Genomic DNA, 144,179 nt, shown 5'->3' with positions numbered 1-144,179 from the left:
ATAACTTGTGATTATGGTTCATGTCACTTCTTAATTTAAATTGCTTTACTGTGATAAAAGAACTAACAAAAATCAGAGATTTTCAAAATTTACATATGAAAAAAAATCATTTTTGCTTGTGATGGGTCATGTCTCGACCACTATGATGCCAGTTAGAGCTCTCCCCCTGTCTTAACCAGTTTAGGACTCTGCTGTTATTGTGCCCTCACTGCCGCAAAGTCTCAGAAAAGCCAAATAAAAAGCATTTCAAAACTTGTTCGTTGTGGCCTTTTCTTGATATCCTGATCTCATAACTTTCTAGTTTGAGGCTTATATACTTTGTGTCCCTGTTTTTATACACCTTGTGTCTTTTTATTTTCTGCTTATCTTCCCCCCTGCTATAAAAAACCTTACAGGCCTAAATAAAAAATGATATAAAAATACAATTTATTTCCTCTTCTCACTTACCTATTTAAACCCTCTTTAAATAGCTGAAACTGTTCAACTGTTTGTCGTAAATTGTACAAATGTTCCATTTGGTTTGGTTTGGTTTCACTCATGAGTAATAACAATACAGGTTTTGAATTTCTGGATGCGTTATGTTGCAGGTGTAATTATTAAATGTTATCAATGACGACTCTGGTAATATCTTTTCTATGAAGAGCCAGTATGAGGGGGTATATAATTACTGACCAACAGTTCCCCTCTTGCTCAGTGTTGCAGCAGCGTGTGTAATTTGCCTGACGTAACCATTCGTATTGCAGGTACGGCATGACGTCGAAGCACCGCCCATCGCAGGACGTCCCAATCCGACGTTGAAGCGAGCTAGTCCTCAGAATGTAAACATGTTGAGAGATAGGTGAAAGAAACGCCAAAATGGTCTTCGAAAGCTTGGTGGTAGATGTCCTGAACCGGTTTTTGGGGGACTACGTTGTCAATCTTGACAGCTCACAGCTAAAGCTTGGCATATGGGGAGGTAACTGAACTTGTCTGTGTCATCTTGTTGGACTAGCTCGCCCTCCAAGCTAGCTCGCTAATGCTAATGGACGCTAGCCACAAGGCGTGTGAGAGCGGCTCTCACAGTTGTCAGTGTCACTTTATCTGACCCAGAATCTAGTTTAGCTGTCCGGTGTGAGCAAGACGGCGCAGCCAAATGCTAGTCTATAGACTGATCTATCAGAATTGTTAATTTCTTATTGCTACAATGATCTTATGTTGCCTTTTTGGTTCTGCAAGGCTGCTTGCTCTGTGTATTTATGCGAGTTTCAGAGAAGCGAGCAGTTAGTCACACCCTTTCACACAGCCAGGTTATGGCTCGCCACTGTGTTTCATACTGAGTCCTTTTTACAAGTTCTACGAGCAAGTCAGACACTGATAGACCTGTGCGCTACTGGCTGAAATGAGAGGATTAGAAGAGAGATTTCAGAGCCACTGTCAAACATATGCCAACTTGTAAAACAACTAACTCAATCACGGAGTGAACTCATTCGTTTAACTAAACGTATATGATCACAGCTTAATATCTCTTGCTTTTCTTAACATATATGTTAAAATATTTTTTTTAGATGTTGAGCTTGTTCAGTCTTGAAATGGAGATATATATACACACATGCTGCTCAGTTAAGTCTCTGGGGCTTGTAATAATGATTTGTGTTATGAATGACTTTAATAATATATATGTTCCTTTGCCCTGAGTGTGAATAAGTCAACAGACAAAGGCCAAAGACCTTCTCTTCAGATTGTACTGTGTTTCTGTCAGACTCATAACACAATAGTAATTGATTTGTCTTATCTTAGTGTCCATAGTAACAATCAGTAAACAAAGTTATTTTATCATCACAGGTGATGCTGTTCTTACAAATCTCGAGATAAAGGAAAATGCATTGGTAAGTTGCACATAAATGTGTAAGCAAGCAGGACTGTCATTTGTCATGTCTGGCATTCATGATGGTGGTTTTGTGGTACTGTCATTTACTGTTCTTTTGTTGCAGAGTCAGCTTGATATTCCTTTTAAAGTGAGAGCCGGTCATATAGGTAAGATTGTAGTTGCTGTCCCGATCTGTCACCTTTCTTTTGGAATACAATAAAAACATTTTCTCACCTTGTGATTCTGTTATTAGGACGGCTGGAGCTTAAAATTCCATGGAAGAACCTCTACAACCAGTCAGTGGAAGCCACACTGGATGGTGTCTATCTACTGATAGTGCCCACAGCAAGTAAGATAAGCATCTATATCCTGCTAAAATAAACAACAGATTATGAGATTTAAGCATTCACAGTAGATATCATCGTGTGTGCGGTATTGTTGATTCTCACCTTTTAAGCAGACACATACAGTGCTTGAATGTTAATGTGATTAAGCTCTTTTACATAGTCATGGTCAAGATTTTATAAATTCAAAAAGACATTAACATTTTAACAATTGCATTTTAACAACTTGTATTATAGTGAACAAAAAAACCTAAAGCATGTAAAGTAGCAGTAATATCAAGTTCAGTCAATTGAATAACCCTAGTGAGTAGCAGACACAACACAGTGTAGCACAGTAGTCAAACAATGGATGTCTCTCATTTATTCATGATCCCAAAGTACTTGTCAGGGCAAACAGGAAACTCAAGCTTAACCTTCTATGCGTTTTATTGTTTTCACAAATGTGCAGACAAATAATCATTTCTATTGATCCCATTTTTTCCAGGTATAAAGTACGACGCAGAAAAGGAGGAGAAACAGCTGCAAGAGGCTCGCCAGAGAGAGCTACAGCGGATAGAAGAGACAAAACTGAAGGCTGCTGAACAAGGTCAGTGGGTGTGTGTGTGTGTGTGTATAAACATATAAGTCTAGAAAATATTCAGTATGTGTAACTGCATAAAGTCAGGCATTTTTTCCTCCCAGCAAGATTTTAACAGGTTTCATAGACACTCTTAGCCAAGTTGTAAGAGAGACTGGCTGAGAGAGATGTAGCAATCAGTGTTACTGTTGGGTTAAGTAGTCAGAAGAGTACGGGAATAAAGTAAAAAGCAGAGAAAGTGTGGTTGTCTGAAGTAGATGCAGCAAAGTAACAGGAGCAGAGATTTTAAGGCATGTGGTCGTGACTTGTCTGGTTGTGAGTTCCTGTGTTGTTTGTGGAGCAGCCAGGCTACTGCTTTCACACTTTATTTGTGTGGTTTAACACTGCTGAGCCAAAATGTTAGTTTGAGCCTTTTGCCAGCACATCTATCATAGTCCTGTAAAGAATTGATACAGTACTGTGGCTTTACATTTAATCAAGCAGCATTTTTATTTGTTAGTAGATCAGTAAATATTCTAGTATCAGTAAAGGTTTCTAATATGAGTTAACTGCATAGGCCAGCTGTTTGAATGAATTAGAGCATATACTATAAGTCATATACTATAGCTCTCACAGTCATTATATTTGTCTGTGTTTGACAGAGAACCCCAAGTTAGAGAAGCAGGACACCTTCGTGGAAAAACTTGCCACTCAGGTCATCAAAAACCTGCAGGTCAAAATATCTAACATCCATGTACGGTATGAAGATGATGTGAGTATTTAAGCTGACTTACCTCAGTCATTTATGTATGTACAGCAATGCTCAGATTCAAATTGTGTTAAATGAATGGAGTCAAGAGGTGGTTGCATTTTATATCCCCCCAAACAATAAGAGCATGGATTATCCAGAGTAAATGCAGTCTTAACCAGTCCATAGGCTTTACACTTATTTTTCCTCATATTTGTTTTGCGCAGGTCACCAATCCAAACTGTCCTTTGTCATTTGGAGTGTCACTTAAAAACCTCAGCCTTCAGGTAATGTGTTTTAATGTCCCTGATATACACTGCTCAAAAAGATTAAAGGAACACTTTGAAAACACATCAGATCTGAATGGGGGAAAAAAATCATGCCAGATCTCTATACTGATGTGGACTGGGTAATGTGTTAGGAATGAAAGGATACCACATCGTTAATGGAAATGAAAGTTGTCAACCTACAGAGGGCTGAATTCAAAGACACCCCGAAAATGTGCTGGGCAGTGAGCACAGGGCCCACTAGAGGATGCCGGGCCCTCAGGCCACCCTCATGAAGTCTGTTTCTGATTGTTTGGTCAGAGACATTCACACCAGTGGTCTGCTGGAGGTCATTTTGTGCTCATCCCGTTCCTCCTTGCACAAAGGAGCAGATACCGGTCCTGCTAATGGGTTAAGAACCTTCTACGCCCCTGTCTAGCTCTCCTAGAGTAACTACCTGTCTCTTGGAATCTCCTCCATGCTCTTGAGACTGTGCTGGGAGTAGTGCTGCACGATTAATCTAATCGCAATCGCGATGTCACGCTGTGCGGTTACGTAACCGCATAAAAGACTGCGATTTGCGATTTAATGTCATGTTTAATGTAAACCAATGTGGATTAATTGACGCCACATCCACACGCTGTGGGCAGCCGCAGGTATGGTCACGTGACTACCCGGCTTTCAGCAAACAGTAGTGACCGACATGGACGCTGAGGGGGAACACGAGGGACAAGCAGAGTTGGTGGCGAAAAAAAAAATGCTACTTCTGTTGTATGGCGATACTTTGGATTCAGGTATGACGACCCCGAACAGCAAGACGTGCTGTGTAAAACCCGCAAAGCTAAAGTCGCTACGTCCCGAGGTAATACGACCAATCGCTATCAACATTTGAGACAACACAGAGAAAAATTCGACAAGTGCATGCAAATAAAAGCCCAACCAAGTAACGTGAAAGATAAAACTGAAAACCGCCTGAAAGAACCATAATGTACTATCACGGATACATTTTGAAAATATCTCTATTTTCAAACTTTTATTTTTTGATATTAAGTTATTTGGAACAAACTGTGTAATCTTCAGGTTTAGTATTTTTTTGTGTGTGTCGTGTGTATGTTTTGAGTTGAGAAATACACAAACTATCATTATTCTGTGTTGTCCTTGATATTCAAGCAAGTGGACTCATGACACTATTCATTTATAATAGCATAATCGCAATCGCAAATCGCAATATATTGGCACATATTGATCTGCCATCCTGGAGGACTTGGACTGCCTCTGTAGGGTCCAGGTATCACCTCATGCTACCAGCAGTGACACTGACCCTGGCCAAAATGCAAAACTATTGAAAAACAGTCAGAAAAAATGTCAGTGGCCTCCACCTGTAAACCTGTTCCTGTTTTGGGGGTTGTCTCATTGTTGCCCCTCTAATGCACCTGTTGTTAATTTCATTAACACCAAAGCAGCTGAAACTGATTATTAACTCCCTCTGCTACTTAACTGACCAGATCAATATCCCAGAAGTTTAGTTGACTTGATGCTATACTCTGATTAAAAAGTGTTCCTTGTATAGCTCTGTGTGTGTGTGTGTGTGTGTGTGTGTGTGTGTGTGTGTGTGTGTGTGTGTGTGTGTGTGTGTGTGTGTGTATGAAATAAGGTTATCTCATTGAGGCCCCCTTACCTTACTGATTATTTGACCTTACAGACAGCAGATAAGAACTGGAAGCCCAGTCTTTTGGATGAGAATTCCAGGCTTTTCTTCAAGGTAAGAAATTCAACCGCTTTATCTGTCAGCTACACTTGGACTTTATAGCCTATATGTTTACATTTTACAGGAAATATCAAATATAAGCTGTTTGACACTGCATGTTTTTTTTTTTAATGATTGCACGATTACTTCATCCTTTCTAGTAAACTAAAAGTTAATGTACTCATTGAAAACTTTTTTCCCAGTAATTTGAGCCAGTTAGTTTTGTTCTGTGAAATGTGTTTGTCAGCAGATGTTCTAGGAACCCATTTCATTTCCTCCTAACCTACTGTGTGTTTGGGCCCTGGTCCAAACTTTAGAAATCATTGTACACTGTCAGCTCTGGTTTGTCAACATGGTAAGCAGCTGCACTACTCTAATTGCTTTGTGTTTTCCCTCTTCTCAGTTGGTTCGACTAGACAACTTGTTTGCCTACTGGAATGTCAACTCAACACTCTTCTCCAATCACAGTGCAGATGAGGCCTTGGTGAGTCACCCTATGATTACTGTGTTGTACCTTGTCTCAACTAACCTGTATTTAGGTATTTCTAATTCTCTTTGCTTCTGCAAATGCGTCTCACATTAATGCATATTCCTTTAAGCGTTAATTTTATCCCCCAAAGGCTCTTTCTAGAGTAGCCCTAAGGGCTAGAATGTTTATAAATGCAGTGTTGTAATGTTTTACTACCACATGTTATTAAATCAGTGAGGAAAAGAGACAGGATGTGTTAAGAGATCGAGAACAAACAGGTAGAATGTTAATGATGCTTCTCTTACTGTGTCTTTTTATAGCAATGTCTCCAGAGAAGCATGGAAATCCACAGCTCTCTTCCTGTCAGCCATGACTTCAGTGAGTGTCACACTGCCATCCCTTATTCGCATTTTTATACAGTTATTGAACATGCTCAAAACGAAAAATGTCTATACGACCTAATGAAACCCCCTAAAGCCACATGTCACTTGAACTGAATGAATCAGTATTTTGAATATAGAATATGAATTGGTACTCCGTATGTAATGTTTTGCTCTGACACTGCGTTGCCTGAAAAAAATGTGTGAATCACACAGCTTGAATCACCACCACCAACGCATTTTACCAGATTTCCAGCACATCTCAACAGATTTTGTTTCAATTGTGGGCACAAGCTCACAGGTTTTTTTTCAAGGGCTGACCTTGCTAAAGAAAAACATATTCAATTTTAAAATACTTTTTCAGTTTTTTAATTTTAAATACAGGTCAGTTTTTCTTCTCATACAAGCACAAAACCATGTTCAACCCAAAGGTTCGTGGAAACATCCTTATGTCAGGAGTTATAGTTTTTAAACAGTCAATTTCCTGTTGCTGGTCCACAGTTTTTCGTCCCATCTCAGCGGATGCAAAACTACAGATGAATCCCAGGTCAGACGTGGACTTCTCGTCTCCTAAAGTGGACCTAACGGTCAATCTCAGTGAGGTGGCCATTGAACTCAACAGACCCCAGGTAGGGGGTGTGCGTGTGCGTGCGTGCGTGTGTGTGTGTGTGTGTGTGTGTGTGCGTGTGTGCGTGCGTGCGTGCATGCGTGCGTGCGTGCGTGCGTGCGTGCGTGCGTGCGTGCGTGCGTGCGTGCGTGTGTATAAATTTGTAAGAGCCTGGTAAAAAGTAAGTTTTTTCAGAAAAGACAAAGAGAAACAGAAAGAAGTGAAAGACAAGCAAGCTGAGGTGAAATCATATTTTAAAAGAGCAAAGAGTTAAAGAAGGAGTTGCTCCATGATGATAACTGCACTTCTCTCAGTGCTCTGTGCCACTAAGTAATTGCTGACTTCCTCTCTTTCCAGTACATTAGCATCTTGGAGTTGCTGGGCTCAGTGGATATGATGTCCCGGAACCTGCCATACAGGAAGTACAGACCCGTGGTCCCTGTTCACAGGAATGCCCACATATGGTCAGGAAACACCTCCACAATTTGACTTCCATTGCAATATGACATTTTACCACCATTGTATGTACTGGGACTTTGGTTCTACAGGTTTGTATGTTGCTGCCTTTTAGGTGGAAGTACGTGATGACAGGCATCCTGGAGGTAGATGTGAAGCCACGTCTCCATATGTGGTCATGGAAGCATATTCGCCGGCACCGGCGGATGGTTAAACAATACAGAGAGCTCTACAAAACAAAGATCACCAGCAAGAAACCCAGCGAGGAGCTGCTTAAGCAACTAGAGGTGGGACAGGGCTAAATAAACTTACCTGAAGAGGGGAAGGGGAAGGAGGATCAGGCAGGAGGTAGACAGGGATGGACACAGGAGATAAAATGTGTAAAGAAACATGGTAGTGGGTTGTAACCTTGTAAATGCAAAGCAATACCACAGAGAAACCTGGCAAGCCAAAGGCAATACATCTTCTCCCACTGTCAAATGAAACATGAATCCCCCCTCCCAGCTGAACTAAGTAAAGAAGAAACATGAGCTGATTCAGGGATGAAGTTAAAAGCATAGTTGCTTGAAAATACCTGCTTGACTACAGTGACCATAAATCATTTCCTGTATGAGTTGTAAAGACATTACCTTAGAATCTTTTCAGTAATGTACGCACCCTTTCCTCTAACCATAATTACTTACCCACATCCAGCATTGAGCCAGATTGATTGAGGTGCACTGGAGATGGATGTTGTAGTTCTGAGATACACACCATTAAATCTAAAGCTGCCTTTAGTATTTTAGATCTCTGTATGCGTCGTCTTTTCTTGATGTGACTGATAATGGATTTTCAGTAATTAATCTATTCCTGCAAGGAGTAGCAAGAAGCTTCTAAAATCCCCAGTCAATTTATGTTGTCTCTATTCTCAGACCCCTGAGAAGACCTTGGATATATTTAACATCACACTGGCCAGGCAGCAGGCTGAAGTGGAGGTAAGCTTGATGTCTCACCTACAGCAGGCATCTGCACTTTCTGCAATCCTTGTATCAAACTGTAACAGTTGTTATAAATGTTATGCTCTATGCTCACTTGTTAATGTTCTTCTAATATTTATATCCCCAAAATGAAACTTTCCAAGAATATAGAAAAAAAAAAAAACACATCTTCTGGATGTGTTACTAGTGTATGTTCCCACCAAACAAACCACATATGACCAAAGTGACACAAGACTAAACACAAAACGGACAGTGATAACAGATACATGAAGTGGTTGAAGTTTAGACTAAAGTGTGATATTTGCACTTTTCTTGAGTCCCTTTGCTTGACAGCTGGTTAGAGGTTCTTACATAATCTTGGCTTCACTGTGCAGCACTTTGCCATAGTTTACATGTTCAGTATAGCATTTTTCATATAATGCTAATATAAATTGGAAGCCAGAAGTTTTTTGCTTTGGATTAATTTCAGATAACATATATGATGTAGGGAATATCTGTGTAAGACTTTATCCTCATATGGAAATATAATTGTAGAAATAAAATATTTTATTTTATTTACAGACACTGCATTTGTCATTTCTTTCCTGTGAAGAAAAGAAAATTGTGCCGCTACTAAGTTTTTGTTTTTTGTTTTTTTTTTAAATTCTTCTCCAGGCGAGCAAGGCAGGCCTTCGTATTTACCGTCCAGGGATAAAGATGGAGGAAGAGGAGTCTCAGGGTTGGTTCAGCTGGATGTGGAACTGGGGAGGAGAGGCTGATACACAAACAAAAGATGTCAAGACTGGAGGTAGGATGTACAAAATAAATAATGCGATAAAGAAAACAGCAATGCACATAAAACAGTATGGACAGGACCAGGAAGAAAGCACTCAAAGTACTCCAGCATATTTTTGTACTAACAGTCTAGGGATTTAGCTGATGCTTTTCTCACTCCTCATATTTTTTGATTCATCCGTATTTTTTTTTAAAATTTCTGTTCCATTTATTTGTACTTGCTCTGTCTCTCAGGTTTTGATGAGCTGTTAACCCCTGCTGAGAAAGCCAAACTCTACACTGCCATTGGTTACAGTGCGACTGCTGCTAATCCCAACCTGCCAAAGAATGTGAGTCACTTCCCTCTTCGACACCCACCCATCAGCTGATCATACAGCTTCAGTTTGGATGTCCATCCCACCAAAATGCAAATACTGAATCAGATATTTTTATTTTGATTAATTACTGCATTGTCGTTTTTTTTCATAGTTTGAGGACATGAAGGTCAACTTCCACATGGTGAGGCTGTCTGTGTCCATCAAAGACGACAAGGACAAAAATGAGATCATCAGGCTGACTGTGGGAGAGCTCAAGTCCACACTCACACAGAGACCTGGAGCACAAGCCATCAAGTTTGTTATTTTTTGATTTCTGGAGGTCCTCCCATGGCTTTAATAGTACAGCATTAATACTGTTTGTTCTAAAGAGCTTGATCTCCAGTGCAGATATAAGTTTCTGATTTGAATTTGTTTCATTAAAAAATATATATATTCAGAAGGAATAATTCTGTTTGTGTTGATTAAAAATTAAACAAAACTTATGAATAACATATTTTAAGACAGCACTGCTATTAGCAAATTATCACTAGAACCAGTAGTAGCAGTTTGTGGTTTTGCTTTCGCTCACAAAACAACACTCCTCATTAACAGCAAATCCCTTTTGGGGAATTCATATCTTAGCCTGCAGGGTCCACCACAAAGTAGAGACCTTGTAGCTGGTGTTTTATTTGACAGCATAGTGCCAGCCTTTTGATCCGAGTATTTATATCCTTCTTAGAATCATGGCATGGCAGGCACTGACATTTTGTTTCCTTCCCTCTTTTTGTCAGACTTACAGCCCAGCTTAGTTTGTTCGAGGTCACTGGCCTGGCCAGTAACCGGCCAGCACCAACCCTCCTTTCATCAAGGAAGGCAGCCACAGGAGCAGGGACCCCGCTGCTTTGCATCTTGTTTGAGACCAATCCCCTGGATGCGAAGGCTGACCAGCGGCTTCATGTGGAATCACAACCCCTGGAAATCATCTATGATGCAGTGAGTGGAGTCTAACAGTGTGTATGACAATGAAAGAAACATAAAAGGGATACATATCAAATGCTTTCTTTGTTTGTGTTTCTGTGCAGATAACGGTGAACAGCATGTCAGCGTTCTTCATGCCTCCTGATGACCTGCAGCTGGATGAGCTCACCAACGCGACCCTGATGAAACTGGAGCATTTCAGAGACCGCACAGCCACTGGTCAGTTGCACATGCACATGCAAACATGCACAAACGTACTGTAGATCAGGGGCTGATTTCCAGCCTGATCTCAACTCTCTGATGAGCAGATGTTTGCATTCCACAGTCTTTGTTTTCACAGGGTCATTTTGATTTTTCCATGTGCTCACACACAGCCTGCACGTCTCAGCCACAGAGTTTGTTGGATTGTGTTGTTCCTGTTTATTTTCTTGTGACTGATTGTTTCCTGAGATTGTTTGCTGAAGTTTCAAGCTTTTATTTTTTCTTAAAATAGCATGATTCATTTTAGCTCATTTGAGTATCATTGAGTCATAAGGCTCCATGGTACTTATATATTAGATGGTAAGCAAACAGTTGGTTTTTGTAGTCAACATGTTGGATGCAGTAGAAGTGTGCAGGTGTAAAGACCTAAGCGACTTTGAGGGCCAAATCTTAATGGCCAAACAACTCAGGGGTTGCAGCATCTCAGTGAGCAGCATGAGATGCTCCTGGTCAGCAGTACTGAGCACCTACTGACAGTGGTCTGAGGTGGGACAAACCACAAACTGGCATCGGGGTCCTCAGACTTACAGGATTCAAAGGAGCTGCTGCTGATGTCTTGGTGCCAAATACCACAGGGAACCTTCAGAGGTCTTGTTCATGCCTTGGCACGTTGCCACTGTTTTGGCAGCACACAAAGTAGAATTAAACATTCAGTATAGTACTCGTAAAATTTTCAAGCATGTTACAAATGTGATGCTAAGTGTATTGCTTCATGTTGAGCTTTATCAAGATTTGTTTTATCATCATCAGTAAAAAAAAAATTCTTATGTCTTATGTTAAGTGCTGTAGTTGATAACAAAGCTGATCTGTTGTTTGTTTCTGTTCTTGTATCTTGTGGCTACAGTTAATGATAAACTTTATGACTTTGGTTATATATATTTTTTTTAGGTCTAATGTATGTGATCGAAACACAGAAAGTTCTCGACCTGAAGGTGAACTTGATGGCCTCCTACGTCATCATTCCAAAGACCGGCTTTTACAATGGCACCCAGAACATCCTACTGTTGGATCTTGGGCATTTCAAGGTCTGAAAGTGCAAAGCCCGATGCTAGGTTGAAAATCCAAGCCAAGAAGAAGATGCAACTGAAAAGAAAAACTCAAGAAAAATGATTTTTCCAAAATTCTTAATTTTGTTGTCTTTTCAGATGTCCAGTCAAAGCAGAGCACATCTGCCTCAGCTGTCTGTGTGCACCAGCAACATTGAAGATATCATGTCCAGAGCATATGACAGCTTCGACATACAACTTAGTAGCCTGCAGTTCATTTATAGCAAACCAGGTAAACACACAAGAGCATGCCTCTGTCATGGTTAAAGGTTCTTGACAGGTGCTCTGTACAAACTGAGAGGCACCATATGACTTCAGAGTAAATTCATTCTACTGTTTGAAAGTCTGGAGGCTCTATGGTGAAAATTGTATTGAGGAAATACCTTTTAGGCATTTAGGCAGAAGTTAACATTTTTTTTTTGTCCTGTTAGCTGTAATGTGTTTTAGTCAAGAAAATAATCCATAGACATCACAAGTTATCGTCTCAAAGCCTTGAAGATTCTTGGTGTTAAGGGGATAATTAACATATACATTACTACAACAAGAATATTTTTGTGTTTGTTTTGTTTGTGAAAAAAGTAGAAATGTAAAACGTTGTGTTTGATAGATTGTGACTGGAAAATGGCCCGTAAGCAGAAACAGTCACCGCTCCACATCCTAGAGCCAGTGGATCTAAATATGGATTTCAGCAGGGCGATGGTTGTCAAAGACTCCCGCATGGCAAAGTAAGAGTGTAGTTTTTTTTTTGGTTTGTATTTTGTTGTTTTTTTTATTTTTTCCACCCACCCTCATTTTTCAGCTGGTTCAATGGATAAACTGATTCAGATAGAGAAACCATACAACTATCAAAAATACAGCAAGTAAGCAGAGTAAACTACTAATTAGACAAAGTGACCTCCCAACATGTTATTAATTTGATCCTTAAGTTGTAAGGACCAAGATTGTCAGACGAAGATTAAAGGTCATAGGTTTGTGTGTGCGCATCTTTGTGTTTCTAAGTTTGTGTACATGTTGCAGGTACAAGATGTCTGGCGAGCTTCCTCTGCTGTCTCTTCGTATTTCTGATGATAAACTTCGAAGTGTTCTGGAGCTGGTTGAAAGTATTCCACTGCCTGAGAGCAGACCTGCTGCGCGCAGCTCGGGTTCATCCTCCACTCCGAAGGCAAGAAGAGCATGACATTCCCCAGATGGCCCTGTCCACATTTTATGTTGATCAGATAAGTTAGCCGAAAAACTGTTCAGGGCAAAATACAGGAAGAAAAGGAAATTGTTTCTGCAGTTTGTTCTACAGTTTACTGCAGCCCTCACACTGCTAAAGAACTACATTGTTGTTGTTGTTGTTCTGTTGTAGAAATCAGAGAAGGGAGAAATAAAATAAGATGAGGGCAGTGTGCTTTCTTAAGCTCATGTTTTGTGTAATTTTCTCCTCAGCCAAAGCAGTCGTTCACGCCCCAGCTCACTCCCAGAAGACCTCTGAACTTAGCAGACCAGCGCTCCTCACTCATTTTCGAGTCATGTGAGACCATCAGCAGCATCACCTCCTTGGGTGAGACACGCATGATGCACAAGGCACACTCTCTAGCCATGTCCCTTTTCCTGCATCTCTCATGCTGACACACACATGCAATTATTGCTCTAAATACCTTGCAATGTGTGTATTTCTACAGTATGATGGGTCATTGTGTGTGTTTTCGTGTTTGTCACCCCTCAGGGTCAGAGGAAGATTTGTTCTATGATGCTCCAAGCTCTCCCATCGGTGATCAGCCATTCTTCCCAGACAATCCCATGCCGCTGCGCTATGCAGACCTACACAGAAGAAAAGGTCTGGTCAAGGAAGACCTTCAGAAGAACATGACTGACTTCATCATGAAGTTTGAAATCAGTGAGGTACAGAGAGATCTTGTTGAACGAGGTGACAAAGTTCACATTTAATATTTTATCCATGTCTGCGTTTTCTAATGAACAGTGCATTTATGACATGTTTAATATCGATTCAAACTCTTAAGTTTGCCTGTACATAGCAGCCACCTCTGCAAAAATTACATTTATTAAACCTGTGCATTTATCTGTCCATTTTTCTGTTTGACTGCTAATTTCCCCTTTTTACTTCTTTACCTTATACTCCACCTTTATTATGCGATCTGTCCTTATTTTCATTCTTCCCCTTGTCCTTACCCCTGATCCCTTTTTAATTGTCTCATTTCTATAATTATAATATATTTTTTCTTTATCCCTCTTTCTCATTTGTTCTCTTTCTCTATGTCCTCTAGTTTTCCGTTCAGTTGTGTCGCCTGTCTGAGGGTCAGGAGATCACAGTGCTGCACTTGGACATAGAGGGTCTTGGCACTGAGTTGAAACTGCGCACCTTTGACATGACATCAAATACATATCTTCGAGAGATCTGCCTCAAGTGTCCTGAATACATGGGTGAGTAGATGCTGGCAGGACTGTATGTCACCTCAAGAGACTTTCTTCAAAGTTTGGATAAATTTTGGTGGTTACAGATATCCTAATAAGTATTAGTATATTTATGTCAGGTGATTCTGCAGTTCTGTATTTATCTTGTTTTCATTTGTCTCCTGCTTGTGTAGATTCTGAAGACAAGCAGGTTCAGCTCATAACCACTCTCGACAACACAGAGGTTGACCTGCTCACTCTGGACTATGTTAAAGTAAGTGTGATGCTATACGCAGAAATCAACCTATTTCAGATTGATTTATTTACAGTAATTCCACAAATGATGGTAAACGACTTTCTAATTGAGGATTGCATGTCTTTTCTAGGCTGATAAGAATGGCCCTGAGTTCAGATCTCAACACAACAATACAGAGCAGCTCATCAAGGTGAGGGAACTGTTCTTTTCTGCTGTTTGGATAGTTATGAAAGTGTGTAGCATGTTTATGCAGGTTTCACTATTAACTATGCAGTACTGGAAGATAAAGCAAATTATATTTTTAAAACTAAATTTATCTTTATTTTATCTAATTTATACTAAGCAACAACAGTAATACTTGATACAGAAAGCAAATATACCATTTTCTTTTTATTCTGCTCCATTTCATTTTAACAATTTAATGTTGTATTTCCCATCAGGTGACTTTTTCGTCCCTTGATGTTCATCTACATACGGAGGCTCTCCTCAATACCATAAACTTCCTCAACAACCTCCTACCTCCATCCACTAAGAAGGAAGGAGGGCAGGAGGAACTCCCTACCATCCCTGAGGAGGACGAGGCGGAGAAGGAGGAAGAGAAGAAGGAGGAAACTACTGTAACCAGGAAAAGAAGTAACTGATCCTAATAAACTTTTTCAGAATTTCATTTAGTTTCGCATTTCAAAGCCATCTTTCATCTGTGGTCTTCCTCACTAGCTGTCTGTTAGTATTCACCTTTTCTTTCTTGACACTTTTTTTTTCACAGCTGTAAGGAGTTCAAAGTTTGCAGATGTGGTGAATCTGCATATCAGAGCTGATCTGCGCTGTCTGAAGGTGTTCATTCGAGGACAGAAAGCCAGGATCTCTGAGATTAGCATTGAGGGTATGGAAGTTTTGTGACATTAACTTCTCCATGACCCAGAAGATGTCAAATACAGTCCACTGCCATTGCAATTTTGGGGTTGTTGCACACTGTCCCACCAGTTTCCCCCTGCACCAAACTTGCCTAGAGTTTTTATTTGTTATATTATATATGTTTTATTTACAGTGTTCTAATTAAGCAACATCTCTGATTTGTTCTTCTATTTCTTGCTCTTGGTAAGTATGCCATTAAGCGAGAAATTCAAAGAACTGCTTACTCAGTGTCCCACTTTCTCAACCATCTAGGTCTGGTTTCTGAGGTTCTGATGAGGAAGAAGGAGATGGAGGTTCTGGCCAACCTGAAAAACATTGTGATCCTAGACTGCGACAAAGACGCCCTTTACAAGAAGGTACAGTCACAGCAAGTGGCAACTCCTCAGAATCATGCTACTGCAACTACTTTAGCATTGTACTTAATGGAATGCAGGTGTCCTCTTAACTGTTTACCTCTTTGCCTATATTCATATTTTGTGTGTTCTGGTTTTTTCCTGTTCATCTATAAATGTTACACTGTATTTTGTAGAGTTTTGTAGAGTTGCTAAGTGCTGCCAGTTAGCTGTCAACTTGTCCTTTTTTTTCTTTTTGTGACTGTTTTACTTGCTGCTGTAACATAACAATTTCCCTCTGAGGGATGAATAAAGTATATCTATCTATCTAAATGTTGACCACTTAGCATAAGTTGCTCTAAATAAGAAAAGTAGCTGACTTGTGATGCTGACTTCTCTTTCCCCCTTCCTGCTATGCATAAACTGGAATGAATGTCCATGATCAAAAAAATAGTGCTGTTAATTTTATTCTGCTGTCTCATTTCTTAGGCTGTGTCTATAGCAGATAAGGAAGTGTTTGCCTTCCGTATGGTGAACTATACAGATGCAACAGAAGGAGACGCCTATCTGGACATGTCTAAAGTTGACACCTCTGTCACACTGACTGTGGGATGCATCCAGGTCATCTTCCTCAACAAGTTTGTCTCTTCCATATTGGTAAGAATCACATATCCCAACAGTTTGTCCTATCACATTCAGTTTTCATGAGGGATATTTATGGTATTTCAATTTCATTTATTAGGTAATGATAAAATCAGAGCTCAGAAAATTTTTGAAAGTAAAATTCAAAACGAAATACTCATTAACTTTCTTACAGTCTTACTTTTCCAGTGATACCTACATATTTATTTTTCCTTGTTTCAATTTTCTTTGTATTTCAACTCTGGCATCTACTAATTTCTCTCCTACACTCTGTTATCCATTCTTTCTTTGTCCCAGGCGTTCATCAATAATTTCCAGGAGGCCAAAGAGGCCCTGGCTGAGGTGACAGTCCAGGCTGCGGAAAAGGCAGCGTCAGGGGTGAAGGAACTGGCAGAGCGAAGCACTCGAATCGCTCTGAACGTCCACTTCAATGCACCTGTCATCTTCCTCCCCCAGTCCTCCTCTTCCTTCAATGTCATCGTAGCTGACCTTGGTCTGCTGTCTGTCAAGAACCGTTTCTCTAAGCAGCCCTTTAAAAGTGATGCTAAGATCCCGCCTGTTGTGGATGTCATGACTGTGAGACTGACTGACCTTAAGATGTACAGGTCAGAGTCTTTTATTTAGGATCTGTGGTCACAGAGTGAACTGCAATTAAATGTTTACTTGCTTCTGTGATTGATTAGGAATTACAATAATCTGATATTATCTTGATAACTTCTGTTAAGACTGTTGTGTTCTTGCCCATTCCAGGACCACATACATAAATGAAGGGTTTCAGGGAGAGACCCAGCTGCTGATGCCGGTCAGCCTGGATTTAGAAATCCAGAGAAATCTTTCATCCAACTGGTACCACAGCATACCTGACATAGAGATCACTGCTCATCTTAAGCCCATGAGTGTAAGTTGTACCATATGCTAGCATGAAAAAGTTATTTAACACGATTGACTCTTACATAAAATAAATGTAAATAAATAATCACTGTTTTTGGATTAATAATTGACAGATTTGCAGATTAGCCTTTTTTTTTTTTTTTTTTTTTATATTTTAGTAGTTGCACACAATTTGTTTCTTCTTCTTGTTTGCGTTTTCTAATGTCTGATCCCAAGATTAGGAAGAGACGTACATTGAAAATCCAAGTGAAGAAGTGCTTTCACAAGTATAGTTGTTTCATCTCCTGTGTCCCAATAGCTGATCCTCAGCCAGGATGACATGATAGTGGTCCTGAGGACTCTGAGTGAGAACCTGTCGGAAAAGTCTGATGCTGTTCCACCTTCAGCTTCTCGACCCACCACTGACCCCTCCTCCGACTCTGTATCCAACAAGGAGTCCCAGGGCTCTGGAACCACTGGACCATCCAGCAGTAAGGAGTTGCGGTTGTGCTTGTTTATGCTCGTGTGTATAGTGGTTTTAAAATTAGACATATGATATATGTGCACAATGGACAGATGAGTATGTTTTTGTCAGTCCACCCATCAGGACAGAAAGCTTATGAAATCTGAGGATGTGTTCTCCATGATTGGAAATATTTTTGTGAGCAAAACACACTAAACTTTTTAAACCTCACCTCTGCGCTCTGACAACTTCATTGCAGGTAACACAGTGGTGACCGCTGCTGTCGTGGAGACCCAAAAACCCAGTAAGCTGAAGACCACACTCAAATTAGACTTCAGGTTTGACTCCATGATGCTGGTTGTGTACAGCCCTAGTGAGAATGAGGAAAACGCATACACAGAAACAGTAAGTCAAAGTGATAAATATATAGTATAAGATGAGGGTTAACTATTTTTATTTTACGAGACTTGTATATCTAACACAGGCCTTATGTTGTCCATAGTTACAGCCGTTGGACTCACATGATGAGCAGCTGAAGCTGGCAGAATTTACTCTGGGCACCATCTCCACCTCCGTCCACATGTTCTCTGACAGCTCCATGAAAGCCTCAGTCCAACTCTCTGCCTGCCTCCTTGATGACAAGAGACCCAAAATCGAGATGGTGACCCCAAGGTACAAATGGCACACCTCGCTCTACAATGGCACCCTTGATCCAAGTCTGGCAGCAGACCTTTGTAGAACTTCCTCCCCCTTCTCTCTTCCTTTGTTTTTAGCAGGGGGTGTTGTTGTTTCTCTGTTGCTCCACAGTGTAAGACAGTGTAAGAGGAGGCAACTACATTCACCACGTACTCTTCACTAACAGCATTTTTATGTACTCTCCCAGGATGATGGCAATGCGTCCAGGCGCAGAACAGAACATGATGGTGGAGGTGAACTATCGTCAGGGCCGTGAAGGCACCACGTTGAACACAGTGGTGCAGGACGTGTACTTGTGTGCTAGCATGGAGTTCCTGCTCACTGTGGCAGATATCTTTCTCAAGGCCACCCAGCAGGGTTTTACTCAAGTGCCACAACACAAGAGCAGTAGTGGAGCGGGAGATAAAAAGAACATCAACTCTTCTGTCACATCTAAAGAGTCCAGTGAGTTGAATCTAACAGTTTTAATTTAGTTAGTGGTTTTTGATACAGCAAAAAAAAAAAAAAAAAAAAAAAGTAACTGCAAGTTCTCTTAATCAAACAACAAAGAAACTGTCTTTGTTTTCTCTTTTGGATTTTTTTTTTGTGTCTATGGAAGAATTTAATTAAGCTGACATAATTTGCACCCTGCTGTCATACGACCTGAACTGATGTTTCCCTCTGATACTTTCTGCTGCTGTCAGCCGCACCTCCAGCCGTGGTGTCGAAGACAGAGATGAATGTGGTGGTGCGGAACCCGGAGATTGTGTTTGTGGCTGACCTGACGCGTGCTGACGCCTCGGCCCTGGTGATGACCACGCAGTGCGAACTAGTGATGAAAAGTGGTGCACAGGGATCACAGATGACTGCTGTTATCAAGGACCTGAAGGTGTGTGTTATCATTGTCATGTAACATTGAAAAAGCAGATTATTTAATGTTTTTATGTTCACTGTGTAAAACACTTTGAAGTGCTTCTGTATGAGACTGTGCTCTACAGATAAACTCTACTTGATGCGACTTGACTATTAATTTAAAAAAACAGTCAGTTTGTTTGGATTACTGTTGTCATTGTAGGTAGTGGCGTGTCCCTTCTTGAGAGAGAAGAGGAAAAACAATGTGACCACAGTGCTGCAGCCGTGTCAGGTGTTCTTTCAGAGTACTCAGTCCCCAACCACCCCTCAGGCCATGGAGGTCTCTATCAATGCTCTCACACTGAAGGTAGGTGTTTTATTATTGTTACATGTTCTTTAATTAAATCAGTGAAATGAGGGCTTAAGTTGTTCCACCTAGTAGTGGATGATAATGAATGCCTTGTTTCCAGCAAATGAATAGCTAATTTTACATTGTTAACTGATTGTATAGTAAGTGAATTGACCTCATCCTTAATGGAATCGACCTGTTTCTATTTTAGCTAAGTGCCTTGTATGCATCCACTCCATTTAAAGAGACAGAAAGTCAGTCAGTATGTCCGCTGAAAAATGCTGATCAGTGTTATTTTACGAGAAGCAAATAACTGTTGCATATTTTCTAATCAATTTTCAGACAGCACAGCACACATAATCTTAGCTTATGTAGATTTGTATCAGCTGTGGGGTAATACACAATGGCATTAAGTGAAAGCAAATGTTTAGGCAAAAAAAATAAAAAATCAATATTTGCATACTTAGACACTGAAATTTGACTTTGAACTTTGAATTTGGTATAAAACAGTTTAATGTCTGCTATCTCCCTCACTCTCTGTCCAGGTTTCTCCAATCATCATCAACACAGTGATCACCATCCAGTCAGCACTGACTCCTACAGCGGAGACCCCTGAGGAGCTGGATAGTCCTGTCCCCATTGACCTTTGGGAGAAACGGGACTGGAAGGAACTCAAACTCTGGTTCCTAGAGGAAGAGGGGGATGAAGACACAAGATCACTGGTCCCACTCATACCACAGGGAGAGTCATTAAAGGTATTTAGCTGCATTGAGAATCAACTGATAAAATTGCATGGCTGGTTGTTTATGATATAATCAGTTATGATTTTTGCTGTTTTTATTTATTAGCTTTGGTCCCTTTTATATCACAAAACCTAAACTGGTTATCCATCCCTGCAGGTGACCATCAAATCAATCTGTCTGACTCTGGAGGCTGGTGTCGGACATCGCACTGTCCCCATGCTTCTGGCCAAGTCCTCTTTTCATGGAGACGTCTCAAACTGGTCCACGCTCATTAACTTACACAGTGAACTCAACCTGGAGGTAATACACACAAGCTCTGATGTGTTGACAGTAGATTATTTACTCTCAAACCTATGTTCCTACTCTCCGAAGTTTTAGCCTGTACCTTAAAATTGTTCATATTTTATATGTTTTTAATTTCACCCATTTCTTTTGCTTGTTATCTTATTCTGATGAAGGTTGTTGAAGTTTTGTTGTGTTTTGCCTTTAGGTTCACTATTACAATGAAGTGATGGGAGTATGGGAACCCCTGCTGGAGCCCTTAGAGGATGAGACAAGAGACGGTTTCAGACCATGGAGACTTGAACTGAAGGTACTGACAAACAATCAAACACACACACATACAGTATACATTCTCGCACACAGTGTTTCTAACTTTTTTCTGTTTCATAACCAGATGAAGAAGAAGCCAGTGAAGTACACAGGTTTGTCAGATGAAGTGGATTGCCATGTTCCGGACTATAAGACTGTCATCGTCATCAGCAGCACAGACCAGCTCAACATCATGCTCTCCAAATGTGGACTGGCCATGCTGAGTAACCTGGGCACGGTAAGAAAAGGGCTCATTTTATATCAAGGAGTCTAAGGATGAGCGGCCATCTGCAGTGTTCATGTTTCTTGCCTTTTCTCCAGGCATTTGCAGAGGCAGCCAAACAGACAGCTGAGTGTTTCCAGAGGGATGAAGCTCCGTTTGTGGTGAAAAACCGCCTGGGCCTGCCAGTGTCCGTCCGCCACAGTGAGATGTTTTGTCCCATTGGCCAGCAGAGCACTAACCGCACTGTGAAGCTGCAGGATGGGGAAACCCTCGGGATGGACTATTCAACCACAACAGACTCTGACCAGTTCTCTGCCATGACCTCCTTGAGTGGAAAGGACTATTACATTCAGCCTAGTAAGTGAACCTGTGTACACTATTAATCTTAAAATGCATGTTATATTCAGTCCTTAATTGTTGCAATATTATCAGCTACACATTACTGCCAGTCTACAGTGCACTCTGTTATACTCTCTCTCTCAAACTAATGTACAGTTGGAACCACAGATGCAAAGAGTGTGTTACCACTGGACAATGAAGTGAAACCACAAAATGATTTAACTGATGTTGCCTATTTTATATTTGAAAGAAACAGTGACAAAGTTTGTAACCTATCCCTCAAATTACTTAAGGTCAAATGCATATGAAGTGCTCTTCTTTCCTCTTACCTCTCCAGCTCCGGTGGGCCACACCTCAGCCAGTGTGATCCCCCTTATCAAAGTGGGCAGAGGAATGTACAGTGTAATGCACAAAGAGTCAGGAGTCACTCGATTCCTGGTCTGTCAGATTTACTCTGTGGAGGGCAGCAAGTACATCAAGATCCGCTCACCTTTCCAGGTACTTCACTGATTATCTGTGTCGATCTCTGTTTATCTTATCTGTAAATATTTTATCGTGAGTTGTAATTAGACTCTCCCTTCAAGATCCCCTACTTGATCTCATTGACCTAATCTTTACAGCTAATTAAAGTATTATTGTCAATGAGACAGGCGGCAGTTATGAAAGGCAGCAATTACTGTATATCAAGACACACGATTCCTTCTAGATTTCACACAAATCACTCAAAAAATTCTTTTTAGAACAAATGATAATAATCAGCAGTACTGAGAGATAGTTCTTTATGTATTAAAATATAAAATAATTACAGATCAAATTGAAATACAAGAAATTCAATCTCTGAGTCTTAATTGTTTTTCTCTGCTTTCATTCAGATCATCAATCATTTCACAATACCATTCAAAGTTTTTGAAGGATCTACGTATCTGGGTAAAGCTCTCCCTACTGAAGAGTTCTGTGTGCCTCTGGACTCATATAGGTGAGAGCAAACACATTACACACCACACACACACCTTAATACATCGTCTTTCTTTGCCATCCTACACGCACACACACACACACACACACTCTCACACACTCTCACGCAAACACACACAGAGCAAACACAGCACACACTCCCTCACCCACGTCTACTCTCTGCTGCCCCCTTCAGGTCTGAGCTGAGTCTTCAGCCGATAACAGAGGACGACGCTGACAATCAGGTCGCGCAGTTTGAGTGTTCAGAGGGTTTCAGTTACGACGACATTAACCATCAGCAGCCTAAGACACGCCTCCAGCAGACCTGCCGTCGCCGTGGAAACCAGGGTGGCGTGATGATGATCAACATTGTGCCATTAAAGGACGCTGTGACATTCAAAGACACCGGAGATATTGGGGAGAACTTCGATGTGCCCTTTGTGCTTCACCTGTGGCCTTCCATTCTGCTACGCAACCTGCTGCCTTATCCCATCGCCTATGAACTAAAGGTAGAATCTGGCTGATAATCACTAAGATTACAAGTCAGATGCATGCATGTTTCAGCCCAGTGCAAATTACAAATTGTTTATGCTTTCCTGCTGTTTTCCAAAGCTGTTCAGGCAGTGGTTGATTATAATTAATTCATTGTATAAAATTGCAGAGACATCTAAATCTACTATATTCAAGCTGCTTATGGTCAGATATTCTATCACAGTGGGTATTTAATGCAGTAATGCATTTGTAATAAGGATCTGTTTTTTGCTTGGGAACTTGTTGAGCTCAGGGATACTGATGTTTGAGACCTGAGGGTTGGCTAACTAACATCAAAATTTTTAATGCAAAACAGAACCAAATTCATTCCACATCATCCATTTGTGCTTATTGTTTTCTGGTGAATGCAGTGCTTTTCAGAAGTTACCGATTAGACCATGGGTGTTTGAGCATCAGCGACAGTACCAACAAGGAGTTTCTTTAAAACAATGTCTGATTGCAGCTGCCTTGCTGTGCGACAATAATGTAACTTTAACTGGAGAATCTAATTGATTTCCATACAAAACTGGCATCAGATGAAAAGAGCGGCTGCCTGGCAAATAGACATTTAGTTTAAAGATGAGATACATGTTGGAAAATGATCAGCTGTAATGTTTACACAGTTTGCAGTGAAGACATGCAAATGTACCACTTGGTCCTTGTGCAAATGGTGCACAGTTTATGTAGATGAGTTTACATCATAAATATTATTACAGGAGGTAGTACTCTGATGAGTCACCACACATTCAAATGTCACATATTTTGTCACATATGAGTTTCATATTTTTTTAACCTCACTTGTTTACTTTTCTCTTGTCATGTTGAGCATTTTTGGAAACCCCATGATGTTGCTTAAACCTGATACTTCAGATTCACTGTTGAGTGTTCAGTGACCCTCTGTGCCTGCTGCTCAACAGGACAGTGGAGCCTCTGCCCCTGAGGCCACTCTGAACCCTGGCCACTCTGCCCAGCTTCACACCGCAGTCATCAACCAGTCAAGACTCAGTCTCCGGCTGCTGAACTACTTGGCTCAGGACTGGTCTTCTGAGTACAGGTCTGACTTCAATCTCATTTACTGTGATTTTTTTTTTTTTTTTTACTTTCTCATCATTATAGTGTTAAGTCTGAAGTGCAGAAAGAGATATACAAATCATAAACCTTGTTATATAGAGGACAGGTATAAAATCAAGTCTTTGTTACCTTCTGCAGTAACATCTCTGAGTGAACTATTCTGTCATACAGTCTCCATAGTGACCAGGAAGAGATCACCTTCATCGTGTTCCAGTCTCTACGAGAGGATGACGAAGTCAATGGAGAAGGGACAGAGAGGAAGAGGGCCGAGTTAGACATAGCAGTGCATGTTAAATATGACCCGGGACAGACGGTGATTGCCATCCACTCACCGTACTGGATGGTGAATAAGACAGGCAGGCTGCTGCAGTACAAGGCTGATGATATCCACCGTAAACACCCACTGGACTATGACATGCCCCTGCTCTTCTCCTTCAAGCCTCGGTACTTCCTGAGAAACAACAAGGTAAGGGAAAGTAATGTTCTACTTCAGTCCTGAGATATTTAAAAGAAAAAGGGACACGGTTCATGTTGTAACTGGTTCTTTTTTTCAATATATTTTCCTGCTGGATCTGTTGTTTTCTTACACAAATTGCCCTTCAGGTGTAGAACTAACTCTAGCTTTGCTTTTTAAAGCTTGCTTTTTAAACTAGGTTTATGTTTATTTATGTTTTACAGGGAACAGTACAACCACTAACTACTAAATGCGTTTGGGCAAGGGGCTTTAATTCTAGCCTCATTCTGTAACCCCTGAATTGTGACTCACATCTCAGATTTGTTCAGTTATTGATACTGAATGGAGTGGGGAAAAACAAGCCAATTCAGTCCAGTTATCAGGGTATTACATGTCACAAGCTGTAACTGGGAAAAAAACCCCCAGCAATATTCCCACATTCACATAGGTCTCACTGTATTTGACTATGATTTCATTCTTTTCATCCCTCAGGTCCGCCTTATGATTTCAGACAGTGAGCTCTCTGATGAATTCTCCCTGGATACAGTTGGTAGCCATGGAGATGTGAAATGTAAAGGCAGATTCAAAGATTACCTGGTAAGATTTTGCCACAGATGCTTACATTCAGACAGAAGCTCTGTCAGACTTACTGTCCCATAATTGTTAAAGAGCCATTGGTTGGAATTTTAAATGACTTTTCTATGTTACTAAGATGGGATGTGTTATTGATGAAGTACATGATTTTCATCTTTTGTTGTTGTTTTTTTGTGATGTGTGTCTGACCTCAGGTTGGTGTGAAGATTGACGCAAGCAGTTTCAGTCTGACCCGCATCGTGACCTTTGTGCCCTTTTACATGCTGGTCAACAGAACCAAGCACAGTGTCTTCATATGTGAGGAGGGACAGGACAACTGGACTGAGGCACAACCAGAGCAGGTCAGAGCCAAACCAAATATTTTTTGCATCTGTGTTTCCTTACACATGCATTAATTATTTTTTTTCTTAGAATACTGATGTTTTCACAGCCCAGTGAATTATACTGGACTGAAATGCTGTATATGAACATTGACTGTCATGGCAGTTTGTCTTGTCACATTGGATTTGACTGAAGCGCAGTTATATTGGTGTTTTTTAGTCAGCTATTCCTTTCTGGCCTGAGAACGACGCCAAGCGGCTGAAGATCAAAGTAGAGGGTTGCTTATCTCCTCCTCTGACTATTGACTTCACACGACCAGAGAATTGCCTGTTGCTGCACCTGGACAACTCTGTAAGTAGACACACACACACACAGGGATAATGTTTTTGTGCGCATAGTGAATTTTTTACAGGATGTGCTGTACAAACAACCTTGTGTCCATCTGTGTTAATGTATTTCTTGTCCTGTTAAAATGTACTCACACTGACTAATAAAACATAAAAACAATACCTTATTTATGCCAGTATATTGCTTTCTGTTCTGCAGGTGGGAGGGATCATTGTTGATGTGAACCTGTCAGAGCACTCGGCCACAATCCGATTCTCAGAGTACCACGATGGCGCGGCCCCCTTCCTCATCATCAACCACACCAAAGACCAGACTCTCCAGATTCATCAGAGGTGAGGGAACAGAGGGGGAGCTGTCCAAAAGGAATAAATAGGCCATTTCAAATCATGCTGTGTTAGCACTAAATACTTAATGGGCAGGATGTGATTTGTAAATAGGCTCAGACTGAGAAGGGTAGAACGTAGAAATCAATCATGGTTATGAATCATGCCATCATGATTCATCATGTTGTCAAACACATAACACAAAAAGGATCAATTAAAGCGAGTTGTTGAATTCAATAGAAAAACTTACTAAGAAGCAAGGGAGAGGAAGGAGGTTGGTAGCGGATGAGAAAAGGAGCAAAACGTAGGTAACGTATTTATTGAGGACGGATTGGAGGATGGTTATATTTTGGTGAAGCTAAATTTAAAACTTGAAAACAGTTTGTAGGAATTACTGGTTGCTTTGCGTAAGATTTCAGATACAGTACTTCTTTGGTGTAAGTGTTGTCTATAAACGGGCTTTCAAAGTGCTCCAGGTTTCATTTGAATTATGTTGTGAATGTGCCACACTCACCGTAAGGTGAAGAAAAGCACAATCAAGTAAACAGGAAATGGCTCAAAAAAAGTAGGATGTTTTGCCAGGTGTGCCATGCCGGTTCATTCAGTTTCTTATTTAAGGTTTTCTGCTCATTTCCCTCTCAGCATTTTTTGTTTCTGAATGAAGTTTGTTTTTGTTTTTTTTGTTTTTTCTCTTCCCCTCCGTATATGACTTTGTAAACAGCAGGTTTTAATTTTACCAACAAAGTAGGATTTCTTCATGCACCGCATTCGCAGTTTTATTGAAATGAATTTTACATATTTGTTGAATGACAATACTCTTTTCTCATGTTGCAGCAACCTTTTAATTGTTTAGTTAATAATAACTAACAGTATTTGACTTGCTCATAGTGATTTATGTCTGTGTGTTGTGGGTCATGCAGCGCCCGGACAGAAACCACGTGGGTGGCTGACGAGCTGCTCGACCTCTCCTTCTCAGTGGAGGAGGACAGGTAGAAAAACATGAAAAGGGGAAACTCTTCTGACACACTCTGAACTCAAGAGAGAGGAAGATGGGGAATAAAAGAATGGGAAGGGAGAACTTAAAAAAGAAAATGGAAGTTTTGCATTAGTGTTACAACAATCTACACTTCAGTTTCACACTTCCAGACAAAGCTTGAGGACAGTAGTTGGTTTTTAAGGTTTTTACTGGAAGTGATTGTGAAACTGTTATCTTACAACAGTAAAATAACGGCATTTTAAAATGAAGTATGAGCAGCACATGAGCTGGTGTAACAGCTAGCTTGTGAAAAATGAGGGAGGGAGCTGAGGATGACACCAGGTGGAGGAATGAAGTAATGAAAACACCGTTTAACAACTTACGAGGCAGACAGGAGGGCAGAAACACACATGATGCGGCACTTGAAAATTAATTTGTGCATTAATAATGATAATACAGTATTGTATTAAAAAAAACTAATGTCACAGTCACTTGCGTGCAGAGTGTGGTCAGATCAAGAGTGCAGGTAAAGATAAGTAGAAGAAGACTGCTTCAGCTCTGATTCTGGTTTGTCTGTGTAATCTGCTCCACACCTTGACAATGAGAAGTAAATACTGTGCAGGCCTGGTCAGATATTATCACATTAATGTGTAGTAATCACTGTGCTTTTGATATTTTATGTACACAAAATACTCTGTTTCAGTACATGAGACAAGGAAATCCATGTTCTCACTGTTTTCTAAATTATTTATAAAGAACCTATATATATATATATACACACACACACACACGTTTTGTATATAGTTTCTGTGATTTATGTTTATTTAAGTAGAGGAAAAGGAGCAGATGACACATCTAAACCCATTTACTCATTTATGACTATGTTCCTTTGGTCTCCTATGAAGTCTTATCATCTTTACTTGTAGAAATGCTAGTTTTGAATGCTGCTGACTGGATGGGATTCTGCCAAAGGAATCACACCTCCTGCTTCTTCCAGTAGTTTGCGTCGACTAGTGTTCTCTTATCTTTCATCTCCATCCATAGATGATGGCTTCTCCACTTCTTCTCTTTCTTTATTTCATTTTCTTGCGTCTGCCTTGTCTCGTCTGAATCAAGACCAGTGTTAGTGCGAACATGTGTAAATCAAACCTTATCTCTCTAGGCGAGGTACTGGGGGACTTCTGGATGTTTGGCCATTGTACAGTGATATTCTGTCTTATTTCTGTCTGCTCATGGGAATTGTTTGTGTACTCTGTCGGACAGGTACTTTGGATTGGATGGTTGTCATGGTGGTAGATTCTCGGTGGCTGGGCTCTTTCAAATTGTCCTCTGATTTACTGTTATGCTGTACCGTTGTCCGTTTTTCATTATTTGCTCACTGTCATCTCACATCAGTGTAATATTATTTCTTACCTTTTAGTAGTTATAACTAATGTTACTGATATATACAGCATATGTGTGTGTCTTGTTGGGTTTCATGTGTATGCAGCTCTCAGAAGGTGACAGAGCAGGAGGAGCTGGAGGCTGGGAAAGCTGTGCACTACACCTGGGCTGAACCCACTGGGTCCCGAGAGCTCTGCTGGAAGTGTGGCGCCTACAGTGGGAAGCTGAAGAGTGAGGAGGTACTGTGCCTGAGCCAGAATAATGTTTGTGCCTCAGCAATAATATTCATCAATTCAACACTTTTCTCAAAAGTCTTCTCAAATTCTTGTCAAAACTAAAGCTGCTTCTGTCTCTGTCTGCACGAATCAGTCTGCTTTTAGCCTTAAAGCAGTATCTGTTACCTTACATATAGACCTTAGTTGAACATCACACTTGGTACTTTTATCATGCTTAAGTATTTCCACTGGAAAAGTCCAACATAGGTGCTCTTCAGGCCCTCCGGTAAAACAAAGCTGTTATTAGCTAAAAGCATGTGATAGTAAGCTCACATGGTAAATACTGTTCCTCTGAAAATTGAATTCATCGTGCTCCATGTATTCTGGAGGCTATGAGAAAACTTGGGTATTATTTTGTTGTTGTTGTGCTGTCCAAGTGTGACTGTTGTCGTTATCATGTGCACTCACATGAAGGATTTGCAGGGGTACATTTGGTCTACTTCAGTCATTCTTCTGGGTTTTTATGAATAATACAATTTTGCACAGGACAAAATTCAGTTCTGATATAATTTAACATTTATGCTTTTAAATGTGAACACATCTGAAATGTGAAATTTTTATGTGAGATGCTGTGATGTTTATTTAAACAGTATCTGTTTTTCCTACATCTTCAGGACCTGCGTGAGGACATGAATAATCACGGAAAACTGTTTGTGATCTCCTTTTATGAGGGTAAAGTACAAACAGCTTGAAAAGAAATGCCCTGACCTCTTAAAGGCATTCAGTAATTTTCCTTTACACAGTCTTACATTCACTTAAAGTGGTCTTCATGATTGCTGGTTTATTGTCAGTGCATGAATGCTGCCATGTGCTAAGAACACAGTTACAAGAAACTGTCAACAAATGCAGTTTGTGACAGCAAGAATTTTCCATTGGGGATAAATAAAGTTAAATCCATATGATTTGGACTTATTTTCGATCCAAAGGTCTCCAGCGTGTTGTGCTTTTCACGGAGGAGCACCATATCTACAAGCTGCTCTGTGAGAGCGAGAAGGCGCAGCTCGCTGAGCAGGAAATCATCCTCTCGCTGAAGAACATGGGTGTGTCTCTGGTCAACAACAGCAGCAGCCAGGAGGTCTCCTTTATTGGGATCACCAGGTAGATAACCAGCAACATACACATGTAATAAAAATCATAAAACGTGGCCAGACACAAATCTTATAGGGCACGTGTTCATGTTATGACCATGGCTCACTGTCAATACAACATGTGTGTGTTAAGCCATAGAATGTGTGTGTTTTGTAACAAGTGAACATATGGTCCCCTGATTTGTAGTTGAGCTTGTCTAGACTGACAACATCTGACCTCAGACATTAGATGAAGTAGCTCTGCAAACATAATTCTGTAGTTTTAAACATAATACTTGTATGATTTTGCAAATTTTATACTTTCTTGTTTCTCCTTTGTTGCCATAGCTCTGATGTGGTGTGGGAATTTAAGCCTAAGAAGAAGAATCGGTGGAAGACTCTTAGCACTAAAGATGCTGAGATTTTGGAGAACAGTTTCAAAGAATACACTGAATCTGCACCTGTAGACAATGCCATCGTTGACCTGGAAAACAGCTTCCAGGTTACACTCTAAATATTGTTTACTAAATGTACCTGGTCTGATCAAGTAACAAGTAATCTGAAAACTGTCAATGTCATGTTACCCGTGTAGGATGTACAGTCTGACTGTGAAAATTTTCATCTCTTTGTGGTTAATTGATAATGAAAATAATCATTAGTTCCAGGCCTAATGGTTGAAGTTTGTAATTGTCTCCCAGGTGTCCTTTACTCCCAATGGGATGGACATGTGGATGCTGCAGCCGTGCAACGCTCCTCTCAGGAGGCACTTCCTTCCTGGGGTGAAGGTGGAGTACAGTGTCTCACCGCGACAGAGAGCCTACCGTGTCCAAATCCACCGCATACAGGTGAAAAGAAATGCGGTTTGAAACAGAGACAGATATCTTCCTTTCAGTGTTAAAGTCATCCAGAGTTGTCATCTTAAACACATTTTGAGTTCTTAATCCATTTACTAGTTTTACATATACTTCACTTCCTCCTACAGATCCAGAATCAGCTGCCAGGAGCCATCTTCCCCTACGTGTTCTACCCTGTTAAACTACCAAAGTCTATCACCATGGACTCAGGTCTGTTCATTTGCCTTGTATGTCATGTTTAATTTAGCATTACATGTTGTTTAAATGCAGTGTTTTTGTCTGAATTATGATTTTATTTTTAATTTTTCTTACAGAACCCAAACCTCTGACTGACATCAGCATTGTTACCAGAGCAGCGGGGCACTCTGATATCTCTCGGATCAAGTAACTGTTTTTCCCTTCATTCTTTTCTCATTCCTCCCAGTGCTGTGATCATTCCTATTTTCTCACTTTGTCTCCTTTGTGCCTTTTGAAATGTCTGTCCACCTCAGGTATTTCAAAGTGTTGATTCAAGAGATGGATCTGAAGGTCGATCTGGGTTTCCTGTATGCCATCCTGGACCTGTTCACCCCTGAGAACGCCAGCATCACGAGCTCGGAACAGGAGGTCAGATACACACATTCACACACACAGTTTTGTTCTGTTTCGTTCAGATTCATGTTCCTGTTTATTTGTGCTTGTTTTATTCATGCAGGTGGAACTGTTTGAGAAGGACATAGACTATATAAAGACAGAACTAAACCATGTCTCAGCTGCTGACACATCTCCCATCAGTCTCTATGAGTACTTCCATATTTCCCCCATCAAGGTATGTGAAATTTGTTGTTAATATATGTCATAATTATAGCAAATTATAACAAATTTTGTAATTGATCACAATATTATCTGCTCCATAAACAACACCCTGTGTAATTTAAAAAAAAAAAAAAAAAGAAAAAATTACGAAAGTAGATCTCTGATTTATTTGATTTAAAAAATCTATTTGCGAGACACAGGTACAGGGTGTATTTATGCTGTGACTTTAATTCGACACACATGTAATGTGTCTGTGTTTGCAGCTGCACCTGAGTTTCTCTCTGAGCACGGGGGGAGAAGATGGCCTGAAGGAGAAGAGAAATACAGAAGTCATCCCTGTCCAGTCCCTCAACCTGCTGCTGAAGAGCATTGGAGCGACTCTCACCGATGCGCAGGATGTTGTTTTCAAGTATGATTGCACGAGAAACACATAAATCACACACTGTAATGTCCACTGTGTTATTTGTTGTTGGAGGAATTCCCGCTGCTTCACAGATTTACCCGTATGTGTCATTTATTTCAGGCTGGCCTTCTTTGAGTTGACCTTCCAGTTTTGCACCACTCAGCAGCTGCAGTGGGAGGTTATCAGGCATTACTCTAAGCAGGTAACACACACATGCACGGTGGCAAAGCTATAATAGCCCAAGTTACTAGTTGTGTAATTTTTCCTGCGATCTGTTTTCCTTAGAGTTAAATAATCAGTGTATTTCAGGCTATTAAACAGATGTACGTTCTGGTGCTGGGCCTGGATGTGCTTGGAAACCCCTTTGGGCTGATCCGAGGACTGTCAGAGGGAGTGGAGGCCTTCTTCTATGAGCCCTATCAGGTAGGAATGTAATGCAAGTTCTGATGAGCAGTAAAATAATAGATCGGTGCTGGTTGGTGTTCATTATTTCAGGTGAACACTGATGTTATACTTTAAATATCTGAGGACTTCAGAGTTTGAGAGTAGCTATTAAAACCTATTCAGTGAAATATCAGCATTAGGTTTAGGTCAGTGTTTACAGTTTGGCTTTTTAGAGCTCCAGCAGTGCTGATGGTGTCTTTTTATGTCTTGTAACCGTTTTATGCCGCGTTTTCCAGGGAGCCATCCAGGGGCCGGAGGAGTTTGTTGAAGGAATGGCTCTTGGGGTTAAGGCTCTGGTGGGAGGAGCTGTAGGTAAGCACAGAGTTACTCTAAATATCATATCTCTGTACAATGGAGTGTGATCCCATTTAGTAGAATCTATAAGACTTCAAGGGCAAATAGATATTTCATACAATATAGTAGCTTATAAAGAGTCGTATCTGTTGTCCAGGGGGTATAGCAGGTGCAGCCTCCAGGATAACAGGTGCTATGGCAAAGGGTGTTGCTGCCATAACGATGGACGAGGAGTACCAGCAGAAGAGACGAGAAGCTATGAATAAACAACCCAGTGGCCTGAAAGATGGGCTGACCAGGGGTGGAAAAGGACTGGTGTCTGTATGTACAACATTTAGCACAGTGTTATTATTGTATCAACAGAAAACACACCTTTGATACAGGCTCTTGAGAAACTCTGTAACTAGTAATAATAATACTGTACCTTGGCCACTGGCCACTGGGAATTCTGCCATGATGAGTGATTTACTGCTATTTGGCGTTTTCTTTTCAGGGGTTTGTCAGTGGCATCACAGGGATTGTGACCAAACCTATTAAAGGTACAGGTTCAGTTTGACCCTCTGTGAAAATTGAATGGTGCACGTATTTTGACCAAATGAATGGCGTAAAATGTAGAAATGGTATAAAACATTTTGGAATAGTTAAAAACTACCTGTTCCACTACTCTGGATTTTCAGAGCACTCATATCACTTTCTGTGAATGTAATGATGTTTGGTGGTTGCAGGGGCCCAGAAGGAGGGTGCAGCAGGCTTCTTCAAAGGTGTGGGGAAAGGTCTGGTTGGTGCAGTAGCCAGGCCTACGGGAGGCATTATTGATATGGCCAGCAGTACCTTTCAAGGGATCAAGAGGTATGGTTTATCATTATATGTGTGTATGCATTTGTGTGAGTGTGTGCATTAGGAAGACGTGTCTCAAAATGCATGATTGTGTCTTGTCTTCTTTTTAGAGCGGCAGAGACAACACAAGATGTTGAATCTCTACGTCCTCCTCGCTTCATCCATGAGGACGGCGTCATACGACCATATAAGGAGAGGGAAGGCATCGGCAGTCAGATGCTCCAGGTAGGACAAAAAAATCTCTGCATCATTAGCTCTCCATACTCAGACCCAGGCAAATGACAGTGGGTTAATATTTTTTATTTTACTGAGATGAGGAAAACTCTATTTAAGATTTGCCAGTTCTGTGACTTTACAGTGAGTTAGGTGGTTTACCCAATATGCACTCTAAACAACCTCAGGACCATCTTTGAATTTGCCCAGGTTTGCTCGTGGAGTTGTGTGTTCATTTGTGTGCACGTGCACATGAAGCCACAAGCACACGGAAAGGAAAACTGTTTTGGTTTTTTTTTTTGTTAACCATCCTCCCTTCATCAGTCTGCTTTATTTTAATTAATTATTTAAGTATTGTTCTTATTTTTGCGTTTTTAATTTCCTTTCCTGTTTATAGATCCTTAGAAAGTCATCAATTCAGCTCAGGTCTCTGTGATTAAATCACCACTGTGGGTGTGTTTTGTGTTATAAGATGGTAACATAACACATGTGCAACCAAAGTAAATAAAAATAAGCAAAAGGAAAGAGAAACGTGAGGATACCTTCGGTTCCAAAGCAAAGATTACTGAGACAATGAGTGTTTTCATTCATTCATATTCTCTGCTTTTATTGCAGCAGAGCTACTGTGCTGTGGCACCTCAGTGTATTCACTCTGTATCACTCAAATAACACGACTAGTTTTTTGCCTTGTGGCATGTTAACATTGATTTTGTGTAGCAAATTGTGTTACATCTGGATGCAAGTGTTTGTTACTGAACATACCGTTAATTAGCACATTAACCTGAACATGGTTCAGAGCCAGTGTGTGTGTGTCAGGAGCACGAGCTTCTCGCGTTTGTAGATTTGAGTGTATGTGTTTCAGTTCTGCTTCATTTAATACAAGCTTTAAGCTGTGGGTCATTTTTTTGTTGTGCTGACACTTATCTAGCAGTCCTGCTGGATGGAGTGGGTTGAAGTTTCTGCTTACGAGTCTCAGGTCAGAGCTTATGCTGTTTAGTTAGTCGTAGAGATCCTAAATGTAGGATTTTCCCAAAAATTTACAGATAGGTGACAAATTAAAATGCCTCAGTAAGGTTTTCAGCTCTTGTAAAGATTTATTCAAATCTGAATTCTACTCGAGGGGGCTTTGCCATGAGAAAGTCCCTCATTTGGTATTTTGCTAACGATCATCGAGTGATTCACATCACATCACATCGACCCATTCTCATTCTCTGTGTAACTCCTTCATTTGTCATGTTTCTCCTCTTGTTGTCTCTTTGGTTTATTTTTTTTAATTTGTCACTCATCTGTATCATCGGCTTTAGACCTATTCTAGATTTGTGTTAATCCATGTCTTAATCCAGATTAATGTATTATGACAAATTAGCGCAAGTGGCAACAACTACAGATCCACTACAAATCACAATGGATGCCACATTTCTGTTTCTGTTGTAGCTGGTTAAGTAGGCTTCAAATTCATTTACTGAATACTTTGGATGGGAAACGTTTGACAGCAAAGCAAATGGACAGAAGAAAACTTAACTGATCTTTAGGCAAAAAGGTAAAGAAAAAATAAAATATCCAACAGAATACTCAAGGTCAAACCTGCATTGGTCAGAGTGGTTTTGATCTGTCTTTGTTAGTGTGACAGACTTGGACTTACACCACTGTAAAAGTCCTCTATTTTAGGATAACATACGATAGTTAAAGTACTACATAAAGGTGTTGAGCTTCATCCCATTTAAAGGCACAAGTCTGGGTAGAAACAGGCCTTGGTTCTCTCTGCTCTCACCCTGACTCTTCTCTCTTTTCGTGTCCACAGAGGAGGCTGGCCTACAGTGAATGGTGTAGAACTGGCTCAGAGGATGAGGGTGATGAGGAAAATGGCTAGAAGCTAGAGCAGCTGTAGTCTTTGTCTGTAGCCTGTGCTGCGGTTTGTCTTCTGTCTGCTGTCGTTTGTCAGTTAGAAGTTTATTAAGGAATGAAACAAACCAAAGAAAGGCCTTTGAGTAATTTAGGAATTGTGTTTCCATGTAGTTTATATTTTTAGTTGTTTATTGTTTGAGTGTCTTTTGTTATTTAACTCCATCTCTTTTACTTTTCACCTTATTATTTTCTTTCATCATTTCCGAACAAAAAAAACCTTTCTTGTCAGTGTCATTCATTAATTCTTCACAATTATTCTAAGTGTCTGTTTTCTTCATTACTGAATGTTTGTTTTATCATTTTCATGTCAGTCACTGCCCTCTTGTTCTCAATAAAGAGTTGAAACTTCTACCTGCCATTTCCTTTCTTTCATCCCATCTTTTTTCACCATCCTACAATATCTTCCACTTCCATTAAAGTAAGATTTTGCAAAAGACTTGGGTATCTCATGCTTAATTACAGTAGGCAGTTGGATCATAGACATCTTGGTATTTATATTTTAGTTAAATTCAGAGAGTTTTTCTTTTTTCTGTCTTTTTGCAGAAAATTGAGAATGGACGTTTTGCCAAGTACAGATACTTTGCTCATGCCAAGGTCAATGACTCTGACTTCCTCATGATCACTAAGAGGTGAGTGTTTTGTGTTTTTTTGTTTTTTTTGTTATCTGATTGAGCATGGAAAAAAAAGAGTAAAGCAAATAAGCTGCAGTGTCCGTAGTAAAGGATGAACTGTGCATTTAACCAATCTAAACAGGAGATACTGATGGGTCATTTTAACCCTGTCTGTGTGGTTTCTGTTCCAGGGGCATATTTTTTGTGACCAAAGGCACATTTGGCCAGCTGACCTGTGAGTGGCAGTATCTGTTTGAAGAGTTCACTAAGGATCCGATGATTGTAGAGGACCGCCGACTTCGCATTGAGGCCAAGGTACAAAAGCTAACTCCAAGTCCAGATCAGAGCCTGATTAGTCTCCCATAGGGAGAGTAATGCTTTTAATAATCTGTTGCAGTTATTTAACAAATTATTGAATCACACTGCGTTTTGTGTACGGCAGGAGAGAGTAAAGTCAGTCTTCCATGCCAAAGAGTTTGGGAAGATCATAAACTTCAAAACTCCGGAGATAGCCAAGGTAAGTTCATAATTTGTACTATACACACACACACACACACACATATATATATATATATATGTGTGTGTGTGTGTGTGTGTGTGAGAGAGTCCAGCCTGGAGTCACAGTAAATGATGATGCTAAAAATTTGTTGTAACTTTGGTTCTTGTTTAACTTCAGTGGGTTCTTACCAAACTGGAGGATGCAAGAGAGAGTTTACCCAAATACTGAATCATCAAGAAGAACGAGAAATTATGAGAAATTAAAAAAAAAAAAAAACTAAAGAAAAACACACACACACAACCTGTGTGTGTGTCAGTGCCTTCTTTACTGCATGCTAGTTTTGTTTACCTCCATGTGTGAGTAGTGCTAAAGCCACGCCACCAATTTGGTATGTTGACTACTGAGTGTGTGTCTGAGGAAAAAGACTGAATGAGTAGTTTGAATGTGTGCATGCTGACGCAAGTGTTGCAAATGGACGGACTTAGATTCATTTGCCACAGATACTGAGAATGCATTGAACCAAACGTTGTCTCACTCTGTCTCCTTTTGCACACACACGATAGATTTTTAAATGGTTCTTTTAATAAAGCTAATGCTAAGTCTTGAGTTTATAAACACACCTTGTAATATCTGCTTGAGTCGAAAAGGCTGGTGAAATTAGAACCTTTACAGTTTCCCATGGTTTTTCTGTCCATCTTTGATCAAATGCACATTTAGTTTCACTGAACATATTTCAAGTTGTATCTGGTCACTGTTACACAGCTACTGATAGAAAGCAGCTCGAGTGATATTAAGGCCAAATTAACCACAATTGCTGTAGCACATTTAATGTCCACTGTTTACTGGATTATATAAAAGGGAAACTAATTTTGATTATGGCTTCATAATACACATAATTCAAAATGCGTGTCATTAAAAACCCTGTTTTCTTTTTACCTCTCTGGATCTTTCCTCTTTTTTTATACATTTCTGCAAGATAAAGACTGTTCAGTGTGTGATTTAGAGACGCATGCTATTTTTATACTTATACGTATCAATCTGCTGTATATTGATCTCGAATAATATCCTATCTGTATATATCCATCCTCACACGATAGTCTGTATCATGGCATTGCAGATTGTAATTTTGTGATTTTTATGTTTTTATACCACACATATGCAATGTCAACTATGTTGATGAATTATGCAGAGAAACGTATATTTAAAAGAAATGAATGCTAATTATTACAAGCTGCTGTTTACTCCTACGTATGTATTTTAAAGGTTTGCTCTTGGTTTTGGGGTGCATCACCGTTGAATATGACTAAATATTTCTGTTGCCATTAATGTTTGTCATTTATGTTTTTGGGGAGCAAAATGTTCACTGCAGTGGCTTAATTATTTTGCTTGCCGTTTTAAAAAAAAATTAATTAAAAAAATAAAATATGCGTTTCAAATTTTAGTGCTCTCTTCCTTTATTTCATGTACTCAGAAAATCCCAAACACGCAAATTGCACTCTTTATTACATAACTATAATTGCTTATTGAAAATTACATTACATAAATATAATTCCCATCTCTCTTGAGGTGAAATAGTCAAGTTAGGGTTTTTCAAAGCAGGACTCAGATTATTTACATCTAAAACAAGATAAGCTCAGTAGCTCTGCTGACTCTCCTGAGTAAATAAGGCACTTGCAGGCAAAAGCAAACACAGGTGGCTCAGTGTAAGAAGAAATCTGAAAAATGACAGCTATTTCTATACAATATTAAATCACAAAACAGGGCTAAGGGGAACTTGTACCAACTGTTGCACAGTGTATCAGTCAAAGCACTAAAATATACACAGAAATAGGATCTAGGAAATAATAAAATATATAGTCCACACAATGGGTCTATGATATAACTTTCCACTGAATTACACATTCTCACTTCTATCGGAAAGTATCATTCACAGCATATCACAGCATTTTACAGTAAAGATTAGGAGTTTGGGTTAACATGTTCATATTCTCTTTGGCTGGATTTGTACAGGCACTTAAGATGTGGCTTGTTTGAAATTAAAATGTTCTAGTCTAAAAAGTTTTTTTTGTTTATTAGTTTTGTGTAATTCACCTATTTTGGCTCTCGTCATGTCTTCAATCCTCCTGTATCCTGTTACCTCCTCTCCTGTCCTCCTCCATTTTTTACACCAGATTGAACTCCTTCAGGTTGTGTCTGAGGATGGTGTCTTTGACGGCCACAAAGACGAAGCGGATGTTTTCCGTGTCTGTGGCGCAGGTGAAGTGAGGGTACAGCGTCTTGTCTTTGTCTGGGTTTTGTTCTTGGTACATTTTCAGAATGAATTCTTGAGCTGCTGTAGGATCCTGCTGAGGTCCTGTATTTCAGGGTCAAAATTATTTCAGTGTCACTAAATTCAGCATATAAATGAAGTTTCAAAAATCTATCTTCATCAGATTAAAACAGTTAAGATTTAAAATAGTTAAAAAGGTTGATCCCTTATGATTAGACAAGAAGAGCATTTAACCAAATGCACGCAAACCCACTGTGTATATGACCCATGACCTGTTGATATGAATTCAACCTGATTATGCAAACAGACTTACTAACCTGTAAATTCAGGGAAGTAAGTGGCTAAGTGAGAGTACATGATCTTCTCCTTGAGAATGTCGGTCTTGTTGAGGAAAAGTATGATAGAAGAGCGCTGGAACCAGGGGTAGGTGATGATGGTTTTGAACAGAGCCTTGCTCTCCTCCATACGGTTCTGAAATAAAAGCATTTCAGCACACGAAGAAGCTAACAACGAAGACACATTTTAAGGGATCAAAGTCTGGAACACGATCTGCTGTTGAGCTGAATTCTCACCTCGTTGTCGCACTCAGCCAGGACCTGGTCGTACTCGCTGAGCGCCACCAGGAAGATAATGGAGGTGACGTTCTCAAAGCAGTGGATCCACTTCCTCCGCTCTGACCTCTGACCCCCCACATCCACCATCCTGCCATAACAACAGCCAACCCCAGCGACAGAAGAGGCGTGCCATGCGATAAATCACCTGTGATGCCAGTTCCAGTGTAACATGCTTAAGCTATTATGTTATTATGTTGTATCTCACCTGAAAATGACATTCTCCATGTCGAACGGGTATTCAATAATACCCGTGGTTGGCACTCGGACTCGGAGGATGTCCTGAAGGTCGGGTACATAAGAGGGCTGTGAAATTCGTTCCAGGTCGGTTAGATAGCTGAAAGAAATGTGCGGAAAATAAGTAGAATAAAATAAGAGAATTTGTCAGAAATATAAAAAATGTCTGTGAATTAAAGTAAGTAAGTAAAGCGAATGTATGAAACACAAGCAGTCATCTGTGCTCTGTGAGTTAAGTAAACACTGATGTCACATTTGAGTGACTCGGGCTGGCATTTGAAAAAAAAAAAAAAAAAGTTGGTCGTTATCTCTCTATCTGGATCATCAGTGGCTCCACAAAAGGCAGGTTCTTTATCAATGCTTATTTTTGTATTCCACTGTCAACAGATACTCATCCATGTAGTCTGGAGGGACTACGTGAGCACAGACTGGAGGGTAGTCTGTGCTCATTACTGTGTGTCTTTGTATTTACAAAATCTGGCAGCGAAAAAGCCGCTGTCAGGTATAACAGGGACACCTACAATCCGGGCCACAGCTAGAGATACAGAGGTCAAGATTCAAGTCCTCTTAATATGATCCCACTTGTACAACAAAAGGAGTCTTCCTTTTTCTTTCTTTTTTCAATTTAGTAATCTGTCTAATTATATTTTTTCCACCACTATTAAAGTCTAAATGCTCAAAGCCTTCTCTCCACACAGCCAGGGAAAAAAATGTGGTACAGAAAGACTTAATCTTTTATTTCTTTACTTTTATTTATGTTGGGTTGGAATATATGTAGGAACTATAATAGGAACTATAATATATCTGTGGTAACCATGCGCCAGAGCTGGAGACCGCAGAATCTCTGCGTATGCATGTTACAGAGCAACACAAAAAAAGTTAATGCTCACTATTTGGTGGAGTCTGACAGCTGGTACTCCCTGCGTCGGTCGTAGCACTCCTGTATTCCTCCATCGTCCCACAGACTCTTGATAGCCATAGCGAGGCTTTGATCTAACTCCTCCACCTTATCCACCTCCACCTCCAGAACTGCATTTGCATGGTTCTGTGGAGACAGAGACAGACAAGAGGGCAGTTGGTAAATGATCCTTCCCACATGTCCCCAACTTCCCTTCAACTTTGTGGAAACAGATCAAGTTAAGCTCTCATTTAATTTTTTACATCATGAATCCATTTCTGTCTCCTAGAAATTACATTTATATCCTGATATTTTATTGTTTTATGAGCAGATCTCCTCTGCACACTGAGCATCTTTTATTTATAGTAACAGAATTTTACTTATGTAACATGTAGAGACAAGTTGAGAAAACCAGCTGAAAGTGCTGATGTGGGGCTTTCATTCAATATTTCATTTATGTCTGTGGACCATAAAACCATTTTTGGAAGAAATGTTGGAAAATTAAACATTTTGAAAACTGTGAAATCCTTAATCATTTTAATCAGTTTACAATGTCATGAATAGACTTTCAATTTACATTTTTTTCTGCTGTATTTGTCAGCATAAATAGCAAAATTTTACATTTTTTACAACCCAGAACTGTGTTGTAATAATGTTTTTTCAAGATTTAAAGAGGTGCTAAAGAAGGACAAAAACTAATGCCAACAAAGTTGTTAATGAAAAATAAACCTGGACTCTAGAGTCAACAGTACGTTTGAACTCATAGACCCACTTTGTTCCTGTCTATACCTGGTTCTGGGGATCAGAGAAAGATATATTAAGTGTCTCCATGGCTCGGATCATGGTCTGCATGGACGTGTAGATGTTCTGGTAGACCAGTTTGGCGTAGCTCCTCTTGTCCTCAGCTGTGTATCCTCCTCCGTGGATAATCCTCATTTGTTTGATGAAGGTGCTTTTCCCACTCTCTCCAGTACCTGTTGGATACAACAACATTTAAATCCAATAATATCTGTAATATCTGCGCAAACGTTTATCCTCTTTATATTTTTTGTTTGATTTACATTTTGTCTGTTGTTTGTAAGTAACTGTGTTAATGTCCTGGCCAATTTGTCAGCAGTATAGTCAGTGCAGAACTTTGATTGCTTTATGATTTTTGCAATGAAAGATGTTTGTGTTGACAGCTAGAGGAAGTGGAAAATGAGTGAATTACTATCATGATTGTGGATTCAGACAACAGGCTGTCATCCTTGATTCACGTATCGGTGCTGTTCTAAAAAGAGATCATTTACATAATGTTGAAAAACATATTTTACAAAATGTACTGATTCATACGTATCGTCTTAATCTGCAATATCTAGTGAAAGAAATTTAATCAGGTAAAAAGTATATTTCTATGTGAAATTTGTGAAGCAGACGAATCAAGTCCAGCGTCAAAAGTCAAGTTGTATTTAAGTGCAGTACTTGAGTAAAGTCACATAAGCCACTGCTCACCACACACATACAGTATTATTCATCTTCATTATAACACTCATTGAACTGCTTCTGTGCAGCTTGTTATTAAGAGTCAAGTCCTAGTAAATGCTCAACAAACAAACAATTGCTATGACAACTGTTGATTACTGACTTGTCTGTGCGTGATTGTAAACAGGCAAAGTGAACGATTTGAATGTATATTTGACTGCCAAAGGGACACCTGTGAATGTCCATCTGGCTGCTGCAGGTGAAAGAATCCTCACAGCTGCATTTGGCCTAAATCGTAAAAATGACATAAGCTTTCACATACGAGATTCCAGTAGCTGAAAACAGACTGAAACTATACCTGATAGTTTACTGTAGGTATTACAGAAACTGGGTGTATAAAAGGTCCAGAACACAGAGTACCTTTGCACTCATCATTTCCATGTCTGTGTGGAAATAAGCCAGCGCTTCACAGTTACTGAACTGCGAGTGGCCACCACAGCCACATGAGCTGACACCGCCATTCATAAACTGTGGTTTCAGTGGAAGCGTTCAGTAAAAGCAAGTCACATAAAATAACATAAAGCTGTGAATGGGTTGAGGTGCTAAGTATGTTTGGACACAGGCTGGCTCTTTCAGCTGATGCATGCATACATAACCAAACACAAATAGACACACACATAACATACTTATAATACCTTCCCACTGGCTTATATTTAGGACAATAAATTCTAAATGCACCAATCCACATGTTGTGTAGCTATGACAAGTTGCACAAGAAGTCCGATATTTCATAAATGCAGACACACAAGCATGCTACACTGACACACACACACACACACACAGTCACTGTCATGTACCTTTTCAATTTTTACAGCACAAGTTCCTAATTTTCTCATGCTGACCACATGATGCTGAATATATTTGTTTAACAAATGTGTGTTTGTTAACAGACCTGAATATTGCGAGTTGACATGTTTGTGTGTGGCAGGGGAAGGCCGTGAGTGTGTGTGTGTGTGTGAGAGAGAGAGAGAGAGAGAGAGAGAGAGAGAGAGAGAGTATACACCTGCTTCTGTGTCCCTGCTTCTTAGCAAAGTGTGTTAAGGCTCTGTGATGAGTCTGAGTGGTGGCAGCAGTTCTTGGTTTCCTGGCTGTTTTGCATGACAACGTGAATACTTGAGTCTCTCCATCTTAGCAAACGAGGCTTAGACAAATTTATTGCATTTGACTTATTGCATTTGAATGCACCTTGTTTACAAGTCAAGTTACTTGGACATGGGGGGAGAGGGGTGTTTTGGCAAGACAGGTGGGTAAACTCTGCAAAGGAGGCAAATTGTGATCAGCGCTTTACTTCTTCAGAGAGAGAAAGAGTGCGGCCACATTATTTAATTTATCTTTATTGTATCTGTCATTAATGCAGCAGGTCATTTAATGCAAGACTTTTTTACAGGGTACAATTAAAGTAAACTTGACCTTTAACCCTTAACAAAACCACAGTCCTATTGGAGGTAGAGTGGACCACAGATCGAACAACAACAGGATACCTATTGAAAGTTAATAAAAATGACCAATAATCACTTGTCACATTCTGCTAAACTTCTAATTACCTACTTTGGTTCTGTTAGCTAACTACCCTATACAAATCACAAAGGATTAAATATCAGTATTTTTTCATTGAAAGTTCTCCCTCAGAGAACATGCGTAGCAATACTAATTAATGTAAGAAAAATAAACACGTATATGAATACATGTTTATTTGCATTTGCATCTTTGTGCATCTCTGCATGTGTATGTACTGCATGTGTATATCCTGGGTGCTTTTCTGTTGTGCTGAGGTGATGATTGCTGACCACAGATGTGTGAGCACACACACACACACACACACACACACACACACACACACACACACACACACACACACACACACACACACACACACACACACACACACATACATATACACGCCCAGTCATAGACAGTTAGGAGACATGAGCCATTCAAACACATGCAGACGTGACCACAAACATAACCTCACACGTACACATACTTCCTTGCTGGAAGAGCGTGGTGACATGATGTGGTGCCGGCTATAAAATTTCTCAGTATAGATGTTGGGCGTGGTCTACATTGTCGGACTATATTTCTCTTTCTTCCCAGGCACAATAAAAACTTCAAAATGTGAAAACAGTTGCATAATCACACCAAACTAAAGTGGCTGCGAACAAGAAATGAATCTGTTTTAGCAAAGAGCAACTTCTCACAAATCTCAGTCCGGTTTATTCTCGCTTCCCAGTGTTTTGTCTTATCAGCTTATTCTGTTTCCCTCTTCATGTATAAGACCATTACTCATGTCTGTTGTCTGCATGGGTTTTGTGCTAGCATGAGTTTAACTTTATTAATATCTACTATTGATAACTACATCTATCCCAGATACACGTGCCTACATGGTTGATAGTCAGTAAAAATAGTTTTATATGCTTCCACTCGCTCACTTCATTCTTTTACTCATGTTTTCCCCTTCATGTCGAGGACTTGCAGTCAAATTGCAGCTGAACTAAATGACCAGTACTTAATGTATACTGTACTGTACAGAGCAGTAGTGACAGATTCAAGGCCACTGAGCTGACCAAAGAGGCAGAATGTGAATGTGTTGATCTGTCATTCTGCTTCACTCCCACTCGTCCTCTCTGGGGATCTGACTGTGACCGTCCTAATGAAGTCCGCTGAGGACTCTGAGTCACTCTGATCAGGCAAATAAATACTCAAAGAAATTGCTCCGTACCTATTTGCTTATTTTACGTCTAACATATCTAGTGGGTAAAAGACAAGATAAACATCACACAGTGTAAGCTGGACAGGATTATTGCTGATAACAGTCACTCATCATTTCAAGTTCTGAAAGTAATGTGGTCTCATTGCCAAAATCTGTCATTTTTTAAATTTCAGAGTTACACTTTTTATCTTAATAGTGTGTTTTGATAACTGAGTCGTCTTTTGTCTTGTGACCTGTTGTACCTGTTCCTGTTTAGCATCTCAGCTCATCAGACAGCTCTTATAGTAACTTTGTGATCCTGGGCAGAGGTGAACTGAAGCAGCGTACTCTGTGTCAGAATCCATGTAATGATCAATGTTAATGTCTACAACCTTTTCCAGATCTTATCCATCCATAGTGCGTTGGTCACATACCTGAGAGAATTTTCAAAACAAATTAGATGGGATTTATGATGACTTTTGGTCAGGCCTTGAAAGCCCCTTCTAAGAGGGCCTCGGAGGCAAAGCCACTGCTCATATCCTGCTCAGGGATGGATTTGCATGATTTTTGCATGAGACGCGCCTGCAGCAGCTAGTTATGGTTTTCAAACACACCACTGACCGAGGCCTTGACAGTGACTCATGTCTCTGAAGTGCTCCCACACTGCTACAGTAAAATGGGCGTTGTCCACAGCACTGATAGATGCTCTTTGGATGCCATGTGGCAACTCTCTGTTTCCTCTTTCACTTGATCCGTTGCCTGTTTCCAAAGCTAATAAGAACACAGGAGCACAGCGTTCAAAGGAAAAGTAGAGGGGCTCAAGCATTGAGCCCTTTTCCCTGACAGCATCACACCAGATAGTGTCCTAGAGGAAGTCAGGGAACTCAAGGTAGAGTGAGCCCCTAACTCACTGTGGACAGAAGTGTAAAACAGAAGCTTCACATTAAGACAAAGACAAAATGCCACATTATTTAAACATCACCGCCATGAAGCAGGACTATACCAGTGGCCAGACAGGTTTACTGACACTGGCTTCCTGACAACTCAGTTTTCCTTTGCTGCTTCTTTCTGGTTATGCTCACACGAGGCAGGAGTTTTCTCCACCAGCTGAAGAGAAAACGCCCACATTTCCCATTTCCCATTTCCAGTCCGTCATAGAACACAAAAATCCTCCAACGCACAATTCCCTGAGGAGAAAGTTTAGCTGGAAATGCATGCGCCGTCATTAGCGAGTTTCGGTTTCTGTATACATTTAGTCTGGGGACCGAACTCAAATACAATGTCATCTTAAACTGGCAAATCTCTCTCTGAGTGTGACTATTTTTTCAGTATTTCTGTGACAGGTGGCAAAGAAATGAGCTCCATCGATCAAACCAATTAAGGATCTGTTGTCGCTGTGCGTAAAAAAAATCAATTCCACAGCTATGGGGAGCTGAGCTGCGCAAACCCTGAATGCTCTGGGGGAAGCCGGTGCGCCACATCCGGACAAGACAAGAAAGAGGAATGACGAGAAAGGAAATGTAGTGAACTTCTGCTCTCTTCACACTATTCATGACTTGAATTCCTGATGCACAGTCACGTCTATCCCATCTATCTTAAACGATTAAGCATAGACCACTCCTTTAGCTTAGTGTATTTTTTTTAGAAATAAAATAGAGATTAGTCGACATGCTCATGCTGCTGAGTGCTTTCCCACCTGCCATGCTACCTGCATGTCCAGGTGTGGTCAGGAAGCAGGAATGTCAAATTAAAAGCCATCCTTGATTACTGGACGGCCTCCAGTCATTACCACTCGGGACAATCACCAAATCCCAACAAAACGACAAAATATTCGAATTATTCTATTAGTGGATTTTTTTTAAGCTTTGAAAGTTAATGGCATTTTGGCCGGAAAGGAGCAGAAAAGATATGGGTGATTATGCGCTAAGGGTCTGATCCCATTAAAACCAGATCCTCATAGTTTAATTATCACAAGTGTCACTTATTTACTTACCTTAGGGGTAAGGGCCAGTAAGAATGTGTGAGCAGGATTTAGGCTGTATAAACGCATTAACCCTCCAGACCTGACTCCTGGTAAATGATGCTCACCTAGCAGCAGCAGCTTCAGCTCCCTTCGCGAGTCCTTCTTGTCTCTCCGGAGCTGCTTCTCGATCTCCTCATTGATCCTCTGGTTCTCTCTCTCCTCCGCCGACACACAACATCCAGCCATCTCTCAAACCGACCTCTTCGCTCTCCAATAAGCCCTCTCTGCTGTTAAGACGAAAGATGAATTTCTCGAAGCCCTGTGAAGATGTTTTTTTCTTCTTCCACTCTCCCCTCTCGCACTTTCACAAAGTCAGACGGAAGGGGCTCAAAGCATCTTTAAAGGGGGGGTGCTCTCTTCTTTCTCTGAACTCCGAAACAGAAAAGCAGTTTCTTGAGGAGGATAAGGAGGTGACAAGATTTTTTTTTTTTTTAAATGAACAATCGGTGGCAGAAACAGAGCATCCTTTTTTTCTTCTTCATTAAAGTCCAGAGAACTTTCTACGAATAAAAAGTTTTGATCCTGTTTGAAAAGTCGCTGCGTTTGGTCTGAAGCTGGAGGACACTTGATGAACTTTATCCAGGCGACTCATGAGGGCGTGGCACCAGTTGCAAATAGAAAAGGATAAAATGGGAAGTTACAGCAGACAGTGTTGCTTCTACCCCACAGAGATGCGTGTGACAAGATGAATTGAAAAAAAGAAAGAGAGAGAGAGGAAATATGAATGGTAGAATTAGAGATCTAGGTAGGTTTTAATCACTGAAAGAAAAAAAATACGTGGAAAAGTATTGGAGCCACAGACCTATCGCTTATAACATGGCTTTCAGATCCAAGTAGCTATATTGCCAAGTTTTTATACATCACACATGTAGTACAACGAGCTCAAGATGTGAAACATCCTCCACAGTTCAGCGGCACTACAGGGAGAGGGGGAAGTGGTGTGCAACCTCTGACGCTGCCACCAGGGGTCAGGAAGGCCAACTGTGAGTTATATCCTGGGTTCATGAGAAACACTTGTAATCTTGCAGGAAGACAAATGTTTTCGAAGGGAATGAATGGCAGTGTTGGTTCATAAAAGGAGCAGTGGTGGTACAGTATGATAATTCAGCTGAGATGTTAATGAAAAGAGCAAAGGTGGTGTGAGTTTCACACAGCAGCGCCCATTATCATTCATGCAAAATTCAAGAGAGAGAAAACTAAAGAAAATGGAGATGAATTTATGTGTAAATAAAAGTCACAGAAATATCAAATGAAAGATCATGAGAGATGAAAAGTAGAAAATGATCAAAATTAAACACCAACTATGTGATTTTCTTTTAGGCTGTGAGACAAACTCCTGTCCTACAGTGGAATAATCCAGTCTAGAGAGAAAGCATGCATCACTGAATGGACTGGACAATGAATGGACTCATTATCAGTTAATGACTCTGGACCTGTAAAACATCTTTCACTGAGAGTGTGTCTATCATAAACAGTAAATGTGAATGACCTTGTTAAGGTAAAATACCTCAGCTCCCATTTAAAATGGCGTATGGCGACTTGTTTTCTGCCCTGTGATCTTGTAGAGATAATTTAGACTGGCTACATTAATCCTTGAAGCATGTAAAAGCAGTGAATTTATAAACTTTATTAATAGTGGTGTCAGGAGTTTTAAATCAGAAAGTCAAAATACTCGGGGCAATTATTTTGAAATTCATGATTTTACTTTAGGAGAATCACATCTGTGTTCACTTTAAATCGTTTTTCAGTTCTGAGGTTTGAAAAACTGGAGTTCAAATACAGCTTGACTCAGGTTGTCTGGCAGAGCATTCTCCTCATGTCGTGATGTTTCAGTCACAGACCTGAACTGCGGCAGGGCGTAAAGATAAAATGACAGAATGACAGAAAATAAAAATCAGACTCGACATACTTTTGAAAAGAAACATGTTGTTTCATTCAGAAACATGTTGAAGGAGTGCGTTTTTTTTATGGATACATGAAACATTGTACACAATTATGATTGGAGATCATCATAATAACACTATTTCAAAATGAGTCATCAAACTTCATATCTTCAGGATCTGGAGGCAAAGAAACCCGAACGTAGGCTAGCCGAAAGCAACCAGGTGATGTGTCTGAGACATGAGTAAAAGAGCAGTTTATTGAGATGTTTCCTCAGTTCCTCTATATACTGTCTGTAACACTGCACTGCTCTTGAACATACTGCATGAAATTTGAACAGCAGCAGAGCTTTCCAACAATGTGTCAGCAAGTCAACACCAGCTGGAGTCTGTGCTCTCTTAAAGGGAAATCCAGCTTGAGTATAACTCACATGTGCTCTCTCGGAGTAATGATGTGAACACGAACTAACTGCTCGCAAAGCCTGGAAACAGTCCTTTGTGGCTCATGTTTATCAGACAAAATCCAAAATATAATTAGTATTTTTGCCACTACAATAGTTTTAATAGTCTTAGGATCACTATCAGTTGACACTATGATTTGTCACTTTTATCACTTTATCTCTTTGAATCACTTCTTGAGGCTCACAAACATGGATGGACAGTCTCTGCTCAGTGGGTTGGACACAGTATGTGAACTGTTTAAACAAGGATTTTCCCCTTTAAGTACCAGGGACAGTGTAAATAGCCACTTTGACAACAGCAGGGACACAAGTTACTAATTACTGCAAGTCTACAACAAGTGATCATCAACACTGATAAGTTGAAACCATAGTCCAGCTTCAAAACTCTGTCCCTCTGGCAAGAAGCAGAATCACACTAACACTGTTTTAACATTTGAAAATGTGTGACTAGTTGGCCCCCAGTTTTTCTTGTCGGGCCCTGCTGTTGATAAGTGGTTATTGTAAGATCTTCATTTACTTTGAGTACACAGTGAATTGGACTGGAAATGAACTTGCAGAAGTGGTTGTTGCCTGCCAAAATCAACCATCCTTGTAAGCAAGCACACCAGCCAGCTGAAATATCTGAAAACAACAGGACCTCGGAGCGAGGGCTGGTTACCTGCCAAAGTGGCTGGTAGGTGCCAAACCGTAGCCAAATACGGCAAAAACACTCCGCAGGTGGCTGGTGGGGATTTTTGAGTCCAGATTGTGACACTTTGCGAGCACATTCTGCACATCCTGACGTGTAGGAGCACTGTCGCTTAATCGCAGTCAGGCAGCTCAAAGCGTTATAATGCACTGTAGCATGGATTTTAAGACATGAATCCAATGTGACAATATTATGAAATCAATAGAAAGCGTGTTCTGATTGCAGTTCACTCGTGATGTGCTTATAATGTCCTGTATAATATATAATGATGTCGTATTAGCTACATGAGCTGCACTTCAAAGCTGTTCCCGGGGCTTCTTTTAGCACAGAATAACAAAGAGAGACCACCAAGCCAAAACCAAACAATCCTCCAGCTGCACAATGGGACATTATTGGCTGCACTAGCTTCACTTCTCATAAAAACACAGGTGCCTTGCATGGGAGTTGAGAGGCACAGCTTATTCAATAAGGCAATATGTACATGTGAACTGTTTGTGTAATCTATGTTGTAATTTCATAAATAAAATCTAAAATAATACTGTACATTCTAATGAAATGGTGGCAGTCAAGATGGAAATGAAGTTTAAAAAAGAAAAACAAAAAGGAAATTTAAAAAAGCACCTGTAAATATACCATCCTAATTAGGCCAAATGGTCCTGTTGTGGGGTTTTTTTTTGTTTTTTTTTTTGCATGTTTTTGTACACTGGTCAGTCAATGACTCTGACAGACTCTACAATACTCAGTTTCTATTGGGGGGAAGGGATGAGAGAGGGGATGGCGTTCCCATCTAATATAACAGACAATCAGATAACTGAATTTCTTCCTTAACAAGATTTGTATACAAAATGTGAGCCAAAGCAAGACTTTACCTGCCTGCCACCCACCTTGTTCTGGCACTATCTGTTAAATAAAACATGCCCTTGCCTTCAAAAGTGGTTGGTGGTGGGGTTGTGTTCAGGATCACAAGGTTTGTGGTTAATCAATACTTACTGAGAAGCTGTGTGTGATGAAATTAAATATAAAAGAGAAAAGAATCAGTGAGTGACGTGATTACATATATGTGACAAGTGCTCTGTTCCTGAAGCCAGTTAAGAACTAAACTAAACAATTAGCCCTGTAGTTTGGATTCAGTCTGCAGTTTTTCATATAAAAGTCAATTAAACAAAACGGCTACTGTTAAGTACTGGCATACCAATCAATCTGTTGCTGGATAATAATATTCCTCATTATGCAGCTCTGAAGCTGAACAATGTTTCTTTGCTGAGAAATAAAACTGGCAAAACACAAAATTTACATTCTCATCTTAAAAAAAAATAAAATAAAATAAGGAAACAAAAACAAACATGTAAATAACATATTTTTTCTTCCAAAAATGAATTATCCATTAGACATACAATACAATTACATAGATACATATTTTCAATACCGCACATTCAATCTGCCAAAAAAAGTAATGATTACAAAGCCAACAAAGATGCTGCCATATATATAGAGAGATGTATGTACAATGATTATAGCATTCATAATTGCACTATGCCTCAATAAATGTAAATTACAGGCTTATGTTCTAGGGAATTGGTACAAAAAAAAAATACTCAAAGTAACCTGGGAATGAGGGATTGCAAATCAGAGGTGCCAATCAGAAACAAGAAGGGCTTACTTTGGTACAAACTGAATGTCAACACTCTGCCCTATCACACAGGAATTGGCCAAATTTATTCTCCACTGCTACTGAACTACAACAGTCAGGACAGCCGGGCTGTGATTGGACGAATATAAGGACACAGCTAAAATGTGACTGCGGGGAGGGGTTTGGAGCCACGTGTGAGGCTGTGATTCGACAGTTTGAGCAGTTCAACGCGCTGGGTGGCTGCCTCTTCTTTAACTAAACAGCTTTAACTAACTGTAGCCTAAGTCAGTCCAAGCTATGGGGGTCTTTGAGTGTTTGTGTGTTGGGGTGGGGGATACCATTAACTTTGCTGAATACTTCAAAAACTGCAAGAATCAGTTGGTTGATCAATAAGTCCATCAGTAAAGTCAGTCAGTCTGCTCCTTCGGTTTTAATTAGCTCTGTTCTTTCAACACTTTTCATTCCATTATAAAGTAGTAAACAGCGCAAAGTGGAGTCTGGTGCTCAAGTTGTTTTGGCATTGGCAATAAATATACATATTACCATAATAAAAAGCGTTAATGTGGCACAGTTGAACATAATCATTTAACGACACTGTTTCATAAATTATTACCTCCTCAGCTTCCTTCAGTCTGTGTAAAGCGACCGCTGCCATCATGATCCGCCATGACATGACAGAGCGGCGGTCCCCGTGTGCCTCCTCGCCTTGTCGCTCAAAGCTTAGAAAAGCATTTTTAAAGCCAATTTGTCTCACGCCTCTGAACTTCACGGTTATGCCGATGGTGGAGAGCCAAAGATACCAAAGTCAATGCAATGCAATAATAATGATGATTAAAGTCAATCAATATGAAATAATTTAAAAATCACAGTTTATGCCAACTCATCAAAAGACTTGCCAATCAGTCCATTGAAGGAAAAAGGAAGCTGTTAATTAGAAATCTCTTACATCATTTCCTGTTGGGCAAACAGGTGAACGCCCATGACGAAACTTCATAATGGACTGACAGGTAAGGAGGGAGGGTAAGAAAAAAGGAATGAAACCCTTTTTTTGTTTTCTTCTTGTTTATAAAAAGGCAGGGAGGGAGGGAGCACATTGCATTCATTCCAGCTCTGATGTATCAGAGTGACAGACAAAACAAGCCCCCACACCTCCAGTGCACAAAGTAGTTTCTTTCTTTCTGTCAAAAAAAAAACAAAATAAACAAAAAAAAACTTCACAATGCGTAAAGCCTAAAAATGAGGATTGTTGCTGTACATATTCAACAGCAAATCCCTCCCCAACCCTGCCACATATCCTGCCCCCACGCTCTATATTTCATCAACTCCTTAAATAGCAAGAGAACATTTACTTTGTTCACCCCTTGGGGACCAAGAGATCAACAAATGGCAAATAAATTAGTATTATGCAACCATTAGATTTTTTTTCTCAGATTTTTTTTTCCGTGTGTGTATATGATCTATCTTTTCACAGATTGCGTCAGTCAGTGTGTGTTGAGGGCCTCCAGTTGGCAGCCCTGCTCTGCTCTACACCAGGTTGTACTCCTTTAGGTTGAGCTGCAGGATGGTGTCTTTGACGGCCGCAAAGACAAAACGGATGTTCTCTGTGTCAGTGGCACAGGTGAAGTGAGAGTAGATGATCTTATCGCTGTCTGGATTCAGGTCCACAAACATCTTGAGGATAAACTCTCGCCCTGCTTGGGCGTCTCTCTGCGGACCTGGAGAGAGGAAAATGATGCTCTGTCAGAACACCTGCTGTTGAAGGTTTCATTAGCTTTGCCTTGAGTGTCACAATCACCCGTATTAACTGGACACCAGTAAATCTAGAGATAGAATTTTTACTAATATATTAAAAAAAAAAAAAATTTGTCAACGTTTTATCCTTGCACCTCTGTGATGTGTTTTTGTAGAAAATATCACCTCTGTGATATTTTTTGTGATATTTTCTACATGTGATAGTTAAACATTACAATTTAACCGTCATTCAATTTTTTTAGGACCTGTCCTGATATGTAACACTACACTCTTTGGAAATGAAGCATTCGGTCAATGAAATGAGCACAAATTACTTTAATGCAATTATAGGAACCATACATCCATTCTTATCCTCTTAAGGGTCATGGGGGGTGGAGGGGGTTGGGGGACTGGAACCAATCCCAGCTGACTTTGGGCGAGAGGCGGGGTAAACTCACATTCACATCTATGGACTATTTAGAGTTGCCAGTTAACCTAATCTGCATGTTGTTGGACTGTGGGAGGAAGCCGGAGTGCGCAGAGGGAACCCACGCAGCAAACATGCATATTGCTAGCACAACAGGTGGTCATGTAGTAAATACTGGTATTCTCTTTGCAAATAAAGCAATAGAGCGCTAATATGAGTTACAGCTTCCCAGGGAGATTTGTCCTAGTGTGTAACACTGCGGCTAAAAAAAAGTAAAATAAAATAAAAATCTTAGTATCACCATGCTGTTGAAACTCACCATCATACTCTGGGAAGTAGTCGACCAGGTGAGAGTACATGATCTTCTCCTCCAACAGGTCCTTCTTGTTGAGGAACAGAATGACTGAGGAGTTCTGGAACCAGGGGTACGTGATTATTGTCCTAAACAGAGCTTTACTCTCCTCCATCCGGTTCTACAGAGAGAGAGAGAGAGAGAGAGAGAGAGAGAGAGAGAGAGAGAGAGAGAGAGAGTGTGTGAGAACAGGGATGGGAGGTGAAGTGAGGAGAAAGACAGAGAGAGAGAGGAGAGAGAAAGAGAGAGAGACTTAATCGCTTAATTAAACCACAGTCTTTCATACTCATTAAGTACAGATTTTAATAAACGTTTTACCGCACCAGAGGGAGAGCAGTAAAGATGAGAGAGAAGGGCGGCCACGTGGCCTTCAAGGGCTTAATTTCTCCCTTGCACTTGATTTCAGTGTTTAATTGAACAAAACAACCATTTGGAAAGTAAGCTTTAGATATCACATTGCCAGTGCTGCAGTGTGAAACAGAATATCTCCAATATGAAGTATATATTATTTAAAAAACTGTAAATTATAAAAAAATATCTAATGGCAGAATGCAGAGGACGTGCAGCTGGTCAGTTGTCTTTTTCTTCTACAAGTAACAAAGGAGGGAAAACACATGGACACAACACCAGACCGACACACATATGAACACACACCTGCTCATTAATACACTTTAACAAACTGACACACATGCGATATCCTCTTAAGAAGGAGATGTGACCCGAGGCAGTATTCAAAACAGCTGGCTGATCATTTACAAATGCTTTACAAAGGGAACAAGAGGTGGAGCACTGCCAGGCAGGAGGGGAATCTGATTTCCATTGTTTTAAATAAGGAGTAGCTTTTCATCTTCAGAGCCAACTCATCTTCCACATCACACAAAATATGTAATATGATGCATCGATCAATCACCTCATTGTCTGATTCCACCAAAACTTGGTCGTACTCGCTGAGCGCTACCAGGAACATGATGGATGTGACGTTCTCAAAGCAGTGGATCCACTTCCTCCTCTCCGACCTCTGACCGCCGACATCCACCATCCTGTCATGGCGGGAGCATCCAGGAGAGAGAAAACAGTCACTATAAGCACTGGAAATGTTTGTCTCTTCTTGACCCAGGGATAGGCACACCTTGAGGGGCCAAAGGTGAATCAAACGTGATGACCCTGATGATCACTTGGATGTGGCTTAAATGTTATTCTGATATCCAGTTGACCAAAAGCAGAATATTACCATTTTGACCACGAGTACAACTGCTTCTACCATAAGAGGAGGGGCATTTGCTGTAAGACACACTGAAGAAACGAAAGTGAAACTTCATGTTCAGTGCCGTGCTGTTTCAGTGCTTCAGTGAAGCTCTTTAAGAAGCTGTGACACAGTTATAAACATCCTGTGTGTGAATCCGAAAAACACTCAAAATCAGTTACGTGAGTACAAACACCAATGCTGCGCTGTAAAACTATTCCATTAAATATTAAGCACTGCTTTCATAACTTTACTGTTGGAAAGTTTAAACCTTAACAAGGCATCATATTTTATTTATATTCTATTAGCTTACTGTACTTTTTGAGCATAAAATATTCATCCACAGTGTAACTTGTAAGTACAAGCATTAGATAAATGTAGGTGAGGTAGAAGTACAATATTTTCCCTTTAAAGATGCAGGAATTAAAATGTATAATGTATCTCCAACAATGCCATGCACATATCATTAACCATTGCCTTGACTCCAGCTGTGTTGTAGCTGTAGTTGAAGATTATTAGTAGTAGTAGAAATTTATGGTATGAATGACTATCAGGGCCAAAGCAAAGTATTTTCTTTTGACTTTTCACTTCCAGAGCTGTACAGGCAAGTGTCAACAACAGCAGCATTTTATTTTCAGATGCTGAATAAACACCTGATCTCACCTGAATATGACGCTCTGCAGATCAAAGGGGTATTCAATGATGCCTGTGGTTGGGACTCGAACCCTCAACACATCCTGCTGGGTGGGAAGGTAGGACGGCTCGGCGATTCGGTCCAACGCGTTCAGGTAACTACAAAGGCAAACAAAGAAATTAAATGATCAGTTTGATCCCAGTTTAAAAGTGATGATGAAATCTGTATCCATTGTGTTGTTTTTCCAATCTGCTTACTATTTAGTGGAGTCTGAGAGCTGGTATTCCCTCCTTCGATCGTAACACTCCTGGATGCCCGGGTCATTCCATAAGCTCTTGATTGCATCTACGTAAGGATTCTCGAACATGGTGACCTTTTCTACGTCCACCTCTCTCACAATGTTGGCGTTGCCCTGGTGGGAAAACATCAGAATTTACTGAGACTCTTTAGACATCTTTACTCAGCAGCACCAAAACCAAATTTATCAAAACTTTATCAAGAATTTTTGATCATCTAAAAAAAAAAAAAAATAGAAAAAAAAGAAGTTTGGAACACAATCAAAATACAGGTTGTGCAGTTCTAATTATCCCTCATACACATATTCTATATCCAGCAATTTCTGTGCACCCCCAGGCTCAGCGTGGACCTAATATCTGAAGCCCAAATCCCGCTGGGCCTATTAAAGGGGAAGGTTTTGCCGCCCCAGATTCCCATTAAAACTCTCCTGTGTCCCACGACAAGAGATCAACATGTGCCTGAATGTTGACACAGTTTCACATACTGCACTGACATTCTTTGTGATCAGGATGAATACTTAATGTTAGATTTGTAGTTTTGACACTTTACCGTGTCAGGTCTACAGTCTAGCTAAATGATTTCTGTTATGTAACTGATAAATTCTGCTAGAGTTGTAGGGATGTGGACTCTCTCCATGTAAAACATTTTTAATTTATGTTAAATTAGATTTTCAGACACAGTTATAAGTTCAATTTAAAAAAAATCCCACTTGTAAATTAACAGACAATTACAAGATATTCAGTGTGTAATTTTGTCAGTCTATTATAAAATGGAAAGCTATTATGATAATAGCATGAAGGTTTATTAGCATTTATAAGCCATTATCTATAGAATCGCTATCCAACCCTTACCCATCAGCCTTTCATTAAAATACACAGGACACTTACATAGTCACACAGTCTGCTAGAACTCATAATGTACGGTATTACTCTATGAATGTGGAACTGGCTGACTGTGGGGAAAACAGCATAGCAAAACAAGCCCATTTCACTTAACCATGTGGTCCCAAGTCTCTAAAGACCATAAAGCCCAAACATCACAAAAGACAAAAACAAATCGTTCCTATTTTCAGTGTAGACCATGTGGTTAGAGAGCCAGTCATTTGGGCTGAATGTGATTTATACATGAAGGTGGCAGAGACGACATGTGATGGTTGTATGTGTTATTCACAACTTCTGAGAGAATCAATCCATACGGGAGAGGGAAGAGTTGGGAATGACAAAAGTGAAAAGGTGAGATGTTACAGAAAGACAAAACAGATATCCCATAAAAAAAAAGCAGATACGCTGTCAGTGATTTATTTTAATGAGTAGGCTTGATAAGGCCACAGGCCTGTGAAAGTGGTATTTACAATAAATGCCCAGAAAGACAGTGTAAACACGACTGACAGGTTTCATTTTCACTTCCTTCGTGATGTCAGTAAACTCCTTTGTCAAAAAGGTAAATACTTCCCATTTTAGCTGTATGCATATGAGAGGACAGGGATGTTGGTTATAAAATATTCAGTAGTTCTGTTGTATGCTTTCACTGTACACATCACTTATGACATACACATATCTTAGAAACACAACGCAGCAGATCATTTTGTTGTTTCTCTGTACTTAAGTACTATACTAGTATTCTGGTACTTCTCTACTGAGTACTGAAGGTCTCACACAAAACTTTCACTGGCAAGCACACTGACCACACAACAGCCATTTTCCAGATACTGGAAGTGCAGTTACAATGACGTATGAAGGGGCTTTTTAAAATAAAAATAAGGATTGTTTTTACTCAGCATATTTAAGGGTACTTGGCTTTCCTTGTGTTTAAAGTGGGCAAAGCAATGGTGAAATTGCTGAGCTGAAACAGCATATTCGGTTTCGTTCTTCATGAGCATGCACTCACTGGACGGGAAGCGAAAGCAAGCATGGAAAACAAGCCACAACTGTGGTGGATCATTTTAACGAAGTTAAAACCAAGTTGTGGTGCCATTTTATTTCATGTCGCAGTTTACTCAAAGCATTAGCTAAGACAGACTTGGTGGACAGGTGTGACAGATCTGGTTCCACTTTTTGATTGCTTGTTACAGCCTGTGTCCCCAGAATTTGTTGTTTAACACTGTGTGTGTCTCATAAACTCAGTGCTGACAGTGTGTGAGAATTCAACCCTTCCTTTCACAAAATCTCAAAGTTTAAAAGATTAAAATGTTATTACTCTTAAGATGTCAACATAAAGTCAGATATGCAGCTGCAAAAATGCAAGCAACATGTGGTGGCATCTGTTATGTGTCAACCTGCTGTTTCCCTGGCAACATAGCTAATACAGTTACAATATCCACCATGCGCGTATATTATCAATAAAGCACTTACTGGGTTTTAATTCTAACATCCAAAGATTAGGATCTCAATTCAGAATAATGCACTAAAATCCACTAAATAATTTATCACCTCTTCCCTTCCTCCCCAGATCTCTACAAAACCCTGTGAAAAATCATCTGACTGGACTGTGGCCACGCAGGGAGGAGCTGGTAGCAGCGTGGTCGGCTGTCACCTGATACTGTCTGATTTATAGAAAGTGTTGCTGAGGTGATCGACTCCTATGCACCACTTCCTTTCATTTGGCACTCTCACGGGGAAAAAACTGCGAGTAAGAGGTCACTGTGACATCTCCCAAAGCTATGACCACAAGGGTACCTCATGCAAATGAATAAGGAGGGAAAAAAAAGGTCCTGCTGAAGTGGTAGTTATGCAAAGTGAGGTCAAATTCGGGTGAGTAGTATAGGGCAGATCTCTGTCTTGTGTATTTACATGTGTATATTTGTGTATATACGTATATATTCACACATGGATTTGAGCGAGTGGAAATGCACAGGCAAACACAAATACACAGTGTGATGGAGTGCTGGAGTGCTTTAAGGACACAGGAAGTGCCAAAAAGGACAGGAAACGATTATGGATGGCTGTTCCAAATAAGATAGACAGCACTCTATAAATATACAACACGCTGTGGCCACTTCTCTCTGCAGCATCTCTGTCTTTTTTCTCAAATTATTTGCCACCCTTCACTACAGTTGTCATTTCAGTTGGGGGAATCTGAAATGGCTTGTGCGAAAGGACGCCCCTTTACCTTGTTGTGCTCGTATTTGTAAGGGATCTTGAGTGTCTCCATGGCTCGGATCATGGCCTGCATGGCCGTGAAGATGTTCTGATAGACCAGTTTGGTGAAACCCCTTTTGTCCTCATCAGAGTAACCGGCGCCGTGGATAATCCTCATCTGTTTGATGAACGTGCTCTTCCCACTCTCCCCAGTGCCTGAGAAAGTCAAGAAAAGACAGGGAAAGGGAGACAAATGAGCAGAGTTTATTTATTTTGTAGCTTTGCGCAGGGTTTAATTTCACCACACAACACATTTAATCTCCTGTGTCAGCAGCCACGCTCCTTAAATGGACATTTTGGCATTTATGACTTTCCTTGACCTCTGTGAGCAAAAAAAGGAACTGCAGCAACATAACAAAAGTCTAATTAAAAAGTAATTAGTCAAGAAGAGCTGAGCAGCTGGACAATAGCCATAAAAATCTTCTGAAATGCTGGTATTCTTACACAGACCTAGTTCCACTGTAGCAGCCACTGGCCAAAAAACAGAATATAGCATACAGAGTGTTTACCAAACGTTTTTCACCAACAACCGCTACCCGCTTTGATGTTGTGGATATAAAATGTCATCACTTCATCAATTTATCTTATTAGACGGATCAATTAGCGAATGAATTCTTGAGTTATGGCCGAAAAACATTCCCTCCAGGAGTTCCTGCTACATTTCTATAAGAATTGGATGGACACGAGGTCACAGTGACCTTGACCTTTGACCACCAAAATCTTATCAATTTCTCTTTGAGTCTAAGAGAAGGTTTGTGCCAAATTTGAAGAAAATCCCTCAAGGCAATCCTGAGATACCGTGTCCCATTCTTGGGACGGACGGAGGAACAACCCGAAAACCTGAACATAATACCTCCAGCCATGTCGAAAAATATTTTAAAATGTAAATGCGCATGAGGACATTTCCTGAGGGAAGACAGCTGAATCATAGCTTTCTGCAGCACAACATCCTGTCTTTGACAAAACATGTACACACATTTATACACACATGCACACAGACATACAGTGTATACTCACACATACTCATGCACTCAGTCAGACACAAGCACATAATAATATGTGCTGGCTACTTTCTTCACAGCCTGTTTGCTTGGTCTGGTGACAGACCAAAAACAACATCTCTCTCCTCTCAGTGGTGACAGGAACTATTTGGGTGTGAAGAGCTGGGGGTGTAGTTTCTCTTTGGTTCATTGAGAATCTTGGCAGGCCAATTGAACAGTCTAACTTTACTTCACCGCTAACTGTTTAATAACTTTGGCAGGAAGGAGTGTGTGTGTGTGTGTGTGTATTTTGCATGTCAGTGGCCAGGAGACGTGTGCTGCATTCCAGTGTAAGTGTGTATTATAAGAGTCTTGAAGTGCGACACTCCTTTGTATTGTATAATATAAACTCTATTTTAGCCAAATTAGCCTCTCTACTGTGGGTCCATAACACAAACTGGGCACTTTACAATACCAAGCTACAAACTAAACTGGAGCCGAAACACTATAACCTCTAGGGAAACAGCTTTTCTATTGTAGGGTTGCCAGTTTAGAAGGCTAAAATGAGGGGAGGGAAGGTAGTAATGACAAAAACTAGAATGAGAACAGTTATCCTTGAAGTGCACTTTAGCCAAACACTTAACCCTTAAACTCTTACTTACAAAATTGTTTTCTTAAAGAGCAAGAAGGCATGAAGAAACGCTAACATATATTGTACACAGAATCATCAGAATATATGTGGTCTATTGTGAAATGTTTTATTTTCATTCACCTATATGCTAACTCAAATAAATCCGTGGTTGGGAGCTGTTCCCTTGTTGAATCTGCTTGTTAGTGTGACATGAATATGCTACACAAACAGAGTTGTGTACACTCTGAAATATTCACTTTGTTGCACCAGTGGGCGGGTCGGACTTGTCACTACCTGCTTTACACACACAAACGCAGACACACACACACACTCTGTCCACCTATGATTAACTACTACATTAACTTCTATGACAAATAGTAGTTGCGGTGGGACCACAAATAGCATTGCAAAAGAGTTAATACCTTACAGCATCCATCCTAAAAATAGACACATTCTATTTTTTAAAACAGGCAAAGTGGAACAGTGACTAATCTCAAAAACTTAAATGAATTGTGCCAGTGGGTTTTGAATTTGTACATGCACAAAGGATCCGGGTTGTTCTTGTGTGGCACAGTTCTGATTGCCTCATAGCCGCAGGAATGAACCTGATGTCCTCTGTATAGGCAGTAAAAAAAATTAAAAAAAAGAACAAAAGTGCACTGAAATGAAATTCAAGACAGCTCAGTCTACTTTTAAAGGTTGAATGTGTGGAGTAAATGTTTCCTCTGGGGATTGACCAATTCAAGAAAATGTTCCTCACAGGATAACTTTAATCCTACAACGGTACAGTGTTTTATGCAGGTTGCCTTAGGTTATAGAAAAATTAGATGGTTATACTGCATTGTACAACCAACAGCACGATGTATAATAAAAGAAGAGGTTCAAAGGCCTTGAAATATTGCAGACAACAACTTCTCCAAAATAAATCTCTTGACCACATCTGGGTCCTAATGGATCTTCTTAACTCTACCAGTGAGAGACGCTGAAAAAGACTGTGAGACAGAGAGTATGATAGGTATGAGTGTGTTCTGGCCATTAGAGGCTGCTGAGTCACTTTTCGAACACATGCAGTGACCCTGGATTAACCCGTGTTTGAGGCTGGTGTGACTAGATTGACGTTACATCTGATGTGAGTATGTCTGATCCGGCTCCTCCGTCTACAAGCCCTAGGACTTGTAGACGGACTAAGAGGACAAAGGAAAAAAAAACAGAACAAGAACAGGCTGCTTTGTGTCGGTGTGTGGTGTCTTCATTTACTCGTGATATTCTGGACATTTGAAACTTAACTGTGAGCTGCCAAATATTCACACCCTATGTAACAAAACTGGTAAAAGAGTAAGCACATGTTAAGGTAATCAAAAGGATCATATGAATTTGGTAGCTTTTTTCCCCATTAAAAAGGCTGTTGTTTAGTGGCCATCAGACAAGTATTGGAAGTTTCCACAGCCCATGAATGCACCAAAGCATCAGTGTCGGCTATGCACAGAGACGCCTGCCATTGACTTTTTAAACCAAATGGGATAAAGGATGCAAAGATGCTTGAATATCGTTATAAAAAATGCATGAGTGAACAAGGAGAAATAAATTCACTGCCAAGATCTTAGCAGGACCTCAAGAGTGAATAAACACACAGGGCAGAGGGAGGGCCATAGCACCATACTCACTTTTACAAATGCTTCAGTATAAAGTGCAATGTGTTTCTCTAATTACAGTCTGTAGTACCTTTAAGTTCTTACTAGCACTTAACAATGGTCAGGCACTGCTTGGTTCTGATTTTAAAGGGAGAACTATGGGATTATTATGGGATGACTTCTGTAGGTATTGGCAGTGGGAGTTTTTGCATAAAGTTTTATGTCAACAAATTAAGAAAGCTCTGCTCCCTCACTGTCATGTGTAAATACTGTAGTGAGCACTTAACTGAGCGCAAAGTTGACTCTGTTCAAGTAATTCTACAATATAAAAGGTCAGGTATAAATCTGTATGGAACTGCAGCTGCAGATTAACCCACATTGTGATATAGAATGAAAGTGAACTTAATCTTTTATTGAGCAGCTGAAGCTGTTGAACAATGTTTTTTCTTCACTTTCTTAAAGAAGGTGGACGCCAGTGCTTCTGGCATGCAGCCTTAAAACAGCACCAGCAAATCTCTAGGCAAAACCGAGGGCAGTCATGAATTCAATTTTAAAAAAATATTGCGGTGTACCCATGTACCTCACTAGACAGTACTCTGACGTTCACAACCAGCATTTGCACTGTGAATATCTACATGCTAGTGTGAGCTATTTTAGTTTAGGACAATTATGCAACTGTGAAAATGATGCTGTTTACATCCTGCCAATGCCATGGAAGACCTGGATCATACTGGAGAAAATGCTGAATCTTTGTTAAGTACTCACATGAGTACAGGCCTGTTAATTATGGCCTGCAATAAAATTGAATCCCTTCTAAAAGTCAGAACTGATAAATGTATAAAACTTACAAAACTGTATTTTTTAAAAAATTTTTGTCCCAAATTCTGAACTCTCTATTGCCGCACTGTTCATTTGGCTGCATTCATACAAGAATCATATGACGTCTTTAGTGTTTCCTCTCACAATTACAACCATGTGTTTGTTCAAAGCTTGTTAAAAGTTGCGGTGGACTTTGTTCAGTTGTAGCCTTGACAAAGTTCCCACAGCTTTCATTTGTCCGATAAAAGCAGCTGACAGTGATTGGGCAGATCAACACTTTTGCAAATGTTTTTGACAGATGATATGCAAAATTTGAGTGTCAAAAGTGCAGATTAAACATGTTGCAATGCTGAAATGATTTCCACTGTGCAAAATTTGAACACAGTTCAGCAGATATTTTCTGTGACTACAGAGGTAATTCAGTACAGAGTCATTGTTCATAACTGTTCTGCCTGTTGTGACGTTTTAAATCAGATTCACTTTCATCCCACTTTGTTAATGATTTTCTCTGTGTATGTGTAAGTTTGTAAAGGGGGGCAAGCGTTATAAACTAGGTCCAATGGTCTCTTGAGGTTTAGAGTTGGGCTGTGCCACTTTTGTAATTGGACAATTTTAACTTAATTTAGCAGACGGAGACAAGCCTGATAATTGTTCATGTTTAACCCTTTTGTCTGTCAACAGATGTTTGAGACCTTAATGATAAAAAGAGGTCAGACGTATGCAATACATGTAGAAATGCAAAAAAAAAAAAAAAGCACCAAAAAAAAAAACATTAAATTAAGACTAATTAATTGACTAATTAAGCTCAAGTAAAAAAAAAATCCTAGTTAATTCAGGTGACAGTAGGGGCAGTTAATCTGGCTCTTTGTCTGTATCCCTGTTGTTCTATCTAAACAGGTTTTGATTAAAATATCTGACCACAATGTGAGGTTAACTTTGAATAATGTAAAATAACAAGCTACTAAAATACACTGCCATCCTGAGAGACCCTACCCTGTGCATGTGTTCTCTCAGCCGTTTCAGTTCAGTGCGTCCCTTATGTAAACATGTTCCAGTGAGGCAAAACGTTTGTAGCTGCAAGTCTTGTACTCACGGTCCACATGTTGAGCAAAAATGCAATGTCATGAAAAGGATCATTAGATGGCTGATTATAGGAATTTATAAAACTTTAGAGTAAGAGAATCATTTTTAACACCGCCAACTTTTAAAAACATCCATGCTCAAAGCTGCATTGCCATGCTAAAAAATTGTATGTAGCTTTGAGTTTTATCCTGTCTGTCCTGTTGCACTGTGAGCTCACCAAAACAAGTTGGAGTTACTGCTTATGTAACAGAACAAAAATTAACACAATAAGCATGACAAAATGTTTGCTATGACTGATTATTAGTGATTTAAAAAAAGACCTTAATTTTTACCCAAAACCAACTAAAGATATGGCAGCCTGCAAGGTACAAAATCGCTCTGTTTAGAGATTAACTTCACCAAGTGTCCTAATTATTTAACACAAACCAATTCTGTTTCCCATTCCTTTTCTTCAAGAACACAGATTCACTATTTCCTTCCAGTCTCCGGTCACTAAGCCACCATTCCTATGCTATGTTTTTGCTTTCACCTCTTCTCCATTCATCTAAAAATTCCCATGACTGCACAGGTCTGGAATCTCAGCTACTATTATTGTGCCACAGCTTCTACCTTCCTTTCCCCTGTCACTTCTCATTTCTCCAGACCTAATGTCTTGCTTAAAGAGTAGATGTTTACTTTCCCCAAAAATAAAGACGAGCAAGCAACCTGGGTCTAGTGGTATTTATCATTTTAAACCAACATTTAACATTTAACGTCATTCCCCCTGAAACAGAGTATTACCAATCAAGTAACATTTTTCTTAAGCTAAATGCCCGCATGTCATCAAAAGTCACAGTGAGACACACGGCTGCATAAAGGCTGAAGGTGTAGGTTTTCATTCAGAACTGATTGCTATGAATCTACTGGACATTTGACAAAGTTTTTCAAGCGAAGGAGAAGTACTCTTCTTTATCTCAACAACTAGTCAAGTGCCCTCTAAGCATCATCTGCTTCTGTCATGCATTATTTAAATTTACAAAATTCAATGTCTGAGTGCTTTTGAAATAAAAAGCATAGAAAAAAATAAACATTGTGGAATCTTCTTGTTTAATCTAACTTTCCGACTCACCCAACAGCTGAACACACTTGTGGCGTTCTCTGTACAATAAGAATCACATATTGTTCAGAAAGTTCATCTGAACACATTTGCAGAAATTCCCACAAATGTGCTGCACTCGCAGGTTGCTTTGTTTTCACCTTCTGTCCAGTTCACCCCAAACCAGCTCCATGGGGTTTAAGTCTGGAAACTGTGCTGGTCTTTCATCATGAGAAGTCACCCTCTATTTCTTTTTGTATTTTTTGTTTTTGGTCATTATCTTGCTGTAGGATGAAGCCCTGACCAACCATTGCTTTGTTACTTGCCTTTTTCTCATCATTCTGATAGCGACATACAATACTACTTCCTGCAGTACAGTGTTGTCGCAATAATGCATTAGAGGGTGGAGTAGCACAGTCTGTTCTAATACTACCTTTGTACAGACAGAGGGTTTGTAAATAAAAAGCAAAAGTTTGGTCACCTACAGGAATTTGTTTGCATTTACTTTCAAGGCTTAATTTACTTCCACTGCTGCAGGAAAGCTGTTAGTTAACTAACTTCTTAATCCCTGAAAAAGGCCTGACTGACTGGTATCATGCATCTTGCTAACGTAATTTGCTAGCTTTGCAGTCTCATTATAACTTGTTTTATTGTTCCCAAACGAACCACATTTGCAGCCGTTTTTTACCACAGACATTTTGACTTGTCACAGAAAGAAAAGCACAGGTGGAAATAATAACATTAATGGTGGTTCAGTTTTTTTTTTTTTTTTCTTTTTGGCAGTGCCCAGCAGCAAATAACAGTTTTATTAGTTACACTTGTGTTTGACAAGTCAAGATGTCTGCTATGAAAAAAGTCTGGTCAACAAAAGTTTCACTCCACATTTTCCTCCCTGGTCACATGCATCAGTTTCGGAAACACATCACATTGAGTCATATTGTTTAAAAATGTGCTATTATTATCATCATCATTATTATGTTTTTATTATTATTAAGTAGGAAAATGTCTCAAGTTGCTGATGATTCACCTGTGTTTTCTTACCTACTGAAGAAAGAGGTAAGTGCTGTTCTAATGGATTATGACAGTGATTTAATTTTGAATGAACGCGTTTATGTTTGTGTATTGCTGGATGAGATCAATTTCAGTTGGCTCTTGCTGAGATACTCGACCTAATTGTTCTTCTGCTTTGGCAAGCATCGATTTTAACTGTACTTCTCATGAGTCACCTGTCTAAGTGAGGTCTTTAGTATCGCTGACTCTTAAGCATTAAACTGAATGTGTAACAGACAGCTTCTAAGTATAACACACTCAACTACCCTTCCACAGTGTTGCTAGTCAAGTATTCTTGGTCATCTGTCCAAATCTAAATGAGTGTTAATTTAATCTCCCTTATTAGTTTACAGCTCCTTAATGGATATTAAATGCACAAGAATAGATTACATGCTTGCAATGTTCTCTAAACCTGCTTATCTTTTATGTTGTGTGTGTTTCAGTGTACACAATCCCTGTGGACACAAAGCAATTAGTGCGTTTGAGAGATTATAAGTGAAGTTTAAAAGCCAAGATGATTTGTGGAAAAACCAAGCAACTGACATTTTGAAGAACTGAAAAACTTCGAAACTTGACCAGAGAGCTTTGCACTCAAGACCCATGGGACACAAAGCAATTAGTGAGTTTCAAAACCCACAACACACTGATAACATAAGGGGTAATGGAGCCATATAGAGCACACACACACAATTTCCTCTGGTTTAACTTGACCGCTAGTATTGGGAGTGGTGCCATCAATGTGTATTACACTGTAATATAACACACAAACGAAAAACGCACAATCTGACCATGAATTCAGGGCCCTGTGTATAAGCTGGTATATTCCATGAGCTGTAGTCTCACTGACAATGTGCGCGTTGGTGTATGTCTGAGCGTCTCTTCTGTCCACAAGGGTAAGTGAGGTCTACTGTCCTTGGTTTAGCCTAAACCATTTAACTATCACATTTCCTATTTATACTCCAGTCAGCCGCCCTATGCCACCCGTCAAATCATTCCTACAACACCTCAGGACAACATCACACAGCAGACAACTGTTTATACCCCTGTCAAAAACCTATACTCATGAATGCTAGATAGAGTAGTAATGCATACCCTGAAAATTGCACTGCCTTCTATATGTAACGTAACTTTTTCATTACAGAAAATTCATAATTGATTTTTGTGTTACAGTGAAATCATACATGTGGTTAACCATTACAGGAAACATTTCACTCTACAACTTAATGGATCTTACTGTAGCTTCCCTACAACTCCATATTCAAAGACATTAACTGTACGCATTCTGTCATTAGAGGCGTGCAACAAAACCACTCTGAAATATAATACCCTGTACTGATAGGGCCTACTGATAAGCGGCTGCTACAAAAGAAAAAGCTAAATGTTGAGTGAGAATCAATCATGAACAATTAGGTTTGGGCAACCAAATGCTCTGTCTCACAAGAATAGTGACAAATGACTGAATTCATACTCTATAATGTCTTATTGTTATGTAATCAATCTTACACATTCCCACTTTTTGCTTTGGATCATTGGCTGTTTATGTGTTTGCATAATGAGCGAATTGTTGGGTATTAGAGGAGATTAAGGGGCAACAACAACACAATTATTTGTCCATATTTAACAAGGGAGGTGGCAGTCACCTCCTTCAAATCCTGTTAGTGGGGATTCATTTCAACATTTTGTGCTAACAGGAGGGCAAAGGGGAATCCTTTCTCTTTCAATCCCTCTCAAACATGCCTCTGGAGGCAAAACTAGGATCTAAGTTTCCAACCTTTTACACCTACTCCTTCATGCATTTCCTAAGGAAGTGAGTGACCAGAGAACTGGATCAGGAGGAGAGGTTTCTGGCACCACTCTCTGCCACCACCACGGTCATCACATCTAATGGGCTTTTTGTTGGAAATCTAATTAAAAACGGGATGGTGAGTAGATGACTTGTTTTCCTCATATTTCTCCAGGATGACTAATACTTCTCAACAAGATTTTACCCCCCATCCCTCCCTCCAAACTCACAATCCCACACTGTAATAATACACAGGTACCAAAATTACTACTATAGTTTTTAAATATCATGGGACTGTAACTCTGTGAAGTGTGGAAACACTAGTTGATGAAAAAAAAGGATAATTTATTTCAGCTTTATGTGTCTCTACTTACTGCAGTGCCGCTGTGTTGTGTTTCAGTTAGTCTGAGAATGATTAAGTTGAATAAAATGATAGATGCATGAGCGTACCACCACACACAGGCTTCTGTATGTTAAAAGGACAACATACTCCCAAGCTTGCTCTAAAGACTTACACCTGTGATATAATCATTGCCAGGGTTAGGTGTTAAGCTGCAATGCTGTCTTGATTACTCCCAATAAAACGCTAGACTTTGGCCCAGCCAATACTTGACACACTCATAAGCACACCACCTGGACGGGCCCTCCAGGCCTGGCTGCACAGGTTGCTGTCAGGCCAGTGAAAACATGGAGAGGTAATAGGTAAGAGTTAAGAGGCCCACAGCGACTGGTGAGCATTTGTTTCCTCGACACTAACCGGTCGCAGTTATTCAAATCAGGTGGTTTTTTCTTACGCTGGGAGCCACACAGGCCTGGCTGGGCAGCATCTCCTCCCTTTGCTGACCTGCCAATCTGTGCACTCGACTCACAACACGGAGATATTTCAAACGCCCACTCCCAAACTTCACTCAGGTGGGAAGCCCCATTAATAGACCCCCGCCTTCATCTGCAACCCCCCCCCCAACACCACCCCTCTCTCCCCGACAAAGGTATTTTCGGGGAGAGGAATGTGGGCTTTGCATCGCTCACCCCGCTCCTCTCCCTCCCCGTGTTTCTCCCTGCCGAGCTTACCGAGAAGCAACAGTTTCAGTTCCCGGCGTGCGTCCCTCTTATCCCGGCGGAGCTGCCTTTCGATCTCGTCGTTGATCCGCCTGGCTTCTTTCGCCTCCTCGCTGAGGCAACACGCCATTATGGATTCCAGGGTCATTCTCTCCTCCTTTCTTTTAAAAAAAATATTTTTTATTTATTTAAACGCGCACTTTTCCGCCTTTTCCTCTTACCGATTCATCCAGATATCAGATTCGTCTGGGTTTTAAAAAAACAAACAAAAAACAAAAACAAAACACAGAGGCCTGTGAATGCCAAATAACGTCCTCATACAGGCCTACTTGTGGTGAAATAACGCGTGGACGCCCTTATAATGAGCCTGAACAGCGCACAGATTGTGGTGGAAAGGAAAATTAGATGTTTGAGAAATTATTGACCCCCCCTCCCCCCGTTTCGGTTTCGCCTTCTGGGGCCTCCCGACAGCTTCAAAATAGTGTCCAAAGCGGTCTGAGTTGTATATCTGTGCAATCTTAATTGGTGTAATCTGCTTTTCCTTCTCAATATGATCAACAGATCCTTTTAAGACACATCCTCCGTACAGCTCTGTGTGATCTCGTTAAGCGTTGCCATCCGTGCCCGGTCACCCTCCTTTCAAAGTCTTCAATGTTGTTATTTATTTTTTATTTATTTATTTATTTTTTCAATCGGCAAAATCCAGTGTGTTCGCGTTACCGTCGCGGACGAGGGCAACGGGGAAAACACATGAATAAAGCTGTCGGTTTATTTTCCAATGGCTCGACTCCCGGGCGTGGTAAGGCAGAATATGGCGGACTTTCACTCCAGTCCGCTAGGCTGGGATACAGTACAGTTATCTCTCTCTGTCTGCTCAAAAAAGCAAGAAAGCCACACATAACATCGCCTCTCCGCCGGAGCTCTCGACGCCGCGGCGAAAATATATCCCAGCTCGTCTTAAAAGGCGTTCACACGTCCATGGCTCCGGAACGGGATGAGAAGAAAGATATAAACGCCGTGTTGTGTGCTTTTTTTTTTCCTCCCCTCTCTCTCTCTCTCTCTCTCTCGCTCTCACTCTTCCCCCCGGCCAATCTTCTCCTTTTCCTCAATTCTCTTCATGTATTTTTATTACAGAGGCCATCCACTCCTCCGCTGGCAGGGGTGACGTCGGCCTCCCATCGACTAGGGGGGAGTGTCACGTCAAACAAACGCCACACAAGTATTTATACCCCAACCTGTGGAATAGAAAATGTGTATGAATGGACAAGCTGAGCTCACAGCTCCACGGGCAGGGGTGTTTTAACAGAGGGCAGTTCCACTCCGAGTCTGTTTTCGTGCGGACTGCTGTGGGAGAAAGTCATCATCATCATCATCATCACCATCATCATCCTCAGTTTACTTTAAATGTCAGTGATTGTGACTGATTTACAGCAGCGCAGTAAAATGTCTCTTTTGTGAAGGTCAGTATGTTCTGTTTTTGTTGAGACTGAGAGGTGTTGATCCAACTCCATGGTCAGTTTTGGTTGTGGTGGTGTTATTAATGTGGAATATACACTATACCAAAATATACACTTTTTTTTTTTTCTGTAGGCCTACACCTTGCTAAAAGTAGCCAAATACACCAGCCCAATACAGCACCCCTACAATAAATCCTACCTTAAGTTTTTTAGGTGAAGCTTTTTTTTTTTAATATAGAGAAGTGTTGAGTAGACTTTGACTTAAGGTCACTTTGGAGGCTGTATTTTGTTGCTGTTGAATTGTGTGGTATTGAACTGTGCTTTACTTTTAGCTTAGCATACCTAATAAACTGGCTGCCACCATAGCCATTAATCTCTTGATTAAATGTATTCCATCCCTTGTGCTTTTACAAATTGTTGGAGAGTTGTGGCTTTTCTGAAAATACAGATAATTTTTGAGTATGTTAATGATTGAATGACAACCATTTAGTTTTACTGGTGGTCATGCTAGTGCAGTCTGATGGTGCTGGTAGTGGACACAATAATGTACATTTGAATGTGGCAACAGTAATTATTCCCTTTGTAAATGTTATGTTTTCTATTTTGTTGAGACTAAGAAGTGTTTAGACTGTAGTGCTATGGTTTGAGATTACTTTGATTTTGTGAGGACATCCTCAAAATACAGAATTTATAATGTATATGTTTCAGTGTTATACATTTCATAGTTGTTCTACTCATCGTAGTGCAGTTGGATTGCTTTATATTGTACAGGTGTCCTTTGCCTTTAACAAACTGGAGAGTGATACAGCAGTTGTTAGTCACATTAATCTAACAATAGGCCCACACACTTACAGACTGATGAAACGATCAGTGGACAGATGGATAGATGGATGTTAGAGGCCATATCACGTGTTCAAAGTTGTTCCATTATGATTATGCCATTAGTATTATCAGCTAATTTAGCCTCGTACTACTGTCCTTCCCACAACCAAACAAATGGCTATCATTACCCACTCATTAAAGGGAGTGCAGTCAGTCCTATTATGATGTTAACTGTTGTAACAGTTTTCGACAGCAAACAAAATCATCTTTTGTAGATTTATTGTAGATGTATTTTGATGGTAATTGTTATATAGTTTTGATTTGCGCATCAGTTTATGTGGAGTCAGAACCATGTAATAGCTATTAGAAATTCTCTGATTCAGATAAACATTCACTTGCCCTGTTAAGTCTTCTTCTTCTCTGAGCTTCCTGTAAAGATAGCTGTCAATCAAAGTAGAAGCAGGTTTGCGTGGGTGTGATTGCGTTGAAAGTGACCAATCATAAGAGAGCTAGTGCCTCCCTTGGTTTCCTCCCCCAAGTTGGGTCGTTTCACAAAACTTTGTTTGAGAGCCTGAATGGCGTTGTGCGCTTGTCATCGAGAAAATCTCCTTGCGCATAGTGGCTTTTTCGTGCGCTTGCTGCTTAGACTTAAGTTCACTCTTCCTATGTTATATCATTCCGGTAGCAGTTTTATCACACTCAGTCAACATAATGTGTGTGTGATTTTGATTTGGGTTTGGCCATTTAAGCAGGTCCTGAGTCGTACAGTGGACCTCTCAGGCCCCAACTATGAGAGTGGTAATGAGCTTGAATCCCATGCAACATGATGATTAAAGTCCAAAGCTACGGTTGTAGAATGAGTGCTGACCTGCTTTATTGGCCAGGTTTGGTTTAAAGGCTTTTTGTGTCGAAGGCCCTCCTGAAAACGTGCCAGCTTTGTTTCTTGGTGGGTCACATGCTGTATTCCACATGTAGTACTAACTCATTACAACTAATTACAATTAATTTCTCTGCACTGCTTTGCTTTGTTTCTCATTCTGGGGAACAGTCACACACCACAAAAATTATCAAAAGTCTTCAAAAGGAAACATAAATCTTGGGTGCACTCACACCTGTACTTGGAGCTGTCTTGTGATCGGATCACTCAAGATGGATGTTAATGCCAGGTGAGAACAGGGGCCTTAGTTAAATAAGCAGATTTGAAGGGCAAAGTTCATGACTTTTTAACTGCATCATAAACATTCTACTGTACTACAGCATACTCTCAGTTCTTTCAGCAGTGTGTGACATATAGTAAATCTCCACATAATTCCTTGTGACAGTGTGAGTGAGGCAAGTGGATCTTGCACCATCAAGGCTGAGATAAGGATTATTGTGAAGTGAGGACAGCTCTTTATGAGCTGCTTTTGTTTAGCCTTTATTTACTGACATGTTAAAGTGTGTTGTACTACTGCCCATGAGTGGTAAAATATTTGTGTTAGGACCGCCACTGTTTGCACAAAGAATATTATACATGTAGTAAAACATAGCTGGAATGGCCATATATACTCAATTTTTAAAACCACTGAGCACTGAAATGATGTGCTTTGTTTGTAATACAATTATATGTTTATAATCAACATTACTTTGCCATAAAATGTCTAATGAGTAGTTATTTTAGATTTTAAATGTAGTCACACTCTCTTAAACTATTTTCTGCAAACAAAAAGTTAGAATTGAGGTCATCTCAGATAGATATTGAGCAGTGTTGATTGTAACCTAACTAAGTGGCCCATTTAGACCATTAAAATGGGGACATCCCAGTGACTCAGTGCTTAATTGCATGTAATGCATTTGTTTAAAACCAGCTCATGAAGTTGAAGCTGGTCTTATCTTTTCTGACCGTATTAACCAAGCAGGCAAAAATCAGAGCTACAAAGAAGTACATGAAGACATGTCATAGAAAAAAAAAGTGTAAAACTGGTCCAGTAAAATTAATGTTAGCAGTCTGGGGACCTGTCTGATTAGTCCCAGTTTTGCAGCTTGGGGAGCCATTCAACCTGTGCCTGTAATGAAGGTCAACCAACCAGCTCTCCAGAGGGACACGCAGCCACAGGTCAGTAACATTTTAACCTGTCATGTGTTGTTCAGCATAAGCCTGTTTACAGGTGAGGTAACCCCTTGAACAAAAGTTTCACACTGTAGGCTGAAAACCATAGTAAATCACAGAATCATCACAATTTATTGTTCATCTACTTGAAGCCTTTTGGTTTGCTAGGGACAAATGGGCTGTACTTACACTGAATAATATCTTTATTCTGGACTTACATTTCAACCAAAGAAAAGAACATAGAAGACCCCCAGGACCCCCCAACCCCCCTGTTGGTTTATTTGTGTTTAATCGCTAATAGGAAGACAATGCTCAGAGAATGGAGGAGGTTAATAAGGGCCTTGTATTTCATTATTGCCCCAGTGACCTCTAGCCGCTAATTTGTCAGTTAAAGAAAAAAGAAAAAAAGGGAAAATTAGAACTGATTTGATCAGATGTATAAAAACAATCAGATTTGAATATGCGACACATCGGTAAACAAACTGTGCCGTGCACATGCACTGTTTACAAGTGAACTGTAGACGCAGGAAACTGGACGAATGAATTCGAAATTGTAAATCAGACTTTTATTTTGCAAGGAAAAACCCTTCTGAGTACGTCCTTCCCGTGTCATGTGACCTCGCCCTCGCCTGGATACGAGAAAGCGTCGGTCTGCGGTCGCTACGGAGAGAGGGATGGCTCTGTTGTAGTTAAAAGATACTTTTTGTTCACTTTCCCACGCAGTTAGTACAACCTACTGTCATGGCAGCCTTTGGGAGACGCCTCTCAGTCGTTTGGGCAACGACTCAACCAAGTTTTAACATTTGTCCATCCACGTTTTGTGGCTACTAGGGCATTGGTCTGTCTTGGCATGATCAGATAAAGATTAGTTAGCATGCTAGCGAGCTAGCCACCCAGCCTCAGCATCACACAGCGACCACGCCTGCCAGCGACAGGTAAGAAATCTTGCTCCACTTCTCTACAGGAGTGTGTTTATGCCACGAGTCATCAGCCGTTTTTCACCATTAGTAACTCTGGTTAAAAGCCTTTGGTGCTGTTACATAATGACGCCCAGTACAGTTCATAGCAGGTGTTTTTGAGTGACTAATTCCTTGTGACAGTAATGATGCTGCTCTAATAGGATTTAAGCCCGCTCCTTCCTGTCGCTTGTTTGAGGAGTACGCCAGGCTAACGAGGGAGGAGCTTAGCCGTGCTTGTGTGTGAGAAAGTAGTGTTTGCGTGGGAACGTGTGGTTTAATCTCACTTTGTACTGGTCTGTCTTATGCAAGATATTTTGTAGTAAGAGACTATTTAAGTTTGGCGTATGGTATATGTAGGGGAACCTTTAATACTATTATGCAGAATTTTATTCAGTACACTGTTGCACCAAAATACTAGATTGCAATTTAATCTAAAATATTTATTGGAAATTATATTCTTTTCACATCATCAATGTACTGCTGTTTTCTTTAAGCAAATTTCCACTTAATGTGTTTATTGCTGTTGTGTGAGAGAATTTACTTTGCTGACCTTTTGAATTGAAACAAACTCAATATGTAGGGTTGCAACAAGGCTTGAGCCATTGATCCTCATCAGTTTGATGCCTTTTGTTTTCTTTCTGTGTGTCTGTGTATTAGTGTGGCTGTAGGTTCCTAGGCAGACATGGGGAAACTACAGAGCAAGTTTCGCAAGAGGTCTGAGCTCTACAGGTGAGTCGTGTACAGCTGAAACACTTTATGTGTCCTTGTTAGTACTACATACTAATTATAACCAGGATTTCAGTGTACAGTCCTTTCACACCGAAGAAAAACAGAAATAAAGTACTGTCAAGGATGTAAGTATGCACATGGAATAGCTTAAATTTTTGGGTGTTAACAGAGTAATTTGGTGACGATAGTTTTCATCTTAATAATTAATCGTTAGCAGGATAGGTTTGCCAGTGTAGCCTGTGGCGGAACACAATGTGGGAATAATACAGAGAAACTATTTTTAAGGCTAAAATCAGTTACTTTCACAGTCATTGTTACTGAAGAAAAGAGGTGAAAATTGATCTGAACATTAATTATGTAAAGGTTTGACAAAACACATTTCTTAGATATCCAGTATGATATTATTCATAAAATGTGTCTGTATTTCAACTGTGTATTATTTTTATTTCTTACTATTGGTCTTTTCTGTGCAGGACATCTCAAGGGGAGAAGGCAGACAATACCTTTGACAGTCAGGTGGTGCAGTATGAACCTGCCCATCAAGGATCCATCAGCACTGTCACAATTCTCAGCCCAGATCTGTGTGTTTCTGGTGGGAGTGATCAGGTAAATTAGCATACGTATTAGTACATCATTCCAAAACAGTACTGTTGATCAATTAGGCAATAATTTTCTTCTGACCTTTACAAAGTTTCAAGTGACCAATTCAGCTTTGCAATGGTTTTTAAATAATTAATTAATTAAAGGAAAAGACTGTAAATACTGTACAATTTACATTTTCATATACACAAAAAAGTACGATGGACCATGTTAGACAAGACTTATTGAATTGAGGACCTACATTTTGTGAAAAATACATGTACTTATTAGTGTGTGTGCATGTGTTTGAGTATATGGATGCATGTGTGTCCATCCCTGTAGGCTGTGGTGGTGTATGACTGGAAACAAGGCCGGATGTGTCAGTCTTTCCAGGGTCACAACCGAGAGGTTACCAAGGTAACATCAATACTGTGTGTGCGCCAACTGATAAAGGTGTGACGCTGTTCAGAGCTGTTACACCTCTCACATATACGTGTCCTCAGGCCTCGTCTCCTCTTAATTCTGCCTCCATCCATCTGTCAGGTGGTGTGTTATCCAGGCAGTACATGGATCTTTAGTGCCTCGCGGGACAAGACTGTTCTGATGTGGGACCTAAATCAGGGGGATGAACCTATCCAGGAATTTTGTGGGCATGAATTGGTGGTCAATGGACTAGCTATCAGCCCTGGTACACACCCAGACAGACACACACACACACACACACACACACACACACACACAGACACACACACACACACACACACACACACACACACACACACACACACACACACACACACACACACACACACACACACACAATGGGCCTCCTCACTCATGAGTAAATACTTTAACTGTTTAGGGATTGAGCTGCTTCTTGAATGTCAGAATGCATGATAAACTCAAGGTTATCATACCAAATGGATTCTCTGAATCTCTGTGCAGATAGCATCTTATTTATCCCAAAACACAGCTTACTATGACAAATAGTTCACAGTCATACACTACCGCAATTCCTTGTGTTATAGCTGGTTTGGGAACAGGTAACTCTCAGAGGACTGTTCATGAATATTAAACACAAAAAGCAGAACAACACAACCATCAACCATCAACAGCACACCTCCTCCTGCAAAAGACAGAATCATCTCCACACTTGGTTAAATATTTCTGTTCCTATTGGCTGCCAGTCATCGCAGCACTCAGTGTAAAAACAGGGATGTGAAAACCAAACTCTAGGTGTAACTCTAGGTGTTAGATGACAGTTTTAAATGTACTGAAACAATATTTGTAAGAATGTTCACCACCAGGCCTCCTGGGGTATAGATCTAATTTGAGATGTGAAAGAGACTTCTCAACAGTGTTGAAGGCCAAAGGAATATCTTTGAACTGATCTCATGTCTTGGTCAGTCAAGATGCTGCTGCAGTAGATGAAGTAATATATCAACCTGCCACCTGTCCGGCATGCGAGCAATGATATATCTTTTGTCTGGACTGTATCTTTATGTTTTATTTACAAAGAAAGTTAGCACCACTATCTGAAACTACTGATTTCCCCAAAACATTTGTGTTGGAAGTAAGGCCATTTGTATAGTAATGTTATGCACAGTGACATCTATTTCAAATTACTGATCTCCACTGAACATATGGAACTGTTTTTATTGTGGCTTGTAGATGGGAGAAAGCTGTGCACTGGTTCTCGTGACAACTGGATGTGCCTGTGGGATATAGAATCTGCAAAATGTGAACAGAGACACAACATCTCTAGAAATCTGGTGAGAACATTAACATTTGCTTTTGTGTTCGCACATGCCTCTATTTAAAATCGTTTCAGGCATGCTGAATCGCCTTAGGTGTGTACCTGAGCATGTAAGAAAAAGAATAAAATCAATAAGCCATTGAATCTGACTTTTACTTCCTGAGTTCATGCCCTGCAGGGTTTAAACTTTTCCACTTTCCTCTCTTCTCTGACCAGGTGACTCATGTGTGTTGGGTGCCAGGCAGCTCCTCTATAGTCCAGACGTCTGAGGATAAGACGATAAGGTACAGAGAGATTTGCTACTGCAGCTATATTACTATCGATGCACATGTGCTATCTGCAGTACAGCAAGAAATTTTAAGAAGAAATCCACTTTGTTTGCATCTGGTAATGTGAAACATGCTGATTTGTTTTACCTTCATAGGTAAAAATGTGTAGAGATTGCAGGTGTGAAGTGTGTTACCAGTGCTATGCTACAATTAGAAGCAGGAATGGAGTGTTCCTTATTTGTTAACAGTGCAGGATCAGAACTGAAAGTGTTGTTTGAAAGTAACTCTGAAGCTGAGACCTGAATGTCAGTCATAAGCTTTTATTACCAAAAGGTCTGATACCAATGTAGAGGAGATAGTCTTTCATCCTCTCTATTTCCTCTGTCTTGGAGAGTGGCAGATTAGATCATTTCCAGGTCAGACTGTTAATCAGTCAAAGGTGAGTCAAAGTCTCATTTGGACTGAGAAACTGTCTCACCTAGTTTTTGCTCCGTATCCCTGTTCCTGTTGGCGACCTGACCCCATTCTAAATTATTACTAAAATTCAAAATATCTTCTGTGCCGATACCATTGGGGCTTATATGCTTCTGGTATTAGCTTGAGTTTAAATTTTCACAGAAAAATAAACACTTTCAGTACACTGACATGTACTTATGGAAATCAGTTGGTCACACAAAATCATTAACCTAGCAAGTTATTTACTGATGAGTGATTTACTGAGGATTTATTGCTGCACCTAACCAATTAGAATACCAGGCGGTATAAAGTCTTGGGATTGTGCCCAACCTCTCTCATAGTGACAGTCTGTTTTTTTTTTTTAACAGGTGATGTGAGATTGAACAAAGTCTGCAAAAATGAATCATACATATACATGAGTGATGTGATGTGATGTGATGTATGAGATTTCAGTTAATAAACCAGCAGGTCACCATTGTTATAGAGTAGACAGGACAGACACTTCACTAACACCTCTCTGAACACTTGATCTCTGGCCTCATGCAGCCTATTGTTTGTTAGGAGGAAATCATGTTGAACCCTTTGTAAGACACTAGGGGTGGTGAAAAAAAATCGATCATTGATTAATCGCCAATATATTATGGACAATTATGATTAGTTACTGGCTGTCATACAGGATTTAGCCGCAAGGCGGAGCTGTTGACTAACAGTCATAACAAAACACCCTGTAACAGAGCCAGCGAGCGAGCTTACTATGCTAGCGAGACGAGAGGCGCGTGACATGGACAAAGAAAAACCATTAACCGGGAACCAACCAATCCATCCAGTTCCATCTGAGCTAAAAGCGAGCGTGTGGATGCATTTTGGTTTTCATGGCAGGAGTTCTAAACCCGTCGACAGGAGGTACGTTGTCTGCAAACTTTGCCGCACTAAGCTAAAGTACTGTGGCAGTACTAGCATGAGGGCTCCAGGTTCGAATCCCGGTCTGAGCTCTTCTGCGCGGGGTTTGTATGTTCTCCCTGTGCCTGCGTGGGTTTTCTCCTGGCTACTTTACATTGCCCCTAGGCGAGTGTGTGATTATCTGTCATTGCGTGTCGGCCCTGCGATTGACTGGTGACCAGTCCAGGGTGTACCCCGCCTCTCGCCCGTAGTGAGCTGGGATAGGCTCCAGCTTCCCCGCGACCCTGACTTGTCAAGCGGTATAGAAAACGGATGGATGGACGAGGGCTCACATGTCGCGCTTCCATCCAGAGGAGGCTGCGGCTGAGCTAAAGACAACCGCCTGAAGCCTCATTCCACCGAATCAACGTATTCTCCACGAGGTGATAGCAGAATTAGCCCCGGTGAAAGACTACACCTAAAACGAGTTTAAAAACAAAAAACATAATAATTTGGAAGTTACAGCTATACTGCACAATGCTGAAGGCGCTTTGAGATGTTTCTCAATAAAAGAGGAGTTGAGTAGTTCATTAGCTGACTTTTTTTTAAATTGGTGCAATACGTTTATGGTGTATTTTGGGTTACTGTTGTCAAATGGAAACTCAGTAATCTATTGGTAATCGAATCGAGACCTCAATAATCGTAGTCGAATCGAATCAGGAAATTGGACTGATTAACCACCCCTAGTAGACACTGAGCATTTTGTACAATTAAGACTACAGAGTTGTATTCTGTGTCTGCAAATGTGGTAACCACTAGGTGACTATTTTGAGAACATGTTAAATTTGTTAGTCAGATGATATTTTGATTATTCATCCTGGTATGTAAAAACAAATCAACTTAGGTTCAAGTTTGTCCTTTAATGCAGGAAACACATGTATTGTCCTTGATATAGAAGCAATGCCTTTATCACCCTTACTGCACTAGCATGGCTGATTATAGATTATACCTTTTAGAAACTGATTAAACATTAAATGCTACTGATATCAAAATTTCAACATTCATCACCAAAATATTTGAAAATCAGATATTTCTGACAATTCAGCAGCTACTAGTACTTCATCCTGCTGTACTTCACTGTCACCAGTGTTTTTAACCTGAGACTTTAGATAAAACTGTTTTTTTTTTTTAAAGCTCATGTCATCACTTTGATCTGTTGTGTACAACTGCATGTATATATGACACATGTATGTATTTCTACAGTAATGACTTGTATGTGTACAGGGTGTGGGATAGCCGTGCATGGCAGGTGACCAATACTTTCCCTGCCAAGCAATACATCCAGACCCACTGTGATGTCTCTCCAAATGGAAACTATTTGGTGTCCAGCAGCAATGGCTTTGGAGGGCAGGGCTGTGAAGCCACGGTGAGGCCACTGGAAGTGTTTGTGTGGTTCTTGGTTGTACACGTGTAGGTTACCAGTTCTCTGGGTTTGATTAAGTCAGTCCAACAGGAAGGATACTTAGTCAATACCAGTTCTTTTTGACTTTCTCTCAAACAAAACAATAATTAGACGTTACCCTTGTGCAAATATGGAGAACTTGATCTTGTGAAGATGGTCTCTGAAAGTTTTCTCTTGTGGGTTCTACTCCCCCAGCTTGGAGCTTGTACCCCATCTAGACCAGTTTCCAGCCTAATCTGTATCTTCTGACAGTAGCAGAGACAAATATGGAGAACTTAATCTGGTCCAAGAGCATGTCTTTGACTGCTCTGACTGGTTCTGTAGTCCAGTCTAGTAAAAAGTAAAACACAGAGAAAGTTATGTTTAGAATAATTGACACATTGGTAGCTTTTACTACACATACCCTCAGTTCAGACATTATTTAGTTGTCATTGTTCAGATTCAGAACAAAAGGGAAGTTGAAAATTGAACCCCTTTCTCCCTGCTACTACACAGTGTTTCTCCTCATGTGGGAACCAACAGAACCTCGAAAATGTACTTTTAACATCTGGGATTTGATTAAAATTTTATTTCTTGGCACAGCTGTTTCATTGTTAATTTTATGGTATCATTTTTCCCTGTTTCATTTGATCATACTATACTTTTTCCTGTGTATTTGGATATGTACATGTCAATACTTATTATTTAGCAATATTTATGACAGTAAAATACTTGTTATAATTCTTTTTATTACTATTATTATTGCTGATTTTTTTTAAACTTCTGACATAATCACTTGTTCTCAGTGGAGTTGTGTCTGTGTTATTAGCTCTGGGACCTGCGTCAGCCTGGCTGTAAGGTTGTGGAATACAGAGGCCATCTCCAAACCACAGCCTGCTGTGTGTTTCTACCTACGCCTCCTGGTGGCACAGCTCAGGTAGCAACATCCTCCCATGACAGCTCCATCAAAATCTGGGATCAGAACACAGCAGGTAACACCCACTAATGGATGACCTCATTTACACACAGAAAGACTACATGTGCGAGATACATATGCATTTTTACACCACCTCTTCTAAAACCCTCCTTCTGCCATCTGTTGTTCAGTTTGTTTAGGGACATTGTCTCTGGATGGTGCTGGTCCACTGGTTTCTCTGGCTCCAAGTGACTCCACCAGCCTGCTGTGCGCCAGCTTCAGCAATGGCCTCAACCATATCCAGGTGGGCCGGGGATCAAACCAGGCTCAGGGTTCTGGGGCAGGTTCAGGTGGGGCAGGTGGCCTGGATATTAAACTTGTGGCACGTTTCTGACAGTTCTGAAGAGCCTGGTGCGATGCTTAAACATGACCCATGAACAGTCAGTGACTCAGTGAGCACTATCTCTGGATGTGATTCTGGATTATGTCAGTCTCTTTTTGTTCTTTTTTTTTTTTTTTTGTACAATTTTACATATTTCTGTAGACATTTTTGCTTTACTAGACTGCCATACAGTGAAAAATGACAGAAGAAGACAGGGAGGAAATGAGGGGATGACAGTGATGTGACACTTTTTGTCCAACAGCGCCATCTGGATGTGCATCATATTTGTTTTGCTGGGAGTCTATGAACACCAAAATCATTATGCTTGGATTGTTGCCCCCTCTTGGACCAAGCCAGATACAACTAGGATCTACTCAGTTTATACACGGCTTCAGCTTGGTAGAGATGACGAGATACTTCATTCACATGTTGTATTGCTTTTATTGGTGGTGCTGAACTCGGGTTTAGGGGGCATCTGAATGCGGCATGAGTAATGTTGAAAATTTGGAAGCACTCAGGAACTTCTCCTGAGTCTTGTCTTCTGAGAAATGGAAGCCAAATGTCACACTAAGAGAATGGAATTTGTTTTTTTTCCTGGGTGATGTTTAGTAGGTGCAGTCAGATTTGCAGTCTTGGTCTTATTTGTCTAACACTTTGTGGAAAGTTGTTTTTATCACCAAACCAGAGTAATGAGGAACACGTGTGTGTTGATAATAATATAACTGTTGATTAGTTTGTACTCTAGCTTTAATTTGTTAAATGTTAGACCAAATGAGTAAGTATGATACAGGACTGTTTAAGCAGGCTTTGTTTTGAGGTACATTTCAATCAATAATAGTTTTTAAGATACAGATTCCATTATTTTTAAAGTGAAGCTGCTGATGGCTGATGTGCCGATATCCAATATATTTAAATTTGAAAACTACTATGCAAAATACCAGAGTAATTCCCTTTTTGATAAAAACAAATTAAAATTTAAATATTATTGAAAATATACAATAAAGCTGCTCAACCTGTAAACATAAAACCATCTACCAGTTAGGTACTAAAGATATTGTTTTACAAGGTTTTAGAATGTTTTTTTTTTTTTTTTAAATAATATGGTGTGGCTACCATGCTATTAACAACAGGTATTGACTTTGTGAGAATTAGCAATCCACACCTGCTGTGTTAGCTAGCAAATGCTAATGTTAATATTAGCAGCCTTATGTGAATGAATTACAAAACATTACAGTCCTATTTGAACTGATTATTGTCAGGACATGAGTGAAAACGCTCTTGTACCTTAAGTGAGACTTTAATAAAATATACTTTAGTAATAATACTATAATACTGATTATCAGTTTCAGCTACTTTGCTTTTTGTTGTAGATATCCATGTGACATGTGGCTATATCAACAAATTCCATGTTGGAGAATCATCTGGAACAAAATGGACAGGTCAGGAGATGGCTCAAAATAACCAGTGTAATTTACTCGGGTGATTCCACTTGCACTCATTGGGTGTTAATCTGAAGGTATCATTTGGTTTAGTGCCAACTGAACATTGGCATTTTCCAGGCAGACAAGATACAGCAACAAGAGCTCACAGGTTACAGTGAAAATTTAAGATCTGCAATAAGAAAATTCAGTTAACTGTGATGTGTGGTTTTGTCATATGGTGCTATGGAGTCCACATTCAATGATTCATTATTTTTCTTTAGGGAATATGATGAAAAGGTAACCAAAGATGATCAGACATTTGATTTTGTGAGAATTTACTGTTTGAATCATTTGTCACTAAACATCACTAGTTAGTTAGATTGTCTCTGTTTGATACAGTATGATTAAGCAATAAATAAGGCATTTTATAATATCTGAGGGATGAATCTTAGTTGTAGCTCTTCATGTCAGCTGAAATTTTGAACCTGGCTATGTCTTTATATTCAATATTCCACTTACATATTAGTCATTGAATATGAACATTTTCAGCAGTATATAGAGTACATTGTGCCTAAAGTGAGAAAGGTATTTTAAAAGAAAAAAAGAAAATGTTGCCCTTGTTCCCAGTAACAAAATAGATAATGTCTAACTGTGACATGTTGCTCATGTTTCAATTACAATTTACACCACAAAGCTGCTGCATACAAGTAAAATTTTCTATTAGCAGCCACAGGCCAGTTTTCACTGGACCAGATTGGGTTTAATTGTTTTGCTCAAGGGCACCATGACAATGTTTTAAAGCATGGATTTCCCCTGCCCAGGGTTTTTCCCAGCCATTTCTAATCGTTAATTCACTGTAACAAGAAAGTTGTTTCCTGCTTTGATGGCAATAACAGAACTTTGGATTGTTGTGCTTTTCAACAGACTTCCTTACATTTAGAGGACAAGCTAATTTGATCAAGAGTGTATATTTATGCATACACCTTTTCAGGGTATTTTCTAATTCATATGCATGCAGGAAAGACTGGTGCCAAAACTGATACTTACCTAATTTATATTATATTAAAAATGAGAACTAATTTCTTTTTGGCTTTTGAAGATAAAGGCATTATTTTTTATTTGGGGGATCTTCTCTTTGTCAAGTAAACTGTAAAAAATAAGTATTTATTATAAAATTAGGATCAGATTTTAAAGAGCACCAAAGATTTATCAGTTCCATATCGTGCCAGATAGTTTTTCCTTGGGAAAAAAATACCAAAAACTATAAAATAAAAACCTAAGGGACATTTCATCTCATAGCAGACATATTTGTTTCAGTGGACTACTCCACTGAAGTGGACTGTGCTTTACTTATCAGGCTGTCACATATTTGACACATTTTTCAAAAATCCTGAAATAATTCTGATTACTACTATTTAAAAAGCACACATAGACACTTTGCAGGGAAATCACATCTGCATGAAATTATTAATGAATCACAAAGCGGAAGACTTTCAGTCATATTGTGGTGTTTAATTTACTCAAATCTGGACCTCATTTTCACTCTGACACAAAAAAAAGAACCACTTACCCATCAACAGGTTTTCATAAAGACTCACACGCAAAGTAGACATCAGCAGGCAGAACAGTTTGGCGGTTGCCACATCACTGAAGTACAGAAATAATCAAATAATTTAAAAAAAAAAAAAGGCCTAAAAATGTTAACTGAAAAAAAAAAATCAATCCACATCTACTCAAAATAAAATGTACAAATAATTGCCTTAAATTAATGAAAAATATACATTATTGGCACAGCATGTTATAAAAAGCAGGCTACGCGGATTAATAGGAATAAGTAGGATACAGTACATTAAATTAAAGGAATTACAAGTCATTCAGAAGATAATTTTTATCAGAGAGAATAAATATAATCTGAATGTAGCATTCAATCCAGTTCTGAGAGAAGCCAAAAGAATGATCTACTGGCACCTTTCAGCATCTGAGTGATTACAACAAGTGGTACATGAGTAGGTTTACAGCTAGCGGCGTCTTTAAGTATACAGTGTCTCTTTCATGATATTTGAAAGGAAGGTCAAAGCCTCCCTCTTGGAGCGTTTTCAAGCTGTTTTTGTCTCAGAAACATTTGACAGACATTTTTGTTGTGCTAGAAATTACTTAATAAAAGTCTGTGAGAGAAGTTGTGTGCGATTTGAAGAGAAACAGTTTCATTTCTGGTTCTTTTTTCTTCTCTCTTGAAAAGTTTTCAGTCTCTTAAATATAAGATCTGATAAACACCCCTCCAAATCCTTGATCTTTTGAGGTTCTGAACCAACTGAGGCACACTATCACATGTTTGTGTTTGAAATCCCACACAATAATGACTGAGAGCCTAACCCCATAAGATCACCTGACTCCAACTACTTTAGCACCATGCCACTGGAAAATTGGGTAAAACCTTCCTTCAAAAACATACATGATTACTTCTAATCAGTTAACACCTTCATATATCACACATGCTGTCATTATTTATACACACACAAAGGTCACTGGCTACAGACTGTTGGAATAACTACACATTACAAGTCACATAGGCTCCAAAAACCCCCCAAAAATTTCATTTTATACATTACAAAATTTCCTAATAGGTAAGAGATCATAACATAACTGATCCCTTTTATACCCGACAAAAAATCCAGTCCTACAAGATGAGACAGACTTCAAGTCAGTGTGATGGGACTCAAAACGACCTCAGTAATTTCGTCTAGACCACTTCTGTAGATAATCTGCTTGTGCATTCACACATTTCAATATCAAAAATGCTATTTCCCAATTTAAACTTTAGAACCACAAGTTACGGTTCAAATCCGTACAGTAATTCTATACTAGTGCTGAATTTATAAGTGAAAAACTGGATTTGGCTTTGACATCAGATATGAATCAAACTTTGCAATTTCAATATGATGCAAAAACACAAGTGTTGTAAGATTCTGTGACAGATTTGAGAGCACATCTGCAAAACTGTCAAGTGACTCAAAGAGACCAAGACATGATTTTAATATACTTAATATCTCAATTCCAATTCAATCTGTTGGTTGAGTCCCTGAGATATTGCTGTTTGCATTTTCTCCCAATCTGATGGTGACTTTTTAATACAGTGCTTTTCCATTTCACAAGCTTGACACACACACACACACACAAATGCATTTGCACACACATTTGAGTAGTTCACCAAAAGGCATTTGCTCATACACCCATTCACACACACAATCACACCAGAAAAGGAGGTCCTGATGTCAAACTACTGTTACCATGGAACAATGACTTAATGAAACAAACTAGATCTACATAATTTCAACATTCTGGATGGAAATGGAATAAATAAACCTTACAAATGGACAACAATCCAACCTTAAGGATTTTTACATATTAGAAATACAGTGTTTGTATCTGTCCCTTGCATCATACACCCTACCCCTCTCCTACTTCAGTATTTCAAAAAGAGGAAAAATATGTGTGTGGATGAACCTGTGTAAGAATAGCAACCACCAGGTTATTCACAAAGGATAAAAATAAACATACATAAAATATGATTATTCATTTAGCACAAGCGTTGACAATGCTTATCCAAACACCAAAACTTCAGACCCCAACACAGGAGTTTCTCAAAAGTAGCTGAGGTTTTAGAATTAGACCAGCATTCAGAAAACCATGGACATCTCTCTGATAATCTCCTTACAGATGCAGCAAAAAATCTTTCAAAGCCTTGAGACAGATATAAAAGGAAACTTGTTGTTTGGTTGATTTGTGTGAGCTCCAAGTTAACCGTCCACACCTCTGAGGATTTTTAGGTATCTTGTAACTAAAATCAACTCAAGCCATTAAAATACTGTTTTCAAATCTAGTTTTGTCCCCCAACAGACAATAGAGTTGTAAGTACGCAGTAGTTGTGTTGCTTCAGATGTGCGCAGGAAACACCATTCTGACATCAAATGCAGCCATTCCTACAATATCCCCTCCCTCCCCCTCATCCTCGCTGCCACTTAAGTCTACTGATCCCCAGTGCGTTCCAGGCTGTCTATAACACGACTCAGCCTGATGTTAAGCAGCCTAATCTGAGTGTCCAAGTGGTCAATTTTCTCTTCCAGTGAACCTGCCCCGCCCCCCCGACGCCAGTACGCTCCCACAGGCCCCGTCATGAAGTACACAGCCATGATGAAGCACAGCGGGAGCACCGCACGCTCTGGGTCGCCCTCGAATTTCTGCAGGATGTAGAGGCAGGACAGGGCGAAGAGCGTGACGCGAACTAGCCAGAAGAAACGGCCAAACACAGCGTGCAGAAGGTAGAAGAAACCCCCCAGGAACATGGAGAGGAACCAGTAGGCCAAAAGTACGGCGGCAACCAGGAGCAGGGCACGTGCTGGAGAGTTGGTGAGAGATGTGGGGCTGAAGTAGTGGCTGAGGTTTGAGGCTACAGAGGAAAGAGAGAGAGACAACAGGAAGTTAACACCAAGATAAATGGTCAAAAAACTTACTAGATGCTATGTCCTCAGCCTAGAAACACTCGGTACATTCTGGAAGCTGGGAATGCTGACTTTATTTCAGGGCATTTCAAATTTCTTTTAGAACTTGTAACATGTTTCACTCTCTGTGTCAACCTGTCTCCTTCTCCGACATTTCTAACAGAGAAATGTTATGAAGACATTTAAGGACTTACAGTCAATGCCCATCACATCCAGCAGATCTGACCAGATCTTCCAGATGGTATCCAGGAAAGAGTCCACTCCATGGACAAACCGCTCTGTTGTTTTGGAGAAAAACTACAGGAAGAAAGAAGATGAAAACGAAAAATAAGACTGTTTAATCATCACATTTAACTTTTAGTTTAGACCTAGTGTACATACACAGAGGAATCATTCAGAACATTGTAATAATGGGGAAGTGACACAACACCTTTCGATATTGTGGTTAAAAGAAAAAAAAGTTACAATCTTTTGAAAAATGTGCATGAACATCAAGTAAGAAGTTAAAAAGACTGACTCTTATAGGAACAGGTGCTTTTTTAGTTTACACTGTCAAAGCAGAGTTTTCACAGGAACCAATGCATGCTGCTACCTACCAACTTTAATACTCCTTTCCCTTTGAAAATGCTCAAGTGTAATTAGTTACATCAGTAATTATATTGATTACACATGTTTGTATCAAGTCACAGTGACCCTCATGACAAGGGATCACTCAGTCAGGTTATCAATATCACTCTGAAGTCAACAGCAGGTTAAAAAAAAAACTGAACTCCATGTGGACTGATCATCTCCGTTTGCTTTGTAAAAGAGCCAGAAGATGAGGAGTTTGGTGAACAGTATTGTTCTCACTCATAAAAGTCTCTACTTTAATCATTCCCCATGCTATCAGTAAATTTTTATACAGTATGAAAGGACATATTTAACTGCGGCCGTTTTTTATTTTGGACCAGTGTAATCCACTGGGTAGCGAAGGATTATCGTGTGTGTGTGTGTGTGTGGTAACATATGGCACTTTGGTTTTCGATTGGCGAATACACGCAGGAAGTAACAGTCGATTTCAAAATGCAGGAAGTGCAGTTGCACCAATGTGATCATACAAGCTAACGTGTTTCTCTAACAGCTTTATAATGATCTGGAGGTGAAGTCGACATAAAGAAATAGCTGTTATGGCCTGGACCAGTGGGGCTACATGTCATCTCTGAGGTGACATTAGATGCACTCCGCCTGATGTTCTGAGCACAATGAATGAGAATTGGTTACACGGATGCAGACTATTTTTTAAGTAAAACCTGCTTTAAACATCTCGTTTTGGTGTTTTCAGTTACGCCACTTCACCTGACATATTATATAGATGTATCAAAACATGCGATAAAGGCTAATTTTTCAAAATGGCATCCGTGAAATTGCTGTCCAGGCCCGGGCGCGCTTGTTTCCTGTTCGCCATGCTCAGACCACACAAAAAAACGCCTTGGCTGCTTCCGCCTGCTAGCCGCTGGAACAAAGCGAGCCGTTATCTTAATATTTTATTCCCCAAACCGACCTTGTATAACCCTCTTATGTTGTCCTCCCCGAAAACGCTGCTCAAAGTCTGGTAGATGCCGTTAGCTGCCCGTCGGAAGCTGTTCTGGTTGCTGGTCCTGCTCCTGCCCGCTTCGGATGTGCACAGCAAAGACGCGGAAAGCACCAAGAAAACCACGAAAAACCTGATTCTCTTCATGGCACCAAAAGCCCCCGAGATATCGAGCGGGAATGTGTATCAAAATGGTTCAACCAAACGCAGAACAAAACAGGTATTTAGCTGCCTAAAGTGACACCTTGGTGGAGGATGACTGAGACACTGGCTTGTGATGGTGGCGATAACCCGTGTTGCCTTCAGGGAGACTCGTAAATTCTTCTTCCCGTGCCCTGACTTGGGTAGTTCACGTGTTTTTTTGGCTAAATTAGTTCACGTGAGCAAAACTGACATTTGATTGTTTGCTGCTTTATATTATCGACCAAACGACATTTAGCTACTCTGTACGGCACTGGAACAACGACGAAGATGTCAGAATGAATTCGTATCAGTTGATTTATTTGCAAAAGTTATAGCCTTTATCCACACCTTTTAAGTAACACAAATTCTTGTCAGTGGAGTCGAAAAACTGTGAATATATGTGCTGCTACAAATCGACACCGGGGTTTCATGAAAGTTATTTTCTAATCTCATTTGCTTTTTTGCTCTTGGGATATCTCCGATTAAGAAACGAAACAAAACCATCTTAAATGATCCGCTGATTGGCTGCTTTTTCTGTTAATCATGTAAATCATTTTTGATAATGTTGGTTTAACTTTGAACTGATGGAAATTTTCTTTTATCTCGTTTTACAAATCAAACAATAAACAGATCAGTCAGGAGAATAAGCAGCAGATTAATCCAGTCTACAACAGTAAAATGCTGTTTACACCGTCATTCCTGAGAAATAAGGATCTGCTGTTATGATCAGAGTTCAGTGACTTGAGCTCAGTCAGTTTAATGTTTTCACAGCTCGTGATTTAACCTGAGTTACAATCCAGCTGTCGACCGAGACCTTTGTTTTCATGCAAAAACAGCAAAACCGACAGAAAACAACTGATTTATGCTTTGTACTAAAATGACACAGCTCTGTGGATGTTCAATGACTGAACCAGGCCACTGACTCAAGGTGGGGGTTAGGGCTAGGGTGGGGTTAGGCGGTAGGATTGGGGGTGGCAGAGAGGGTCTGGAAGAAGTGTGCAACCGTCCTCCTCCCCGGCTCAGAGGCGTCCACTCCTTCCTCCTCTTCCTCAGCATCTTCAGACACGATAGAGAACCTGTCCCCAGGTGGACTGAAGTACACGTCCAGGATCTTCCTTGGATGCTTCTGAAAGAAGTGAACCACAACAAACTTTTATTTGACATATTTACAATATGAACAGATTCCAACACCACAGAAGGGTTAGAGTCACCACATATCTTCCTGTGAATTTGAGGCAGGTGAGGCTCATCTGAAGCGTGCTGCTGCCCTCCACTGGTTAAGAAGCCTCCTTTTCTCCCTGATTTCTCTCAGCCCCAAAAAACCCATATAATGAAAGCATCATGTCCTGTTTTATCACAAAATAGGCTGCATGGGTCTGTACTGGTTTCCTGCCCATCAAAGTAAGCACCATTAAGTTACCAATTGTCTGTCTACTGTCTACAACCAAACAAATAACTAGTCTATTTTTTTTAATGCTGTGGTTTTAGTGTAATAAAAGTGTTACCCACTTTTTCTAGACCCAAATCAATTGTAAATCACATTAATCTCTGCATTTCTGCCCTGATTTGGCCTCATTTTCTCTCCTATCAGCCATACACTATGTAAAATTCACTTTTTTTAAAGGTAAAAAGTATTCTCTTTGTGTGCTGTGTATAACAAAAGATTATATTGATTACAAGTTATAGAGGCCCAGTCCATGTTACTTTTTTCACAAGAAAATTTGCCCCATTAATGCTGCTATATTTACATGTCCCGTTTTATGGCACTGTTTGCTGTGTGACAAGCACCACAACTGTTCACAGAAAAACATTTTAAAAAAAGACTAAGAAAGAGGAAAAAGACAAAGGAAAGGCAAAGACAGCTTTTCATTTCTGGTCTATAATATACCAACTTCTTTAGGAATTTTCAGTGATATTAGAAGTACGTTCAGTGACTGGTTAATGATACAGTTTTCCAATGAACAAGAAAAAGCTCTTTTTTATTCTTATTGGCTTAGTATAGAAATGAAAATTCTCTCAGATGAGAAATTGTAATGCGAGTTATAGGAAATAGAAGACAAACTACCACTTATGACAAATTGCTTTGATAATGTGACACTGATAACATCATTTTTATTTCAGTTTTGAGTTGTCCTTATAGCTACAGTAATGATGTCTCTCAGAACAACATTTGTCTCTGCAGTAGACTATATAACATTCCTATTATTGTTTCTGTGTTATTGGGTGCCTGGTGCCTCTCTTGGAAATAATAACAGTTCAAATCAAACACCAATGTGCAGGCCAAGTCTCCTGTTTATAAGACATGACAGGAAGTTCAAATAAAGATGCAGCTCACTGCTACTCTAGAGAGGCACTTGTTACTTGCATGGCTTTCCCCCTGAGTTCTCATTATCCAAATCTTAACATTACATTGTGAAGTGGGCTAATAGTGCAGGAGGAAGTAGGGCAAGATTGCCAATAATGACAACAGGAGTGGTGAAGAGAGTGGCACCTTAAGGTCAAGTGCACGAAGAGTTGTTGTTATCTCAGAAACAAGCAAGCCATGTTGCTGAAATGTATGTAATCACAGGAAGCTGAGAATCCATTAGGGTTTCTGTTTAAGTGAGCACTAATTGGCCCACTTTAGGGAAAGATAAATGGATGGTTGGAGTCATTTCTTGTCTCTGTCACATTTAATTCACCCACTAGATGGTAGGATTGGACTATGGTTGAACGTTGACATAACTATTAAAATAAACACCAGAGGAATTAATTATTGCGTAATTTGAAAAAAAATGTGTGAAAATTAATTTTAATTATATTCTTTTTTTTTTTTTTTACAGCAAAATCTGCGGGAATAATGGCACCGATCTTTATTGGGGTTACATAAATGTTCAGGTGACACAGGTGGTTGAAAATATCATCAAGGGAGAAACTGTAGACTCACGTTTTGTCACAAAGTCTTGGTTTCCTTCTTTCCTCGTGTGTTTTCTGAGTCGCTGCATGACTGCGGTGTGTAACCATGCGTGGTATCCAAGCAACGACGCACGCAAAGTAGCGCTGAGTGCAGACTAGACAGGGGAGCAGTGAAGGAATGGCTTAGCCTTAGGGCAGATGAAATTTAATAAAACGAGAATTTTACCTTCACTCCAACAGATGTGTGTACTGTAAAAAAAATTTAGTTTAGTTTAGCTGACGGTTAGCGTTTTTTTTTTTAGGCAGGGTAATTTAAAAATGTATGGACGAGCTCCGAGAGTGACTTTGATGACAACAGGCGGCACCACAGCAACAGTTGGCCCCGGATCCTACAATGTCAACCAGTGCAGTTATAAATTATCAGGTAGGATTAATCTGTAGGCTACCCGAGTCTCACTTTAAAAAGAATCACACGCCTGCTCCCCCCCCTCGTCTCTCTTAAAACGTAATATTGTTAGTCTATGAATATAGCCTATAGGCAAAGGACACAATAATACGCCTGTAACTCAATACATTAGAGAATGTAATATATGGGCCCAGATGTTGTGTGTTCCTGCGAGTAGTTCTTATATATAGTTCTTATAAAAAGTTAACTACATAAATACTGTTTAATAAACAAACACAAAATGCATCCTCCGATCTAGTCTTATCATATGTTTGCTGTTTTTGAATGAGCACCTGGCCTGTTTTACTGTGGTGTGCTTTTCCTTCGTTGCAGATGGCTATGCTCCATTCCTGTCACTGACCACCAGACAGCCAGTATTCAAGTCCACTGAGAGTATACCAGGACCCGGACAGTATGACTCCTCACCTGTTAAGGTACTGTGGGTTATTGAGAGCCATTTTACAGAGAAGTAAATCAAGTCCTGAGCGTACCCAAGAGGGATAAAGTTGGTGGGGTGGCACTTGGTTGGGCAAGAGGGTCATGAAAGCAGAAGCAAATCTGCCTGAAGTCATTTTCAAGTGTAAATGTACAGCATTACAAGAAATATAAGGCATTTTTCATTAAAGTGAAAATGCTGTTGTAAGTTACTTCTTTTACACCTAACTGAGGAGATGCAGGTAATGATTGAGGGGATATGGTTTTGCTTATTAAAATATGTAAAACCACTAAGATGATGTTTACATGTTTAAAAATAGGTTAAAAGAAGTAAGATAGTGTGGAGCAAATATTAGTTGAATGCAGTCTTATTTTTTCTTTGCTTGTCTTTCTGCTGAACCTTAATCTCTTCAGCTAAATGTCCATGGTGGCTGCAGTCTTCAGAACCGCTCCAAGCGTTTTGAGGAGGCGGTGTCAGAGGTTCCTGGCCCTGGGGCCTACGATGTGCTGCCTGCCCCAGGAAAAATGCTCAGGGCTGTGACGGCTGATGCAGGACAGGCTGAGAAGCTTGGCAGAAAAATGGTAGGCGTATGGGTGAATATATGAGGGCATAGTAAATGAGCAGTCAAGTCACTGACAATGATTTATTGTGGATTTGCTCTTTTGGTCTTTTATGTTTTTCATCTAAGTTAGCTTTTAAACGGTGTGTCTTCTGTATGTGAACTTTATGTAGAAAAGATACTCATCAAAACGGATCAAAAAGTCATCCAAATAGTTCTCTGTACTAATGGGAATTCACCCTTTTGCTTCTGGTTCAGGGTTTGCTCTTGCAGTCCTGTCAGCACGACATGCACACACAATCGTCCACAAAATGGTTAATAACTTTCTTTTTCACACATACGGTGGAATAAAAATACAACAACATGCAAAACTCTTCACAGCACTGTGCACTGTGATGTGCTGTATCTGTGCCATTTGTCAAATAAAAGATATGAATAGCAGCGCCTCCTACAAATGTGGGAACTGCCAATACATGCAGACAGTACCTTGCCAATACCTTAGCCCTTATCTTTGGCAACTCTACCATCTGCAGACCACTAAACACCAATCTATGGGAATTACAGGCTGCTATTTTAGAACCTTTGATGGAAACACTTTGTCCAGACTTTGGTCTAAACAGTTACATCTCTCCTGTTGTAGTTTAAAAAAAAACCCAATACCATCTGGTGTATTTGCTGTAACTGTAACTTTATTTGAAAACATATCACATTCAGTAATGCATACATTAAACACGGTAGGTGAAGCAAAGGAAATTTACAATATGATAATGATTGTTGGCTCTGGTGATAATGAGGAGTGAAATATGAAGATACCAGCCCGAGGGAGAGTCTTTTAAGGATCTGTAACTTGGATTTAACCGTCAAGGTTAATATCTCCATCTTAAAATAGATGGTAAATTCTGCGAGGACCAGTGAGACAAGGTATATCTCACTTATATTGTTTTTCTTTATGTTGCTGTAAATCTGATATGAACCTCCATACAGAGGCTGGTGTTATCTGAAGTTCAGTTATTCTTGGTGACAGTAGTCTCATTAGGCTGAACACTCCAGCTTTAATGTTCTCAGAAGCGGTAACAGTGGCACAGTCAAGGCCTCATTCTGTCCAGGGACACCCTGGTTCTTACAAGTGGTAGTGATGAAAGCCTGAAGACAGCAGTTTGTCCATTTCACTTCTGTTCGCTGAAACTTTGCTCACCATTTTCTGTTTGTTGCACAGAAACAAGGTTTTGCTGAGCCCCCTTGTCACATTTATCATTACTGTTCATCATATTCAACACAGAGAAGATACATGTGGCGTTGTAAACCCAAATTTGACACAGCAAACCTTCCCTCCTGTGTGATGTGAAAGATAATGTCTCAGGTGGTTTGAGAGTTTAGAACAAAGCACCTAAAAAATACACTAACTGTTTCATCCATTAGCTCACTTAATACCCTGCATGAACTTTGAACTTTGAAAAGAAGTTGTTGACTTTTGGAGGTAGTATCCTGTCCAGTAACCTCCAGCTTCATCAGCAGTGATAGAGAAACATATTAAGTTCCTCTTTGCAGTATTAAATTGCTCTCTCCATTCTCCTGCTATGTCAAATTTATGTCCAGCTAATACAGATGACAAAGATAAGCTGTGAATTAACATTGAGGTCAAGGCTTTTATCTGGTCAAGACCAATACCAATGACCAAACATGAGAGCGTCCCTATGGAGATTATGCTCACACTCTTCTCTTTCTATGCTAGCTGTAATTATCTGAATAGCATCTATGCACACACACAGACACGCACTTTACTCTCAGCTATAGGAAGTTAGTGGAGTAGCTTCTATGTATTTTGACTTAAATGGCTTCATTACTGTCCCTTCAGCAGATATTATTCCTATACAGTGCTACTTCTGTCTTTCCTTCTTTCTTCATCCTTTTCCTCTTTTCTTTCTCCCCTTGCTCCTTCCCTCTGTCTCTGTCCCTTTCTCACTCACACACTAAATTAGCCCTAGGCAGTGCCGAACTGCTTTGTAAGCCAGGGCATCCTCTTCATCACAAACCCTATCTTCTCTTCTCACTCTCCCTGTCTTTCTCTTACTTTTTTCCCTGAGCAGTGGCTGCAGGCTAAAAGTCTCCGGCTGATTTGTCAGTCAGATATCCCATCCATACCTTCCCCGGGCCAGGCTTATGGCTACGAGGAGGATGTCCTGGGTGTGCTCCGCAAGCAACAGCCTCCTCCTAGGGACGCAACCCTGGGGCCAGCCTACTACAATCCATTGTTGGTAAGGATGAACACACACATGTACACACACATACATGCATACTCCTGGTGAAGTTTAAATGTTCATCCATCAGAGAATGTGAAGTGCTCATTTGTGCACGCATGTGTGCTTTCATTAGTCTGTGCGAGTGTGTGTCTGAGTGTACTTACTCTGCCCGCGAGGCGAGGTCCATTAGTGTTAGGCAGATCTAATGCACCGCTGAACCCCCACCTCACCTCATTCAGTTGGCCCAAAACCCATTTCCATAGCTAATGAATGCAGCTCCACTTTAAAAAAAAAGCCACAGCGCACCAATGCTCATCCATTTTACATGCCAACAAAGAGAACCATTAGTAATTATTCTTCAAGCTATATTACAATATTCACTTAAAATAATGCACACGCCTGCTGGTCTGGCTCTCAATTAAGTCATTTTTCATCTGTTAATGACCAGAGGAAGTCAACAGCGTCCTTGAGTGTTGGCTGAGGTTGTGTCAACACACCGGCGCAGGCACAGAGGCGTGCTGTGATTTAGGGTCTATCAGCAGTGCATCCATCCACTGCTCTTTCTTTCTGTCTCAACTTCAGTTGCTCTCTCTTTGAAAGTTCAGCCTCTGTTTCTGTCTGTCTCCATCCCTCTGTCTCTTTGTCTGACACACGCGTTTCTTTAAACTCAAACACTTCCCCTGCCCCGTCCTCCAACTGAGTTCAAAAGTGTGGCGAGGCGGAATTAAGTGGTTGTCTGAGGATGTAGCTTTGAAAGTGGCGAGGCAGCCTTTGAATGATAAGTCATTAGACAGAAATCAAAAGAATATAACTTGGTTTTTCTGTCTGACTGTTACTGAGAAACACAAAAACATCTTAATCGGTTTTATCCACTGACCCTAAGCTTATAGCTCTAGTCTACATCACTGCATCAACTGAGACTTACAACGTAGTACACAGAAGACAGACCTTTAAGCTGGATAGTTCATACTAATTGGCTGTTACATATATTGCAGATATATTGGTATAGGTACATATGATGGCTTTGAAAAATGAGTGTGAATTATAAAATCACTTGGGCTAAACTAGGAACAGTATGACCATGAGATATTTTGTTTGTTCAGACTGTGTAGCATTAGATTTGGCAGATTAGCATAATACAGCTGGCCAGATGGTGAAGTGAAACAGAGACTGTGTTAGTACAGAGGAAATGGGAAAACTGAAAGGCTAATAATACAGCACTTTATTACTGACCAATCAATGAATGATAGGCTTTGCTGCAAAATCTGTATATAATACTCAATCTGTGAAATACCTTAGTATACTGGCCCCAGAAATCAAGTATTGGTCACGTGACATAGAATCTGTATTTGGTGTGAAGATGTGAGATGGAAATAGAGATATGGACAAGATTGTCCTCTCAGCAAAAGCTGAATCAGATTCAGCCCCATGCTGGGCTGTGTCTATGTTTGTGGAAAGCAACACCAGCAATTTCAGCCTGCAGGATTCTGCCCACATGTGACCCGACCGAGAAAAACTTTTATTTCTGGTTGAGTTTTTCATTCTCATTTAAATAATAAATAGCCTGCCATTCCATTTTATCAAAGCTGAATTAATATGTTCATACCCGCTAGCTGTGTTTTTGTTTTTCCTTTTAAAAGCTCTCCTTGACATAAATAGGCAATTTGTGCCTTTAAACTCAATGCCAGCTGCGATACCATCATGGTGCTTGTGTGTGTGTGTCTGCATGCAATGCAGAACAGTTGTCTTTCTTTTTAACTTTAAGGATCTAAACATCCTTGTTTCCTATCTCCCATGCTCAAAACTGGATTGGAAGATCACAGGGGACAGAACCTCAGATCTCGTCCTCCAGTCACTGTTGAAGTTGAGATAAGTAGCAAATGGAGTTAGAAACTTTTTGAGACTCCCTGCCAGTCTTCTCACAACCTGCCTCACAGACTAGACAGTTGGGTCAAGAGGTTGGAAAAGAGACTGAAGAATTTTAAGCGCCTTGATTTTTGATTCAATAAAGGCAGCTGTTTTTCCAAGTCTGTCTGTCATTTTTGTACAGGTATTTTTTAAAACTGAGGGACAAGCAGCAGACTTCAGAACCGCACTATTAAGTGGAAGCCCCTTAAGAAAAACGACTTACATCATACCTGCAAAACATCATCATGTTAGCATTGTTACGGTGATCATGTCAGCATGTTGACTTAAGCATTTAGTTCAAAGCACCACTATATCTAAGTACAGCCTCACTGAGTCACTAACATGGCTGTAGACTTTTAGTCTTGTTGATGAATGACCTCCCTGTTTCTCAGAAAGAATTGGGCAGGAATTCAAAAGCACATTCGTTTTGGTTATTTTATTTTATTTTATTTTATTTTATTTTATTTTATTTTATTTTATTTTATTTTATTTTATTTTATTTTATTTTATTTTATTTGCAGCACTCTGCAATATATTTTTGAAGAAGGCTCAAACATAGTATCTCCAAAAGTGCTTGACGACAGCTGGCCACCTCATTCCCAGATGTAGCCTCTCCCAGTTGTAAAGCAGTGGCCGGAGGCAGAGAAAGCAGGCTGTAAAACTCAGAGAGATAAGAAAGGATGGAGGGTCTCCACTAGATCTCTGACATACCGCTGAACTTCACATTTCATTCAGCCCCAACTTCATGAGCCCTGGCTGGTAGAGAAGCCAGATAAGTGTGAATGAGTCAATTCTATTTTCTACTTCTTTGTTCATCCATTTATCATCTTGTTATCTCATTCTCTCCTTTCTCCTTTCACCATCTATTTCCTTAATTTCTTTCTTTCCTTCTTTCTGTCCAATCCTGTCTTTCATCCTCTCCTCACCTCTGTTCTTTTGGTGTCTCTCTGTTCTCTCTCCTTCTCTTTCTCTTTCTCCAGTCAGAGGTGAGTTCTGCACAGAAGTATAAAGGGGTCCACTTTGGCAACATGACAGGGAAGAGAGATGAGGTCACAGTAGCAGTGGGACCGGGTCCTGGACATTATTACCCTGAGACGTGAGTATCACATGTCATGTTACGGAATTTAAAGAGTTTTCAGTGCCAGTTGGCATATGAACAACAACACTGATTCTCCTTGCATAAAAGTGTGAAAGCAGTAGTTTGACATTTTGTAAAATACACTCATCTGATTTTTTGCTGAGAGATTAGAAGATCAATACCACTTTCATATTTGTACAGTAAATATAAGGCTACTGCCCACAGCCACTTAGCTTATCTAAATTTGATTTAATCTATACAATTTGGGTATAGCTAACTCCTTTAAATGTTGATGTAATACAGTAATATTTTACTTATGTTAGAATATCTTGATCTTGTATTTAAGTGCATTCAGTCATGCCAAAATGCTTGGCACTATGTAGCATCACCTATGATTCATATATATATATATATATATATGTGTGTGTGTGTGTGTGTGTGTGTGTGTGTGTGTGTGTGTGTGTGTGTGTGTGTGTGTGTGTGTGTGTGTATGTATATGTATGTATGTATGTATAATTAAATATGATGGATAACCATCAATACATGCATTGGCAATAAAAACCTTATGAAGCACTAATAAAAAGCTAAAAGCCTGGTTAGATTAGATGCTTCAGGACATCTAATATCACAAAGACACTGCTCTTAAGCCCTTACAGAGATGTGTGCTGAACAGAGGAACTGTTGCACCAAAGTGAAATATTGCTTTGCTCCTACAGCCAGGGCATTATGTTTGACGTTTCTCACATAGCATTTCTATTGATGACCATGGAGGATGGGGCTTAGTCAGCACTTATAAACTAGTGGGCGCGCACACCCAGTTCAGCTATTCATAAAGGAATCGACTGAGCAATAGAAGGAAGGTTGTACGTGTGAGCAATCTTACTGTGTACACATAGGTGCAGGCAAATACTTACATGCCGACACAAGCATGTCTGTGACACACATGATTATTGGAATCATTAAAAATGATTGAATATGCTGTCTTTACACCATTTGCAGTTGCTGACACAGTTGTTATTTCACCTTTTTCTTCTTTTCTCAAATTCATTCCCCCATCTCTTTTTCATTTCTCCTTTCTCTCGGCCTCTGCTCCCATCTGTCTTTGGTTTGGTTTTGGTTTTGGTTTTATCTCCCCATTCTGCTTTCTCTCTTCTTTTCTGGTTTGTCTAATTTTAAAAAACCTCTGCTGTCTTTTTTTTATTTTATCTGCTCTGTTTGTGTCTTCTATTCTTAAAGACACTGTCATTGTCTCCGTCTCTTTCAGAGTCCCGAAAACACTCTATGAAAATACGAACCTTCAAAAGGAACAGAAAGGCAGAGCTGAGCTAACCATCCCTCGCTACCACGAACTGGTGCCCAAGCAAGAGGAAAAAAAGGCGAGTATGTGTTTGTGTTAACAGTCTCTCTCCTTTTAGCTTTGTTTTGGGTCTCAACCAACTCTTGAGGAAAAAATCTGACTCTGTTGCTAAATGTTCCCCTATATTTACCAGGTGGTTGCTAACGTTTGCTTCTTGGGCATCATACTGTCTGTTCATCAGAGCTTTCAGACTGTAAGTCTGCAAGCTAAAAGACACTAAAATACTGAGCTAAAAGACAACAAAATACTCTGTAGAGCTGAATGGGTAACTACAAAAGTATTACATAGTAATTTAATCCATTGTTAACATAAAATTTATAATTTTAATAGTGTGACAGTAGTGCAATTAGCCACAATACTATAAAACCATAAAAATAAAATAGTCATACCAAGTAATGGTGTAGCAGCAAAACCCCTCTTGTTTGAGCTGCCAAAGTGACAGGCAGCTCAAACAAGAGGATTTTACCTACTGTTTTACACACTAATAACTGCTGTTCAGAGAGGCAGGAAAGTTGGAGAACTCGTTATTTTGTAGATGGTGAATATAAAGAAACGCGTTAATTTGTTTTATTTTATTTTATTTTATTAATCTTGGGGTTTAGTTTCGCAAGAGCAAGAGATGTAATTCAGTAACAGTGCACCAATTATTCTCCCAACCATGTTGACCACAGCAAATGAATTCTCAACCTATGGGAAACATTGAATAATAAAATGATCCCTAGAGGAAGGCTTTGCAGATTGTTTTGTAAAAAAAAAAAAAAAAAAAGGTTCAGAGCACTTTATTGTGTGTTTGTATGTAACACTTAATTTAAAGTACATGGAAAGCAATCATTACCACATTATGAATAAATAATAGATTGCATGCACTACTTATACCCCCACAGTTACTGAAGCCTCTAACCTTCAGGTCTTAACACACTCTGCCTATTTACACATTATATTTTGCTGCCTTGGCATGTTTCAGTAGTGTCTTTATGCTAATGGACCAGCTATATCCGCATTCAGCTTAACAGCTCGTCCCCATTCTTCACTGCACTTTGCTTCAGATTGATTCTTGACAGAACAGGATTTGGAAACTCCAAACTGAGACTGAGTTGTAATAGAACACTGTGAATAAATAGAACATTTACAGTGAGAACAAAGTCATGGTAAGGGCTTTGGATTTGTTCTGGATTTATTCAAGTACAGTTGATTAAACATGAAATGGTTCAACCCCCCTCCCTCTGTGATTCATTGGTTTCTGTGTTCGCCCAGAGAGGGCAGTAGAACATAAGCTTTAAACACAGACTGGCAACCACACACACACACACACACACACACACACACACACACACACACACACACACACACACACACACACACACACACACACACACACACTCACACTCACTCACACTCACTCACACACACACTGATACACTGGAGCCGGTTGAGTGGAGCAGAGTTACTCACCTGCATATGAACTTGAGTGTGCTAGGAGTCTGAAAAATGTGGGACTGGATTTGTGGAGAGAGAGGTGAATGTATCCCTGCTGTCAAGGACTCGTACCTACGCCTTTCTCTCCTCTCATCCACCCCTTCTTTGAATGTTGTGTTCTGCTCTCACTCCTCTATTTTAAATTTTAGTTCATTTACTTTTCTGTAATTCATTATATATGACATTTTATTGCATCTGTTCCTACTTCAATTTATAGAATATATGGCTACCAACATGTCTAAAAATATTTTCTAACATACCAGGATTTATCCTGTGACTTTGAATCAACAACTTTGCCTTCGGTGTATGCTTTTATGTGTACACCCTGCTGTTTTTGGACCCCCTACTACGATGGCTGCACCTCCATCCGTCATCATTAGTACCTGGCACCTCACCTCACATGTAATCCCACACACACATACGCTGACCAGATGGGTCATTACCCACAGTGGGGACACTCAGGACAAACACCTTTACTTCCTAGAGATCAGCAGACAGTCTGTCTGTAATGGCTTGGGGCTGCTGCTGTCATGGCATTTTGACATGGCAAGGGCAACGACTGAGCAAACCACTGTAACAAACCATTATCGTGTATACCTCTGCTATCAAAACCAAAACAGATGGAGCTGTACCAATGCAATGCCTGATATGACCCTGTAAATATGAAGTTCACTGTCAGTTCATCTTTAAAATGTTGTGAATTCCATGTTAACATTATGAATGATGTTTTTATGTTTGCAGCACTTGTTATTTTTAGAAGCCGCACTGCTCCCGCAGGAGAAAAAAAAACAACTTGGCACAACTGTCTAACTGTGGATCTAGGATTATCTGCCTTGCACAAACAACTGAGACATATTGGTTGTACACTATGTTCAGTCAAATGAATCATAATTGTGCTGTATTTGTATGAGTTTAAATAAGGGTCATTAAGTTTCTGAGCTTGTGAAATCATGTTCAGAAGTCATTTCAAAGCCTGTTGCTTTATATCACTCTTAGCAAAGTGTGTCTCAATAAAAGTTGCGCAAAAATTGTGTCAATAAAGAGATTACATAAAGACTAAGAGTAAAAAGAAAAAGATGCTTTTGTGAACATCTGAGTACAAATTCAAAACACTCAAAGTTTGCCTACTTTGTCTGACACTGAAGTTACACATGAACACATGTTAAAGTTACAGGTACAATCACAAATCTCTTCTACACATTCACAAACTTGAATTTATTATGCCGAGCACAAAGAGTGATATACAACGGCTGGCTCTGAAATTATTTCTGAGCATCATTTTAAAGTGTAAAATCTTATTGACCCTTATTTTAGCCCATATTTTTTCACCTTGTTATGATGGAATTAAATCGACAAAGCCTGTAGATTTACTCATGTAAGACTTTTTGGATGCAGACTATTTCTCTTCATAGTCGAGGACAACACAGTGCAATTGTAGTGCATGATTTTCTGAATGGCACAGAAAATGTTCAGAGGTCTTCTAAACATTTCGGAACATGTGGAAAGAAATAATTTGAATGTCTGCAAAGGCAAAATTCTTGATGCTATGTCAAGTGTCCTTATTTCAGAGAACCACATATTATATCCTAAAAACATGCGTTCTGTGGCAGCTTTACTGTATATCAGCATGCTGTAGGTCTCTGTGTGACATATCAGATTCCGAAGAGAACAAAATTGTTTATGGCAAGAGGATGATTGAAGTTTCCTAAGGTAGTGATGAGACATATTGTGCTGAAATTCACTGCTGCCCCCCTGAAGATTTGGGTATAACAGCTAACAATCTCCATAGAAATCCAAGCTGTTTTATTGCAGACCTAGTAAAACCACCTCCAGCCCAGCAACCTTGTGGGTTTACCACAAATGCAAAAATGTCCTGGCTCTGTGCTAGGGAATGTGGAAATGTGTGTGTGTGTGTGTGAATGAGTGTGTGTGAATGTGTGTGAGTGTGTGTGAATGTGTGTGTGTGTGTGTGTGTGTGTGTGTGTGTGTGTGTGTGTGTGTGTGTGTGTGTGTGTGTGTGTTTATTTACCTCTCACTGTCAGCATCTCTGTGAGTGTGAGGTCTGGTGCTCTTAGCTGGGATACTAGTTACAGTAACTACTGCAGTGAAATGGTGCAATAGTCTTGATTTGGTACATGACATAATTGTCATATGACTATGTAAAGACCAAATGTGTGTGTTTAGTTTTTCTTCCGGTCTTTGTCTGTCTTTTTTAACATAAATGACTTAATTGCAGAGTAGAGAAGGAAAAGGGCTTCTTCTTATGGTGCTTTTTCTACGTTTTTTCACCATCAGCTCACGCATCTCTGGCATTGCTCTGTTTTTCAGTGCTGTGTCTTTCATTTGGTTCATTTTCATAGTATTCTTTTCCTCCTCTCCTCGACTTCCTCTGACCTTCATTTATCTCAACAACAGAAAGAAATCAAAGCAACTCTCTGCCCTTTTTCTCTACTTTCCTGTCAGTGTCTCCTTTACTTCTAACCTTCTAATTGATACCACTACACAAAAAGTGATCTTACCAAATCTAACTTCACCCCAGTACAAATTTCACACTTGATTTACTGTACGTTTCTCTCTCTGCTTCCCATCAGGGAGTTCCAGGGCCAGGCCAGTACCATATCAGAAGCCAGTTTGAGAAGCCGGTGAAGTCCAGTGGCAACCTGACGTCGTTCACTTGCCCCTTCCTTTCTCAGACTGAGGTACAATGCAAACAGAATTAGGCAAAGTTCACTGTATGGCCATTCACTGCTCTGTGTGTAGCCTTGTGGGTAAATTTTCAGGTGAATAAGGTTGCATTGTGTAGAGCAGGTTTGTTCTCAAGCAGTTTTATCACTGCTTTTGTCAAACTGAGGTCTATTTCAGTATTTATTTTTGTCTTCCTAGTTCCCTGATCCATTGTCTGTTTACATTCAGCAGTGTTTGACTCAAAGTTCACACAGTAGAGTTTTTCTGTATGTAATGTTTTACTGGTAGATATCATATCTATATATTTTACAGATACAATTCATAACATCAGAAATCTTGTTGTAATTAAACAAAATCACCTACAAACAAAGATAACCTTGTGTGAATATTAAAAACCACTGCTTTTTCAATTTAGTTACGTGGACCAAGTCCCCATACTTAATGAAGAGTGAACCCCAGGTAGTTTATGTAGCTCAGCTCTTTGTTTAAACCTGTTCCATCTGAATTTTTTGGCCACTTGAAGGCAGGGAAACAAGATGTAGGCTTGTCACCACCAAGTAGATACTGTACCTACATAGACAGCTGCAGTAATTAGCTGTCTCTTAGCAGCTACTCTTTAGTTAATTTCATAACACAGACAATAAGACGGAGTGTGAATAAAGGTGTAAATGACACACCTCTATCTTTTGACTGCATTACCACTATTTTTTTTTCATCTTCATGATCTCTAACTGTAATCTGAACTCTCTTCATTTACTCCCAAAACAACATTTTAGTGGTTACAGTGTTATTATGCATATCAGTGGAAACTTAAGCATGTAAATGTAGTCGATGTGGTGCAACGCAGCACTGCAGTAAGCCACACTTCTTCTCCTCCCAAGCCAAACACACCTGTGACTCCAGAGCTTCTCATCAGTTGACACTGTGTTGTTCAGTATAAAATCTAATCCTGCTTCTCTACTCAAACATCACTCTACATAATGCTCTATAGACAGAGAAAATAATCAAGCCATATTGAAAAGATTACTCTGATATAATCTATAGGAATAAGAGACAAATATATTCAATTTACAGTATCTCAAAGGAGACTGGATTTTAATATGGAATATTTAAGATTGAGTTACAGATCCAAGACACTGAGCATGACTTTGCTTGTTTAATTGATGTGCTGGGAGTGAAGGATTTCTTCAGATGGGGGGGGGGGGGGGGGGGGGGGTTTATTAAGAGGCTCAGAGGAGCGAAGATGAAGGATGTGAAAATGTGTAGTTTTACGTCTTAGGAATAGTGAAACTCCTCTGTGGCACTGCCCCACAGACTCACTCCTGTGAAACCTGCTGACTGATGTTTTAATTATCACTCTGACACACATGCATACAATGTGACAATGTATGCTCACACACACGCCCTCACATAAAAAATTCAGACATGCACGTGTGCAAATTCCATCTGCAGACAGATATAGACACAAGACAGAGGAGATGAGTTTGCCAGTATTGCTGACATTCATGCAAATGAACACACACACATTTTTGCATGCCCCCCACCCCATACACACACACACCCTACACAAACAGGATTCCTGAAATTACCTCAATAACATCTGAAACTAACATAAAACATTTTGCTAGTTTCCTGTTGAGAACAACTGATGCAAGATTATGGTGTTTATTTGATGTGTGTGAGCATTTGTGTGTGTGCGTGTATGTGTCATAGTTTTCTCTGACCTAATTTCCCTGGCCACATGCTGTGTTAGTGCGTCGACCCTGTGATGCCACGTGTCACAAGTCTTCTCCAGTGCAGAACTAAGAGAGCGTCAGTTTTCTTAGATCTTCGTTTCCCTGTGATTCAGGTTCCATCTGACACTGTTACCCTGTGGAGCGATGGAGAGGAAGCGAGGGAAGGAGGGAGTGAATGAAGGAGGGAGTGAATGAAGGAGGGAGGGAGGGGAAGCTAGGAGGAACAGCTGGAATCTTCCAGTTCTCGCCTTTCCTCCTCCCTTTGACTTCCCAATTTCCCAATATCAAAGCATCAGCCCGACACTTTGTGAAAACATGCCTTTTCCTCGATTCCCCTTGCCATCGCTGCTCCACTCATTCCCCCTTTTTCCTTTTTTGTTTCCGCCCTGAGATTTTTCCATTACCTTCAGTTTTTTAAAAAGTTCTTTTCTGCCTGATATTTTTTAAGCTTACAAGCATCTTCTGTTTCCCTCATTTACCATTCTGTTTTCACTTTCCTCTACTTTGGTTTCCATTTCCTTCTCTTTATAGTTATAGTTATCTTTCTCTTTTCTGTCCTCCCCATTCACATCTTGTTTCATTCTCGAGTTCCTTTTTTGTCTCTGATCTCTAAATACTTAGTATTTTACATAAGAAAACGCATAAAAAACATTTGTACATTCTAAGTTTGGATTAACATTAAACACTAATCTAAATAAAAATCGTGTGATGTGAAAGATCAATATGTATCAATATATATGTAATATAAATTTTTGATTCAGGAAGAACAATTGATGAGCTTGGTCCTTAGGTTCATGAAGCCCACTCACAAAATTCAAAGACACAGAATCATGAATCCTGACTGTGCTCTCTCATGAAAAAAAAAAGAAGAAATTAATGACATTAATAATGTAGACTGTAGTGTAAAGTGTGATGTTGTTGTCTGAGACAGTGTTTAGCAAATGAGCTATTTGTGACTGAGAGTTGTTCCAGTGTAACATGACATTTTATCATTCATAAGCTGTCAAGCATCAGGAAAAAATGTTCACAGCCAGTTCCATCAATGACAACTCTCAGCTCTCATGGATGTATCAAGGATGTGGGTGGCAAGAACATGAAGCTGAAGTGCAATGTTAGGCAAATAAGATCATTATACAATTTACTATATGGTAAACGAGAGTCTTTGTTGTAAATCTAACTAAAACTTGTGGCTCTGTGTTTTCAGACTGAACCCAGAGCAGATTTTCACCCAGCTTTATGTGTGGGCCCCCTCTAAAATTTGATTTGCTTTCAGTCTAAATGCAGCTTAACACTAAGTGGGTGGGGACTTTTGTTTGGTGCCAGAAGAGCATGAGGGCACTTGCATTACTTGTCCTGTACAATTACTCTGTGGCCTCTTTAATCCACATTAACAGACATTAAGACATTCTGTCAATGAGGTGCCCACAGAGGCACACATTTTGGCGCTGGGCACAATTTTCACTATAACATCACAATAACTTTGGCATTTCTTATGAGATGTGTTTGGAAATGGTACAACAGGAAGCAAAATCCACCAAAAAATTGATTGAACATTCATATGAAATGCCAACAAAGCTCTGTCAGTCAATTTGAGAGAGGAAAGCCAGTAGAGCAGAGTTGGATTGACAGATGGTCACACGCCCCAGCTCTACAACCAACTTTGAATGAACACAGTTTGTTTTGGCCTTGAAACAGCATGTCTTGTAGTTCCTGCGCCTCTCCTTTCTTCTCCTCAAATACTGCACTGCACTTCTAACCCGAACACAGTCATTTTCCTCCCCTCTCCCCATTTCCTCCTCCAGCTACACCTCTTCACTCGCTCTTCTTTTCTGCTCATTTCTCCTTTTCGCCTAAAAGCTCAATAATTCAACTGTGCATTACTAACACAATTTTCATTACCACACAACTAATTTTCCATAGGGTGCATCTTGTTTAAATGGAAAGTGCAAATCAATGATTGGCATGTTTCCAACAAATGGGTTATATTTAAGCTCATTCTTATAATTTAAACATCATCTGGGGAAACTGACTATGTGCGTGTGTGTGTGTGTGTGTGTGTGTGTGCGTGTGTGTGCGTGTGTTGGGGGGTGGAATTGTTAACATGGTCATGCTGGGTTTTTGGTATTTGAAGGAATCAAGCTCTTTTTATTCCTCTTTTCCGTTCGATAATGACGAGGCTAAAGAAAAATTTAGAGTCACATTGAAACACAGTTCACCTTCAGTAATTTTGACAGAAAAGGCCATTTTTCTGCTTCGGTCCCTTGATTGTCTGTGCTGTTATAACAGGCTATCAGATAAACAGGAAAGGAAGTGAAGCTGCCAAGCAGTTACAGCAGTGAATCATCTCTGATATCAGCAAAACAGTCAAAGAACATGACATACCTGATTGTGTGCATCATTATCTTTGGGTTGAATATGCTGTTTACCGCATCTCATTTTCGCTGACCTCATCTCACCATTTTGTTCTGGCTGTATGCATTTTATTCTCTTTTACTTTTCTTTTTCTCTTCTTTCTTTTCTGCCAGTTACTGTGTTTTGATTTTCTGAGGTCTTCCAGTTTCTGCAAGCAATTGGGATTTATGAGACGGGATAAAACAGAGGAGAGGCAGATGGGTGGTGTGGTGTGGTGAACAGAGCAAAAGAACAGCTGAGGGTGGAAAAGTGACGCTTAGAATATTCAAAGTTGAGTCAGGTCTGACAATGTCAAGTTGAGCCTGAGATGTCCTAAAATGGCGACCAAAGATAAACAGTTAAAAACATGCCCTTTCCTCAAATCAAATCAAAGCTGTAGCTCTGTTTTTTTTTTTTTTTTTCATCCATCAATTAATTTTGCTTTGCGGGGCGTAATGAGTTGCCCACAGTGCAGAGAGCGTTGCTGCAGACTTTTAGTCATGTTGTCTATGTGTGGGCTGCAGGCAGTTAGTTTGTATTAGGTCAAGTTCTGTCTCTGACAGTGAGGAGACATAGCACTCTGTTGTTTTTTTGTTCCTGTGGATAAAGCAAATATTCACAGCTGGTTTTGTTGTTGTGTTCCAGATGGGCACTGAGTGGAGAAAATAAAAATGGATTATTTGTTATTTTAAAACAGTGCTGATCTCAGCTGGATCAACAGAAAGTCCTATTAATCATTAAATTGCACAATTTCAGTGCTGTGGGACTAGACTTCGGTGCATTTTTTCCAAGTTTCTCCTCTGCCTCCACTCTGTGTTTCTCCACTTACTCTAACTGTTATCTGTCTCCTCTCCTTTCATCTCCCTCCATTAGAGGTTTAGCACTGTGAAAGAAGTGTCGCCCCCTGTTGGTGTGTACAATGACCCGCGCTGTGCCCTGGAGCTGCTGAAGAAGACAACAGGAGTGAAGAAAAGCCCATTTGGTGTCACCACAGTGCGCTTCGCTCCTGACCACAAAAAATGCTCCACACCAGGTCAGTATGTGTGTGGCTGTGTGTGGATGAAGTAATATTTTAGACAAGCAATCCAGTTCTCTCTGTAAGAGACATCCTGCATTCTTTTGTGCAGAAGATAGAACATGTTGTTGCTTTGCACTGATTTATTAATATAATGGATCTAGCTTTTAGAGTTAACAACAGAGGCTTGTCTCTTACTGTCCATACTCGACATCACTGACTCTTGATTGTCACTTCATTATGTCTGAGGACAGTATATGTTAGTGTTTTAGATGCAGTTTAAAAGTCTGAATCCCATTCTCTTTCACTTCAAACAGCCCATGTTCTCTGAAGGTTCAGATTTTAACTTGACATGGCCATTATATTCAATCTAACAACTAATAATTAAGAAAATAAGTACTACTTTGCAGCTTGTATTAACATTTTGAAATGAACTGAAAGGGAATTGACTTCTGCTGTGGTAATTATGCAGTGTGTGTGTTTTTGAGTGTGTGTGTGGGCTTGTGCTTGTATTGTCCAATAAGTGAACCATTCTGTTGTAGAAGTATGAGTCATTTCCAATGTCTGGTTTTGTATTTAGCCTTTGAAAGTCTAAAATAGGTTGAAAATTAGATTTCTGTCATAGGAGTCCAGAATATGAATCAGTAATATAAAATTGTGTGTGTATTTTTTTTCTGAGACCTCACGTATTACACTGAACAGCAACCACTTATGTCAAAACACCCTTCAGACTTTACCACCACACCAACATATATGTCTGTTTCTGTAGTTTCTTCTCAAAATATTTTTAGTATGACTAAATTGAGGTGTAAAGAAGTGATTGATAAGTTGTTGAATGCTGAATTGAAAGGTGAAAGTGCACTTTATTCCTAAAATGCCATTTTTGTATAACATGCCTGATTTTAAAGAGCCTGGTACAGACGTGGTACAGAAGGTGTACTTGTTTTTATTTCTGAGTGAATGTTTGTTCAATTAAAAAAACACCAGACTTTTATTTTTGTTTTGTTTTTTTGCCAGGAAAACACAGGTATGTTGCCCTGCATATTGTTGCATTTCTACATTTACTTGTGTTTTCTATATGTATACACTCTGCACACTGTATGTGTCATATTGATGAAAATGTTTTCCTCATTTGCTTTGGTCTCTAAATTTCTTGTTTTTTTAAGTTCCAGTGTGCATAGCTTTCCAGGCCACAATATTATTAGTAACGTGAGATCGTCCTTCTGTGTTTTTGAGCATTTTCCTCTTTAGCTGTTACCAAAGCAGGTGTTCGTACTTGCCGACATGATACTACACAACTGAGGAGACAAATATTGAAATAGCAGTAACATGTGAGTGTCTCCATATGAAATTTCGTGCAGCGGAGGTGTAGCACAGGCATCGTTTTAAGTCTAAGCCAACACTACATGAATTCTACACAAACTGCCAAAACTAAAGACATGGTGCCAGAGCTACACCTACGCTACATGTGTCCAATGTTTGTGTCTTTATTTTAAGTCCATGCGAATTCCATGAAGTTTGGACACAACTAACAGCTAATGGTTTGAGGGATAGTAAGTAGCACAGGTATAGTTTTTCTGGGACGTCGTCTTTGACCATTTTAACTCTGATCAGTGAAAAGAAGAACAATGTAAAATTGATTTTTTCACAAACCACCTGTCTGTGCTCTGTTCAGGTCCAGGGTCCTATAATGTGTTTGAGCAAGGTTTAGCCCAGGAGAGTTTTAAAAAGGCATTTTTAGAACGAAGCAGGAAGGGAGGCTTTGGCTCCGCTGCTCAACGCAACTCCTTCTTCCACAACAAGGAATCAATAGAGGCCCCAAGTCCAGGACAGTATGAGGTAGGACGATCCATCAATATACTATAGTCATTAATTTACCAATTCTTTTTTTCCTTTGGCCTGCTCAACCTGAAGGATATATGCCCTGATATTAACTGGGCTGAAGTATAAACCTCCGTTATTACTTGAGCCCTTAATAAAAATGTTCATATCCTTATCAGCATGTTAGTGTGCATGTGTGTGTGACTGCTGTATGTTTGTGTTCAGACAGAAAAGAAGACAGGGGAGCGCTATAAAAACCAGCACACCGCGGTTTTCAAATCAGCCACAGAACGTCTGACATCATCACTACTTGCTAAGGTAAGTCTCCTCTCTCTCTACTCCGTCTTTGTCTCTGGTTTCCTCTACAGTTGTCCTTGTCATACTCCAACAACACAACACGTTTCTGTTGTAAAGCTGCTCATACCTACTTAACTGGAGAGTCTGAGATGAAGTAGAACAGATTTACATGCCAAGTTTTTACTTTCATAAATGGACCATCACAGCGGTAGCATCTGACCCACTACGCAAAGGGTCCTGTTTTCCAGCAGTTAATTTTCTTTGACTGCTTCTTTTCTTCTTTTCCTCTTCCTGCTGATGCTCATTTCATAATAGCCAGTCTCTTGTTCCTCTACCTCTTTTCCATTTTCCTGTAATCCTCCTTGTCCCTCGCCCACTTTCCTCACTTAATTCCTTTCAAACTGTTGTTAGTATAAAGCAGATACAATATATTTACATACCTGAGTATTAAGTAGGATTTTATTTGATTGTATTTCAAAACAATTATTTTATCAATAATTACATCATGCCTTTACTTTATTTTTATGATTTTAATTACATTTCGTATAGAATTCTTTAGTGTTATTGTAGAGTAGTCTGCCATTTTTATGGAGAAATATTCTATTTAGATATTCTTGTTATTCTTCATTTAAATAAAAATCTGAGTATTTTTGCAGCCACTGGGCATTAATCTTACGAGTGCCTCACAGACTCGTTTATCTAAACCTCAGATCCAAACGGGTTTCAGTGAACTGTGTCATTTAAGTCTACTGACTCCTTCAGGTTCACTTTCCAGCACTGACCTGAATATAAACAACGTTTGTAAAAGTGGAAAAAATTGCATATCTTTATGGAATCATTATGGAATCAATGAAATCAATATTAGTGAAGTTTCTCAAATTTTACTGAGAGAGAATAAAAGTAATTTGAAACTTGAAAATGACACTTTTAGTATTAAAAAGTATCTGCAACATTCTCCACTTTAGTTTCACTGAGCGAAATGGACCTCATGTGGACCATTGACCTGTTAGAGTTTTGTGTCTAAAAATCAGTAAACAATGTATTTTTTTGCTATGAGACAGTAGCAGCACAACACTGTAAATTCAGCAAGTGTCATTATTTCTAGGGCTGTATGTTTTATAATTTCATCCATTTCTAAATTTGATCTTACTGGAAATATCACTAAAACCCCTGTTTTGACACTTTTTACATTACAGCAGTACAATATTATGTATACAGTACTTGATGCCAATGTCAACAAATAAATAACAGCAGCAGTGGTGCTACAATTGAAAAAGTGACAGTGTTTGGATTGTGAAAGCTGGATTTCTTTGCCCTGTGTGACTCAGGATGGTGTTTACTTGCATATAAATAATGTGCTAATGAAGAAACACAGAAGCAGCTGGATGTGAGAGTTAGCGATTGAATCTTACTGACTCTAGTATTGAAAAAATGTTCTAGGACAAAATTATGTAAATTTTGTGCTAAAGTGTATGCTACAGCATTTTAATATTCAAGATACACAATTTGTATTTTCAAGTACTCTTCTGGGTACCAGCTGTTGTTTACGCTGATTAACTCCAAAGGTTAGAAGTGTTATCTAAATCTTGAGGCAAAGGTCTCCAGAACTGATCTTAACACTATGCAAACTATGCCACTCTCTAGAAAGACAGAGTTTAAAGGGTAACCCAGCACTTATCATAGAGGGCAAAAAACTGTAGCTGCCCAGCTCAAGAAAGCCCCTTGAGGTACATTTGTGATCTGCAATATTGGGCTATATAAATAAAATTTGGCTTTCAATTAAAGTGACTGGACTCAGCCTCACTGGGTTTAGTTTGTCATGTTGTGACTTTGTGACTGCTGATGTAACTAATATCCTCACAAGAACTTAAAAAAAAAAAAGCAAATTAGAAACCCAGTCACGTGCACATGTGGACAAGAATTTGGCTTTGTCCAGGAGAAGACTAGCTGGGGAAATCAGGTTTCTCTAATCCCCTGCTAAGATGATGGCAAACGTGTTTCTCATTTATTTGATGTTTAAAAAAAAGAAGAGTAGTTCGGCTGGAGTTTTCAACCCGTTGTGATCCAGTGTTGAATGAGCTTGAATGAACTACAACATCCAAGAGAAAAGCTGATTTTCTTTGTTTTTCCAGAAAAATATTTTCACTCTTAACAATTAAAAAATACTCACTTGTGAAAAAGTAAGAAAACAACTTTGTTTAAGTCTCACTCAGGCCCAGTGGTTTTCAGGCCTCAATGCTGGGACACCAGGTTTTCACCCCTGCTGTCTAATCAGGGAGAGTTTTGCGCCTCAGACGCCGAGTGAATGCAGTTAACTACCTGGTGGGACTTAAAACCAGAGGGACTCTGGGTACAGAGGAGCAGGATTTAGAGCTACTTTTAAAGTGTACGATTATTGCAGCCTGGCAAATCCGCACGTGATGCACATGGAAATATCACCAAATACACTTGCATCAGTAATCAGAACAATGTTATTCATAAGCTTTTTCCATTGGGAAATTCTCTTGCTTTTCTACTTAGTGAGATCAGAGATCAGGGTCAACTTCATCTGGGTGAAGGACAATCACTTTGTTCCCTGTTCCAGCCTGCTGTGCCCAGCGTGTTAGGATCTGCGACTAATATACCACCGGCATCTGTTACAGTTTCAGTTGTTATGCTCATAGTATTGTGTATGGCAGTTTGGATAAACATAGTGAAAGAGTTGTGTGTATTTATACATTTTATATTATTGTTCGTACTACATTGTCAATCACATTTTATTGCATATCCAAAATGAACTTAAGCAAGTGTGATGAGACTCATTAGAAAACTGGGAATGATACATTAAGAATTCTGGTGCTGATCGCCTCTGTAATAGTCTCTACCTCATATATCTGTCTGCACTGTTTGCCATTTCTCATGACAAATGCCCCGTGTAGTTTTCTGTCAGGCTGCAGTATATTGTACTGATAGATGAGCTGACTCACTCAGAATCCTTGGTGTACTAAATCCCAATGCAGACAGTAGAAAACTTGACAGTCATACTACATACAGTCCCTGTAATGTCTTTATATAGATCTAGATGTTGGACGTCTGCAAGTTTTGACGATCTACGATAGATTTTCATTACATGCCGGACACACAGGGTGAGTAAATATTTAACAGTGGCTTTGACGTGGTTCAGTTCCCAGAAGCAGTACCTCCAGCTTGGTTGGGTGTTCCCACAAACATAATTGGCTGTGCTTGCGAGTGGGGGGCCCTCGAGGTCGAGGTGAAAAGAAAAGAATCGGCTGGTGGCCCCACGTGTCATGGAGGTAGTGCATGCCTGTCTGCAAGCCTCCTCGGGCAAACAGCAGGGTTAGCAGTGACAAGGATTGCATTGCTCAGACTTTCAGATTTTCCAAACTGGGAAAAAACACACAAACTCGCAAAAACAAGTACTTATTTGACTGTACTTTAGAAACAGAATCTTACCTCTCCATATTTCCCTCCCTATCTCACTCTATCACACTTTTTTTGCTTTCTGGGTAGAGTGCTCTGTGGAGAGATCTGAGGCCACTTATAATGGTTCCACGCAGAGCCTCCTTTATGACCAGTTAATGAAAAATCACCCAGGGACGTCTTTGCTGTAACAGTTAGCCACATGCCGCGCTGCAGCCTATGCTGTATCCCTGGTAACCGTCCCCTACTGGGACGGATATTAAAAGAGTCTAATCAGGAAACAATCATGATTATGAGAAGGGAGTATGATGAGAAATAAAGAAAAAAAAAAAGAAAGTACATCTTTATTATCTGTTTTATGTTTGGGAGCTTGTGTCTTCTGTACTTTGACTTGAAAGCGTTGTTCAGCAGAGGAGGTCGACCTTTTGTTGGAGAAATTATTCACACTGCATGGGTTTTGGAATCAGAAATATAAAAGACACACCATGTCAGTTGAAATGATAGAAGCTGTCTTGTAGGGTGCATTAAACACAACACGGAAACCCATTATCTGACTTCCAGAAGATATTTATTGCATTCTTTCCTCTTTCTTCACTGTTAGCTTTTTCCCTCCACCAGATCTTTTGTTTCTAAATGTTTGTTTTGTTTTGAGGAGTCGTTTCTGATCATTGACACCCTGTACTTCAAATCAGTCTATTCCCAAATCCCAAACAGTAGTTAAGTACGTATTGAATAACAGATATGGGATGATTTATTTAGGTTGATGTTTCTTATCTTTTGTTGCACCCTCATTCAAAGGACGCTTACATTTCTGACAGTCTAAATCAAATACACCTCAACTAGTTCAAATATTTGAAGCTGTGTCAGATCTGTACTTTAGCTAGAGGTCTGGATCTGATAGGAGTTGATTACCTGTCTGTGGAGAAGAAAGAATCAGACATGTTGTTGAGAAATGACAGATCTGAAAGGAGAAATGAGTATGAGGAGAGCATGGCTTAAATGAGAGTTTGCTTTGCTCTCATTCGTAATCCATAACCTTTTTCCAGTATTTTATATCTTGATCCCCACCCCACTTTCTCTTGTTGTGTTCTGTCCTTCCTACGTGTTTTTGTCTTCCCTCATTTTTCCTTTCTTCCCTCTTTCCTTCCACCTCCTACCCCACTGTACACATTCCTGCTTCTCCATCCCCCCGTCTTCTCCTCCTTCCTCCCGGACAGCCCTTTGTGATAGTGACCTTTCTGTTGCAGAGTTTGTGGGATACCCTTAGGCAGCGCTGGCAGAGAATGAGGGAGGAGTTTAATTTGGACCTATGTTTTACCCTTAGGCAGTGGAAATTCCTCTCTGTTCTGTACATCAGTGAAATATTGTCCTGTCCCTTGAAGTGACAGGAGAGAGGTTTGATTGGCCGTTTTGTCTGTCTGTCAGTTTTTACTAATACGTTCCTGCCTGCCGTCATCTCTGTCGATTTTGTTCTGCTGCCAATGATGTTGAGATTTATAGAGGTCCAGATGGATGGTTATTGTTACACTGAGTGAGTATGAGGGGTTGCTGTCAATGGCAAGGGCATTGGTTCAATAATGAGGTGTTAGCAATAGCTTTAATAAGAGGTGCACTTTCGCTTGTAAGTGCTAGAGATGTCCCGAGCTGATCCCGAGTCAGGGCATATTTTAACTGATTGACATTGGCTCAAATAAAGCAGATCAAAATCCAATCCTCTTTACTGTACCCTTCTTTACCCTTCTGTGTTTTGTTCACCTCAGCCTGCCAGTGTTGGAGTGCCGCTCTCCTTTACTACAGCCAGGCTCTAGACTGCGAGCATTCTGCTGCAATATGCCAGTGAAAGTGTGTGAATGTGAAAAATAATGGTTGCACCAGTGAGTGGCTCAGAGTTCTGACACTGAGTTCAGCACACTAATTATCATTAGCAAAGAGCAGTGTACAAAATATTTAGGAAGCAGCTTCTCCTTTTTAGATGCTGCTGACCACTGCTTTCACAAGTTAAAATGACAAATTTAGCTGGTGGCAGGTCGTAACAGCTATCGCTAATTAACATTGATTGAGTTTATTCCTTCCTTTTTTAACTTAATAAAAGGACAGGAAAACTTGTTTGTTGTCTGGTTAAAGTGATCTTTGTCTGTAGTCGACCAGAGATCTTTTGTGAGGGAAGAACCTCCACTCTGTGACACTGCTGAACAATCAGGGTGGACATTTACAGAAGGAGAATGTCTTCAGCAGATCACATCATGTCAGGTGTTCAGGTGTTGGAAGCACCCAGTTAAACTTTGATTCATATCATATCAATACTTCCAGCTTAGAAACTTGAACCAGTCTGATAGGAGTTGATTACCAGTATTGGTTTAAGCTCTGTGAAAATAAAAGTGTGTCAGATTAAGTACACTACAACTGTTCTGATACATATTTAATCAACATTTTAGTCAACATAAATATGAGTTCAGACTCAGTATGAGCAGATACTTAGTATTAAAGGTCTTGAAAAGGAATTGGAGCCAAGTAACCTGATCAGGACATCCCTTGTAAGTGCATTGAATTGTGGGTTAAAATTGAGCTTCAGTCCATTTAAATAAATAAATTAAATAATTAATAAATAAGTAAATAATCCTGTAAGGTATAATGATTTTCATCTAGTCTTTGGTGACTTTGATATATTGTCCATGATTGCACTGAGTAAAACATGGATACAAATAAGAAGATTGTCTGCAGTCTACAGCCATGTTATCAACTCTGTGAGTCTGTACTTAGACACAGTGATGCTTTGAGATAGATACTAATCAAGATAAACACAATGAAAATGCTAACATACTGATGTGTACCAGTTTCTCCATCTTAGTTCCGTATGTTAGCATACAAACACTTGGCAATTAGCACTAAACACAAACTACAGCTGAGGCTGAATGCCATTAGTTAAAACAACACAGCCTCACAATATATAAGAGAGTATCCTAGTGTGACTTAATTAAGTAATGTACTTATACAGGATTGTATTGATAGTTTCTTACAGAACATTGCTCAACTGAAATTAGTTTCAAACCTTCTTTTTACATGTTATGGTTGTAATTTTGGGGGAAAAAGTTTCAAATAAGTTTTTTTTTTTTTAAATATCTCATATAATAGTTTTATTCTGATACAAAAGCCAAATATTTGACAATATAAATTTCCTGTTTATATTGAAACAGCAGATCTGTTGGTTCCGTGCAAGTCATTTGAAACTGATGCAAGCAAGCAATAATGTGTCTGCCAGTCAAACAAATTTCAGTTTATCTGCACTAATATCTGTTACGCTGACAATCAACAACACTACATAATTCTCCTTCCTCAGTGTAACTGGCCTGATGGAATCAGACAGACAATATTAAAACATGGCTTTTATTAGATGTACCACCGACAACGATTGGAAGCTGGATTCATAATACTCCAATGGTGCGAAAATAATAAGCAAAACAAATAGAAGAAGGAGAGACTTCACAACTGGAGAAATTTCCATCATTCACTTGGGAACTCTCGCTGTTGTGGGAGACAATATACTGACTTCTAATGCCATGGGGGCATATATAAATGAATTTTTATGGTTACTCATTGTACACTTACTTGTACACTGTAATTTTGCACATTTCTTACCAAGATTGACAGGCAATAAGGCACATGTGCTGGGATTACAGTAATTTGGTGGTTAAACTGTGAGGGCTGAATAATGCATCTGTGTTAGGCACCTCCTAAAAAATGTAACTTAAGTATGAGCTGTGTGGGCTGCGTGGAGACTAAACTGCTGTGTTTTCCTTCCCACCTGTTCCTGGTCCCAGTTGCCATCATAAAAGCCATGTATTGCATGAAAATCATATTCACTAGCTACTGTATTATATTTCTGGTCCAGCAACACAGACAGACATCATTCAGAAGGCCTGACGCAGTCAAGGAAAACCTCATTAATGTCAGCGACAAGTAGAAAAACATCATATTGCTCGCAGAAAAAGATACCGCACACAATAGGCCTGAGAGAGACAGAGAAAAAGAGAGGAGATGCAACCGAAAGGAAGAAGCAGTGGGAGGGAATGAAAGAAAGACAAAGACAATGAGAATGAGAGAGGGAGCCTCTGTGTATAATGTGTAATTATCTATCCTATTAGCTCTGGTTGAGATAATTAGAGTGTTTGCTAAACATACATTTATCAAACCGAAGAGCAGCATCAACCCCCCCCCCCCCCCCCCCCCCCTGCTCTGCAGAATGAACCAAATGACAAAAATCCAGGACGTGAAATTATACTGAGAGTGAAGAAGGGGAGTGAGATTGGCAGATTGATGAGGGAATAATCAAGAAAGAGGGACAGAGAAAAGAAAGAGTGGCTGATGACAGAGACAGAAAAACATAATGTAGACAAAGAAGGAAAGAAAGAATGAAAGACACAAGCGATGAGAAGTTAGATATTGCTGTCTGTGGCTTTAGAGATAGAGAGATGATAAATAAATAAATGCCGTGTGAGCCAGACAAAGAGTGTGACAGTTGCATTGAAGGTAATGCGACGGGCAAGATAATTCTTGAAGTATCCGAGATCGGAAAATATGCAGAGGCCCAAGCTTTGTCACTTATTGACTTTTTGTCTCTGTGTTTCATTGCATTTTTATGATATATCCATGGACAGCTAATGGCATGTCATGGCGCAGCCTCTATTTATGGGAGACAAGGGAGTCGGGTGATGAAAGAAAGGAACAAAAACAGGAAAATGGAGTTATAGATTTGATATGGATTTTACTGTCAGCTGTCAGGGTAATGATGATGATGTGGGTCCCTCTGAGAATTCGAGCGCAGCCACATACACACACTAGTGCACATGCAGAGAAAGAGACTCACTCAAAAATGTGCCCAAGAACAAATAAATACACATACATTTATGCAATAATACCCAGTGTGTGCATACAGTATACATATATGAATGCTCCATTTGCTTGTGCTTGTGAATGCATACACGTACTGTATAGTTGCGCGTGCAGGACACACACACACACACAGGCACAATTAAGTGACCAACAGTGCACAGTGACACTTCCACCCTGAGGCTTCAGACAGTAACGCTCCCATCATGCTCTGCACAGTAGTGTCCTGAACAATTCATGAACGTGATGGATATAAAGATTTGAAGATGGGGTGGAGGAGGAGGAGAGGGGTGGAGGGAGCAGAGAAGTGGTGCTGTCATATCCAGTAGCTGTATTGACTAGTCTTTCTGACAAGAGCTTTTTATTCCCTTTTTCTGTCTTTGTGTCTCTCCCTCACCTTGCCCACTCTCTTTCATTTGCTCTCGGCTATAAACAAAATAAAAAAGGAAATGACATGCATTGATATTGATTTTGTTCTCATGAGTCAGTCAAATTGCCAAAGTGTGGCTGCGGCCGTGTGTCTCCCTGTCTGCTGATTTACCCATCTACCTGTTTTCACTGCCTATCCGCCTCTGCCTCACCGTTTACTTCTCAACTGTAAAGTCGCAATAAAATATTATTTTGATTTGTTTAGCTCAGCCATTCAGGAGAATATTGAAGCCAACTAGACTCCCCGCATTTAAAGGCTGCAAGCTACACAGCTCCTTATCCACAAACCAGGTGTTCAGAATGGCTGATGTGAGTAAAAGATCTGTGAGTTTGAAGGCTTATCGGAAGCTATAACACTGCAGTTTATGATACAGTAAGAAAATAAGGTTAAGGATAAGGTTGCGTTGAGTTGAGCTAGGTCACCGATGGTTTGTTTGTTTTTGTTGTAGTTGTTGTTTTTCTTTAACAGAGTGCCCTGTTTCTGCACCCCAGCCAGTAAAATGAATGAGGGGTCTACACTTTCTCACACTGCTCGGATGTCTGTCTGAAAATAGCCTAAAGGTGTGATGTTCGCCGCATGTCATCGACATGAATTTGGCCGCTGGACCATTTGCACCAAGTGTACAGTAGGTTAGCTGTAAGCTGGTTAGCTACAGATGCACCAGCCGTGTCTGTCGGAGTACATCTTTGTATTTTTCTTCAGCTCAATGTCTGACTGATCGCAGAACTCACCAAGAACTTCATTTCTTTCTCTTATTTCCCTACACTTTCCTTTTTCCTCAGGTCTCTGTACCTTTATGAAGTCGATTCATAAAGCCCTGGGCAAATTGTCTTTTGCATTTTGACTTTGCATGCAGTTGCGTCACCTCTAAAATTTCCTTTGCATTCTGTCTGAACACATAGTAAGTCTTCAGTGACTTACAGAGCAGCAGGGTCACTAAGGGCTCCACCTGTCATCACTGAACTAGAGTTACAGTTAGTAACTATTCCTTTCAAATGTGAACGATTGTCACTATGAAAGATAAAACTGCTGCTGTAATAACTTTCCACAGTTGTAAAATCCTGTCTTTGAGTATTGCAGACCCCTGCACTGTGTTTTGGCATTAAGCTTCTAAACGCATAAATCTGTGTACAACTGGACTTTGCAGATGGTATTACATTGTCTGACTGGTACATGAAACAACTCGCCCCCACTGCCCCCTTATGTTGTTTTAATATAGGGCAGATGTCTGTGTGGATGCTGTCTAAATAACAGTGTTTGAGGTAAAAGCTGCAGGCCTAGTTCTTCAGCCTGATCTATCGTGTGTCTCCCTTTTACTCGAAGACATATTATTTACAGAGAGTTTTAGAACCTTGTCTGTATCTCTTAGGCTCCTCTGTCTGGGCTTTTATTCTCTTTTCCTGTCTCACTTTTCAGCTAAATTGATATTAAATTGCTGTCCATTAAAAGACGTTTGAGACTTTGACTGGTCAAAAAAAAGTCTCTGATTCAAACGGTTTTCTGGATCTAAGTGAAGTCAGATTCTCAAATCATAATGGCCTGATCAGCTAACAGATAGAGAAAAAGGCTGTGTGATAGATGATGATCGACAGAAAGATTAAAGGACAAGAGCTAAAAGTTTGGAGTTCTGCCAGTGACTTCTAGAAGCTGCTATGTCCATGATCCCTCACAATATTCCACACAACGAAGAACTGAGAAATAGTTTTTGCACTCTTAACTAATATTTGTTGTGATGGTGGCCCTCGAGAAAGGCCGTGGGTGTCATTAAAATCAAAGCTGATTATCCCCTTAGGAGCATGAATATGCTCAACACATTATACAGCAATTTGGAGACCGTCCTCCCAAGAGAAACAACAACATCAGTTATTTCAGTAAACGCCCCAAAACAGCATTTGTTTACGTCCGTGTGATATAGACCTCTGGCTGTTGTAGTAATTTCCATCAGGAGCAAAGCAGGAAGTAGTGTGATACTGTTAAAGAACCATACGTCCATAGATATGGATGGGTCAACAAAACATCCCTAACCTTAAAAAAGTGGTGATTACTATAATCATGATGGAAAAGGTTCCCTAGCTTTAGTGAATTAGGAATTTTAACCCTGATCTTTCCCTAAACCTGATGAACCGTATCTCTACCGTTATCATAAAACAGATTTATTTTTCAGCAGTGATTTGTAATGGTTTTGGAAGGCACAATGCCAGTATAGGTAGAACGTGATCAAACCTTCACATAATATATGTTTTGCTAAATGGACTGGTGCTTACCTCCCTGCCTGTCCTCTAATTAACTTGTGGTGAGCTTAATTTCCTGCTCTGAGTTGAACAGATACCCATTAAGTGATTCATATCTATTGAAAATATAAAGTGGGGGACTTTTAATAGCACTAGGATGTTGTTTCACTCTGTCTTGATTTACAAAGACACCACGGTGAGGGGGAGAGGAGGTAAAGTAAAAAAAGTCAGACTGTAGACATTAAAAGGAGAGCGTCAGAGGGAGGGATAAAGGTGGAAAATGAGGATGTATGCATGAGCAACAGAGGAAAAGCTGGAGAAAAGAGAGAACAGAACAAGTTAAGTCTTAAAATGTGTGATAGGGCACAGATGGAAAATTTGCCTGTGTTGCACTTTCAGATTGTTTGATGTGTGGATGCTCTCTAAGTTATTGCTTGGATGCTTGGAGGAAAAGATCACATACTCTCTGTGAAATTCTTTTTCTCTTTTTCCTTCTCTTCCTCTCTTGCTGTGAAGTCCTGGTTATTGTTACTTCCCTGCTGTCTTGCTGTTATAAAACAAGTCAACTGAAAAACAGCCCTTCCTCAAAAACAGCCTGTGACTCAAAATAAAAGACACTTTACAAGCGAAGGTGGATAAACACTACATGGTTTCTTGTACATTCCCAACTCTGGTGCATTCTTTTGTGGAGTTCGTACCTACTGTATGCTGTGTGCAGCGTTGCTATTCACAAACCCATCCTGAATGCACAGCGGTAGTTTGGGTATATGTTTGTGCCAAAATAGAAGTATATGTTTTGTGCCTTCTTGAGTCGAAAGTAAAATGCAAGGGGAGATCATACATCATAAAGTACAGAAGCCAAAAAGACTTCATAAATGCATGTAAACTAAAAAAAGATTTTTTTGTGTGACCCACCATTAGAAAAACTGTTCACTGCCATCTTTAAGATTTGGTTAAAGGTACCCTGTGACTTTTTGACCACTGGCAGGACTATGGAGCAGTGTTTTTATGAGTGGGTCCTCATTTTGTTTGTATTGTGTCCAAGCACACAGCGACATTTCTGCCGCTTTGTTTTCACACTGCTCTGCTGATAATGGGATGCAGTTAAGATCTCAGGAAATACCTAGTTAGTGGACCTTGAATTAAGTTGTTTTTTCTCTCTGTCTTGGAAAAAGCTGACACATACGCACAGAAGATAATGTCTCCTTTGATGTGCTGTCTGTCTCTCTCTCGTCTTCAGTGCCATGTTCAAGAAAACACACTCAAACACACTCCAGTTAAGAAATACAGTCAGTTAGCAGCTTTTGTGCAGTTCTTGATGTAAAATAACATAATAAATGAAGCCTTTCACGTGCACCTTTTCTGTGTGGTGTCGGAATCAGCCACATGCTCCAAGTGTCCAATTTCATTTGTATCGACCTACTTTTAAAAATCTTCAGTGGCATATGAGAGATTGGATCCCATTTGTATTTATTTATTTGAGAATTATGGAATCGTCAGCAGATACCAGAGGAGCTGTGATGCTGCCCAGAATAGAGATCAGTATTTAAACAAATTAAAAATTTATTTTCCACTTCTAGATTGGATTAGAGGAAGTGAGATGTGACCAGGCCTCGTCCTTTAACTGGATCCTGTCTTTGTTTATTATGAGAGCTGTGTTTCACTTATGCTGCCAGTTTTCTCAATTTCTTTTCATTTCTTTTTTTTTTAAAAATGTTTACAGTTTTCTTCTCTTTTGCCTTTTAAGCCCATCGACCCTCTGATTTCTCCATTTCTGCCCTCTGTTCTCACATGTCATTATCTTACTCTGCATCTGCTCTTTCTTTCTCTCTGTCAGTTAATCCGTCTCTTTCTGCCTCTCTCTTTGCCTCAGTCCTCATGTGGATGAAGTGGGCACATGTGGTAAACAGCTGTGTCCAGTTGTGTGCATGTGCAGGACTACATGTACATTTCTCTGTCCAAAGTATGGGGAACAGCTGTGGCCAGCAGCTGTGTATATGGTGCATTGTGTGTGTGTCCACCCATGTGCAGGTGTAGGCACCTACCCATTTTATGCAGCTGCTGTGTGTTTTGCGTGTGTTTGGTTATGGACAGATGTTTAGTAGCAGGTGATGAATTTAGGAGCCAAGCAGACAGTCAGCCAGGCAGGCAGCCAGGGGGACAACAGGGAGAGCCAGACCCAATAAGATGTGGCGTTGACTCAACCAGGCCTTCTGGACCTCTGCTGGATAGCTGGTGTTTCAGGAGGGTCCCAGCTGTGAGTGTCATACAGGACTCGCTACCTGCCACAGTCCACAGACAGATCACTGATTACTACATAAATCAGTCAAAAGGAGACAGTTAAATCTTGGGTTGTATATAGTTTGGGATCGTTCCACACATGTAAATGAATGTGAAAAGAGAGAACTGAGAAAATTAAAGTAGACAAATGAGCTTGTGAGATAAAAAGAGAGGTTAAGCAAAAAAATGGCGAGTCTGCAAAGGTACAGTTGATATGATAGACATAAAGAAAACAAAGACGCTAGGGAGGATGCATCAATGGTAGGCATCAAAATATGATGGAAAGAGAAAAGAAGACATGGAGCAAGAAAGAAAGACAGGGTGATGCCAAACAGATAAGGTGAGGATAGGAGTAAGCAAGATATACAAGACTACAAAACACAGCAGAAAACTGTAGCTGTCAGCAAATTGTTAGACTAACTGCTGCCTATAAAGTGTGAATAGGAAGCAAATGGGACCCATATGGTTTCCCTCTGTCATTCCATCTATATTGAAGACCTGTCTAAAACCTCATTAAGGCCTTATGACACCAGCCATACCGCCACTACTAAAATCAGACAGATGGTTATCAGGCTCTATGATGAGACACCAGCTGTGCTTATGACACAGAATGACATAGATAGTCTATTCTTGGAGGAAAACAAGCAAACAAACGCTGTGTTCAATTTTCATTTAAATACAAGCTCTATATTTTGTTACGTAAGAGAAAGCAGCACACATACACAAAGCTGAGCAGTAAAACAAATGCTGCTTAATTTGAAAAAAAAAAATCAACCTTTTCAATGTCACGGTTGTAGTAACATTACTAAGCATTGTCTGGCTAAGTGTAAGGACAACATCTGGTAGAAGCATTGTTATACAGGCAGTGAAAAGTCTAAGAACTTTTTTAAGGTAATTAGAGTGATATTGGGACCGGTAAATCATGCATCAAGCCATTCATTTTAGGGTTTTTTTTGTGCTCTAAGAAAGCAAACATTTTGCTTTTTTTTCCTCCACAGAATTGTGAAACAGGTTTAAATAAATCAAATGGCTTTGATTCCATTTAAGGGCTAAAACGGGACTCCTAAACACACAACAAAAACTGAGTTTATAAACTGAAAAGAAGAGAATGCTGGCTGAGTTTAGCAGTGTGTTCATTAATCAGTGTTTGTGTATACTTTTTAAATCGCACCACTCGTTGCCTACCAATGTGTTTCACTGTAAACAGGAACAGATGCACCTCAAGTGACACTTTGGATTTGAGAGGCAGAGCTCGAGTAACCATTATTATTTATTAGACTCTAAATGGAGATATCCAGACTGTTCATTATCTGCATAGTATCGCAGCTAGACTGAAGACACAGTTGGTACAATAACCAGTTTAGGGATGGAACCTACCTGTATGTTTTTGTCACACCTTTCCAGAGTGGAAATACAAGAAATTAGAGTTTAATTCAAGTCTGCAGAACCGCCTTGTAACTGTGGAACAAAAAGTACAAATGAGTTCCCAACAAGATTCATAATTTAGCCTCTGACTATTTTTAAACTCGATAAACTTTAAGCTTCAGTGAGCCAGATTGTGTCAGTTGTTTCTCAGCTCTCCACAAACTTCCAAATCTATTTTTAACTTGAGGAGATAAAAAATGCCAAATGAGTCAGAGCCAGTCCTGACAGAGCACAATAGTGGTGAGTTGTTTTTTTTTTTTAAATGGATATGTGAACATGTTGCAGGTATTTTTGTGCATACTGGAGATGTGTCACAAACACAAACACACACACACACACACACACACTGATACATTACACATATGCACATTCAGAATATATATTGTCTCAAGTACAAAGATCTGAAATATGGAAATACTGGGTCTGAAAATAGCATTCTGCTCTGCGAGGAAGAATGAAAGGTTTTAAGAGTAATGAGAGGATGAAGAATGGGATGTGGTGGTAACACACACACACACACACACACACACACAGACACATCTTGTGTTATGCCAGGCCATTAGTCAAAGCTGTCACCATACATACTAAGCCAAGTCGTTAGTATGGCCATTGTCAGGTGGACTTGAGTGGTCATTAGTGTGAGAGAAGATGGTGTGGAAGAAAGGCTGTAAGAGGATAACAGGAAACATCTTATTTTGTGTTTGCATTTTGTTTCTTTTAAACTCTGTTGAGGCTGGCCGTGTGACTGACAACATGCTTTACATTTTGTATCGTTTACCTCGACAAAGGACGCCACTGTATAAAATGCTGCTGATCCTTTTCTTTTTACTTGATATTGCAGGAAGGTGAAAAGAGAAGCATATGTACATGAATAGTCCCAGATTAATGAGAAAGACGACTCATTATTTTATATTAAAAAGTCAATTGTTGTTTATTTTGAATATTAAAAATATTGGATAAAATAGAAATAATACAAAAATCAAAAACATGTAAAAACATGTTTAATAGTTACTTTGAAGGACACCAGTGTTTTCTTCCCTGCAAGATGTGTTTGCTGGTCCATACTTCAGACATTTAGCAGGGAATATAAAACCATCTGCTAGAAATCTTTGGCTAGAAATGTTGCGTTCGATCAAAGCCTGACTTTTGACCATTGCATGAAGAAATTGTTTCAGTGTTGTTTTTTTGCAACTCAGAAATATTGCCAAAATCACTTCAGCATTGCATAAGAACATCGTAAAGCGAACATCATTTCTTGACTTCAGTTTGTTCGGAGCGCAGCAGGCAGACCTTTGACAAACACTAAACCAAGAGTGCAGATAACTCCATCTTTTGCCACAGCATTATGGAATGGCCTCCCCCTCACCGTCAGATCAGCTAAGTCTGAACCACTTTTTAAAAAACTTTTAAAAACCCACTTGCTTAGCCATTCCTATGACTTTTATTTGTCAAGGTAACAGTTCTGAGTTGTGTATTTCAAACACTTGTCATGAATAGACTCTTGAGGGAGAAATGTCTCCTGCTGTTGTGTACTGCGCAGGGAACCCCACTGAATAATCACAGTGGGATGGTGAAGCTGGGCAGTTTTGCGATTGGATGGATTATGATTTCTACCGATCTTAGTCCATCAACAGTGTCAGATTTGACCCACAAAAACTGGGCCGGAAAGGCACATCTGTTCATCCAGACATTTTTTGTAAGCCTTCAAGGATAATTTTATATCTTTGCCTATTTTGGATGTGACTTAACATGGATTGCAATGCTGTCAATGTACTTCAGCTGTGTTGTCTCCCATCATACACTTTTACTTAATTTAGTATGAACCTGTTACTTTATTTAATATTTACTATGACTTCATGTTTTAATAATTTCCTCTCACACCATTCCTGATTGGCAGTTCTACTAGGTTTGAATGAACTAGAACTGTGACTTCAGATTTATTTTCATATCAAACATTTTGCATGCGTTAAAAATAGGAAATTATCTGGTGTTAATTTTTTTTTCCCACTTTGCTTTAAAAATAATAAAAACTAAAATAAAATACTGTCAACATCTGAGAATCTGTCTTGGTGCTGGCATCACATCAATATTCAATTTCATTGCCTTCCTCCTATAAATGTTTATCTGTGTGTGTGTGTGTGTGTGTGTGTGTGTGTGTGTGTGTGTGTGTGTGTGTGTGTGTGTGTGTGTTTTTTATATATATGTGTACACACTCCCAACAGTCAAGACAGTCAAGGGCAATGTGACAGAATCGTTTAGAAAAAGTGTGTTTGTGTGTATTTTTGTGTGTTTGAAGGAAGATAAGTATTGAGCTGTCTAAATGTCGAGGGTGTGTAATTAAAGTCAATCTGAGTGCCGTCAATAGGTGATGACTGCTATGGGGAACAGTGGTTTGCTCCATATTCAGGTATAATTACAGACCATAGGGCACCTCGACAGGTGTGCGTGCACATTATGTTGCAGAGGTTGGAGGATGAAGATAGATCTGTGACAGATGTGTGCCTACAGGTGTGTGTGTGTGTGTGTGTGTGTGTGTGTGTGTGTGTGTGTGTGTGTTTCTGTGTCAAATCTGCCATGAGATATACTCTGAAACAAACCATGGGAAACGGTAACAGGTGATACAAATTTTCCTCACCATCATTTCATTTACCTTTCTTTTCAGCAAGGCCATGTTCGCTTTCAATATCACAATCACACAGAAGCTGGTTGTGTCTGTGTGTGCCTGTAAATTGACAACAGTATCTCTGTATGTGTGTGTGTGTGTGTGTGTGTATGTGAGGTTGTATTGTCATGCACATGTTGTGCTCCTTTTCCTCCCACTGTGTCTATAATGAAAAGCTAAATGGCCTGGGTATGCAATGATTAAAGATGGACGTCTACCTAGGAGGAGAAGGAGAAAACAGCGGTCGGGAAATGACAGTTTGAGGTAAATGACAGCTCTGCTATGTTTAGGATAAATGGATCGTACAGCTATATTCAGCCTTCGCCATCCATTATTCAGAGACCCACCGACAAGACAAATCCCCAATAACTCAGACTCCTCTGAAGCTCTGGTGGTGCAAGTGCAAGTTTGGTGACATGATTCACCCTTTTCCCTTTTCAGATCCTAATTTCTACAACTAGGATCCATTACATGTTCACATCAGCAAGTGTGCCTCTGTGAATTAGCTCTTAATGATTAGCAATTCATTAATGACTGAGAACATAATGGCCTTGTTATGGAAACTATAATATGCCTCCCATGCTTCTATCATTGTTCCCCTCTCTGTGGAGAAGCAGCGTGACAGCTGCGTGCCAAGCACTCATTTGTGCCACAGAGGAGATATCAGTGTCTGTGTGTATGTGCGTGTGCGTGTGTGTTTGCATTTGCATGCAGATGATGTGACATGCACTATATGTGCTTGTGTGTGGACGCTGATATTCATATGTGAATGTGTGTGTCACGGGTGATCCTGTAACAAGCCTGACAGTGTGTTCTGATAACAGATGGGTGAATGGGTCATTTGTTATTTATAATGAGTGTGTGTCTGTCGTGCTGTGGACCTGTCTGTTGTGTAATGTAACAAGGGGACCCCAGAAATGCCACATTTTGTGTGTAATTGTGTGTTACATTGTCAGACATTTCCCTGAGTGTTAGAGACAGTGCAAGTTGACACTGGGACTCAACCATATGTTTCCTTCAACATCATTCAGTGCTTCACAATATTTAAAGACTATGTACAGTGTGTGTCAGTTTTTGGCTTCATGATTTTGCTGATCCCCTGGCTTTTCCTCTAGAGCCAGCGTAAGGTTAACATTTTTGATTTTTGCTAAAATGTCTCGAGAGCTATTGAATGAATTGCCATAAAATTACAGTACAGCCATCCATGTTGCCCAGAGAATGAATCCTAATGACTTAGGTGATTCTCTGATTTTTCATCTAGCACCGTCAGCAGGTCATAGTTTTCATTTATCCAGCGGAACAGACTGTTAGCCTTGTTATGGACACATAGCCATGTAAACCAAAACATTCTCCTGTTCTCTCCCTGCAGGACTCCCCTCCACCCAACAGTTATAATGTGAGTCGGACACTTGAGAAGTCGAATGGCCACTCTTACTTAGAACCCCGAAGTGAGGGAGCTAAGAGACGACAGAGTTGCTTCCTCTCTGCTGCACCTCGGGACAATGTCTTCCTACGATGTGACCCCAGTGTGCCAGGTATCACACACACATACACACACACAAACACATAGTGAACAGCATCACATAAGGAGAATCTATCTATCGATCTATCTATCTATGTAATGATCCTTTTCAGTGCTGAACATTGAGAAACTGTATAGCTCCACCTTTTCACCATCATGCAGTCCAATTAGCTCCATCTCTGTGGGCCTCTAACCTAATATTTACCTCAATTACACTCCCATTGAAAAATGTTGTTTCAAAATTGATAGATTCATGACTTACTTGGATAATTTATGACTAGCCCCATTTCACCAAGGGACTCAACCCATGAGGCACCCCAAACCGTTTAACCAAAATCCAATTTGCATATAAATAGATTTGGACTGTTTGCAGTAGTGTTTCTTCTTCGTACACACACAGGCGCACAGGCACACACTTACACACCCGCGCACACTGAAGCAGATGTGCAGACACAAGCATATGGACTCATGCACACATAGGGACTCACACCGAGACACACACATTGATATGTGCATGGTAACTCACACGTACAATCATTTTGCCCATTATTGAATTTGCATTTATGAATAGTCCTACAGTATATGGAACATTAGGGAACATTACATTCCTCATCATGCTGGGTCCCTTGAGATCACATTTCTGATAATGGTAAGAGCATTTAACTATCCAAAATTTCTGAAACACACACACGTACAAATGAATGACAGTGTTACTTGTAATGGTCTGTGACATTAGTAATTGCTCAAGGTGTTTTTAATATGCGAGTGTCTGTGTGTGTAACTTTGAAAGTCACCCTCCTTTTCAGTAGTCATAAGCTGACTGCATTTAGCTGTTGGGTCAGACAAGCACCTACTTACTGTAAAACCATGTTGGACTGCTGATGGCTTCTTCTTTTTTTTGTTTTTTGTATTTTCCTTGTCATAATTCTTAATGTACTGAACACAATCCATAGCCCTGGGGTCCATTAAAGCATTTCAGAACTGAATGTAAAAGTTGTTTCCGTAATTCACGAAAAGTTGGCAATTGATGTTTCAAATAAAAAAAGGTTTATGGAAACAGTGCTGTGTAATGGTTAGACCCCTGAGGCTTAGCTTCTTTATTTTGAGAAAAGTTTTTGTTTTTCAGAATTCAGAGTTAATGTTTCTTCTTTAAATGAAAATGACTTTCTAAAAGTTTTTTTTTATTACTTGCAACACTGAGTATATTTGTTTTTTTGTTTTTTTCAATTTGTCAGTGCCTCTTAGCTTGTTTGTAGTCGTATCAGTATGTGTTGTAAATGTGTATATTACACTATACACACATGAATCTCTGTACACCTGCTTGTGTTTGTCTCATAGTACAGACATAACATGGACATTTTTTTCCTAAAGCACCTCACTGTGGAAAAGAATTTCAGAACCCATCCAGAGTTTTTTGGTTGACCTATGGAGGACTGTCTGTGTGCCACACCTGACAGCAGGGTGGTTCAGTATTCTGCTTTGATCCTAGTACAGACAGTTACAGTTACATTACACTGCAGCCCCTGACAAAAGGCCGTGACAGATTCATACTTTGGGGGCGGGGCATGAACTTTTTTTGGCTTTTGGATGGAAAAAGTTTTAGAACCAGGTGATTTAAACTTATATTAACCTTGAGCAAAATAATGTCCTAATGTCCTAATCTAAAGCAATGTCTGATTCAAAATAACAACACTTGGATTGTTATTTTGATTTGATTACCAGCTACAGCAAGTTTGCTTTAGATCTCTTAGCATTGTCAAAGGCAGTAATGTGCAAACAGTTTCTGACAGATATCTGCTTCAGCCAGAGTAATTTAAAACACCCTTTACCCCATAAGATGTAACACTTAAAAACTTCAATAAATACTTGTGGTACAAATTATGTATTAGACAAAAAAACAAAAAAAAACTTTTGAGAAGATAAAACTTTTGCAAGATATCCTTCAAACCTGTGTTTTTCTTCATATATATTTGAAATGGGTACAAAGTACATAAGAGTCAATAGTAGCAGTTTGTCTTCATGACTTTGTGTGTTTGTGATTATACACCAGCCTTTCGTGCCTCTGTTAAAGCAGCTAAATATGAAATGATGTGTTAAAAACTCAGATGTGGATTTATGTGTGTGTGTGTGTATGTATGTGTGTGTTCATCAGGCCCTGGCCAGTACAACCCCAGTGTGAAATCCTTCCCTCAAATGTCTCTGATCTCCTCCAGAGAAGATCGATTCAAGGTCTCCATGAACACCAACCCTGGACCCGGCACTTATCAGGTAAAGATACTGTTAAAGTTACATTTCATTCTTGTAAAACAAAACCAAAAATTCTTACTTCACCCTACGCTCCCATTCTTCATGACTCCAACATGAGAGTGTTATGAGAGTGTGCTGAGATGTGAGCCCATGTATACAGACTTCGCTGTGTGTGTGTTTGTGTGCTTGACACGAGAGACTCTGTGTCTTACATTATCTTATGTTGTAATTCTCTGAGAATCTATCATATTTCTTTCTGTGGCCTTGAGCTATGCAGAAGAAACTGATTGTTAAAAAATCCAAACAAAACAATCCAATAATGTTCTGTATTTTCACCCAATCTCTGTGTCTTCACCGGTGCAACACAAGGCTGAATGATACGGTTTCCTGTTCAAGGAGGCGGTTCACTTTGTGGGCATTAAATTTGTCTGATTAAATTAAACAGGGAAAAGTGACTGCAGTTTTGTTAAGTGTAATGTTTTTCAATGCAGCTCAGGCTACTGACAGAGAAATGCACATTATAGATGAAGCATAATACAGTTGTAATGAAACCTAACCAGAACCTAATCTCTCTGTGCTTCATTTCTGTGTGTTTTAATAGGAATTACAGCTTTGGGTTACAGCTGCTGGTGAATGTGTGTGTGTGTGTGTGTGTGTGTGTGTGTGTGTGTGTGTGTGTGTGTGTGTGTGTGTGTGTGTGTGTGTGTGTGTGTGTGTGTGTGTGTGTGTGTGTTTGAGCTGATTGAAAGAGCTAATGTTGCCTCCAGTCCCAGCTGACTTTGACTGGTGAATATCAAAGACAAAACCGCAGAGTTTGATTTAAACCCCACTACACAGTTCATCGTCGTGTTCATGTCCATGGGTGTAATGTTATCACAGAGTTCTTTATTCTCTTTTTTCTGTCTGCCTGTCTCCCCATTTGTCTGCTGTCTCTGCGCGGATTCATCTCCTCAACTTTTCTCCTCTCTTCTGCAGTTCACTCTCTGTCTATCTTCTGGCTATCTTTGCATGTTTCCACCTCTTCGTCCTTCTCCTGTTGCCCCCAGTTCCATTTGGATGTTCAGTAGAAAGTTGAAGCTGTTTGGTTTGCCCTTCCTCTATCCGGTTACTCACATTATGATTATTGGGCTGATTATAAATATGGTTTGGGGCATCACAGCCAGTCTGGGTCAGTTGGTGTTGACAGGTAAAATCCTACAGTGTGCAGTGCTGAAGGTTTGTCCTCTGATCCTTTTGTTGCCCATCGTACCAATGTCGATTATTTTAAACGTGCTTAATTTTTATGACAGGATTTGCAACCACTAAAGCAGCGTAGTGGGAGAAATGGCAAACAAGAGACATAGCATTGTAAGAGTCACATCAAGGACTTTACCTTTTACAGCTCTATTTTAAAGCTCTCAAAGAATACAAGCAGTAATAAGGATTCTGCTGGGAGAACTAAACCAGCCTTAATAAATATACATGGTCATTAAAAGCAATGGGAGCGGTGGAGGGAGCCGAGGCAGCAAATGGCGTTCACTTGACGGTATCACCACAGTAATGGTAAGAAACGTCAGGTTATAATTGCCGTTGAATATGATTGGACGTCACCAGTCAGGTGGTATACAAACATCCAGTGAATGAAGAAGCTGTTGCTAATCAGGTAATGCAGACGTGGCCTGTGGAGTCTTTGACCTCTAGTGGTGCTACGTAGCAGTTCATCTATGAGTGGGTCCCTGTTTTGTGCACACACGTGAGAACGCACATGTATGTGCACACAGGAAAAAAAATCATCTCATTTTGTTAGATATCAAAGATACACAGAAGAGTTTGCACTTTGGTGAGTAATACTGAATGTAAACTTGTAAAATGAATGTAAAACTCCACAGGGCACCTTTACTATGCTCCATTCCACTTCATCAGGTTTCAGTACAGAGCCACAGCTCACTGGAGGTTCACCTCCCCTGATCTAAGAAGAGTTGAATCGAGATACTTGTGGGTACTTGGAGACGTTTCACCTCTCGTCCAAGAGGCTTCTTCAGAACTGAAGAAGAGATGAAACATCTTCAAGTGTCTACAACCAAGTCCAGGTGCTCTCTGTTCAGCTCTTCATGCATAACCATGACCAGGGTGACTGAGAATATTCACAGACACCTTCCCCTTATGAAGCTCTGCAGAAAGGACAAGAATGAATAAGTTCTGCACATTTGCCAATGTGTTGCCAGTGTCTCTCTTAGCCTAATGTAGCATTATCTCCTTTCCCATGCAAACTGTTTTTTATGGATGCCCATTTTGGTACAGGAGCATGTGACAATTCATGCTCTCACAGTATTTGGTTGCTTGAATATGATACTAATATGTTACAAATCAGGTGGTACCCAGACAGCTGAAGAAAAAGAACAGTGGCTGTGAAGCATGAGCAAAGCAGATCACTTCACTGCTCTGCCTGAACTAAAGCTGTCCTCCATTCCACTTCATCAGGTTTCAGTACAGAGCCCCAGCTCACCTAAAATTCACCTCACTCATTTATAGTTCAGTCTTTCCTCTGCTGAGCTTACAGGCCTTGATGCCTACATCTCTCTACTGTCTCATCTGAATTTTGCATTTTTCCCACTTTTGTCTTTTCTGTGTAAATTTCATCATGAAACTGTTTCTGATAGATGTGTGTATAAATGTATCTGCGGGAATTTTTCCTCTAACAGTAACTCATAAAACTGTTGAAGTATCTCATATGATCCTCTCCTCTCCTCTGCTCGCACAGGGTATCTGAAGTTTAAAAAAAAAAAGATGCATTCAACTAAGGCATTAAATTAAAAGTGAAATCCTCCACTTTGGCTTGTCAAGTGTTTGTCTGCAGCCACTTTAGTCAAACCAGAGAGAAGAGTTCATGTTGGGAGATAATTGGGCTCGGAGTAAAAGACGGTTGGTTTAGCTAAACTTTGTAGCAGTGTAGTTATATGATTAGATCTTCGGTTGCAACCTGATTTATGAAAATAAGCTAATAATAATGCTACCTAGTCGCATGTTTGCACGTTCCTTCGGCCCTTGCTTGGGCTGGGTGTTCCAGTTTTCTCCCACAGTCCAAAAACATGCAAGTCAGGTGAATTGGAAACTGCTTGTGGATGTGAATGGTTACCTGTTTCAAATTTTCAGACCTTTGCCTGACAGACTAGCTCACTAGCTCCACACCTCCAGTTTGTAAATGCGGCTTTCTGTTTGAAATTTTATTTTGAACCTCAAACTGAAACGGAGATTACCCTGGTGACATCATTAGGGTAATTTTTCTTTTTTAAAAACTTCAACAAGCTCTGTCCAGAGCCACTTAAGACATCATTAAACAGTTTTCACAGGCTGAGTAAAACTCTTCATGATGAGTAAACTGAGCTTGATGAATAAAATTGGTTAGAGTTCACCTCTAAAAGCAAATGTGCATATGCTTCACACAAACCGAGCACATTTTCACCTTTTTCAAAGATGTCACCCCTCACTCACACCCACATCACTCCATTAGAAGATTTAAACAAGCTCGTGTTTATACGTTAAAACTTGTGTATAGTCACAACAACTTTGCTTTGACACCTTCACGTTTTTTTTTTTAACGTTCATGTGACTTGACTAAAGCAAAGATGTTCAGGTGGAATTCATGTACATACATACTAACATGTCTATTTAATGGTGTTAGATACTGTTGCCTTGCATTGTGAGTGCGACATCTCATGTCTCAATTTAGCTTTAGGAATTTCTGTTCCTGTTTTTTAATTATTTATTTTTTTGTGGAATGCATGTCTAAGCTCCCGTCTCAGTAATTAGCTGTGTGACTGCGAATCTATACGACACCACAGGCCATACAGAGTTAAAGATGTGTGTGAAGTAGCGCAGAGAGGGAGGGAGATAAGAGAGCGTTGAAGACAAGCAGGCAGAGAGAGTGGGATGATAGCGATGTGAGAGAGACAGCGAGGGGTGAGAGAGGAAGTAGAGATGTGGGACAGAGGTGAGACAGCGACAAAAAGGTGGTAGAAAAGCACAGGGGAAGAGGAGCATGGAGACAGACAGCAGCAAATCGAGCAGCTGAAGAGGGTAGTTAAATTCAACAGCTGAAAATGTGTTCTGAGGGCCTGCAATCTGAAGCAGACGGCCACGTAATGGAATAGTAGCTATTTCAGCATCAGTGCGTGTGCGCATGTATATCCATCCATACGTGTGTGTAATGTTACAAAGCTGTCTACTTGAGTGGCATTAGGCCACAGTGAGGGCTCATTTACTGTTCCCATTAAATATGCCCATATGAGGCACCTACTTCTGGAAAGTAGGCTTGATTACCTTTCTCACACGCGACACTGTTCTCATTTGTTGAGCTTCATTTAACAGAGAGAGGAGTGTGGAGGGAACACGGGAATATAAAAAGACGCAGGGAGCAGACGTCAAGCAGAAGCAAATATTAATTAAATGCTGTGATCTTTGCTGATATATAAACCTGCCAAGTGCAAAGCACATACAGAGCCAAAAAAAGGAGAAGCTCAAGTTTATTTGATATTCATTATGAGTCAGAACAGAAGGTGTCCTTAACACGGCTGACATTTCATCAAACCTTCCTCTTGGTGTGCTGTTTATGTCACTGCATGTACTTCCTCCGTGTGAGAGATTGAGTTCTTCTACTTTTAGTGCTTCTAAGTGGGAGGCTCTGTTGCCTGATACCCTCTCCTTGTGTTTTCAGGCAATAGTCCTAATTTTATTTCATTTCCCTCACTCTGCACAACACACGAGTTGTGTGTGTGTTGTGTGTTGAGAGAGTTGGAAAATCTTACCTACCACTGTGTGTGTGTGTATTTACCTGTGTTTGGACTTTGAAAATCATTCAATCAAATGATTTGAATTTTGTTATCATCATCCCCTTTAAACACAGGGTTCTCCCCGTCATGTGACCCTGACAGTTTGGGAATCCTGTTGAGAGTTTTCCTGGCTACAGACATTTTCTGGGACATGCAGAGTTTCAAGTAGCATGAAATTGTTTGAAATCTGCAAAACTCTTAAGGAAGAGGATCTAGTGGAAGGTTGAGAGACTTGGATCACATCCCTCCTCCCACCTACAATCAACAATCTACAGTCTTTTCTTACCCAGGCAGTTTTAGCAGCCTTTATTAAACCAAAGTTCACCTATAGAAGTGGCAGATAAGACAGCATTCACTCGAGTTGCTCATATTGGATATTTTGGAAGGCACTGACGAACAGCCTGTTCTGTTGTTTAGCTGTGAGGACTCTGTGTATATGTGCAGTGATTTGTGTTGGCATACATGTGCAGCAAGATAAAGACATCGCTTTGTGTGTGGTGAATGGGGAAACATTCTGTAAGCACCTACAGAGAATTAGCATCCTTTGCTTTGCTGGCACGTGTATTTGCATATATGGGGTGAAGCATGTGTTGCTTTTCTGTAGGTGTCACGTACTGTATGTGTGTTGTGGGAAAGACTTGGCATCCAGCAGTCTTTCTTCTGTGCTTGTGTGCATACTTGTACACATCTGCATACATAAGCGAGTAACATCATCACCAGTTCCCTTCACAGATCCCATTTTCCTTCTCCCCTCCTTGACCTAGTGAAACATCTCATAATCTCCCTCATCATTGCCATTCTGATGGTGTCGTCACTTCCAAGGGCTCTTCCCCATCTCCCCGACCTCCAGGGCAACCCCGAGGGTGACCTGGAGTTGAACCCGCAACCCTTTTCCCATTAGGATCAATACTGAGATCTGAGCGGCCCCGCCGATGTGCCTAAATCCTACTGCGGCACCTCTGGCATACTGATGTGTATATGGTTGCTGGGAGGTTAGGGGAGGCAGTGAGGAGAGGTAGAGAGAGAGGGGGAGCTTTGATAACATGGCAGAGGTAGATTCCTCCGGCAGCACCTGGGTGGGACGGATGGTGGATTAAGTGTGTGTGTGTGCGTAGAGAATATATATGCATGTATGTCTGCATCTTTGCCTGTGTGTGTTTGTGTGAGAGAGAATTTCTTTTGTTTTTTTGACATTTTTTTTGGTGAGGTGATTTTAAGGTCAGACTTTGAAGTGCATGTAAGATTTTTTTTTTTTTTTAACTATACTGTCGTCTTTTGATAAGACCTGGAAATGACAGACTCATTATTTGTGTGTGTTGCTTTGTATTAGTTGCATGTTTGTGAGTTCAACCTTAATGATCTCTTTCTCTTGAAGCGTAACAGAAATGTTCAGCCCTGCTGGTCATGTTTTGTACTTTGAGGTGGTCAATGTAATTTAATCCCCTACATTTATGTTCTCATTTTTGGCTTTTATTTATGTGTAAAGTTAAGGTTGTAATGCAGTAAATAAATGATCAGTTCTAATAGTAATTTAACTCAAACAGTTGAATGGCCTTTTCTGCCAACACTACAAACACCCTGAAGGACCACGAGCTGAACAAGGAGTAGACAAAAAAAAAGTCTGAAAATCACTGCTAATATCTTAGTCGAAAATAATATACACGCTACGCTTTGAAACATATAGATATGAAGCAAAGATATTACTGTGAAAGGTAAGTCGTGGACATATATGATTCATTCCTCAAGAAGCTCTGTGTTTTTGTGGTTTGCCCATTTCTTGGAGAACACTGTAAATCTGTTTCACATGAGGCTGTTGGCTTTAGTTAGCAGGCTCATGCACTGTCAGGGGATACTGTTTATGTGAGGTTTTATTAGACTGTTAAATGCAGGAAAAACTGCAGTGATTGGTGGAAAACACCAAGAACTGTTGATTACTTCTGGTTTAAAGTCAAAGGACAACCACTCATCACTCCTCACTTCATCATGCTCACCTCCATTCATTCATTCAGTCATTCTTTTGTTGGTTTCCTTGTGTCTTTGTGAGCCTTTATTGCCACAGATTGTGTCTTGTTAAACAACATCTGTGTTTACACGTTTTTGCAATTGGACATGAATATTTCTCTTTTCATAACTCTTTTCATCTGCCTGTTTTCGTAGTGTAACATCAGCTGGGTGTAAATTTAAATCTGTCTGTGTTTTCAGCTTTTAAGAATACAAAAAGAGAGAGTGCTTACATGCAAATTTGTACCAGCACTTGTTGAAATGTTCTCTTCTGCTTTGTGTGCATTTATGTGTATGTCCTTATATTTCACATAAACATACTGTGGTGCCTCATCATCTGTCATCCCTGTTCTGTTTGTGTGTCTGCAGCTGAGTCCAGGTATCATGAACACAGTACTGAAGGGCACCTTCAACGTGACGCTTGACAACCCTCTGGACCCCTGCTGTTCCCCCCGTGTGGCCCCTGGCCCTTTAAAGGCCCACAAGACCATTGACGCTGTCGCACCCAACTCCTACATCACCACCAGCACTTCTTAGAGCTCTTTTGGGGGTCAAGGTTTAGAGGTGAAAGGTGAGGTCAGTCATAAGGTCATCATATTTCAATTCATATTCTGGTAAAAGACACGTTTTCATGAATATTTAAGGTTAGATCCATTTCTGTTGAATGTATAATAGTGAGGGAGCTTATTTTCAATTATTGAATTGTAACTAAGCTTATTAATTAAATAAACAGAAATGTGCTGAGATTTAGATATTGCTATAGTAATAACCATTCCACTTCAAAATAAAAGCTTTAGGACGTTTTCTGAACAGGCTGTTTTTAGATGAATTATGATGGCAATCATCACTGAAGCATTATATAGCTGGAGTTTTTCTATCGGCAGTATTTTTACTCCCTGACACTTTTTGAAAGCTTACTGAAACAATCTGTTCAATCTGTTTGTTTTGCTGTGTGTGTGTGTGTGTGTGTGTGTGTGTGTGTGTGTGTGTGTTTTGGTAACAGTCTTCAGTTTTTCAAGTGTTAGAAATTGCCCTCACAGTTAATTTCACAGTGAATTTAGTAATTAAAGCAGCTAATAACTTGTGACTTTTTAAACCTAAGATTTAATGGAGCAAAATGCTGACTGATTAACTTATTTTCTTTCTTTCTTTCTTTTTTAAATTGTTTCAAGAAGCCGTTTGGAGGAAGATGACTGCTCTTTAATCAGTATCACAAAGTGAAACACCTACAATGGATCCTGCATCTACAGCTGATGGTTCGCTCATTCTTTACTTTTGCTAATGACAATCTTGGCACACTGATTCAGCTATTTTTGTGGATTGCTTCCCTCTGTATACACCAATTTGATAATCAATAACAATTAAAAAGCTATTAATCTGAATACAGTTTGAACTCTTTTGAAATGATGTTACTCTTAAAAAACATCTCTTTGGTTTCATAAAGCAGCAATAAAAACAAACAACATATTACTGAGACTAAGATTAAAAATGATGGGAGGGTTTTATTTTGGATTTTACTGTACCGCTTGAATTGGCTAGAGATGGGATAATGGGGTAAGTCAAATAGACAAGATCACGTGTCTTAGGTAAGACCACCAGAAAAACAGGTGTGCAAGTCATATAGAAGACTCATAACTTATGTTCCAGTTTTGTTGTACACTGATATGCTTTGCTCATTAATCAAATTAGCCTCGCCTTTTGTTTCAAACACATCTGCAACTCACGTCCAAACCAAGAGAAGCAGCTGCATGTGACAGTACATAAAAATACGAAATAAAAACATGAGTTTTAGGTGTGATTGCTCACCTCCATTATTTGGTGCTTTAGACTTAGTTTTAACTGAGCATGCAGAGGAGACATCTGATGTATGACTGCAGCATGAGATATTAAATGTTTAATGCTGTGATGCTTTGTAACACCTGTAAGTAGAGAGACGCTGGACATTCAAGAAGAGGTATGAGAGGAAACTTGTGTGGAGCAGTGATGGAGGAAACTAAACCTTAAAGGAATAGTTTAATAGACATTTTGGGAAATAAGCTTATCGACTCTCTGGTTAGAAACATAGTTAGAAGAGACGATCAATACAAATCTCGTCTAAATGGAATCAATCTTCTCTTCTAACTCTCAGCAAGAAATGATGAAGTACTGCCTTGAAATTAAGAAACATTTGCCTTACCATAACTTGTGGTATGTCTTTTTAATTAGACCTTTATTTATCTTGGTAAACTCTGCTGAGTGGACTCACATAGAATGCATCAAACACAAGGGCACACCTAGTTTTTTAGGTGATCCAGAGACCTTTGAAATTTTAAGGTCCACCACTGCCCAGGAGGGATTTTTTTTTTTAAATCAAGGACATTGATGTGTTGGAAAGTCAAACATACAAAGTTTAAAAAAAGAAGGTTTATATACAAATAGCTGAGAGGTGAATTGAAATAAGTTCCTGACCTTGTACAGGTGGGAACAGGGTAGTGGAGATGGTTGGCTGTGACGAGATGCAGACGGTCCAAAGTGTCAGTTAAACCACTTTTACTGGCTGTTACCACTGGAGAGCGGTAGATTTATGTGCCTTTTCTCTGCTGATCACGAACCATAAATCAGCTATTCACGGCTGTGTGTGAATGTGTGTGTTCTCAAGCCTTAAAGACAAAGAGAGAGAGAGAAACAAGACAATGTTTAAGCAGCAACAGATGCACAGATGACACCACCAAAGCAGATCTTGTTGTTATGATTCTGTCTGGTCATATCTGATTTTGAAATAACCTCCCTCCACCAATCTTCCCCACTTCCTCTTGTCTTGCTGTGTTCAAAATGTCTCTGTAAATGTTCAGAGTAACAGGTTCGACGGAGTACCAGGTCTGCGATTGTTCCTGTGGGCCTTTTAGCTTAATGAGGTGTTTACCCCCTATCGTTATTCAGCTGGGAGCAGAACAGAGGGGGAGAGAGGGATGGGGAGGGAGAGGACAGTTTAGAGAAAAGATGGTAAGATATAGATCAAGATGGTAAGATGGTATAAATGAGACAGAAGAAAGCAAGGAAAAAAAGGGAGGGGGGATGGTGGAAGAAAAACAAGAGATTGTGTACGGGCACAGGAAAGATCAGAGAGCTGAAAAAAATGAGAGGAGGCAGAGGAGGAAAGAAAGGCAGAGGAGAAGGGGAAAGAGCCTGGTGTTATTTATGCCTCCCTTGGTACTTGTCTTTACCTTTTTTTCCCTGCGAGCTGTTTTACATCTGCGATCTAATTAAATCAAATAAATCACAGTGCACAGACACACCACACACACACACACACAAACACACAAAACAACCTCTCCTGATTCTGGGATTGTGAACATCTCCTCCCACCACCCCCTCCACCCCAAGATTGAATAAATCTCGATTATGGTGCATTACACGGCACATCATTCATGTTGTTTATAGGTCTAAAATATGCAAACAGACCAGGGGCATAAAAGTGATCGATGCCCAAATCAGCCCTTTTTTTCTGTTCTGTTCTCATCTCTCACACGGCACCAAGCACCGTCACTTACAAATGTCTTGTGTGGGATGAAGACATATTGTACTGTGTCCTTACACTGTCCTCTCATGATGGCTATTTATATTGTCTTTGTGCCCAAGCATCCAAAAGGCATTTTTATTACCTCATTTACTAAAGCACTCTGTCTCTGCTGTTGAGCCATTATTAAATCTAATTAGCTCTGCCAAACCTCGAAGCTGTCCCTGAGAGATCTCTTGATAATTGTAAAATAGAGGTAAGCTGATCAGTGTTTTTATTGGTTACAGTGGGACTCTAGTACATGAAACATATGCAAATAAGCAGCAGCTGCTAAAGCTGCAGTTTGTTTCCAGAAGATAATTGTTTGGGCATATGTTATTCAAATATGTTTTTAGGAAATGTATAATTTTTTGGCCAAACCAAGCATGAAATTAATATTCATATTCCATCATAATCATAGTTTTATAAAAGCATTTCATTTCAAGATAAAACACAAATCACTGTAGAAGTCTAGGATTGTGATTTACAGTACTCTTCCTCTTGATGTGGTGACATATTGTTAAAAAGGTTTTATTCCCAGCAGACAGATTTCAGTGTGTTGCTCATAATGGTTGGCATTTATTTCAGAGTATCCA

At 39.9% G+C, this 144,179-nt stretch overlaps 6 protein-coding genes across 9 annotated transcripts; 3 read left to right on the top strand and 3 right to left on the bottom strand.

Moving 5' to 3' along the window:
* Positions 1-795: 795 nt before the first annotated feature.
* On the top strand, positions 796-37,986 carry vps13a (vacuolar protein sorting 13 homolog A). 3 transcript variants are annotated; one of them, XM_041042202.1, is made up of 76 exons: positions 796-955; positions 1,822-1,865; positions 1,971-2,013; positions 2,100-2,195; positions 2,675-2,776; positions 3,409-3,518; positions 3,722-3,781; positions 5,463-5,522; positions 5,911-5,991; positions 6,297-6,354; positions 6,858-6,985; positions 7,321-7,427; positions 7,535-7,706; positions 8,331-8,393; positions 9,051-9,183; positions 9,405-9,499; positions 9,639-9,781; positions 10,258-10,459; positions 10,549-10,663; positions 11,594-11,730; positions 11,851-11,983; positions 12,359-12,476; positions 12,769-12,913; positions 13,183-13,297; positions 13,463-13,638; positions 14,022-14,178; positions 14,343-14,422; positions 14,535-14,594; positions 14,845-15,037; positions 15,171-15,287; positions 15,572-15,675; positions 16,141-16,308; positions 16,591-16,898; positions 17,044-17,191; positions 17,483-17,654; positions 17,886-18,031; positions 18,129-18,298; positions 18,510-18,766; positions 19,006-19,190; positions 19,377-19,520; positions 20,048-20,257; positions 20,402-20,545; positions 20,736-20,837; positions 20,922-21,074; positions 21,158-21,416; positions 21,736-21,896; positions 22,271-22,374; positions 22,549-22,861; positions 23,801-23,937; positions 24,126-24,420; positions 24,901-25,005; positions 25,197-25,343; positions 25,543-25,674; positions 25,870-26,003; positions 26,915-26,983; positions 28,460-28,592; positions 29,243-29,300; positions 29,555-29,726; positions 30,044-30,197; positions 30,394-30,540; positions 30,678-30,759; positions 30,864-30,933; positions 31,041-31,155; positions 31,244-31,357; positions 31,608-31,753; positions 31,868-31,949; positions 32,057-32,170; positions 32,428-32,503; positions 32,643-32,806; positions 32,979-33,024; positions 33,211-33,334; positions 33,433-33,547; positions 35,984-36,069; positions 36,243-36,366; positions 36,494-36,568; positions 36,728-37,986. In XM_041042202.1, the coding sequence occupies exons 1-76, from the start codon at positions 856-858 to the stop codon at positions 36,776-36,778; spliced, it is 9,858 nt and encodes a 3,285-aa protein (XP_040898136.1). In that variant the 5' UTR covers positions 796-855; the 3' UTR covers positions 36,779-37,986. The 3 variants fall into 3 exon arrangements, with proteins under 3 accessions (XP_040898136.1, XP_040898137.1, XP_040898138.1); XM_041042203.1 differs by lacking the exon at positions 26,915-26,983; XM_041042204.1 differs by lacking the exons at positions 35,984-36,069; positions 36,243-36,366; positions 36,494-36,568; positions 36,728-37,986 and adding an exon at positions 35,337-35,971.
* A 6-nt stretch (positions 37,987-37,992) lies between these two features.
* gna14a (guanine nucleotide binding protein (G protein), alpha 14a) lies at positions 37,993-47,330 on the bottom strand. Its single transcript, XM_041042205.1, has 7 exons — positions 46,864-47,330; positions 41,355-41,539; positions 40,558-40,712; positions 39,639-39,767; positions 39,392-39,521; positions 39,137-39,290; positions 37,993-38,903 (listed from the first exon to the last, which is right to left on the bottom strand). The coding sequence occupies exons 1-7, from the start codon at positions 46,982-46,984 to the stop codon at positions 38,713-38,715; spliced, it is 1,065 nt and encodes a 354-aa protein (XP_040898139.1). The 5' UTR covers positions 46,985-47,330; the 3' UTR covers positions 37,993-38,712.
* Positions 47,331-51,171: 3,841 nt separating this feature from the next.
* Positions 51,172-70,546, bottom strand: LOC121184028 (guanine nucleotide-binding protein G(q) subunit alpha). Its single transcript, XM_041041375.1, has 7 exons — positions 69,402-70,546; positions 59,250-59,434; positions 56,102-56,256; positions 55,874-56,002; positions 54,878-55,007; positions 53,935-54,088; positions 51,172-53,172 (listed from the first exon to the last, which is right to left on the bottom strand). Exons 1-7 carry the CDS (start codon positions 69,535-69,537, stop codon positions 52,982-52,984), a joined length of 1,080 nt encoding a protein of 359 aa, XP_040897309.1. The 5' UTR covers positions 69,538-70,546; the 3' UTR covers positions 51,172-52,981.
* A 3,876-nt stretch (positions 70,547-74,422) lies between these two features.
* wdr31 (WD repeat domain 31) lies at positions 74,423-85,731 on the top strand. Of its 2 annotated transcripts, XM_041042734.1 has the most exons (11): positions 74,423-74,692; positions 75,374-75,445; positions 75,919-76,051; positions 76,367-76,441; positions 76,568-76,712; positions 77,696-77,796; positions 77,997-78,064; positions 80,669-80,810; positions 81,655-81,817; positions 81,933-82,045; positions 83,494-85,731. In XM_041042734.1, exons 2-11 carry the CDS (start codon positions 75,399-75,401, stop codon positions 83,503-83,505), a joined length of 999 nt encoding a protein of 332 aa, XP_040898668.1. In that variant the 5' UTR covers positions 74,423-74,692; positions 75,374-75,398; the 3' UTR covers positions 83,506-85,731. The 2 variants fall into 2 exon arrangements, with proteins under 2 accessions (XP_040898668.1, XP_040898667.1); XM_041042733.1 differs by having other exon boundaries at positions 81,933-85,731.
* A 453-nt stretch (positions 85,732-86,184) lies between these two features.
* LOC121184836 (bri3 binding protein) lies at positions 86,185-89,911 on the bottom strand. Its single transcript, XM_041042736.1, has 3 exons — positions 89,584-89,911; positions 88,238-88,340; positions 86,185-87,991 (listed from the first exon to the last, which is right to left on the bottom strand). The coding sequence occupies exons 1-3, from the start codon at positions 89,758-89,760 to the stop codon at positions 87,570-87,572; spliced, it is 702 nt and encodes a 233-aa protein (XP_040898670.1). The 5' UTR covers positions 89,761-89,911; the 3' UTR covers positions 86,185-87,569.
* Positions 89,912-93,009: 3,098 nt separating this feature from the next.
* On the top strand, positions 93,010-141,275 carry stpg2 (sperm-tail PG-rich repeat containing 2). The gene is made up of 14 exons (XM_041042732.1): positions 93,010-93,115; positions 93,470-93,570; positions 93,986-94,153; positions 96,219-96,386; positions 99,260-99,375; positions 100,622-100,733; positions 104,782-104,889; positions 109,876-110,035; positions 111,693-111,856; positions 112,064-112,156; positions 130,840-131,005; positions 133,145-133,260; positions 140,418-140,619; positions 141,221-141,275. The coding sequence occupies exons 1-13, from the start codon at positions 93,010-93,012 to the stop codon at positions 140,583-140,585; spliced, it is 1,746 nt and encodes a 581-aa protein (XP_040898666.1). The 3' UTR covers positions 140,586-140,619; positions 141,221-141,275.
* The last annotated feature ends 2,904 nt before the right edge of the window (positions 141,276-144,179 follow it).

The sequence above is a fragment of the Toxotes jaculatrix genome, chromosome 7, assembly GCF_017976425.1.
Source record: "Toxotes jaculatrix isolate fToxJac2 chromosome 7, fToxJac2.pri, whole genome shotgun sequence".
Lineage (NCBI taxonomy): Eukaryota > Metazoa > Chordata > Actinopteri > Toxotidae > Toxotes > Toxotes jaculatrix.
The sequence above is the reverse complement of the archived record's forward strand: the minus strand, read 5'-3'. Positions and strand labels throughout refer to the sequence as shown.

Bases quoted from the DNA above. Each gene is read 5' to 3' on its own strand.
- vps13a (XM_041042202.1), top strand. From the start codon at position 856: ATGGTCTTCGAAAGCTTGGTGGTAGATGTCCTGAACCGGTTTTTGGGG. The intron at 22,862-23,800 runs GTAGAATCTGGC...GCTGCTCAACAG, and splicing joins CCATCGCCTATGAACTAAAG to GACAGTGGAGCCTCTGCCCC. The intron at 31,950-32,056 runs GTAACACACACA...AGTGTATTTCAG, and splicing joins TCAGGCATTACTCTAAGCAG to GCTATTAAACAGATGTACGT.
- gna14a (XM_041042205.1), bottom strand. From the start codon at position 46,984: ATGGCTGGATGTTGTGTGTCGGCGGAGGAGAGAGAGAACCAGAGGATC. The intron at 41,540-46,863 runs GTGAGCATCATT...TGTATCCAACAG, and splicing joins GCTGAAGCTGCTGCTGCTAG to GTACTGGAGAGAGTGGGAAA. The intron at 39,768-40,557 runs GTGAGCATTAAC...CATTTCTTTCAG, and splicing joins CTGTCAGACTCCACCAAATA to CTATCTAACCGACCTGGAAC.
- LOC121184028 (XM_041041375.1), bottom strand. From the start codon at position 69,537: ATGACCCTGGAATCCATAATGGCGTGTTGCCTCAGCGAGGAGGCGAAA. The intron at 54,089-54,877 runs GTGATTGATCGA...CTCTCTCTGTAG, and splicing joins TGGTGGAATCAGACAATGAG to AACCGGATGGAGGAGAGTAA. The intron at 53,173-53,934 runs GTGAGTTTCAAC...TCCTCTCTCCAG, and splicing joins CTACTTCCCAGAGTATGATG to GTCCGCAGAGAGACGCCCAA.
- wdr31 (XM_041042733.1), top strand. From the start codon at position 75,399: ATGGGGAAACTACAGAGCAAGTTTCGCAAGAGGTCTGAGCTCTACAG. The intron at 75,446-75,918 runs GTGAGTCGTGTA...TTTTCTGTGCAG, and splicing joins AAGAGGTCTGAGCTCTACAG to GACATCTCAAGGGGAGAAGG. The intron at 78,065-80,668 runs GTACAGAGAGAT...GTATGTGTACAG, and splicing joins TCTGAGGATAAGACGATAAG to GGTGTGGGATAGCCGTGCAT.
- LOC121184836 (XM_041042736.1), bottom strand. From the start codon at position 89,760: ATGAAGAGAATCAGGTTTTTCGTGGTTTTCTTGGTGCTTTCCGCGTCT. The intron at 88,341-89,583 runs GTCGGTTTGGGG...TTCTTCCTGTAG, and splicing joins ACATAAGAGGGTTATACAAG to TTTTTCTCCAAAACAACAGA. The intron at 87,992-88,237 runs GTAAGTCCTTAA...TTTCCTCTGTAG, and splicing joins GGATGTGATGGGCATTGACT to CCTCAAACCTCAGCCACTAC.
- stpg2 (XM_041042732.1), top strand. From the start codon at position 93,010: ATGTATGGACGAGCTCCGAGAGTGACTTTGATGACAACAGGCGGCACC. The intron at 93,571-93,985 runs GTACTGTGGGTT...TAATCTCTTCAG, and splicing joins ATGACTCCTCACCTGTTAAG to CTAAATGTCCATGGTGGCTG. The intron at 112,157-130,839 runs GTAAGTCTCCTC...CTCTCCCTGCAG, and splicing joins CATCATCACTACTTGCTAAG to GACTCCCCTCCACCCAACAG.